We start from the raw sequence: 144179 nt of genomic DNA, 5'->3' as shown, positions 1-144179 counted from the left end.
CAGAGATTGGATGGCCTCTGTCATGGATGCTTTAGCTGAGATACCTGCATTGCAAGGGGACTGGATGACCTTGGGATCCCTTCCAACTCTATGATTTTACGAATCTGTAACAATGGCAGAAAGATTGAGATGTGTTTGTTGACTCTACTTCTGGTGCAGCTTGCAACTGTTTTTTTTTTTAATGGATTCATCTGCATTCAGAACTGTCATTCACACAATGTAGAACCTGGGTGTTGCCATAGGTTTGGCCACATGCAGAGAGCATCTTAGTTTAATATCCAGGAACTGGAACTTTGACGCATGTTGGTGACTACCATTCCCTTCAGTTGCTTTCCAGGATGAGAACACATTAGCTTCCGGAGGGGTTTTTTTTGATCTCCAAAAGGTCCACCAGATTGCAATAAGCAACAACAAAACCTTTCCAAACCTTGAGAAACTGGGAAATGTATGCAAATGTCTGGCCTTTGTAGATTAGCAGGTAAGTGCTTTGGAAGTGGCTAGAGCTTGCATTTCTATTCCTTTAATTCCTTCCTGTTGCAGTGTGTTGAGTCACAGAATAGCAAATAGAGTTTATTGGTGGGGTGGGGAATTTTGCTGTCATGATATCACTGCCACAGCATTTGCTGTTCAGCCTTTTAGTTTATGAGGTGGGCACAGAATAAATTTGCAGAATTATAGTTTGCTTGGCTCAGGATCCTTAGAGAAATAAGCCTGGTAAATTCTATACCCTAGCTATTTTGTCTGTCTCAGGAGACGATGGTGGAGTACGTCTTCAGGGGTGAAGTCAGACCACTGGAGAGTTACGGCGCCTGCTGTAGCTGTAGAGACTGGTGCGGTAGAGAGGTGTTTGGTTGCAGCCGGGGCAGAGGAAGGCGTCCTGTTGTGCTGATACAGGTGCACCAGGGCGTTTCTTTCTGCGCTCCTCCCAGCGGTCATTCCTCCTCTGGTCACTGCTGTGGATGCCCAACCTGTCTCCAGGCACTGTGGTCATCTACAAGGGATTTCCACACAGCAAGGTTGATGTTGCCAGCCTTCATGTCTTGTTTTCAATACAGAATTTTTGTTACTATTTCATATGTCACATGTTTACTTATTTATCTGTGAGCCAGTGCTGCAGACTGTAGTAGTTAAAAGTGTTTGGTTAGGACCAGAGGAATTTGAGTTTGAAAGCCACGTTACCTCACTGTGTGATCTTTGGCCAGTGACTTTGTCAGGCTCAGAGGATGAAATTGTTGTGGCAATAATAATATATGCCAACCTGAGCCCCTTAATTGGATTTAACTAATTAATTTAACACATTTCTTCTTCTTCAAAAAAAGCATGATGGAAGGGAAATAAGCCCACACATGTCCACATGGGGTTGCCCTTGAAGACAGTCTAGAATTTGCAACTGGTGCAGAATGTGGCAGACAGATAGCTGGTCGGTTCTGCTGCTTTGGATGCATAATACACCTGTTGTGAAATATTTGAAGCAGCTGCCAGTTTGATACTGGGTCCAATTTAAGGTGCTTCTGTTGATGTAAAAAGTCCTAGGCTTTTAAAGGGTGTTTTTGCTTAGTTTTTCTTGTTAAAATTGAATGTCTGTTTGCTGCCCTGGGTCCTGAGGGTGGGGGAAGGGCAGGTTACAAAGCCAATAAATAACTAATGGTGTACCCATCCAAAACACAAGATTCCTGCATTGCAGGGGGTTGGGCCCAATGAATCTTGTGGTCGCTTCCAGCTCTGTGATTCTACAACATTTTGAAAAATTGTGTGTTTTGTGCATCTGCAACTGGTCTGCCCCGCCTCCTTCCTGGCATGACTCATAATAATGCCTGAAGGAAAGATTTCCTCCTTGTGGAGCAACTCACCCTCCTGGGGCTCAGCTTCCCCATCCTCATCCCCTTCCCTCCAGCTGTTTGCATTGAGCTCCTGCACTGGGCTAAGGAAGGCCCAGACACCTCCTCTCCAAGGCTGAAAGCTCTGAAATGCCACTGTGCTTTGGAGCCACCTCCCCCTCAGAGGACATTTGGGCAACCTGGTGATCCACATGCCAACTGTGTCCCTTGGTCAGTGAAGTACCCGAGGTCTGCCTCCTTCTCCTTCACTTTGCTTGATACTAAGATCGTCTGCATCTCCTGTGACCCTTGATGTCTTGTGGGCTCTCCAGAGTCCCTGGAAGCAGAGGGCCAGAATGGACATGGCCTTAAATGATCTGTGTCCTTAGCAGGTATTGGGAGATCATTGTTGGTTGGGTGATTCTTGGGATGCTAGCAAGTTCTGATGCTGCACATCTGACAAAAGCCATTCCATTTGAACCTGCCATTTACATGAGCAGAGAGCCCCCCATGATTTCTTCACATGGGAATAGCGGCTTTAAATGAGTGGTTTCAACTCAGATAGTTATCTGCACCTTCCGCCAGAGACTGTTATCTGTCATACCCTCCTACATTTCTCCCATGAAAATTGTTGTTGTTGTTTAGGCGTTTAGTCGTGTCCGACTCTTCATGACCTCATGGACCAGAGCACGCCAGGCACTCCTGTCTTTCACTGCCTCCCGCAGTTTGGGCAAACTCATGCTGGTAGCTTCGAGAACACTGTCCAACCATCTCATCCTCTGTCGTCCCCTTCTCCTTGTGCCCTCCATCTTTCCCAACATCAGGGTCTTTTCCAGGGTGTCTTCTCTTCTCGTGAGGGGGCCAAAGAATTGGAGCCTCAGCTTCAGGATCTGTCCTTCCAGTGAGCACTCAGGGCTGATTTCCTTAAGAATGGATAGGTTTGATCTTCTTGCAGTCCATGGGACTCTCAACACTCTCCTCCAGCACCATAATTCAAAAGCATCCATTCTTTGGCGATCAGCCTTCTTTATGGTCCAGCTCTCACTTCCATACATCACGACTGGGAAAACCATAGCTTTAACTATACAGGCCTTTGTTGGCAAGGTGATGTCTCTGCTTTTTAAGATGCTGTCAAGGTTTATCATCGCTTTTCTCCCAAGAAGCAGGCATCTTTTAATTTCATGACTGCTGTCACCATCTGCAGTGATCATGGAGCCCAAGAAAGTAAAATCTCTCACTGTCTCCATTTCTTCTCCTTCTATTTGCCAGGAGGTGATGGGACCAGTGGCCATGATCTTAGTTTTTCTGATGTTGAGCTTCAGACCATATTTTGCACTCTCCTCTTTCACCCTCATTAAAAGGTTCTTTAATTTCTCCTCACTTTCTGCCATCAAGGTTGTGTCATCTGCATATCTGAGGTTGTTGATATTTCTTCCGGCAATCTTAATTCCGGCTAGGGATTCATCCAGCCCAGCCTTTCGCATGATGAATTCTGCATATAAGTTAAATAAGCAGGGATATACAGCCTTGTCGTACTCCTTTCCCAATTTTGAACCAATCAGTTGTTCCATATCCAGTTCTAACTGTAGCTTCTTGTCCCACATAGAGATTTCTCAGGAGACAGATGAGGTGACCAGGCACTCCCATTTCTTTAAGAACTTGCCATAGTTTGCTGTGGTCGACACAGTCAAAGGCTTTTGCATAGTCAATGAAGCAGAAGTAGATGTCTTTGTCCATGGAGTTTTCTTGGCAGGGATACTGGAGTGGCTTGCCGGTTCCTGCTCCAGGTGGATCACGTTTGGTCAAAACTCTCCACTATGACCTGTCCATCTTGGGTGGCCCTGCACGGCATAGCTCATAGCTTCTCTGAGTTTTGAATTTGCTTTTGAATTATGGTGCTGGAGGAGACTCTTGAGAGTCCCATGGACTGCAAGAAGATCAAATGCATCCATTCTGGAGGAAATCAGCCCTGAGTGCTCACTGGAAGGACAGATTGTGAAGCTGAGGTTCCAATACTTTGGTCACCTCATGAGAAGAGAAGACTCCCTGGAAAAGACCCTGATGTTGGGAAAGATTGAGGGCACAAGGAGAAGGGGATGACAGAGGACAAGATGGTTGGACAGTGTTCTCGAAGCTACAAACATGAGTCTGACCAGACTGCGGGAAGGAGTGGAAGACAGGAGTGCCTGGCGTGCTCTGGTCCATGAGGTCACGAAGAGTCGGACACGACTAAACGACTAAACAACAAAAGATGTCTTTCTAGAACTCTCTAGCTTTCTCCATAATCCAGTGCATGCTTGCAATTTGGTCTCTGGTTCCTCTGCCCCTTCAAAATCCTGCTTGCACTTCTGGGAGTTCTCGGTCCACATACTGCTTGAGCCTGCCTTGTAGAATTTTAAGCATAACCTTGCTAGCGTGTGAAATGAGTGCAATTGTGCGGTATTTGGAGCATTCTTTGGCACTGCCCTTCTTTGGGATTGGGATGTAGACTGATCTTCTCCAATCCTCTGGCCACTGCTGAGTTTTCCAAACTTGCTGGAATATTGCGTGTAGCACCTTAACAGCATCATCTTTTAAAAAATTTAAATAGTTCGGCTGGAATACCATCACTTCCACTGGCCTTGTTATTTGCAGTGCAAGGCCCATTTGACTTCAATCTCCAAGATGTCTGGCTCAAGGTCAGCAACCACACTACCTGGGGTGTACGAGACATCCATATCTTTCTGGTATAATTCCTCTGTGTATTCTTGCCACCTCTTCTTGATGTCTTCTGCTTCTGTTAGGTCCTTACCACTTTTGTCCTTTATTATGGTAATCTTTGTATGAAATGTTCCTTTCATTTCTCCGATTTTCTGGAACAGATCTCTGGTTCTTCCCATTCTGTTGTTTTCCTCTATTTCTTTGCATTGCTCGTTTAAGAAGGCCTTCTTGTCTCTCCTTGCTATTCTTTGGAAATCTGCATTCAATTTCCTGTATCTCCCTCGCAATTTGCTTGCCTTCTCTCCTCCCGCTATTTGTAAGGCCTCGTTGGACAGTCACTTTGCTTTCTTGCATTTCCTTTTCTTTGATGATGATAATAATTCCCCACCCATTTGACTGGGTTGCTCCAGCCACTCTGGGCAGCTTCCAAACAACAACATTAAACAATAAAAAACCACTTCCTATAGGGCTGCCTTCAGATGTCTTCTAAAGGTTGTACAGTTACTTATTCCCTTGGCTCGGGTGTTGCATAACTCCAGACCCTCCAATGAAAATAGTGATGTCCTACCATACTCTCCAAAATTTCTCCAAAGAAAAAAGGGGTATCTTAAGGAAAAGTGGGACATTCAAGATCAAATCAGAAACTGGGATGGTTTTCTGTAAATCTGGGACTGTCCCTGGAAAATAGGGACACTTGGAGGTATCTTGGACGTGAGTATCTGCCTTGCATGCAGAAGGTCCTGGGTTCAATCCCCAGAGGCATCTCCAGGTAGGGCTGAGACAGACTCCTTTCCTGAAACCCTGGAGAGCTGCTGCCAGTCAGAACAGACAATACTGAGCTAGACGGACCAGTGCTCTGACTCTGAATAAGGCACCCTCCTGTTTTTCTGTTAACAACATGAGAACAGCCTGGGAAACCAGGCCAGCAGCCCATCTAGTCCAGCATCCTGTTCTCACAGTGGCCAACCAGATGACTCTGGGAAATCCACAAACAGGAGCACAAATGGCCTCCAACTGTGGTTTCCAGCAACTGGTATTCAGCTGCATTTACTGCCTCTGACCATGGAGACAGAGAGCAAAGCCACAAATTTCTCCAGTCCTCTCGTTCAGACATCTGAGCAGGTGGCCGTCCCTGCAAGTTCCATTGTTTAACTATGCTCTGTGTGAAGAAGGACTTCCTTTTATGCACCCTGGATCTTCCAACATAGTTGCATATCACAAGTGAAAAAGCAATCTCCCCCCCCCCCCGGCTCCCCAGAATCTGCAAAGGGTGTGCGTGTTTTATCACCATAAGCTTCTCTTTCTCACTCCTCCTGAGTGTGGGCCTCCAACATATCTCTGAAGGAAACTGAGGCAGGCTTGTTAACGCCCTTGTTCTCCTCTAAAGGATTATGACCCAAAGCCACCCACTCCCTTTCACAACTGTGAACTGTCTTCACTCTGTAATAGCTAGGGCTTTTGGGGGGGGGGCTCCAAAAATTTAGAAGCCTGGGTTTTTTGTATTTGTTTTTAAGGGAGAGGAATTGCCTTTTGGGGCTTTTTATTTTAAAGCAAACTTTTAGCCCAGAGAGCAATATGTTGTCAATGAACCCCGCTAGCATGTTTAAAAGGCAAGGTGTGAGCTGCATGGCACTCGCCTGGGTGCATCTCCATGTGTGTGTATTGGAGATGAGATGTGTGCAATCTCATCCCATCGGCCTCACAAGATGGCGACGGAGATAGCAGCATAGTCAGGTTCGCCTGCCTTCAATTAAGATTTTAAGTCGGTTTTTTAGCTTTCTTGGACTCTAATTTTATAGTTTTAATGATTTATTGGCTGCCTTAGCACTTCACCATTGCCCCTGTTTTTCCTAGTTAACGTTTTTATTGTTTTACTGGCTTGTTGCTGTGCTACTGACCAGGCTGGCCTCCCCCATCAACAAATGCCTAAAGGAGCGGCTCCTGTGATTGATTGCCTGCTTTGATTCCTGGCTAAAAACCTGGACTAAAATAGAACGAACTCGCGGTGGTGGTGGTAATGTGTGCTTGAGCTGGTGACCTAGATGCTGGAGGAAAATCTTTAAGCTGCACGAAGAGAAACTCCCCTGTTCAAGGTGAGGCCTTTGGGAGTTTCCCTTTCTTCTGAGACCGACCCGTGGTGGGCCCTGCGATAAGCTTTGAAGGAGAATCTTATATTAGTTTTAGTCCTGTGGGAGCAGGACTTCTAAGGAATGGTCTGTGCTGCTTACCGGTAGTCTCCTTGTAGACCTAAAAAGACCTAAATTGCCGGCCTGTGAGGGTGTAGGTGAAGACGCCGACGTTCATATGAACAGGCAGTGAAATATCCCCCCACTGCAAGTGCTGGTAGGCTAGAAGGAAATATTATCACCTGGGTTGACGTTGAAATACTATCCCCCCTCTTATCGATATCTGTAATATGGGATATGGGAAACGTCTTAGAGACTCCGAGGAGACAGTCCCCGTTCCCTTTCCGAGATCAAAGCAAACAAGGGTTGAACCATGTCACTTTAAAGAAGGGAGTAATCTACTGGATTGTTCCTACATGGTAGAAACGCAGAACCGTTTCAACCCACTGATTGATTGCGCATCTGCACTTAAAGATGAAGAGCGAATAATGCCACAAACAACAAGCGATGTGACCAACAGTAAGAGTGCAGTCTCTCCACAGAAGGAGGAACCGGTCCTTGGCACGACCAATCATATGACATTTGAACAGTCCCATTTAATAATCAAAACCTTGCACTGTATATTCAAAAGACTAGATGATCTTTCGTCCCAGCTGCACAGCCTCCAACAAAAGCTAGTTACTACTTCCCCAGCGTCAGCCGGTGTTAAGTCCCTTGAAGAGAGGAAGGGGACGAGGAGTTTGTCCTTAAATAACAAACGTACCGACAAAATTAAATACAGCCTTAACCTTCAATTAGGTCATCAATCCTTGATCTTAACACCAAGGAAAGTGAGCCTAACTATACAAAATGGGGACCCAAGATGGAGAACTCTGTGTGGTGCCAAGGATCTCCTAAAGGTGCTTTTAAATATGGAGGCAACACAAATTGACCTCTGTGCAGTCCTCCCCCTTGTCCATCATCATAAATCCCAGAGAGTCCTGCTTGCGTTCCAATCCACAAAAATTCCCACGATCATACTACGAAAGAAAGCATTTTTGTTTCGCTGTGGGATAGTACCAACAAGAGCCTTTATAGACCCTAAGCCTAAACCCCTACTGTTGGAGGCAACAACCAAAGAGGGCTCAAAATCTGCTAAACCTGATCCACCAGTGGACACCGGAGTGGGTGGTCTACCCCAGGAGAAGAGCTATGTGGTCTCCACTCCCCTAGCAAAGAGCAATGACCATCCGGAAAGTGGCCTGACACCACCAGAAGAGATCGAACTCATTGCCTCCTTCGCAGATTTACCAGTGGTGGAACAAAAAGAAATTATTAAAAGACTGGAATCGCTTAAAACCCAACTTATTAGGAAGCTCAACACCAGAATACTCACGTACAGCGAATATGTCTCTCTAGAAGAACCAGATCACATGGATCTCTCAATATCTAATGCTAAATGCATGTCGGCAATGGAGGATAAGATACAACCCCAAGAAGCAACAACCAGTCCTCCCCTCCAAGCAGAACAATCCTCTGTGCTCTTAATAGATTTGCATGACCGTCCATCGAAAAACATACCTGAAGAAAGCAGCACACAACAGGAAAAATCCCCTTCTACACATTCATCGATGCCAGACCTGGAACCTTCTTATAGCACTGACCAATCAAGAGAAGAGGTGCCTTTGCCAACCTCCCCAAATAGTCCTCCCACCCAGCCTCATCCCTCCTTGCGGAGTATCATGGATTCAACAGCAAGATCAGTGACGGAACTGATTGAAGACCCAACAGGCCACATAAATCATGTAGCTCAAAAGACCAGTAGCAGGCTACAGAAAGACCAAACTTCTGACGAGATAGCTGGTCCACCCCGGGTGGCCCACCAAACTCTTTTGGAAAAGGGGTCCGCCCCTGTTCAAGGTCCTACTCCTAGTAGATCGAGTGGCCAAGCTCAACAGTCAGATGACCTTGTAAATCCCACTCAGCCTTTACGAGAGGTTTTTCATCAGAGGAAGATAACTGATTTCTTTATTGGCTCCCCTCTTCCCGTATTAAAGTTGAGCCAATTTTCCGAATGACAGTCAATTGGAGGTACGGGGGAACCCCAGCCTTCAATATTAAGTTGGAACATTGCTGGATGGAAAAGTAAAAAATTAGATCCAGAATTCCAAAAATATATTAATTCCTTTCTTATTATACTATTACAAGAAACTTGGGTGGAGGAGGAAATTGAGTTAAATGGCTTTGAGTTTATATGTCTGCCTGCTAGCCCGTCAATGAATGGTGGCAGCCCTAAAGGTGGCCTTACAATTGGTATCTCCCTTAAACTTCGGGCTAAACTTTCACTAGTGCATGCATTTCCGCCTTATGCTATTACCGGACTGATCTCTGGTGGTAACTTCTCTTTATTGGTTACAAATGTCTATTTCCCTCCGGGAGGGTTAGCAGCGGATCTTACTTCTAGATGGGAATCCCTAGAGGATTTTTTACTTTCTTGCTTTCTTAAATATCCCAATGTCCCCTCCATTACTGGAGGCGATTTTAACGCTCGGATAGCCTCAAATTGGGAGGCTCTTAAAAAGTCTAAGTGGTGGACTGACCCTGGCGCTCAAACTTACGATCTAGCATACACCCCCACTAGAATATCAAAGGATGTAAAAGTCAACAAGGCGGGAGTGATGCTTTATCAGATGACTCTACGCCTCAATTTAATAATATTAAACGGCAGGTGTCCTCCAGACATACCAGGAGAGTTCACCCACCTGGGGTTAAAATCCAACAGTGTTCTCGACTATGTTTTGGTTTCCCGGGATCTATTTTTGAATGTCACCTCCTTTAAAATTGATAATGCCCAATTTAGTGACCATCTTCCCCTGACAACCAAGTTATGTGTTGACTGGCAGTTGCTCGACTGCTTCCACCCAATCCCGGTGACTGTGGAGTCGTCCACTAAAGTAAAGGGGACTAGATGGTCCCCTGCCCTCGCTCATAGATATATGGATTTTATCAGAGAAAAGTTTTCTGGTGATCAGCCGGACGTAGGAATAGTCCCACGTGATCCTATTACCTGTTTGAACTCTTTTTCTTGCCTGATAGAAGTTTTAACTCGCTTTTTTACTTCTCCTACCTATGGAGTTAAAAAAGACTATTTTAAATTTGGCGCCCCTTGGTTCAACTCGGCTTGCAAACTAGCCAGACTCCATCTTCACACAATATACAATGACTATAAACTTTCCGGCGCTCCGGCTTTACCTCCATCTTATTCCCTGGCTAAAAAAGCATACAAACAGGCCCAGAAATCGGCCAAACGGGAATGGCATTCAAATCGTTGGCAGACTATAATTTCTGCCTCGAAATCTCATAACTCCCGGAAATTTTGGTCCTTAATAAAGGGAAGAAACACAAAATATCCCTTAACGGTGATCCCGGCCCCAACATGGGAGCAGTTCCTGAGAAAATATTTCTCAGTGGCAGAAGCTCCGGCCACTCATTGGAGACCTTCTAATCCCCTTCCCGTCTGGCCCAATACCGACCCTGCTGAAATCCTAGAATTGATAGCTGAGCTGAAATCTGGTAAGGCCCCTGGGCCAGATTTGGTCCCAGTTGAGGCCATAAAGCTTCATTCTGCATGGTGGGCAGGGATCTTAGCTAAAACGTTTGACGCAATAAATGCCACGGGCTTAATACCAGGAACGTGGAAGGAGGCCATTATAATTCCTATCTACAAAAAAGGCCCTCCCGGTGACCCAGGGAATTATCGGAATATCAGTCTGCTATCGTCCATTGGGAAAATATATGCCCGTTTCTTGCTGAAAAGGTTGATGAAGTGGTCAGTTGAGGCTGACCTGATTGGACATGAGCAAGCTGGATTTAGATCAAACCGATCCACAACAGACCAGGCAATTATTCTTTATCACTTAGCCCGGAAATACTCGACACCTCGACGGGGCCAACTTTGCGCAGCTTTCATAGATTTGAAAGCTGCGTTTGATAGTATTCCGAGGAAATTGCTATGGGATAAACTTGCCTGCTGGGGAATAGATAGAAGGCTCCTGTGGCTTATCTCCCAACTTCATGCCGGGTCCGTGACCAGGGTGAGATTATCCCCTGCTGGAGACCTGACTAACCCAGTGCCAGTAAATAAGGGTGTACGCCAGGGTTGTATTTTAGCGCCGCTTCTTTTTAACTTATTTATCAGTGATATGAGGAACCCATTAGCCGTCGCACAAAAATTTATCCACACCCCTCGCATAGCTGATTACCGTTGTCCTTTACTTCTCTACGCAGATGATGCGGTACTACTCTCTTACTCTAGAGTGGGTTTAAGGAGGGCATTAAAGATTTTTGCGACATATTGCCTTTCTAATCATCTGTCTATCAACCACACCAAGTCCAAAGTACTGATATTTTCAAGGAGTCGAAAACTTTATTCTTGGAAGCTGGAGGGCACGAAAATTGAACAAGTACATAAATTTAAATACTTAGGAATTTATTTTCAATATAATTTAGGGTGGAAAGCGCACATTGAATATCTTCAAAACAAGACAAAAGCCCTATCACACTCCCTCCTCCGTTTTTTCTACTCTGAGGGGGCCTTATTCATCCCTGCGGCCTTGAAAGTGTATAGCATCAAAGTGATGGCCACAATGGCCTATGCTGCTCCTTTATGGGCTGCCTTTGCAAACCTCTCACCTTTAGAGACACTTCAAAGCCAATTCTTACACCGACTTTTAAAATTACCAACATGCGTAAGTAATGCGGCCATTCGCTTAGAAATGAAGATCCCCTCAGTGGAGTTAGTCATATGGAGGAGAGTTTTGATCTATTGGATATCCCTATGGCATAAACTCCCGAACCACTATCTAATTCAATGCATGTGGCGGGATGACTTCACAAACTTGTGGTCAGGAAAAATCCATGCCAAATTGCTGTCCTATGAGATCTCGCCCACTGAATTGCTCAAACTGGATCTAAATGTGGCAAAAAGGTGTATAAATCAAAGGCTGGATGATGTGGAGCTATACCAAAATTTCGTAGCTGGTGGTGGAGCCTGCTCGCCGTTAAATTTCGGCATAACCCCTATCTACCGCGCTCCGTCCTACTTAACATCGCTTATGGCTGTGTCTCACCGTTATGCCTTCATTAGAGCTAGGTTCAATGTTTTTCCAACAAACGTGCTGAGACATAGATTCACTAAGGGCCAAGTCCCTTCAATGTGTGCTTGTGAAATGAAAACATCTGAATCTCTACATCATGTTATGTTTATCTGCCCTTTGTACAGTTCAGCCCGTACTAGTATTCTAAACCCCATAACCCAGCCTATGGCTGACAAACCAGTAGACCTACAGCTTGCCTGGGTACTTCAAGATGTGGATCCTTATATTACCCTACAGGTTGCTAAATTCCTAACAGCCGTCCTCTCGCACAAGAGACGGAACGGAATGTTAGCTGATTATTGATAGTCACAAGAATTTTCTATAATGACATCAGATATTGTTTTTAGTGTAGTGCCAAAATTTTTTAATCTTAATCTTAAACTTTTTTATGAATGGCTAATATCCGTCCTTGTGAGTTGTGAACTGTGTTATACTACTTGTGGTTTGTATGAGTCCGCTGTTTTATTTGATTTGTTTTGTTGTGTTGTGCTTCATGATGGGCGTAATAGCCGAATAAACATTTGTTGTTGTTGATCCCATTCAGAGAATAGACTACTAGAGGCCCTGGGAGTGAGGAAAGAGTTGAACCGTCAAGAAAGACAGCCTAACAACATTTCTTTCATTTAACCCCACTCCCCTTGCATCCAAGGAGCTCAAGGTCCTCATTTGATCCTCTCAACAACCCTGGCAGGTAGGTTAGACTAAGTCTGGAGGTACCTCCAGACACAGCTCTGTCCCTGGAAGCTCAGGTAGCTTCAGGGGCATGAAGTGCCATTTCCCACCTGCAGCTGGTACAACAGCTACTGCCATTCCTGGACTGGGAATATGTGGCCACAGTTGTTCATGCATTTCTTACTTCAAGACTGGATTACTGCAATGTGTTCTATGTGGGGCTTCCCTCATGCTTGATTTGGAGACTGCAGTGATTGCAGAATGCTGCAGCATAACTGCTGACAGGAGCGAAACCTTGTCAGCATGTAACACCTGTGCTCAGCCTGCACAAAATACCCATTCAGCATTTGTAAGAAATAAATCCTGTAGTGTGGCAGCACCTAAACTTCGGAACTCCCTGCCTGTTGACATCAGGCAGGTGCCTTCACTATATTCTTTTCAGCGCCTGCTAAAAACATTTTTGTGTAGGCAAGTCTACCCATTTTTCATTTCATTTCAGATAGATGGAACTTTGATTAGTGTTTTAATTTATTGTTCATTTTAACCTTTTCAGTGCTTTTAAATAGTTGTTTTAAACTGTTTTTACCTATAACATCATTTGACTCCTTTTGTAGACCACTTTGAGGGTTTTTTATACAATCAAGCAAAGTATAAATTTTATGAAATGAATAAATTGAATAGACCGTCCCAAGTTCATACGGTGGGCTTGGTGGCTGGGTGGGATTGGAACATGGATCTGTTTGGTTCTAGTCTAAGACTGTATGCCATTGGTTCCCAAAGGAGGTGGTACCACTATCTGGGGGGCTGTGGGATGACCATGGAGGGCATTAAGAGGCAAGGGAGTAGCAGTGGGGCTCTGGAGTTCTAAATGGCTATCAGACTTTGAAAAGTTGGTATAATTGAAGTTCATCAGTTTTGTTCAATTAATTAAACCCAATAGCTTTAACTGGATTTTGAATAAATGTGCAATAAACTGCTACTGTTTTGAATTTTACTGTTTTGTTATTTTCCTTAAAGAGGTCATGCAAACAACTATTGTGAATCATGATTTTTATAGAGTAGGGTAGAGTAGAGTAGCGGGCAGTGGGGATCAGTTTATGGACCAAGGGAGCAGTGCCCTGAAAATGTTCGGGAACTTCTGCTCTAAACACCGAAGTGTCTCTCTACACCAACCCTGCACTGTCCGAAGACAAGAGTGTGGTCACACATGCAACAGGTTCAGGGACAAGAAGACATGGATACATAGCTGTAACAAAGTGCGGTGCCATTTCTTCTTGTTTTGCATTCCCCTTACACTTTCAGGGTACAGAAGAATCCACCTCCCCCCCCCTTCCATTTTCCTCCTCTGAACATTGTTCCTTTTGATCTGTGGCTGGATGAGGTAGATGAAAATTGATCTTGCTTGCCGTGGAAAAATAGATCAAAGGCTTCACCAGGGTTCCATGTGCTTTAAAACTGGCACTTTCTCTTGCAGTGGGGGCAGGGGGTAGAGGAAGAGCAAAGGGCCTTCTGGAGTGTGCCATCGTGATTCCCGCATTCATCTACACAAGTGATGACTGCCTGGAAGTGCTTCAGAGGCTGCTGATCTTCCCAGCTGAGTTCCTAAGATTACCCTCTGAGCAGCTGCCGGGTGTGAAACCAGGCCTCTGCAGGGAATGGATCTCCCTTTCCTTTTTTTTCTTTTTTCCCCAGTACATTTTTATTAAAATTACACAAAGAAAATATACAAATAAACATACCGATAAGCATATCAGCATACATATAAGTACATATTTACATAATTTATTATTTCCCTTCCCCAAATTATACAAAAAATCATAAAAATAAAAAGAAAATCATAATATTTCGGGCTCTGCCGAGCCCTGGACTCCCCTCCACCCTTTTGGTAAGTATCAAATAAATTCCACAATCACGTATTTTGTTTTTATTCTTAAAAGTTAATCACTCACTGTTAGATTTATTCCAACCCCGCCAGTTTCCTCTACAAATTGGTTCCGATATAATTCCAATATTTATTCCAATTTTCATGAAATTTCTGTTCATCTTGGTCTCGTATTCTACCTGTTAGTCTAGCACAGTGTTTCCCAACCTTTTTTGGGCAAAGGCACACTTGTTTCATGAAAAAAATCTCGAGGCACACCACCATGCCAGATGGGGAAAGGTCACTTTTTACTTATGTAAAAAAAAAATAAAAAAATAGTAACAGCATAGAAGGTAATGGTTAGGCTAGCATCCCTCTTCCAAATATGCTAGGTTTTTATTTGCAGGGACTGTTCTACATGGGAAAGCATTCAGCACTGTCATTCTCCCATCTGAATTGGTACTCTTCTGGGTCAACTTACTCTGCTGCATGTGTAGATGAAAATGGCACCAAGTGTGGGGGAGGGGGCAGAACAGGTTTCAGATACAGGATATTAAGCATACACGTACTTCAGATTGAACTGGTTGCTTGCTTTGCAAGTTTTCATTTCCCAAATGACTGCCTTGGCAAGCGCAATACCTACCAGGCTCAACGCCGGTCTCGCGCTGCCGCTTCCCGCGCTCTCAAGGACCCGGGAGGAGGAAGGCGTGAAGGCAATCCCGAAGGCGCGAAAACGTTATCAATTGCTTCTTCTTGTACAACTGCAGCCAGATCCTACCCGTATTTACTCTGGAGTAAGCCCTAGTTTGTTCATGGGGTTTTGCTCCCGCGTAAGTGTGCACGAGGGATGGCAGCCTTAAATATCGGGGAGACGCAGGAGTCGCCTGCGCTGCTGTAATTCCCCCTCCTTTTGGGGAGGGAGGCGCTGGGTTACTGTGTTTACTTGGAAGTCCCACGGAAGTTAATGCATTATTAGGCTACTACTGGCTTAAGCCAGTGCCCGCCTTCATCCCTAGGCGAGAGGCACAGAGTTCTGTTCCGCCCGGGCGCTGCCTCTTTAAACGAGCGCGTGGTTAAAGAAGGCGCTTGCCCAGCTCCCCTCTGCGCCTCGGAGGGCGGGTTTGAGCACGCGCAATGCGCCGCCCTCCCGCCCTGCGCCGCCGCCGTCTCGCGCTCCTCCCTTTTGCGCGCGCTGCCCCGCCGCCGCCCCATTGGCCAGGTCCTGTCAGCTGATCCTGTGTTATTTCCTGTGTGTGTGTGTGTGAGGGGAGAATGGAGAGAGAAACCTCGGCACCACCACCGCGGAGCCGCCCCCGGGTCGACGCGGATCCTTGCCGCCGCCGCCCCGCCTCTCGCCGCCCGACTCGCCCGCCTCCCTCCCACGGCACACCAGGCAACGTCTCACGGCACACTAGTGTGCCGCGGAACACCGGTTGGGAAACACTGGTCTAGCAAGCTCGGCATAGTTTACCATTTTGACCTGCCAATCCTTTATACTGGGTATGGTTTCCGTTTTCCAGTTTTGTGCCAACATAATTCTTGCAGCTGTGGTGGCATAAAGAAATGTGTTCTTATCTTCTTTTCTAATTTCTTTACCCATCATTCCTAGCAGAAAGGCTTCAGGTCTTTTGGGAAAGTGTATTTAAGTATTTTTTTAAGCTCGTTATAAATTAATTCCCAAAGGCCTTTCACTTTATTACATGACCACCAGGGAATGGATCTCCCTTTCCTAGCGAGGGCGCCTGCTGCCTGGAAGAGGATTCCTTTCTCAGGCATGCACACACTGCCTGTTTTCTCCAACAGACAGATTTCAGAACCATGCAAGGTAAAGCAAGTACAAGTGAATAAAAAACATGCTAGGCAATCGGTGTTGCTTCTTCCATGCCTTGCATTGCAGAAGCATCCTTGCACCGGGAAGCTGACTGCTGCATTGCATGCCCAGGAAGAATGCAATGCAAGACAGGAAAGGAGATCCCTTCCTTCCACTGGAACAACTTCTGTTGGCAATAAAGAATGCCCTCCTGCAGCGGCTTTCTGCTTGACTCCAAAGCTTCCCATAATCTTCCGACAACAAAAGTTGGCCCAGTAAAGGGTATCACTTTACCTATATGCTGCTGCCTCACCAAATTCACTAGCTGCCCCCTCGGCCATGTCATCCTAGTTGGCCCCGAGATCTTAAAAGGTGCCAGGCATTTGCCTCCATTGCCTGCTGCCCTGTAACCCCTCGGTCATTTTCTTCCCCCCACCTTTTCCCCTTTTGCTCAACCTAAAAAGGAAAAGAGAGGCAGGGGGAATCGAGGGAACTGGGCCCAAAATTTTAGAAACCAAAGAGCTTGCAATGGCTTGTAACTTTGATAAAGGTTATGGTCCAGTTCTACACTTTGCCATGCAGTTACCTGGTTCAGACTCATTGCGGGGCCGGCCCTCCTCACGCAGCTGGTATTGTTCTTAGGTTGGGTTGCCAGGTCTGGAGCATCCCAGACCCTGAGATTTCAGGGCCGAAACCTGAGACCTAGGGCTAACCCCTGATGATGTGACAGGGCGGGTCCTGATGGTGTCGTGAGGTGGGCCCTGGTGATGGTTCTTCTGTGTTCCCTACCAGTGCTGAGCCCTGGAGACAGTACCAAAACAGTTGGTTTGGAAAGCAGAAGACAGGGGGAGGGGTGTTTCCAGATGACCTGTTTATTGGGCATTCATCCTCATTTGTTTGCAGGAAGGTTAGATGACGTTGGCTGCTTAATGAGCATTGTTTCTGATTTGTTTGTTAGAAAGGAAAATGAACTTGCATCAAAGCAACGTTCTAGGTTGTTTTCACATCCCTTTCATTACTGCAAGAAGTCCAATCTTTCTGCTGCGCAAAAGCTTCCAATCAGCTATAATTGCATAACAAAAGAAATAACTTCTTCATGCAGTGCATACGGAACACACTCCCACAGGAGACAGCAATGGCCTCCAACTTAGATGGCTTTAAAAGAGGATTAGACATATTCATGGATGAGCGGGTTAGTGTGGCTATGAGCCACAATGGCTATGCTCTTCCTCCATGGTCAGAGGCAGCAATATTTCTGAATATCAGCTGCTGGAAACTGCAGGAGGGGAGACAGTGCTCCTGTGTTTGGGTCCTGCTCTCAGGCTTCCCATAATGGGCATCTGATCAGCTACTGTGAGAGCAGGATGTTGGACTATGTGGGCCACTGTCCTGATCCAACAGGCTCTTCTTGTGTTCTTAACCTGAAATTACCAGCATGTGACTGAATTTAAGGCAGTTGGCATCCACCTGTCTCTTGGGAGACAATGGAGGAGTGCACCTTTGGAGGTAAAGTCAAACCATTGGAGAGTTGCAGCGCCTGCTGTGGCTGGAGAGACTGATAGAGGAGAGACATGTTTTGTTGCAGCTGGGGCAGAGGAAGGCGTCCAGTTTTGCTGCTGCAAATGCACCACAGGGTTTCTTCTCTCTTTGCTCCTCCCATCAGTCACTCCTCCTCTGACCACTGCTGTGGATGCACAACCTGACTGAATTCCACGTGAAAATTGCATGTCCGTAGGCATCCAGAGAGTGGAGAGAGAGAGAGCGCAATTGAGAGAATCACTCCTGACTGGCAAAAAGACCCAAGGAAAAGTTAGATATTGGAGGGAGGTTATTACCCAGCAACACTGTAGCTGGCCTGCCTTGGATCAACTTGCTGTGTCAGTGGGGTGTGGGGTGGGGTGGGGACAATCTGTGGCCATCCAGTAGCAGCAGCAGAAGTCTGAAAGCATGGCACAATCCTCTAACAAAATGGCACAAGCAGGATTGTTGAGAATGGCCATCAGCGTTCATGCTGAATGAGCCAGCATTGTTTACTGAAGAACACCAGTGGAGGAGGAATGCAAGAGCATAGCTAGCGGATGAAAATGCAGGGGCGGGGGGGGGGGGGGAGAAAGACAGGAGAGGACCAATACTTCCCTGGTCTCAGTTTTGTTCCCCACACTTGCAAGGTTTAAGTTTAGCTTCCATTCAAAAGCCCTCCAGTCCTCTCTTTCTGACCGCACTCCTTATGAGTGTTTCTGCTCAGCTGTAAGGTCTCTTTGAACCAGGATGGAGGGTCGAAAATGGAGTGTGGAAACTGGCCTCTCAATACCAGGTGCTGGAACGTCCTCTGGAAGAGGGTCTGCAGCCTAGGGGCTCTGCTTCTCGGAGGCATCTGGTTGGCTGCTGAGAAGCAGAGATGTCCAGCTTCCAATCCATCAGGGCTTTTCTGTTTGGTGACCCAGGGCTGAATCAGCCACAAGAGCCAGGATGGAGCCCCACATCCACTTTGCTTGGCTCACGGGGAACCCATCCCATTTCTCCTGGAGCCACCAACATCTCGCTTCAGCAGACTGGCTCTCTCTCGCCTTGATTTGGTGATCTGCTCAGCCCCCAAGCAAAAACAAAAACAAACCCGAACCCCTTTGTGTTATTCAGGTTTTCTGGTAATCCTGTATCTCTCTCTCCCTCCCTCCCTCCCTCCTAGCTTGTATCAAGCCACGAATAGCAAGCTGCCTTGCATGATTCTCCCCCCCCCCCACCCCTTGTCAGCACCCCCACCCACTTCCTCTCGCCCTCCCTTTTTATCTCCTCTCTTTGGAATGAAAAATGTACTACACCCTGCTGGGCTGTCTTTAAAATTCACATTGTCCCTGGGAAGAAAAGCTGGGATGGTTGTGGAGCTGAGAAAGCAGGGCTCACTCAAAGTTGGCAGGCCAAGAGGCTGAAAGGCTTCGCTCTTTCTCTCTCTCTGAAGGGCTTTGCAGCCTTAACTTCATGAGAACTTGGAGCTCAGTTTGTCCCCACACAGGAGCGTAAAAGCTGCCAATGAAGCAGAGAAGAGCTTTTGAGCAGGACTGAGGAAAACAATAAGCCGTCCACCCACCAGTCCAGCCTTTAAACACACACACACACCAACCCCCCCCAAAAAACCCCAAACCCCCGAGAAGCAACAAACCTTCAGACCCCCCTGCTACAGGCTATGCTTCTCACTGAAAACTTAAATCAGTTTAACTGAAAGGAGGGTGGGCGGTTAGGCGTTGGGAATCTTCATAATCTGCAGATGACGGAGAAGCAAAAATATCTGACATTCTGAAAAGAGATGGCTTCCAACAGCCTCCCCTAAACTGGTACCCTTGGGATGGCTTGGACTTCAGCCGTCCCATCAGTTGTAACCATCTGTGGGGCAGGAGAGTTGGGGGAGGCTGGCCAAAGGGGTGGTGGCAGAGACAAATATGGAGGTGCTGTGCAGCTTTGTGTCACTTCCAATATTTCTTAGAGTCATAGAACTGCGGAGTTGGAAGGGACAATGAGGGCTATTGAGTTTAACACCCTGCAGTGAAGGAATCCTTTGCCCAACAAGGGACTCAAACCCATTTGCTGGAGTGCCTTTCCCAGAAAGCTGCAGGGAGCAGACAGTGGTCAAATGGGTTCAGAATATGTATGCACTGGGTGGTATTCAAAGCTGTCCAGGATGGAAATTTTTCTATGCAGGGTTGCCAACTTACATGGGGGTAGGGGTGGGAATCAGGCCTAACTTGCTCTTGTGCCTTAACAGCCAACTGATCAGTGGCAAGCAACAGGTGGCCGTGCTTGTGCCCATGGTGTGAAAGGGCTTGCTTGCTGATTCCTGCAGATTGGTCCTCTGCTATAAAGGAACAGCTAATGAGGAATGTTTACCAAAACACCTATGGTGACATATTGTAAAATTAGAATCATAAAATCATAGAATCATAGAGTTGGAAGAGACCACAAGGGCCATCGAGTCCAACCCCCTGCCAAGCAGGAAACACCATCAGAGCACTCCTGACATATGGTTGTCAAGCCTCTGCTTAAAGACCTCCAAAGAAGGAGACTCCACCACACTCCTTGGCAGCAAATTCCACTGTCAAACAGCTCTTACTGTCAGGAAGTTCTTCCTAATGTTTAGGTGGAATCTTCTTTCTTGTAGTTTGGATCCATTGCTCCGTGTCCGCTTCTCTGGAGCAGCAGAAAACAACCTTTCTCCCTCCTCTATGTGACATCCTTTTATATATTTGAACATGGCTATCATATCACCCCTTAACCTCCTCTTCTCCAGGCTAAACATGCCCAGCTCCCTTAGCCGTTCCTCATAAGGCATCCTTTCCAGGCCTTTGACCATTTTGGTTGCCCTCCTCTGGACACGTTCCAGTTTGTCAGTGTCCTTCTTGAACTGTGGTGCCCAGAACTGGACACAGTACTCCAGGTGAGGTCTGACCAGAGCAGAATACAGTGGCACTATTACTTCCCTTGATCTAGATGCTATACTCCTATTGATGCAGCCCAGAATTGCATTGGCTTTTTTAGCTGCCGCGTCACACTGTTGGCTCATGTCAAGTTTGTGGTCAACCAAGACTCCTAGATCCTTTTCACATGTACTGCTCTCAAGCCAGGTGTCACCCATCTTGTATTTGTGCCTCTCATATTTTTTGCCCAAGTGTAATACTTTACATTTCTCCCTGTTAAAATTCATCTTGTTTGTTTTGGCCCAGTTCTCTAATCTGTCAAGGTCATTTTGAAGTGTGATCCTGTCCTCTGGGGTGTTAGCCACCCCTCCCAGTTTGGTGTCATCTGCAAATTTGATCAGGATGCCCTTGAGTCCATCATCCAAGTCGTTGATAAAGATGTTGAATAAGACCGGGCCCAAGACAGAACCCTGTGGCACCCCACTAGTCACTCTTCTCCAGGATGAAGAGGAACCATTGATGAGCACCCTTTGGGTTCGGTCAGTCAGCCAGTTACAAATCCACTGAGTGGTAGCATAGTCAAGACCGCATTTTACCAGCTTCTTTACAAGAATATCATGGGGCACCTTGTCAAATGCCTTGCTGAAATCAAGGTAGGCTACATCCACTGCGTTCCCTTCATCTACCAGGCTTGTAATTCTGTCAAAAAACGAGATCAGGTTAGTCTGACATGACTTATTTTTCAGAAATCCATGCTGACTATTGGTGATCATTAATATTAATTAATTAATATTAATTAATTAATATTTGTTCTAGTGAAGTTCTGTTTCCTCCTTGGCATTTCCCTCTGGGATGATTTAGATGTGTATTGAATTGCTTCGTGGTTTTTAATTCCTTATTTAAAAAAGAGTTGGTGCTCTTCTGACACCAGGTACTATGCCTCATATATATTTTATTATCAGTAAATAAGACATGTTCAGAGTCCTTCGCATGCATTGATCTCAGTAATCCTTGCAACAACTCTGTAAGGTCCTTTGGTGTAGTTATCCCAATTTTGCAGGTGGGGGACTGAGACTGAGAGAGATGTCAAAGGTCATGCAGTAAATTCAGCCCAGATCAAAGTCCAATCCTTCCTAGGATGACTTTGGTCAGAGGTCTCCCAGTGCATGTATACTCACAGAGGCTCCAGTTCAAAGAAGGTGAGCTGTGTTTTATTCCTATTGAAAACAAATGCATCACAACTCACTTAAGACCCGCTTGTATCAGTGGGGTTGAAGCATCCTGTTGCACACCACCCCAGTCTCTGAGTGGGCTCCCAGGCACTCACCCAGGGTCATGTTTCCGTTTGGAAATGAGGGACAGCAGAGCCTGTGGAGTCTTTATGATATATGGTTTATTTATACATATATGCGACCTGAGCCTATGATGGAGGGGCTCACAGCATCAAAACAACAAAAGGTTCTTGTTTCTCCTTTGCTGCAGCCTTGGATTCAAATTGACATCTGTCTGGCCCTGTGCTCCAGCTTACTGCATTTTACAGACTGCCACTTCTCCCTGAACTCACATCCCAGCAGAAACACTAAAACTCTCCTTCAAAGGCCTTTGTCTTTGTAACTAACTTTGTTGTCTGGCACAGAGTCAATCCCTTTGTCACCCTAATGCACCCATCTTTAGCAGGCCATTAGCAAGCTGACTCCTGGGTTGGATTTTAATATGCTAAATCCAGCATCTGACACCCAGAAATTAGAAGGGGAATCCTAGCACCCTACAAATTCTTGTTCACACCTGCAGAGGCATTCTGAGGTATCAGCATGCTGAGCAAAACAGGCCTACTTTAGTCTGACCGTGCAGGGCTGTGGTTATGGTTGTGTGTCCACCAGCATGTCTGGCTCAAAGTTTTTTAAATGTGTTTTCCATACAGACATGAAAACTGTGTGTGCACATACACACAGAGTCTACAGTTCTTAAGAAACTGCCTTATATTGCATCAAAGCATTGGTCCACTAATTCAGTGACTAACTCTAGTTTAGTGACTGCCAACAGCTCTCCGGGGTTTCAGACAGGGGCAACTGTAGAGATCCTGGGGATTGAATCATGGACCTCTGTGGCTGCCCTATGTCTGGGTGCTACCAGAATTTCAAAGGTGGAAGTGACATCCAGGGGGAAGGCAGTGGTTTGTCCTGGAACCAAGAAAAACTCAACAACTTTGTGGGTGTTTGGATTTTTACTTCTTGAAATATGGCCACCCTACAGATGCTTTTTCACTGAGCTTTAGTCCTTCCTTTAGGAACAGAGGATACTCAGTTATATGGAGTCAGAGCATCAGTTCACTAAGCTCAGTACTGGATTCAGCTATGGGTCTTTCCCAGCCTGACTTGGTGACATCAGAAGTTGAGCAAGGGAGCTTCTGCATGCAAAACAGATGGCTTTCCCTTAAGACATAGGAATGCAGGGAGCTGCCTTATAGAGTCATACCATTGCTCCATCAAGCTCAGTATTCCCTGCACTGACTGGCAGTGGCAGACAGGGGATCCTGCCTGGAGATCCCATGGATTGTACCCAAGCCCTTCTGCAAGCAAACCAGGTGCTCTAATCCTGTGCTACAGCCATTCCACAACCTAGAGCAACTCCAATTCAACTTAATGGGTGCTTCTCAGTAAGCATGCATAGGTCTGGGTTGTAACTAATTGTGTAGTTGCCTGAAGGGAAAAAGAATGTGCTGTCCACTGGACAGAGGCCGCTCCTTTGTTCTTTCGGATAGGCAGCCTGGTGCCAATTTCATCTCCATCTGATGAAAGGGTGGTCAAGAGACTGGCATGTCCTCTTCACAAATGCTTCGCTGGATCATACCAAGTGAAAGCCCATCTTGTGCAAAGCTCACAAACAGAATGAAGACAGCCACCCTTTCATGTTGTTTATTCTTACGACCTGGTACACAAGAGCAGTTCAGTGTTTCTGTAGGTGGAACTTCCAGAAAGGATTCCATGGCAGGTCTACTTTCAGCAAAAAACAATGGAGGGGGTGTGCAGGCTGTTTTTGTTTGTTTGTTTGTTTTGCACCTTAAAAACCAACAGCACAACAAACTTCCATGGACTATAGTCCACTTCATCAGATGCACAAAGTGTTGTCTTGAATTGCAAGTATATCTTCCTATATAGATAGAAATGTAAGGTTCTCAGCACGTTCTGTGATGAACAGCAGGCAAACAGGCAGAGAAGCAAGGAATCAGCACGGGGCAGGCGCCATAGGCAAGCTGCTTAACAGGGGGAGGACACACTTTACAAGGCAGCTTAGCAAACTGCTCCCCCCTCCTTTAAAAAATGGATGGGACTTTGGGCAAGTTGTTAGGGCTTGGTTGGGTGTGGAGGAAGGGTGGTTTGCAAGGGGGTAGGTGTGGTGGGTGAGTGGAGCAAGCAGTGGCTAGACAGTCTCTCTCTCTCTCTCTCTCTCTCTCTCTCTCTCTCTCTCTCTCTGTGTGTGTGTGTGTGTGTGTGTGTGTATCTCAGTATAAAGGCATTGAGCTGCCCTGGTAATAGCTGCTATAAGTACCTATCCTCTGATAATCATCTGACTCACTGAAAGGTACATTTGGCATATGCACCATAGCTCAGCGGTAGGGCCTCCTTTTGCTTTCCTTCCCCAGAAGCATCTCTAGCTGGGGCTGAAAATGACTCAAGTTGAAACCCTGGGCAGCCACTGCCAGTCAGAGTACAGCATAATGATCCAGATGAGCAAGTGTTCTAACTTGGTATATACTTCCTATGCATTGCCTATAAGAATATTCTCTTTAGCATCCTGTTCTCACAGTGGCCACCCAGATCCTTGTGGGAAACTGGCAAGCAGCACCCGAAGACAAAAGCCCTCTTCCCTCCTGCGGTTTCCAGCAACTGGCATTCAGAAGCATTGCCGCCTCCAATCACTGTGGCTAGTAGCCATTGGCAGCCTCCATTATCTTGTCCAATCCACTTTAAAGCCATCCAAGTTTGTGGCTATCACTGCAGTGAGTTCCAAAGTTTAAACATGCACTGTGTGGAGAAGGACCTTATTTTCCTTGTCCTGAGACTTTCAGCATTCAGCTTCATTGGATGCCCATGAGTTCTATCTGATCCCAGAAGAAGCGCCCCATTTCATACATGCATCTGGACTCTGGCACTGAAAACAGACGCAGGCTTTGTTTGATGAAACCTGCTCTCTCCACCTTCCCCATCCTTGTCCCTTTGTCTCCTCAGCCCACCAGGACACAGAGGCCATACTGAGAAACCTGTTTATCCCAATCCTAATTGTATGACACATTCTGCAGGAAGATCAGTTTACTTTGTTAATTCCAAAATGGGGAGGAGGAGTGGGGGAGCGGGGAGGGGGGAGAGAGAAACCAAGTGTTGTTCTGGTGACATGAAAACCAGCTTTTTGTAGCCCTGGCAGAACCTGACATAAGGTAAATAGTTTAGGTTTGCTAGTGACTGCTGCTCTCTCGCTTTCTCCCTGCTTCCTGCCAAATTGCACATAGGTTTTAATATCATCTGATCACTTGGGCAGAAAAGACGAAAGTACCGTAACTTGTTCATTTAGGAAGTCACTGACCAGTAACAACAATGCTTGCACTGTGGCACCAGTTCAAGTCAGTCAGATGAATGGGGAGGATTTCAACTTCTGATCCAATGTGAGGCATTGTTTTGTTTTTAAAGCCTTTCACACATCTTATGTTTTACGAATAGAGTTTAAAAGCACCAGTGGACTTGGAGGACAAATGGGATATCCCCCCTCTCACCCATATTGTTCAGAATATTTGTGTGTGTTATACCTGAAAAGATATCAAATGGGCACCATCACTTCCCTGTAACAATGAAAAGAAAATACTGAGAACCAGCAGCGACAACCAGAGAATCTGCAGATTCACCAGCAAGGTATGTGAGTTTCTAGCATCTTTAACAGCAAAGAGATCAGTGCCCAGTATCTTTGGAGTTCTCTGCTGCTTCATTGGGAGCCTGTGAAGAGAAGCAGAATAACCAGACCTTTGTTTTACATCCTGTTTGCCTTTACTTTGTTTTGTTGTTCTGGCCTGGAAATTTCTCTCATGTTACTGCTTTTATGATTTGCATTCTTGTCTTTTTCTGAAAATAATATTTTTTTTAAAAAAACATCTGTATCACTCAGAGCTCAGTGAACAGCCTGTGAAAAATAGCAGCTGCTCCAAAGCAAAACAGGTGCAGACCTGATCAGTAAACTGTAAGACACAACGTGTAGCTACAATGAGGAAACTTTTCCAAGTCTCTGTCGCTTTGCAAAAAAATTCCCAGATACATAAGTCATTGTTTCAACATCACAACGACCCTGTGAGGCAAGTCAGCTCCTCTCCCCCTGCCCAGGGTTGCACAGCTGAGAAACTGAGGCCAGGAATTAGTGCTTTGCCCAAGGCCTTCCCATAAGGCCATACTCAAACCGGGAGAAAACGGTAAGTGGTCAGCAATCGATTTAATGATGCTGTGGGAGGAATGGCGCACGGTATAAATGCCAGAAGTTTAAAAATGTTACCTGTATTCTTTGTGTCTTGCAGCACAAGGTGAGGATGCTCAGGGTCATTCATCTTTTCCCCCATGGGCTTGCATCTCTTTCCCCCTGCAGGGTGAAAGGCTGCTGGAGAGGGAGGATAGTTTGGATATGGAAGTTAACAAGCATCCTCCTCCCCTTCTTCCCTGAACATTCTTCTGCTCCATGGCTGCTTTGAATTCAATTAGTCATTGGGGGAAATATGCATTGCATTGAGCATGGCATCTAGTCTGCCAAGGGAGTTGGGGGACCTATCCTTCATTTCCAGAGGAAGAGTGGCAGCCAAAGCATGTTACAAAGCATGTTACTTCAATGGGACTTCATATCTGTTTCCTTAAGAAAGAGTGTGGCCAGAGATGGAAGGGAAGTGGGACTGAATAGGCAGGGCTAGAGCAGCGGTGGGGAACCTGAGGTCCTCTAGACTCCAACTCCCATTAGCCCCGGCCAGCATGGCCAGTGACCAGGGACCACGGGAGCTGGAGTTCAGCAATGTCATTGCAGGGAGTTGGACTGGATAACCTTCAAGGTCCCTTCCAGCTCTACAGTTCTCTTATTCTAGAGGGTCACATCTGGCTTACAAGAGAGAGGGAGAAGTGGGGGGTGCTATAGCTCCATGGTAGAGCACCTGCTGAGCATGCAGAAGTCTCCAAGTAGGACTGGGGGAGACCCACTGCCTGAAAACCTGGACAGCTGCTGCCAGCCAGTGTAGGCAATGCTTAGCTAGAAGGACAGTCTGACTCTTTAGGAGGCAGTTTCTTATGTATGGAGAGTCTCTGTACCTTTTCCTCCTCTGACAAAGGTGTTTCAGCAGATTTCTGAAGCTTTGCCCCACATAACAACAACTGCTCTTTTCAGGCAGCACAGAGACGTACCTGGAGTACTGTGTCCAGTTCTGGGCACCACAGTTCAAGAAGGACACTGACAAACTGGAACGTGTCCAGAGGAGGGCAACCAAAATGGTCAAAGGCCTGGAAACGATGCCTTATGAGGAACAGCTAAGGGAGCTGGGCATGTTTAGCCTGGAGAAGAGGAGGTTAAGGGGTGATATGATAGCCATGTTCAAATATATAAAAGGATGTCATATAGAGGAGGGAGAAAAGTTGTTTTCTGCTGCTCCAGAGAAGCGGACACGGAGCAATGGATCCAAACTACAAGAAAGAAGATTCCACCTAAACATTAGGAAGAACTTCCTGACAGTAAGAGCTGTTCGACAGTGGAATTTGCTGCCAAGGAGTGTGGTGGAGTCTCCTTCTTTGGAGGTCTTTAAGCAGAGGCTTGACAGCCATATGTCAGGAGTGCTCTGATGGTGTTTCCTGCTTGGCAGGGGGTTGGACTCGATGGCCCTTGTGGTCTCTTCCAACTCTATGGTTCTATGATTCTATGATTCTATGATTCCTCTGGGATAAAGTGCCCTCTATTAACCAGTTGGTCTCTTTACTCATGAGTTAAAGGCAGAAGAGTCAAGGAGGAGAGACTTGCAAGATCCTACCTGTTTCCTGAGCCACTGCATTATGATGTTCCTCTCTGGCAGTGGTGAAGGGTGAGCCAGCATAGCCAGACACCCTAAACCTTCAAAAGGTTTGGGAAATTGATGAGTTTGATTTGCACGTTCCAGAATGTGGCCAAGGGATGTGAGGGCAGTGCTTACTTGTCGGATTGGGGGGTGGGCTGGGCTGTCAGAGGTGCAGTTAAAGGTAAAAAGGTAAAGGACCCCTGGATGGTTAAGTCCAATCGAAGGCATCTTGCTTTAGGCTGAGAGAGCTGGTGTGCGTCCACAGACAGCTTTCCAGGTCATGCCATTCCAAGAGCAATCTATACATTTTTGGCCACAGACAGCTTTCCGGGTCACGCAACCAGCATTATTAAGCTGCTTCTGGCACAATCGGACACCGTGATGGAAACCAGAGCACACAGAAATGCTGTTTACCTTCCCGCTGCAGCGATACCTATTTATCTACTTGCACTGGTGTGCTTTCGAACTGCTAGGTTGGCAGGAGCTGGGACAGAGCAACGGGAGCTCACCCCATTGTGTGGATTCAAACCACAGAACCTTACGATTGGCTAACCCAAGAGGCTCAGTGGCCTAGATCACAGCGTCACTCGCTCCCCTAGGGTCAGAGGTGCAAGGCAGGCCTGGTCCAACAGGTAGACAAGGTGCTTGGTTAGTTGTTTAACTCTATCATTGTTGCCAGTGACAGGAGGTGGTGCTTGATGGGCTTCCTGCCACATTTTAATAATAATAATAATAATAATAATAATAATAATAATAATAATAATAATAATAATTTATTTATACCCCGCCCATCTGGCCCAGTCACTCTGGGAGGCTTCCAACAAAATATTAAAATACAATAGTCCATCAAACTTTAAAAGCTTCCCTAAACAGGGCTGCCTTCAGATGTCTTCTAAATGTGAAATAATTGTTTATTTCTTTGACATCTGTTGGGAGGGCATTTCACAGGGCAGGCGCCACTACTGATAAGGCCCTCTGTGTGGTTCCCTGTAACTTGGCTTCTCGCAGTGAGGGAACCGCCAAAAGGCCCTCAGCACTGGACCTCAGTGTCCAGGCAGAACTGGGCAGGTGGAGACGCTCCTTCGGGTATACTGGACCGAGGCAGTTTAGGGGTAGAGGACCTGAGGCCATTTAAAGGTCAGCAGCAACACTTTGAATTGTGCTCAGGACTGGTGTTATGTGGTCTCGGCAGCCTCTCCCAGTCACCAGTCTAGCTGCCGCATTCTGGATTAGTTGTAGTTTCCGAGTCACCTTCAAAGGTAGCCCCACATAGAGCGCATTGCAGTAGTCCAAGCGAGAGATAACTAGAGCATGCACCACTCTGGCGAGACAGTCTGTGGGCTGGGAGGGTCTCAGCCTGCGTACCAGATGGAGCTGGTAAACAGCTGCCCTGGACACAGAATTGACCTGCACCTCCTTGGACAGCTGCGAGTCCAAAATGACTCCCAGGCTGCGCACCTGGTTCTTCAGTGGGCACAGTTACCCCATTCAGGACAAGGGAGTCCTCCACACCCGCCCGTCTCCTGTCCCCCCAAAACAGTGCTTCTGTCTTGTCAGGATTCAACCTCAATTTTTTAGCCGCCATCCATCCTCGAATTGCCTCCAGATACTCACACAGGACTTTCACCGCCTTCACTGTTTCTGATTTGAAAGAGAAGTAGAGCTGGGTATCATCCGCATACTGATGAACACCCAGCCCAAGCCCCCTGATGATCTCTCCCAGCAGCTGCATGTAGATGTTAAAAAGCATGGGGTGGAGGACAGAACCCTTAGGCACCCCATAAGTGAGAGCCCAGGGGTCTGAACATTCATCCCCCACCACCACTTTCTGAACATGGCCCAGGAAAAAGGAGCAGAACCACTGTATGACAGTGCCCCCAGCTCCCAGCCCCTCTAGACGGTCCAGAAGGATGTTATGGTTGATGGTGTCAAAAGCCGCTGAGAGACCCAGCAGAACTAGGAAACAGCTCTCACCTTTGTCCCTAGCCCACCAGAGATCACCGACCAGCGTGACCAAGGCAGTTTCGGTCCCATGGTGAGGTGGACTGGAAGGGATCCAAATGGTCCGCATCCTCCAGGCGTGCTTGGAGTTGTTCAGCTACCACTCGCTCAGTCACCTTGCCCAAGAATGGAAGATTTGAGACTGGGCGATAGTTGGCCATATTGGCCGCATCTAAAGATAGTTTTTTAAGAAGCGGTTTAATGACCGCCTCTTTCAGAGGGTCTGGGAAGGCTCCCTCACAGAGGGAAGCATTCACCACTCCGCAGAGCCCATCGCCCAGCCCTTCCCGGCTTGCTTTTATCAGCCAGGATGGGCAAGGATCAAGGAGACAGGTGGTCGGTTTCACGCGTCCAAGCAGCCTGCCCACATCCTCGGAGGTAACAGATTGGAACTGATCCCACGCAACTTGACCAGACAGAGCTCTAGCACTCTCCCGCCCCAGCCCTGCTCCCATGGTGGTGTCTACCTCCTTCCGAATATGAGTGACTTTATCTGCAAAAAACTTTGCAAAAATCATTGCAGGAGATCATGTGGCCCATACTGGGCCCCAATGTAGTAGGTGGTTCCGCTAAATTGCGAACCACCTGAAAAAGTCTCCTGCTGCTTTTTTCTGCAGATGCAATAGAGGCGGTGAAGAAAGTCCTCTTTGCCGTCGCTATCGCTGCTTGGTAGGCTCGACATTGAGCTCTAACCCGTGTCCAGTCAGATTCAGAATGAGTTATCCGCTGGCGGCGCTCTAGTCGTCTCAGCGAAAGAAGCCCAGTTGGCCAGGGGTGCTCTGCATCTTGACTTGGAGAAAGGGTGTTTGTTTATAGAAAGTGGCTTTGTTGGGTATAACATTGGAGTGGATGAAGTGAATTTTGTTTATATACAGTGGACTTACCTTCTGAATTTTATTTTTCTCTCTCTCAACCTCTTTTTAATTTTTCTTTATTTCTCTCTTTCTCTGTTTTTAATAATTTCTCCCTCCATTCTCTTTATATTTTTATTGTATTTAAATCAAAGTCTTAGTTCGGATAAAAAAAAGAAGAAAATATATTTGATATTAAGTTTTGCATTTTTCTCTATAAACCCTAATAAAATTTATTCAAAAGAGAGAGAAAGGGTGTCATTTGGGCTGCAACATTTCTTAAGATAGCCTTTTGCCTGGGAAAAATGTGTGTGTTTTGTCCCCATGCCTTGGAAAAATCGCTACTCCTTAATTCTAAAAATGTAAGGAAATAGATCATAGAATCATAGCAACTTTAAAGTGAAGGAAAATGTGTTTAGGCATGACAGTAGATTTTCTATTAAAATTGCTATAGGCAAGTTTATATCTATTTCTTTTTTTAAAAGGGCATGGCCAGTCATGGGAGGGGTGTGGTTAAAGATAGAGAGGCGGGGCTCCAGGAGATTCCAGGAGAAAGAAGATTCCACCTAAACATTAGGAAGAACTTCCTGACAGTAAGAGCTGTTCGACAGTGGAATTTGCTGCCAAGGAGTGTGGTGGAGTCTCCGTCTTTGGAGGTCTTTAAGCAGAGGCTTGACAGCCATATGTCAGGAGTGCTCTGATGGTGTTTCCTGCTTGGCAGGGGGTTGGACTCGATGGCCCTTGTGGTCTATTCCAACTCTATGATTCTATGAGATGCTAACACCACTGATGCTTGGGGTATGTGTGTGTGTGTGTGTGTGTTTGTGGAAGCACGCATACACATGTGCAAAGACAACCAATTAATTTGAATTGGTTTACCTGCCAATCAGAAATCGCCACACGGAAAAGATCTGCATCAAAATCCATTTGGGTCACTGACTTTTAACCCAGGCCTGCAGGAAAACAAAGAAATGTTGGGAGTACCAGGAATCTCCCCCTCCCTCTTAATAATAACTAATAAGCCTCCAATAGAAGGAGTGTAGAATTGCAAATCTGATGGAGTTAGTAAATAACAGACAAGACGCACCACTGAGTGTAACACCTGTTTATTATTGTAAAGGCATCTGGTTCCTTAGCTGTTGTGTCAGCACCACAAAAATGTCAAAGTTGCCAGTAAAACACACACACACAAGAGGGTAAAGATGGGGCCAAATCTGTTTGAAAAACAAATGAACTTGTTACAAAACACAGCTGAGTGAAAAACAGGTGAGTTAATAAATTTGAACCAAATACAGTGGTACCTCGGGTTAAGAACTTAGTTAATTCTGGAGGTCTGTTCTTAACCTGAAACTGATCTTAACCTGAGGTACCACTTTAGCTAATGGGGCCTCCTGCTGCCGCCGCGCCACCGGAGCACAATTTCTGTTCTCATCCTGAAGCAAAGTTCTTAACCTGAGGTAATATTTCTGGGTTAGCGGTGTCTGTAACTTGAAGTGTATGTAACCTGAAGCGTCTGTAACCCAAGGTACCACTGTAGTGTACAGCCCTGTGCATTATGTGTTTCCACAGAAGTAAGTCCCAAGGGATGCAATAGTTTATTTCCGGCTACCTGTAGTCTGAGATGTGTGTTTTCAGGGCCCACCTTATTCCTGGGACTGAACTCTGTTTTAACTGTCCTTAATTCTGAATATAATGATGTAACCTGCTTTGGGATGTGCTAGTGAAGGCTGGATGGTAATAATAATGGTAATAATTTTATTTATTGCATTTATAGCTCCTCCTCCTCATTCTATCCTCACAACAACCTGTGAGGAAGGTCAGGCTCAGACACTGGTCCAAGGTCGCCCAGTGAGCTTCCTGGTTGAGCAGGGATTTGAACTCTGGTCTCCCGGGTTCCATAATGTCACTTAGCTGTAATGAAGTAAGCTCGATGGCAGCCTGCCATGGAACCAACACGAAAGGAAATAAACAGAATTGTAACCTAAACATGTTGCAGGATACATGTTTAGCTGCTGGTGGTGTCAATAAATGCTCATTTTCTTTTCTGTCATTGTAATAAGACTTTTTGGTGTAGGGAGCGGCTACCCTACTACCTGAAAACGACCCCCCCCCGCGTCGACTTCATTCAGGCTTCCTTCTGCAAACACCTCACCAGGAACAGGCTGCGCGGATCCAACCCTCCGCCTACTTTCAGGGTTTAACGGTGCCCGCTCCATTCTCCCCTCGCACGTCTGCTCAAAAGTAAGACCAGTTGTTTTCAACAGGACTTGCCCCCAGGTGAGCAACGGCACACTTTTCCCCGCCTCCGTCAGAGCCATTCTATGCACGTGGCTTCGGAAACAAGTCCCTGGAAGGCTTACTCGCGAGGAAGCGCATGGAAGATTTTTGCAGCCTACGGCGCGCCGGCAAACACCCACCCACGCACCCCTCACCTGTTCCTTAGGCTCTCATTGAACTCAATGGGTCTCCCTTCTGGCGCAGGCGGAGGGGGAGGGGCGTGCGGCTTGCCAGGATCGTAGCAGCGGCCAAAAATCTGCTTTTGGAAGGGAGGGGCACCCTAGGGAATGGAAGCGAGACCCGCGCTGCAATCTATTTTATTTTTTAAAAAAGAGCCCCTGCGAACTCTCAGCCGCTTCTCTCTTATCTTCATTATGGGCAGGGGCGGAGGGAGGGAGATTCGCGATTGGGGCCAGCCCACCCATTCACTGCCCCCTCTCCGCACTCCCATCCCGCCCCCGAGCGCGCCTGCCGGCTTCCCCGCGCGGAGGGAGGCGCGCGCGCGCTTGGAGAGGCGGAGGCGAAGGCAGGGCTCCAGCTCCACTCCGCCCCGCCGGGCTGCTCCTGCTTTTCCTGGGGGCCGCCGCCGCCGCCGCTGCCTGTCCCGGCTGGTGTTTCTGCCGCCGCCGCCGCCGCCGCCGCCGCCGCGTCTTTCCCTCCGAGGCGCCTAAAGTTTCTTCTCCGCAGCGGAGCCGCCGAGGACTCGGCCGCGGTGGGGAGCCTCGCCGCGCGCGGCAGGGCGTCCTCCGCCGGGCCGTGTGGCCAGCGGCGCCCTCTCCTCTCCGGAGCCCGCGCGCCTTCGTCCAGCATGCTGGCCCGCCCACGGCTCCGGCCCCCGGCCACCGCCGCCTGGGGCCGGCCGCTCCTTTGGCTGCTTCTCGCCGCCGCCGCCGCCTCGTCGTCGGCCGAGCCGCGCTCGCGAAGTTGTTCCGAAGTCAAGAAGCTCTACGTGGCCAAAGGTTTCAGCCAGAGCGAGGCGCCCAGCCACGAAATCAACGGTGAGGGGCGGCGGGGAGTTAGGGGGGTGGAGTAGCCGTGGGGGACCGGCTTTGGGTCACTTTCAGCGGGGTGGGGGAAATAGAAGCCTTCTTTGTCGTCAGTTCTGGAGTAGGCTCGGGGTTTAATTTTATTATATTCCACGACTCTACCAAGACTTTTCCGGGGGGGGGGGGCTGTCGCTTTTCTCTCCCTTCTCCCCGAGGTTTTGCCAAGAGCTTTCAGCCGGCAACTGCTGTCCTTGGACACCCCCGGGGCTTTACTCGCTCCCCCACCCAAAAAAAACCACGTCAAAAACAGTTCTGATTTGGCAACCCATGCTGTCTGAACTGCCTTGGAAAGCAGGGCCTCGTTGGGGTGGTTGCGGGAAATGGACCCCAAACTCATCGATACCGGGCCCCCTCCCCCTTTGCAAACTTGGGACAAGGCTTGCAAGCCCGACGCCGTTCTTCTGTGGAAGTTCGATTTGGAGCTCAATCCCAGGAGCGTCTACTTGCATGTAAGCCTCCTGGAGCTCAGTGGGACTTACTTCTAGGTAGGCGCGTGTATCCCCAAAGAAAGAATTGGGGAATGGGGATTTGTGTGAAGGAGAAAAATTTGCCCCCCTTTCTCTCTCATTCTTTATCAAGTTGTTGCTTGTGTAAGGCTGGGGGCGTGCGGCGGCGGCCGTGTGGGGAGAGCTGAGGGGGAAATCTCCAGTGAACAAATTGGCAAAAAGCTGTAGCCTTTTATTGCAACCCCCCAACACACACACACAAACAAACGCACACAATTACAATTTATTTGTAATCTGGGTTCCTGAGTTTTCCAAACTCACTTTTCAAGAGAGCCCTGGATTGCAGCCATCTCATTCTTTCTTTAAACAACTTCAGTTTCGGAGCAGCTGAAAAGCGGAGGGGTGAAGAGAGATTATTTGGTGAGGAAATCACCTCCCGTCTCTCTCCCCCAGCCCCCCTTCGGATCTACTAAATGAATTCAGGCAAACCGTGGAGGAATTTGCTGATGGAATTCGCAACAATTGATGCCTCCCAAACCATGTGGCTGTTGCTCTCTTCTCTCTCCCCCCCCCCTCTTGCAGTGGGGTGGAGTTTCTAGCAAGGGAGCTGAACTCGGGATTGGTGGGAAAGAAGGTAGACTGCATTTACATTTCCTTGGCAATTGAGAAGCCTCTGCCATTGAGAAGGCCACACAGTATTCCTACCCCCCCCCCCCCGCTGCTTTTTTTGTCGTAGCAAAAAGAAAGAATTCAGTAACTCCTAAGTAGTTTCGGGAGACAAACCATAAAGAGGAGACATGGCTGGTCACCTTGGCCATTGCCTTGACCTGCGTTTCAGGCAGTTGATGAAAATTGATAATGGCCTGGAATAGCCAGGATGCCAAGAAGGATGGTGAAGAAAAACTTACGAAGAGCCTGGCCAACATGGTCAGGCCAAAGGGGCCCAACTAGGCTAGCACCCTGCCAAGCAGATGACCCTGTGGGAAATAGCCTGCAAGCAGGACCCAAGGGAAACAGCCCCCTCCCCACTAACAGCCCCCAGCAACTGGGAGTCAGAAGTAATACTGCCTCCAACAGTGGAGTGAAGAATCTAACCACTGACACTGCCTCCTCCAGGAACTTGTCCAGTCCTCTTTTAAAGTCATCCAAGTTGGTGGCCATCATAGGAGCCAACTCCTGGGGGTTGAAGGGTCTTCCCCCCCCCCCCGTAAAATATTTGAGCCCCCCCAATAAATAGGCATTGTCATTCAAATGGTGTTTATATGCTGCGTCGTGTGAACAATTATGTGGGGCAGGGCTTACCTGTCCCCCCAAATATTCAAGTTGGCATCCCTGGTGCCCATTGCTACATCTTGTGGGAGGGAGTTCTAGAGTAAAACTGTTTTGTGAAGGAGTCTTCTGACATTTGGCTTCCTTGGATGGCACTTGGTGATACTCATCCAGCCCTGCATGCCCTGCCCCCCCCCCCGATGTATTTATCTTTAAATGAAAGCAATTAACATGCCCTCTGTATTTTTGTCACATTGCAAAAGCCACATTTAACTTGTTTGCTGCTTGCCAGATTGTGCAGCTAGGCAGCCCCCCACACCCCAAGCTGCCGTCACCCCCTTGGGAGAGCATCACTTTAACTGGCCAATGAATTTTGGAGGACTTCTTGCCGAAATGTGAGACTCTCTCTGCAGGAAGTTCTTGGCCTTTCTCTGGTTTTACATTTGGACCCCACCAGGCTTTATAAATAGGCATCCTGACTTTTGCCTCTTGCCCTTTAGAAGAGAGTTATTAGCAACACTTCCTAGGGAGGAGAGGTGGGAAAGAGAGGTGTTGATTCCCCCCCCCCCTTAAGAATCAAGAGAGGCTGCATGCATTGTTCCGTACTTTTAAAGCTCCTTCAGAACAAATCCTATTCCTAAAAAGAATTCTGGGCACTGTAGTTTTACCTCTCACAGTTACAGTTCCCAGCAACTTTTAACAGGTTGCAGTGAGGGGTCAAAAATGTGTATTGAATGTGCTTTAAAGGTATAGTGTATGCTCAGCCAGCTGTTACTAGGGGATGGCGTCCTGCATAAAGGACCCTGTTTTAACTGTCCCATCTAGCCCAGGACTGTGTGCCAGCCTCCCTGCTCTCCAGATTACACTTCCATTCAACCCCAGGTCAAGGATGATGGGAGTTTTAGCTTACCAATATCTGGATGACACCTGGTTGGTCTTTGCTGACTGGTGGCAGCCAATCAGCAACTCTCCAGGATCTCTGCCAGAAAGAGGTCTTCCCCAGCTGATATTCTGCTAGATTGACCCTGGGAAGATGTGCATGCACTGCTGTCCCTCTGAAGGGAGAATGAAGGAAGAGGCCTTACGCAGGGTCAGCCTGCTATTTAGCTCTCCCGCACTTCCCAGTCTTCTTTGACTGGCAGTGACCCTCCAGGGCGTCTCTCTCCTCACTTACAGCCCAGTTCCTTTAAAGCTGAGGAGGACTGGGTTTGAATCCCTACTTCGCCAAGCACTTTGGATCGGTCTCTGTGCATTCCCTTCTTGTTCTGTGCCAGTACAACCTACTATTTAGGGGTTTTAGAAGCTGATTTCTGTGGAGTTTGGTCCTTTGTCTATCTAGTTCATTACTGTCTGCATGCTAAATGGCCGTCCAAGGAGCCTTATTCCATCCCTGCATAGAGATGCCAAGGCTGAACCTGGGACCTTTTGCTCTGCTACTGAGCTGAGGCGTCTGTGAGAATAAAATGGATTGTAAGGCACTGCGTAAGATCAGTACTGCCCTGCTATAGAAGAAGGACAAATCTCTGAGGTCTTATCCTTACAACGACCCTGTGAGGTAGGCCCGTGTTCTTATACCTGCCCCCCAACATATAAATAGAACAGTCCTCTGTATAGAGGCTAAGTCCTGCCGACAGGGCTTTTTTCCAGGCGAGGCTCCTGGGGTCTCAGCTTTTTCAAGTTTATAATGGAGGTGAGGCTTGAGTGGATCCTTCTGGATTCACAGCTCAGTCTTGCTGTGATGTTTCTCAAGGCTACCTGAGAATGGGCCACAGAAGCTGAGTGGCAGAGCATTTGCTTTGCATGCAGAAGGTCTCAGGTTCAAGTCCCAGCATCCCCAGGTAGGATCTGCTGCTTGAACCCCTGGAGAGCTGCTGCCAGTCTGTGTAGACAGCACTGCGGTAGATGAACAAATGGCTGCTGATTCAATATGAGGCACTACTAGCAAAGAAGGGTGCTTTTTCTAGAGTTCAGAACTGCTGTGCCCTTCCAGATGTTGCTCAAAGACAGTTCCCATTGCCCGTGGCCTTTGGAGGGCCACTGATGTTCTTCTCCACCACAGCCTTAGAGATGGTGCCAAAACCAAGGAGGCCACTTTGTGCCACCAAAATGCACCACTGGGAATGTTCATGGATAGCATTTGTGTAAATCATATGCTTGCAGGTGACTTTGAACAGGCTGCTCCTGTTGTTGCTGTTGTTGTTATATTTATTTATATCCTGCCTCTTTCCCTGACAGGTGTCTTACTGCTAAAATAGAAGCAGCTAAAAATACAGGGAAAAGCAATCATTTTTAAAAGAAACGCACACATTTAAACATCAGTAGAATATGGATGTTTTAGCTGAGATTACTGCATTGCAGGGGGTTGGACTAGATGATCCTCAGGGATTTCTTACAGCTCTACAGTTCTATGATTCTACACCCACCCACCATTACAATAAAAAGTCTGGGAGCAGACACCAAGAAGGCCCTGTCCACGTCCCCACCAAGTGGACCTGTGAGGGTGGTGGGACTGAGACTAGGGCAAAAGCCTCCCAAAAATCTCTAACCTGGGCACGTTGACATGAGTGAATATGCTCTATCAGATAGCCTGGACCTAGGCTGTATAGTGCTTAATAGGTCATAGCCAGCACAGTTTGAATTGAGCCTGGAAACAGACCGGCAGCCAGTGGAGCTTTTCTAGCCAGGAACTCGTCTGCTGCCATGGTCCAGTTGGCTGAGCCATGTGTCAGTCTCCCATTAAGCTTCTCGTTGCTGTTTCTGAACTGCAGAACACCCCCTTTGCAGCTTTGCCTTGATGCATTGTGTGACAAAGGTACCTTGCACACTTTAAGCAAGCAAAACCGTCGTCACTGCGCTTGCACCAAAACGTTTTATTTCTCCCCACAACAAGCCTCTTTTTCACAGTTGCTTGTTTCAAGGTTTCCCCCCCCCACCCCCTCCAAAAAGAGAGAGACTGCTGCCTTTATTTTCCCTTCTGAATGACCTACTGGACTGCATTCTCCCAAGGAACAAAGGATGTGCCTTTTTAGCCGGGGCCTTTGAGAGACCACCAAGGACTCTCACCCTGGCGGTGCCATTTCACACTACCCCCACAATAACAAAAATGCATGACTGAATGACTCAAAAATGTGGAGGGTTAAGGCATTCATCTGAGTCTAGGACACTGTCACAACACAGACAGCCCCTAAGCAAATACCTTGACACAGTAGGGAGTGGGAGTAAATCTTCACTGTTGCAGGTGCCCTCCAGGTAGCTGTGGCATATCCTCTTTCCTTGCCATGAACAAAGACAGTGCTAGTTATTTTTTGTGTCTTGGGGAGGTGCCAGAGTTCAGAGGTAGAGCATTTGCAGGAAGACCTGAGGTTCAAACTCCACCCCCCTGCATTTCTAGGTAAGCTGGGAGGGAGGACTGCCTGAAACCCTGGAATGCCAGACTCTGCAGACAATACAGAATGAGATGAGGCTATGCCATTTATTTATTTATTTATCTATACTTATTTATGATGATAATAGTTTCAATCTGACTTCCCACCCCCCCTCAAGGAGCTCAAGGTGACCTATGTGGTTCTCCCCCTCATTTAATCCCCACGGCGGCCCTGTAGGGTAGGCTGAGAGGCAGCAACTGGCTCAAGGTCACCCAGTGAGTTTCATGGACAAGTGGGGATTTGAACCCTGGCCTCCTAGGCCCGGGTTCAATGCTTTAAAGTGCTGCACACATAGGCTCTGTCTCATTTATTCAGCAGCATGGAATGTTGGAAGGTGACCACTGCAGGGTCAGCGGTATAGGGAGGCTTCCTATCTTTCTGTGTCTTAAAGGAAGGGCCATAGATCAGTGATTGAGCCCAAGCTTTGTGTGACAAAGGCTACAACATTCAAGCCCTGGCATCACCATTTAGCAGGACCAAGTAGGTGGAGAGGGGCAAGGTGCACAGAGCGCCAGACAGACAGTAACTGAACAAGGTTCATTTATTTCATTCAATTATTAAACTTATCACCCAAAGGTATTCAAGCAACTTAAAACAAAAGGAATATACAATACATAAAGCCGCGGGGGGGGGGGGGGGCGGGAGGCGTGCAGGTGGGGGGAATCCTATAATACATGAATATAAAATAACATGGAAATAAATACACCAGCCGTATAGGTAGTGGCGAACAACAATAACAATGTTCAAATAATAATCAAAGCAGTTTTCTGACCACAAATTAGCAAATAAACAAAACTTTAACCTCTTCCTAGTCCAAAAAGCATTCATATCGAGCCAATATCCTTCCCCCATTTAATCTCCCCACCCAAAGCGGTGGTGGGTGGGTCCAGTGTCCTCCAGGAATGGTCTGCAAAGCAGGAAGATAGTAACTGCTTTGCAGTTGATCCGGCTGCTCCTCCTCACCTGCTGTTGGTGGGTCTGCAGATCAATATAGTTAAGAAGTAGATGAGCATAGTTCAACTCTGGAACTATGTGCCTCAGGAAGCAGTGACTGCTACAACGTGGATGGCTTCCGAAGAGCTTTAGACAAATCCTCCCTGTAGTGAGTGCTGTGGAGACGTCTTGGAAGACCTTGAGGCTGATGATCCTGCGGAGGGTCCCAGTGGGGTGGGATGAACCATGCTGGGGCCTGGGAAACATCAGAGTTGTCTAGAGAGGATGTGGCAGGTGAGGAAAGAGATTCAGGGGAGGGTCCCAGTAAACCAGCCTTTCTCAAGCCTGGGTTCCAGCTGGCCTTACCATGGAGTGGCAGATCCAGTGCACACAACGTTGCTAACAGATGGCAGAGGGGCCAAACTGCCTTGGAGAAGCAGACTTTGTGATATACAGTGGTACCTCGGGTTACATACGCTTCAGGTTACACACTCCGCTAACCCAGTAATTGTGCTTCAGGTTAAGAACTTTGCTTCAGGATAAGAACAGAAATCGGGTTCCAGCGGCGTGGCAGCAGCAGGAGGCCCTATTAGCTAAAGTGGTGCTTCAGGTTAAGAACAATTTCAGGTTAAGAACGGACCTCTGGAATGAATTAAGTACTTAACCTGAGGTACCACTGTATCATTAAATCGTGATGTTTAGCTGCTGATATATCATGATGTTGAAAACCAGATATCGTCTGCCCTGGTGGCAGGAAGTGAACCTGGAACCTTCTGAATGCCAAGCAGGTTCTCTGCCACAGAGCTATGGTCCTTCCCAGCTGGCATTCCACCTCCCCCCCGCCTCGGTATCTTTTTTCTTCACCCTGATGCTGCTTCTCTCTGTTCCTTGGGATCTCCTTGCCTCTCTTCCTAATAAGAACATAAGAAGCGCCCATCTCAGTCAGGCCAATGACCTGTCCAGTCCAGTATCCTGCTCTCATTATGTCCAACCAAATCCATGTAGGAAAGTCACAAGCAAGACCCTTTCAGCTATTGGTTTCTGAAAACCATCCAAGCTGGTGGACATCGCTGCCTCTTGGGGATGAGCTCCATAGTTCAGCTGTGCACTGTGTCTAATGGTCCTTCCTGCAGTTGTCATTCAGTGGTAATACCAGCCATTGCATCTTTGTTGCTTGTTGATTTACACATTTGTCATTGCAGCCTTGGCTCCTTGCCGTTTGCTTTCAGGCCTGTTGGGCAAAACTTCAACCCTTTCTGTTCCATTGCTGGGCGTCCAAATCAGTCCCCTTGTTTTCCTGCATTTTGGAGATGCTTGGTGGCGGGTCAGGTCAGCCAATATGAAGCTCAGAATCTTTCCTGAAAGGAAATGAAGCAAACGCCAGAGAATGTTGTCTGGGGAATCCAGCTTTTGATTGTCCTTGCATTTGAAAGGCATTTGATTATCCTTGTTCCTCTGAAGTCAGGGCTGCAGCCGTGCACTAATTTTCCACTAGCGTCACTGGCGTTTCTGCAGAGGTGGCTCAATCCTGGTACAAGAGCATAAAATAAGGAGAGTCCTAGTGGATCAGACCAAAATCCTATTTGTCCCATGATTGCATTGCCCACAGTATCCAGCTGGCTTTAGGAGCTCATGAGCAGGGCATGTGAGCAATAGCACTCTCTCTTCCTCTCCCACTCGTCCCCCAATTTATAGGAAGAGGACTGAGGGATCAGACCAATGGCTCATAGTGCACCATCCTGTTCTTACAGTGGTCAACCTGATGCTCATTATGGGAATCGCACAATGCACAGAAAGCTTTTAACATATCTATAGAATTATATTGAACAGATATTAATTATTGCTTCATGTGTTTGGCATTACAAGCAATATACCGTATTTTTCACCCCATAGGACGCACTTTTCCCCCTCCAAAAATGAAGGGGAAATGTGTGTGCATCCTATGGGGCGAATGCAGGCTTTCGCTGAAGCCTGGAGAGCGAGAGCGGTCGGTGCGCACCGACCCCTCTCGCTCTCCAGGCTTCGCGCAGTTCTCCGCAAGCCGTGGGAGCCCGCGCCGGGTTCCCGTGGCTTGTGGAGAGTTGCCTGCATGCTGAAGGCTGGGCGCGCTGAGCTCAGCGCGCCCAGACTTCGCACAGCTCTCTGCAAGGTGCGGGAGCCCAACGCCGGGCTCCCACGGCTTGTGGAGAGTTGCCTGTTCTGGGGGCTGGGGTCGGGCGAAGCTCGGGCTTCCCCAGCCCCACGCCTGGGGGGGGGAATAAAATTTTTCCCCTTTATTTCCCCCCCCCAAAAAAAAACTAGGTGCGCCTTATGGGACGGTGCGTCCTATAGGGCGAAAAATACGGTACATAGACACTGATGATGAATGTATTTGGAAACAGATGATTTATGCTAGCTACTCCATTTGTTTTTTCTCATCAGCATCTGATGCTGAACACATGGCTATTCACATAAATTGAATTTTCAAATCAGCCTTTTTTGTGCACGTTTTGGTTTTCTTTTGCATTGTGGGAAGCCTGCAAGCAGGAACGGAGCAAAATGGTAGCCTCCCCTGACTTGTGATTCCTTCACTGAGTGCTCAGATGCATAGTAGTAGCTGTTGATAGTGTTGTCCTCCAGGAATTTGTCCAATCCTCTTTTAAAGCCACGTAAGTTGATGGATATCGCTACATCCCCTGAGAGCAAGTTGCATGCCCTGTGCGTAGAAGTCCTTCTTTCTAGGCACCTTTGTCCTGCCCCTTCCAACATTCAGCTTTATTGGATGGTCCAGAGTTCTAATACTGGGAGAAAGAAAAGCTTATCGCTATCTGCTTTCTGTGTGTAATTTTATACACCTCCATCACACACAAACTGTACTTGCCATGCAATCAAAGTATCCCTTTCTCTCAGGGAAGTTGTTCCAGCCCCTTAATCATTTCGGATTCTCTTCTCTGAACTTTTCCCAGCCCTGCATTGTCCTGAGGTGAGGTGATTGGAGCTGTAAACAGTATTCCAAGCACAGTTTCAAAATACTTGTCAGTGCAGCGTGATTTCTGGCCCCTTTCCTAATTATCCCCAAGATGGCATTTCCTCCCCACATCTGCTGCACCATGGATCAGCATCTTCATTGACCTGTCCATTAGGACCCAAGAGTCTTGTTCTTGGCTGGTCACAAGATGCCATGAGCGTAGATTTGAAACTGGCATTCAGACTTGGTGGTGTTTCCAGGACGTCTCTTCGTTGTCAAATTTTGCAGGGTGAACTGTGTGTCTGCCTGGGCCCTGTGTGAGGGTCGGAGTAGATGCATGGAGTTCTGGGGTCTGAGAAGGGAGGTATGTTAGAAGGAGAAGGAATTGATGTTGTTATATATTTATTAACAATTTATATTACTGTAGCATCCATGCATGCAACACTCTGTATTTCTGTAACATTCCCTTATGTTATTATTGTTTTAGATACTTTTACATGTTAAGCAGTATGGAAATGGTCCAAATAAGAAAATAACATAGGTGACACTTGTTCCCCCCACCCCCAAGTGTATATCAGTACATGTGAAAAGGATAAAATAATAATAATAATAATAATAATAATAATAATAATAATAATAATAATTTATATCCCGCCCTCCCCAGCCGAAGCCGGGCTCAGGGCGGCTTAGATCCTTGTGCCTTAGATCCTTGTGACACGGAAGCAAAGAAGCCTAATGCAATTAAAGGCTGCATTAACTGAAGTTAATCACACCTGGAGTCCTGTATCCATTTTTGGGCATCACAGTTCAAAAAGGGTATTGGCAAACTGGAACGTGTGCAGAGGAGGGCGATCAATATGATCAGTGGTCTGGAAACCAGGCCTGATGAGGAATGGTTGAGGGAGCTGGGCATGTTTAGCCTGGAAACGAGGAGACTGAGAAGGAGATATGAGATTCAAATATCTAAAGGATTATTACACACAGGATGGAGGAAACTTGTTTTCTCCTGCTCTGCAGGGTAGGTCTCAAACCAATGGCTTCAAGAAAGGAGATTCCAACTAAACATTAGGAAGAACTTCATGATGGTAAAAGCTGTTTGATAGTTGAACAGTCTTCCACTTCCAAGTTTCTACACTACATGAAACAGTGAACACTATTTCATTTCAAAGCATAAACATGACAAATCAAACAATGTCTTTTGATAGTACTAACACCTTTAAATTTATTATGAAATTTCAGTCATTAAGAAACTTATCCATTGATCTTACTTGTGTTGAAATGCACAGGCCTGGCATGACACAATATAACTTTGCAGTGCAATTGGGCATAAATAAATAAGATAGCCAGCAACCTGTTCCTCAAAAGTGCCAGATTCAGGAAACAGCAGCTAGATTATTTGGAGCCTGCAGCAGAAGACCCCCCCCCCAATATATTCTGCTGCAGTTCTTTAAGGGTCTCTCAGTAGCAGAGAAAGGGCAGAAGTGCCCTGTGCCTCTTCCCTATACACTGGGAGTCTTCCTGCTTTCAGTTGCAGTGGCAAGACAGCTCTGCCTGCAGAGCCACCAGACCCACTGGACTGGGAGCTCTGGCTTTTCCATTCACTTGCCCTTGGGGGCAAAGGCTAAGAGAAATCTGCCACTACACTGAATCAGGCTGTTGGTCCACTTAGCTCAGCATTGTCTACACCAGAGCTTTCCAAACTTTCCCTGTTGGTGACACACTTTTTGGACATGCATCATTTTGCGACATAGTGACTCAGTTTTACTAGCAAACAGGAGGTTAAACTAACCCCTTTCCAGCCCCAGGAGGAGCATGGGGAGCGTTCATGTGACACACCTACACACTGCAGCCAACACACTAACGTGTTTGGAAACCTCTGGTCTACACTGATTTCCAGCAGGGGAACATTCTCAGCGCCATTTGGCAATGCTGGGATTGAACCTGGGACCTTCTGCCTGCAAGGCAGACACTTCCCACTGAGCTGTGGCCCTTCTTCCCCTGTGGGAGCAAAGGAAACTGCCTTAGTTCAACCACTGATCCATCTAGTTCAGCAGTGTCTACACTGACTGGCAGCAGCTCTCCAGGGTCCTGTGCATGTGCCTTTCTTGAGCTGCTTTTTCAGAGGTTGAAAGGGATTGGTTCATTTTTGAAGAGAAGGGGCAGCAAGACATGTTGAAGTTGGTATCTCCTCTTCCCCACAGCCCTGCCCAGATTTCTTTGAACAGGAGCGTGAGCCTCCCTCTTTGCCCTCCCAGCTGCTTGTCTTTGCCTTGCTGCCTTGAAAGCTCCAAGATTAGGGTTTTGTTTGGCAGCAGCCGGGATGTTGGGTCTGGGCAATCTGCAGCGTTAAGCATGCGGTTAGCCAGAGCTGCTTAGCAATGGGCCAGTGTGAGTGGGAGGACCGTTTTGCTTGGCATCCACTTCACACAGAGCCCTGCTTGATGTGCCAGAATAAGCAGTCATTACATTCCACGTCATTTACAGTCAAATTATTATCTATTGTTGAAATTGCCTCAATTCAGATGGCTGCCTTCAGAAATGCAGAAGAAGACAATCTCCCCTCCCCACTCACCACCCAGATCACTGTGGAAGACTAAAGTCATTCCCAAAGGCAGATAGGAGTCACATTTTAAAGTACTGGTATGTTTGGACAATGCAAGGAATGTGTATGTGTGTGAGAGAGAGAGACAGACAGACAGAGATAGATACTTGCAACACTGTTGGCAGTTTCTTTCCTTCAAAATCCTTTTTTTAAAAAAGTGTTCCTCAAAGTGAGGCAGGTCTCCCTGAGAGGCGGGCAGAGCTGGCCCCAAGACTCTACTCTCCTTCCTGATCCTTCTGTGAGGCTCCACCGTACGGAGAGGAGCATTGCTTTGTCTGTTACGCCATTTCAGTACATTCTGAAAGCCAGATGGACAGAGCTTTGGAGTTGACTTTGACCTTCTCTGGCGGCCTGTTTTTATGACATCAGACAAGGGCGTGGACACTGAAGGGCACACGTGTGTTTCACAGTGAGGCCTGCACAGCTGGATACTTTTAGAGCACACAGACCTGGATTCAAAAGTCCTAAGCAGCAGCTCCAGAATTTGGAAGGCCTTTGGCGAGAAGGTGTGAGCGAGTGCCCTTAATTTGGAAGTGGCAAGTGGCACCAATTTGATCTCTGGCCTGCTGGGATGCCTAGACCAAACCAAGGGTGCTTTGGACAGCTGGGTCCCTTTGTCCATCTGTTTTGGTCTTGTCACCCTCTGGAACCAGCTGAGCTAACTGACTGGCTTTAGAAAGCCCAGACCCCCCCCCCCTGAGTCTAAGCTTGCTTTTTGTTCCTTGCCGGAAGTTAAATAAAGAAATGTTAATTTTTGCACGTTTGACCTTGATTCAGGTATGTTTGAGAGAGATTCCAGTGTGCACAGCAGTACGTTTTCAGGTGATGTTCTAGGTCAGTGGGAGTTGTAGTCCAAAACATCTGGAGGCCACCAAGTTGGTGAAGGTGGCTGTAAAGAGCCTGATTAGTCCAAGGACCATCTAGCTGGGCATCCTGTTCTCACAGTGGCCAACCACAGATTTCCCAGTGGAAGCGCATACGCAGGACCTGAGCGCACTCTCCACTTGTTATCCTCCGCAACTGGCATTCAGGGGCCACTGCTTCTGACATTGTGGCTGGCAGCCATTGACAGCCTTTCCCATGGATTTGTCTTTTAAAACTGCCCAGGTTGGTGGCCATCACTGCATCTTGGGGCAGAGAGTTCCATAGTATAACTGTGCACTGCATGAAGAAGTCAAGCTTCATTGCACACCCGCAAGTTCTAGTGTTAATGAGATACAGAGAAAAATGTTTCTTAATCCACTTTGTGCAGTGGCCCACAAACAACCACAATATTTGGCTACCCGTTGTACGCATCCTTAAGCGCTGTCATTAATATGAAGACACCATCCTGCCCCCATCCCCCCAAATTAGAAGCTGGCTGAAGTTTCTGGTCCATTTCCAAGCTGTTAAAAACAGTGCAGAAAACAATTCCTGGAACTTTAAGTGTAGCTAAAAGCTGATGCACTTGTGTGTTTTTAAAACGGCATGCTTAATTTCAGCCAGTAAGTAGCAATAACCCAGGGTCCCAACTTGCAACTCTGTGGCAGTTGATTTTAGCTGAACTGTACACGAATTCTGAGACCTGCACAAAAGTAATGGGGGGGGGGCAGTTAGAAATTGCCAACTGACTCCTTTATGAATTGACTCTGTTTCTATATTCCATTGTTTCACTGTGGGCAGTAATGCCTGGAACTGTAAATGAAACTTGGGTTCATCTTGCAGATTCTAATAACAGCATTCAAAAGGGATCATGGGGATTTACCCTGTGAACTTCTCACTATAATGTCCCCACTGTGGAAGGTTGTGTGGATCCAGAATTGGCCTCCACAGCCACTTACAGACTCATTGTATAAACCGTGTTTATGGAAGACAATCTTACTCAGCTATGAGTGATCGCCAAGGAATAATAATAATAATAATTTATATGTGCCTTTTCAAAATAGTGGGGGTTCTGTGAAAGTCAGCATTCCTGTACTGCTGTATTGTTTAGTTGTTTAGTCATGTCCGACTCTTCGTGACCTCATGGACCAGAGCACGCCAGGCACTCCTGTCTTCCACTGCCTCCCGCAGTTTGGTCAGACTCATGTTTGTAGCTTCGAGAACACTGTCCCACCATCTCGTCCTCTGTCGTCCCCTTCTCCTTGTGCCCTCCATCTTTCCCAGCATCAGGGTCTTTTTCAGGGAATCTTCTCTTCTCATGAGGTGGCCAAAGTACTGGAGCCTCAGCTTCAGGATCTGTCCTTCCAGTGAGCACTCAGGGCTGATTTCCTTCAGAATGGATACATTTGATCTTCTTGCAGTCCATGGGACTCTGTACTGCTGTACTGCTGTATAGGGTTATATATACTATACAGTAATGTCATCTGAAGGAAAAAATGCAAGCTTGGAATGCGATTTCAATTAAAAGCATGAAAATCTAATTTGAATCTGTAGAACTAGATGCCTAAAAATGTGTGTGTGTGTGTTGTTAGAAAGCTGTATTCTCTTATCCCCCCCTTCCTTCCCCAAAACTCTTGCGTAGTCTTTCTTTGGGGTTGGTGGTTGGGGAGAGAATGCTTTGTTAAAAAGGATTAAACACAACCACAATTGCAAAGCCATTTGATTAATGGAAAAATGGAGCTCTCCCTCCTTCCCTGAAGTTTATATATTCAGATTCTTTAAGCGCATGGTGTGGTCTTTGCGGCAGACTTATTTAAAATACGGTAACACTTTTATGATTGTGGGGGAAGTAGAAGAATCTTCAGCTCAGTGCAAAGCAGTTAAAACAACAACAACAAAACAGTTGCATGCTAGAAAGCACCGCCACACATAGACAGTGATATTTTGTTCTTCACTTTGTGTGCACTTCTGTCAGTTTTCACGCACACACACTCTCACATTTAATTATGGTGCAGGGAGGATAATGAAATGAATGTCTCAGCTTTCTAGTACATGTGTTTGGCAGGAGTGGCAAGTCTTCCACCTGAGGCCTTTTCACTCAGCTCCACAATTGAGGCTTAGCTCTCACTGAAGTGGCAAATCCATGATCCTTGGCTGCACCATTCCAAGCAGCATGGGAGAAACAGAGGACTGCATGTTAGGATTCTTTGGAGCCTGAGAGTATGGATTTGATTATAACTACTGAACAAGGTAGTTATATCACCAGGAGGGTTTCTTTGTGTATTTCGTTGTTTTTATGATTGCATAAATTGGCTCTAATTTTAGGGGGAACCAGGGACATTGACTATTCCATATCATAATGACGGTGTGATTTTGTGTTTTGGAGCTGAGATGGGCACCTGTCTTCTGAGCCAATGGGGCACATTGCTAGTGGCTGGTAGTGTGTGCAGATAGGCTGCTGGTGACTAGACTGCAGAGTAATGCTTTTGTAGCCTGCTGAGTCAGTAGGAAAGGCTGTGCTTTGTTTGCGGGTTACATCCCTGGCTTGAGGCAAACAAATTATGTTTCTGGGTGTGCATCGCTTAAGAGTGTGTGCAGCCAGCTTTAACACACCTGTTACTAGCCTCTGGGCAAAATCTTTGATCCCAGCAATAACTGTATCGCTTCACTTGAGCCGTTTGTCATAGAGTTAATGAGTTGAGGCTTGTAGAATGCTTTGCACATTAACAGTTACTATGTAAATGGTTAAGAACGAAAGGCGTATCTATTTCCTTCAGAGTAATGCTTGATTATTTTCATTTTTTCCCATTTTTTTTTTAAAAAAGAGACCTTTATTGGTATTCTTAGTGTCCATAGTTACAGATCCCTGGGAGCAGAAGCAAGTTTTGGACTGCGGTAATCCTGTTTTAATTTTAAGTTGCTAGCAAAACTCCCATTGGTTTTGTCATTTTGCAGGAGCAAAAACGAATAGCCACGAATCTAAATGATACTGTGTTTGTGTTTAACAGGTTTGCCTGAGCAAATGTTCTCCATGAGCCTCTGATCAATGTTTACACCTGCCCTTTAGACTTCTCACAGACTTCCAAGAGTTCGATGACTTTTAATCAGTTAGAGGAAGTCAGAAAAGGGGGAAATGTGATTTTTTAAATTAGGTTGCTTGAAAAATAATTTGGCAGGATTATGACTTGAAGCAAAGCAGCTTTGCATTTTTGTCCCATACAATGAATGACTTGATGTTGACTCATCTCTCCTCCCCCCCCCCCATGGGGCGGAGAGGGAAAGGGGGTAGAAAGTGGGTGGAAGTCTCTCCCTTTGAAATGAATCACACACACTCCTATTGTTGATTAGGAGGCTGTTCCATAACTTCTAAGTCTGGATGTGCCAGAGTGCTTTGTCTTATGACAGTTGCAAATGCTTTTGACTGTCTGGAATTGGTTGGGTTAATTTTCCCTGAGTTTGGGGTGTGCATATTCCCATAGCACAGGTGTGCAGAATTTTTGCACTTTTGGATGTAGCTGAACTATAGTTCCCATCAGCCTCAGCAAGCATGACCAATGGCCAGGGACAATATAAGCTGCTGTTAGGAACATCTGGAGGGCTAAATGTTCCTCACACCTAGTGTAGCGTCCGGACCCCAATGGCTGTATGGCCTAGGTAGAGAGTGCTTTCCCATGTTCAGAATAAGCCTGTGTGGACCACAACTCTTGGCCCCTCGGACAGTTCCCTTCTGGTCTAACCTTGTATTTATACAAGGCCTGACCAATCTGGAGGCTTCATACTATCAGCCAATCAAAGGTGCTGATATTGCACACACTTATTCATGCACACATAGGAACAGAGCGGTGCTTTACTGCACCTTTTGATTGGCAGATAGTATGAAGCCTGGTATGAATTGGTCAAGTGTGGTATTAATAAAAGGCAGGGTTGGACCCACATTGGCTAAATTAGGCTAATCTCTGGCTGGAGATTTCAAGCCCATGCTTGGATGTATTGTTATGATTTATTTAATTTACAGTCTGCCCTTCATCTCAAGAAAGGTGTTCAGGACAGGAAAAGGATATACAATTTAAAAACAAAGAAAAAATATTCAAAATCGGATCAAAACATTATGAGAAATTTAAAGTTGAAAAATCTAAAAGCAGTTACAGTTAAAAACATTTTTAAAAGCAATTACAACTAAAAACACACTTCTATCCAGTAACCTCAAGGTTTCCAGAAATAGTATTCTTCCGCCTCCAAATGCCTGGGTAAAAAGGAATGCTTTCAAATTCCTCCTGAAAGTTAGTAGTGATGGAGACAGGCACACCTTGGGGGCGGGGGAGGGTTTTCCACAACCAGGGAGCCACAACTCTTTTTCTTTTTCCTTCTCTCTCTGGGTCATTGCAGTTTAGGGCCAAAATGGTTGTTTCAAAGGAGAATTGAGATTGGATCTTTTCTAATATATATTCCTTTTGCTAAAAGCATCCCCCTGAGGAACCAGTTTGGATCAGTGCAGGCGGAGGGAGCAGGCAGGGAGGCCTAACACTTTGCCCTGGTGCCAGTGCCTTGACTTCACTGATAAGAGTGAGGAGATTACTGGGGACTAGTTTCTGACCCTTTGTTTGGTTTTTGTGTGGGTGTTTGCTTTTGCTTTCCAAGGATTTAGAAGGGCAGCAATGAGCTGAAACAAAGAAGTGAGATATAGGTGTTGGAAATTCACTGTAAGAAACATGAAAGATTTATTCAAGGTTGAAAGCTTTCCTGAGAGAGGCATTTTAGCCCAGCTCAGGAGATGGGTTGGGTCAGCTGTCTGTGGCCTGTATCACACAGAGACTCAAGCTGGGGGCAAAGTTCTTAAAATGCAAGGAGCCCCTGTCTATAGATTCAAGAATAGCTGCTATGTGGATTGCATAGGAATGTGTAGATTCACAGAAGTTGCCTTGGGCTCTGTCTCCTTGGTACAGCTAAATCCCACTCTCCTGAACTGTTTCGAACTCATTCAGACCAAGACCAGTGTTCTTCGAGAAAATCTCTTCCAGTTGCTAATGTAATTAATTAAGTTTAGTTTATTTAATGAGTCACATTGAATGCAAGTCAAACTCAAAGAGTATAGCCATTGAAATAAATTTATCTCAGTGGGTCTTCTCTGGCCATGTTGGATGCCACCCATTCCTTTTTCATATAGGTTTATTTTATAATAAGCTTATTTTACAATAAACTTAAAAAGCTAACAGTTTCTATGAATAATAATCCAAGCATTTCTCAGTAAAAAGAATATAAACTTGCAACAGTGAAATAAGACAGTGAAAGAAAACACCCATAAAACAACAATAGTTAAAACTTACAAAGACGGCTGAATTAAAAATTCAGGAAAAAGCATCATGAAACAACAAGCCAATTTGAAAGTGTGCCTGAGTTAGAATAAGAACCAGTTTAGGAGGAACCTGGCACTGACTGTTAAGAGTGGAAAAACAACTCCAGATAAGATACAAGGAGGGCCATGCATGTATAGTAGAAAAAAGTTGAGTCAGCATTTCCAAGGACTGTGGTTAGGAAGAGATATGGGGTAACAAAAGGATGGTATGTATTTCCTATATAGTCAGAGGCATACCCAGGGGTTGACAAAACCAGCCTCCGCCAGGGGCCCACACCAGAAATCTGTCACCAGTTAGCTGTGTAAGTTCGTGAGTTTAGGCATGAGCTGGAAGTGGAGCGGTGGGAGAAATGACAAGGCGGGGTGAAGGTAGATTGCTGGAGACTTTGGGGCCCATGGCGTATGTGTGTGCAGCAAGGCACTGCTGCTGTGCTGGCGAGATCAAACACGGGAAAAGTTTCCTATCATTGCACCACGGCCCAAAGGCGTGAACATTTTTTCACTTTTCCTCCCTGCTTCACACATGCTCTGAATACTTGAGTCTCATAAAATATAGTAGTTTCTAATGTAGTTATTGCAGCAAAGTAATTTTTTTTTGGAAGGGGGCAAGAGACCCTAGGCACACTTATGTATATAGCTTGGATTCTAATGTAAAGTGCTAGCAAGACTCTCTGTTAAGCATTACTGAGCAAAGTTTGAGCAATTGGGAAGCCTCTGTACTGAACCCCACAGGCTTCCAACAAATGTGATAATGGAATCATAGAATTGGAAGGTTGGAAGAATACTGAGGGTCATCTAGTCCAACTCCCCCGCAATGCAGGAATCTTAACTAAAGCATCCCTAACAGATGGCCATCCAACCACTGCTCAAAAACCTTCAAGGAAGGAGAGACCGCAACTTCATGGGGAAGTCCATTCCACTCATCCTGGATGAGTTGTACTGCTGCATCAAGAACTAAAAGAGAGGGACAGCACGCTCCGTTTACTATGACTAGTAGCCTGCAAGGATCCACCGCTCCTCCAAGAGCTTGTAATTAGCAGGCCATGGGACTCCTAACTCTTGTCTGCATTCCACTGGCAGACTGTGCCTCTGAAGGACAGAAGCAGGAGGAAGCAAGTTGAAGGGGGCGAAGAGACGGTTAGGAGGCAGAAGAAAGGAAATGATGAGAAAGGGAGGCAGTGGCGTAGCGTGGGTTGTCAGCACCCGGGGCTCGGATCGGATTCGCACAGCCAGCACTGCAGTGAGAGAGAGTGAGTGAGCCAGGTAGGGACAGAGAGCTGTGAGTACGAGCGCGCCCCCCCAGATGTTGCGCCCAGTGCGGCCGGCCCCCCTGCACCCCCCACGCTACGCCACTGAAGGGAGGTGAATAGGTTCCTCCCAGTAAATCACTTTAAAAGTGAAAAAAGGCATCTTTATCTTGTGAACTGATTTGCTAGAATGGTTGGAGAAGATTGGGGACCAGGAAGGCATCTTTTATAGAGGGAAACAGGCTAAGCCCTTTTCCTAGCAAAGAAGTGGAGAAGAGGTCAAGCAGTTGCAAATGACAAAATTGCCTATAGCAAAGTTTTTCCCCATAGGAGGGGGGTGGAACCTTTCTGGTCTTGTCAGGCCAGGTCCTTTATCTCCCAACACTCTGCAGGCCAACTGACAGGTGAGTGGGATCACACACATGTCAGTGTGTCATAATGATGTCAAGCGCTTAATAACTGGGTTTTCCCATTCGCCTGTCAAAGTTGGCCCGTTGCAGGGAGATAGCGACCATAGGGAATGAAAACTCTGCCATTCAACTGTGTTCCTATACGCACACACCTCTTGTGTGGCAGGTGAAGAAACCAAGGTTGGCAGCCACCATTTAAAAACCTCTGTGTTAGTCCATAGTTAATTCCATTTCCACTGTGTGTGTTTCTCCTCCTTGCGTTCTGGAAGAAGTGACTTGTTGTCAGAGGAAGCTACAGTCAAGCAATGTGGCTGAGATCACAGAATCAAAGAATTGTAGCGTTGCAAGGGATCCCCTGAGCACCATCTACTCCAACTCCCTGGTGAATTGACAGTCTGTTATGGCAACCGTAACCTAGGTCTAAGGTGCCATTTGGCACCTGGCTTCTATATCTTAGTTTCTAACACTGGTTCCAAAGTGTCGGGTATGAGTCTGGTGGGTGTCATTTGAGTGATGGTTCATTGTGTGTGTAATAAAAGGATAACTTTATCCCCCTCTTCTTTTCTGGCTAATGCCTTGAATTCCTTAGTTAATTTTTCAGTGTGCTAATATCCAAACTTTTTGTTTCCACTGTGATAATTGCAAATGTTGTAAAGATTTCCAGTTTTGAGGAATGAGTTCTTTAGCAGCAGGATGGTGATTAGTGTGTTATAGCTCAAGTTAACATTACCATCTTAAAAATTCTTAGTAACACTAAGGTTGGGGTGCAGGTATCATTTTGGTTCATAATCAAGCTTATTTCATCAACATTCTTCCAAAATGGGTAACAGTATTTTTTTAATGCTCTTCATCTTTGGTTCATTCCATTCCATTCCATTTATTTATTTATTTATTCTACTACTACCACCACCACCTCCAATGATGATGATGATGATGATGATGATGATAATAATAATAATAATAATAATAATAATAATAATAATAATAATAATAATAATAATAATAATTTTATTTTAGAAATACCAGCCTGGCCAGTGGTCAGGGGTGATGAGCGTTGGAGCCAAGGGGCCTGGAGGGCACCAGGCTGATGGAGAGGGGCTGCCATTGCACCCCCTGGTGCTACAAGACAGGCAGTCCTCCCCTTTCTCCACAGATCTCCCCCTGCTGCTGGCTGCCCTTGCATATTTTGCATGCACATTCTTAGCGCTTCAGTGCAAAGATTGCTGAATAGTTTCAGAGCACATACTTTATTTCCATTACTAAAAGCGGGAGCTGGGCTTTGTAGAGGCCAAAGGCACTTCAGCAGCCCTGGGGATAATGAGGGAGCTGACAGACTGGAATGCAGATCTATCAGGGGGAAGGCCTGGCAGAATTCCTCATTCTTCTTTCAGAAATAGCCCTTTCACACTCTGGGCTGGCTGCAGCGGGCCACTGATTTCGTCCCCCCGCCTTTTCCCAAGTGTCTGTTTGATACAGCATTTATTTAGAAATGGCAACACAACCTAATAGGTTTCTCTTTAAAAAAGAAACAGTTGCACTCTAACATGAAATATTCAAGGCAAGCTGATCTGATTCCCAGTTCCATAAGGGGAAAAATAAATAAGACTGTCATGTTCTAAAGATTAGGCTCCTGCATTGGATTCCTGTGGCAGTGACTCCTAAATTTCCAAACTGGATTTTAAAAATTACTTTAAAGCCAGTTGTTTGCCAGCCATTACAAAAGAATCTGTTGTGGCAGCCTGCCACTATCCTTAGGGTGTGTGGGGTGGGGTGGGTTGCATCTGAATGGTTTCAGCCCAGTGAAGCTACCTGTGCATCATTCAGCCTGCCATCCTGTACACCTTTACTTGGGAGTAAGCTGCATAGAGGTCAGTAGCCCTTGCTGCTGAACACACATGTTTAGGCTTCCATTGCGGAGATAATAATGTGCAAGATTGCTGTTAAGGCTGAAACCCATCAATTTGTGCAGCCTCTGCCAGCATTGACAACCCCTCTTCCATGTCCTTGGACTCCAGCTCCCATCAGCCCCAGTCAGCCTGGCCAGTAGCCAGGAATAATGGAACTGGTGTCAAAGAAAATGGTTGCCAGGCTGGAGAAGATAAGAATAGAGAGACCCCAGGCATGGCAATGGTGTGGTTTACTAGAGTGTCTGGAGTAGGTCCAGGGACGCTCAGATGTGAATCCCTCCATATCCATGAAATTTGTTGGGTGATGGTGGGCCAGTCACTACTTCTCATTTTAATCTCACTCACAAAGTTGCTGGGAGGGTAAAAATTGGGGAGGATAATACATGCTGGCCTGTCCCCTTTGGAGAGAAGGTGAGAGATTTGTTGTGTGGCTAGATCAGCTGTTGAGTCTTATGACATGGTTATAATAAGAACAGTAAGAGTTGTTCGACAGTGGAATTTGCTGCCAAGGAGTGTGGTGGAGTCTCCTTCTTTGGAGGTCTTTAAGCAGAGGCTTGACAACCATATGTCAGGAGTGCTCTGATGGTGTTTCCTGCTTGGCAGGGGGTTGGACGTGATGGCCCTTGTGGTCTATTCCAACTCTATGATTCTATGATTCTATAATGGACCCAAGTCTGGTTGGCTAACTCTTCATTTTAGAAGAAAAAGGCGGAGAGCCAATCTGGTGTGTCTGTGTTTCGACTCCTTCTAGGTTCAAAGGAAATCTTCCACGGAGCATTGTACAAGGCCACAATCTGCACTCTCCAAATAACCCTTTTGCAAATAATTCCTAGGAAAGGTAGTGTGAGGAAGATTTTCTTCGAACTCTTTGAACCAAGTAAACGCCTCCCCTCTCTAAGTTGCTAAACTTTGTCTGCTAAGCTTCTTTGATTACTCTATAGAGAGGTGGCCAAATGGCACCAGTCCTAATCTGAAGCTCTTTCTATAGCAGGGTGGACAGACCTCAGGCTTATAGGATCTACAGTGGTACCTCTGGTTACATACGCTTCAGGTTACTGACTCCGCTAACCCAGAAATATTACCTCGGGTTAAGAACTTTGCTTCAGAATGAGAACAGAAATCGTGCTCCGGTGGCGCGGCGGCAGCAGGAGGCCCCATTAGCTAAAGTGGTGCTTCAGGTTAAGAACAGTTTCAGGTTAAGAATGGACCTCCGGAACGAATTAAGTATGTAACCAGAGGTACCACTGTACTTCATTTTTTACTAACCCTCAACACCCACTAGTCCGCACCTTATGCAAAATACTAGTTTTCAAGTAACACTAAACCATGGTTAACTGGTTTATTAACTGTGGCTTAGCATTATAGCTGTGCCCAGCCTAGCAGATTAACTGTGGGTTGTTAACTATGGTTAAAGGTCACCCATTAACCAAGGTGTGTACAGTGGTACCTCGCAAGACGAATGCCTCACAAGACAAAAAACTCGCTAGACGAAAGGTTTTTCCGTTTTCGATTTGCCTCGCAAGACGAATTTCCCCTATGGGCTTGCTTCGCAAGACGAAAACGTCTCGCGACTTTGTTTTCTTTGTCTAAAAACAAAGACATGTTTTGTTTATAAAGTTAATTTATTTTCCCTTCAATTTTTGAACTGCTCTTTACAGTATGTGTGACTTTAAAGAGCAGTTAATAAACTGTTGTTGTACCAAATTTGGCTTTGTTTGGACTTTTTTTGACCATAGGAACGCATTAATTGATTTTCAATGCATTCCTATGGGATTTCGTGCTTCGCAAGACGAAAAATTCGCTAGACGACAAAAATTGCGGAACGAATTAATTTCGTCTTGCAGGGCACCACTGTAGTTATTTTGTAAACCTTAGTTAAGCTTAGCATTATGTGTGAACCTGGTCCTCTCCCATTACCACCCAAAAACTACAGAGCTGTGAGTGAAGATCAACACAGAATTCAAACCATGCTCAAGCTTCACCTCCTTCACTGGAGCTCTTAACTGTGGGGTGATCTAAGGTTTAAGCAACCGTCTGCCAGGGTGCCCCAGCCTTAACAATGGTTTACTAACTGTGGGTAATGTTAACCATGGTTTAGTGTTATCCACAAACCAGGCCAGTGGCTTGTCTGGGTAGATGTATCCTAAGAATAAGAGAATGTGCCCAGCCCAGGAATCAGTAATCAGGAAGCAAACTCACAAGTCCTTACACATGGAAATTGACCCACCCCCAAAAAACTCATTTCCAACAACCAAATTTAGGAAGGCTAGAAGTTGTGTGTGTTTTTTTGTTTAGTTACTGCTATTTTGAGAGCTTTGGGAGCCAGAAACCCCTTGCCATTTTATTGCTGCCCAGCCAGAGATCCCTAAATAGATCCTGTTCTAGCTTCTGTGCACTCCTGATCTAGAGCCAGGGTTAGGAAGAGCTGGATTCGCTGCAGCTCCTTTTCATGGCTTCATTCTGCACATTCCAAGGGTCTTACTGGAAATTTCCTTGGGCTGTTTTGCTGGCACTTTTCAGTCTCTTCCTCGACTGGTGTCGTTGGCCTTCTCACAAAAGTGCTTCTGTGCTGGCGATAACTGTCTTCATCCTATTGGGTGGTCCTTTGTTGCCTGCTTGGGTGGGAGTCAGCAAAGGTAAACACAGTACTGTAAGTACTTCCAGTGACTGACCTTCCAGACACTCTCCAGCTCAAGACAGTGGGATGCAATGACTCTTCTGCCACGATGTTCTTCCTGAATGACAGGGCTCCCACTGAGGGTTGGATGCTCTGCAACGCAGAATTTAAGGATCGCCGTGAGACACAGCCAATGCCTCTAGAATGCCTGTCAGACAGATGTGCGACGAAAGGAGTCTGGTGGTTCCAAACCTATAATAAAATAAGAGACTTTCTCTTGTCCCTCTTGCCAGGTTCTCTTCAAGCCAGGGTATTCGCAAAGCACAAATACGTTTGCCTTAGAATTACTAGCCCATGCTGAGGTTAGAACAGTGGTTCTCAAACTTTTTCCTCTGGGCCGCACTTTCAGAATAAAAATGTGTTTGTGCCACAAATATTTTTTTAATTTATAACAAAAAGAAACAACAACTAGCAGAGGCTTGATTTATAACAAAGAGCACAACTACTTTATAATATGATCATGGGTAAAAAAGTTTTTATAGTATACTATACAATGGTCGGGACGCGGATGGTGCTGTGGGTTAAACCACAGAGCCTAGGACTTACCAATCAGAAGGTTGGCGGTTTGAATCCCCGTGACGGGGTGAGCTCCCATTGCTCGGTCCCTGCTCCTGCCAACCTAGCAGTTCAAAAGCACGTCAAAGTGCAAATACATACATAGGTCCCGCTCCGGCGGGAAGGTAAACGGCATTTCCGTGCACTGCTCTGGTTCGCCAGAAGCGGCTTAGTCATGCTGGCCACATGACCCGAAAGCTGTACGCCGGCTGCCTCAGCCAATAAAGCGAGATGAGTGCCACAACCCCACCCAGAGTCGTCTGCGACTAGACCTAACGATCAGGAGTCCCTTTACACCTTACCTTTATACAGTGGTACCTCGGGTTACATACGCTTCAGGTTACAGACTCCGCTAGTCCAGAAATAGTACCTCGGGTTAAGAACTTTGCTTCAGGATGAGAACAGGAATCGTGCAGCGGCAGCAGGAGGCCCCATTAGCTAAAGTGGTGCTTCAGGTTAAGAACAGTTTCAGGTTAAGAACAGACCTCCAGAACGAATTAAGTACTTAGCCTGAGGTACCACTGTACTATGGTTTGTTCTTAAATCTTCCTGCTGCACTTGCCACCCTCTCCTGCCACACCTTTTGAAAACCACTGGGTTAGAAATATAGTTTAAAGGGCGGGTGGAGATAGCTCAAATAGCTTAGTTTGCTGTTTATATTCTGCTTTCTTCTGTTAAGGAAACTACATCAGAATTAAACAGCAACAACTGAATGCATCAAATAAAAGCTAAGAGTAACGAATCAGTAACACCATAGAATTCAACCACGGTCAGCATATGTCAACAGGCAGTCAGAGTCTCTATTGTTGTTGTTGTTTAGTCGTTTAGTTGTGTCCGACTCTTCGTGACCCCATGGACCAGAGCACACGAGGCCCTCCTGTCTTCCACTGCCTCCCGCAGTTTGGTCAAACTCATGCTGGTCGCTTCGAGAACACTATCCAACCATCTCGTCCTCTGTCGTCCCCTTCTCCTTGTGCCCTCCATCTTTCCCAACATCAGGGTCTTTTCCAGGGAGTCTTCTCTTCTCACGAGGTGGCCAAAGTATTGGAGCCTCAGCTTCACGATCTGTCCTTCCAGTGAGCACTCAAGGCTGATTTCCTTAAGAATGGATACGTTTGATCTTCTTGCAGTCCATGGGACTCTCAAGAGTCTCCTCCAGCACCATAATTCAAAAGCATCAATTCTTCAGCGATCAGCCTTCTTTATGGTCCAGCTCTCACTTCCATACATCACTACAGGGAAAACCATGGCTTTTACTATATGGACCTTTGTTGGCAAGGTGATATCTCTGCTTTTAAAGATGTTGTCTAGGTTTGCCATCGCCTTTCTCCCAAGGAGCAGGCGTCTTTTAATTTTGTGACAGCTGTCACCATCTGCAGTGATCATGGAGCCCAAGAAAGTAAAATCTCTCACTGCCTCCATTTCTTCCCCTTCTATTTGCCAGGAGGTGATGGGACCAGTGGCCATGATCTTCGTTTTTTTGATGTTGAGCTTCAGACCATATTTTGCACTCTCCTCTTTCACCCTCATTAAAAGGTTCTTTAATTCCTCCTCACTTTCTGCCATCAAGGTTGTGTCATCTGCATATCTGAGGTTGTTGATATTTCTTCCGGCAATCTTAATTCCGGCTAGGGATTCATCCAGCCCAGCCTTTCGCATGATGAATTCTGCATATAAGTTAAATAAGCAGGGAGACAATATACAGCCTTGTCGTACTCCTTTCCCAATTTTGAAGCAATCAGTTGTTCCATATCCAGTTCTAACTGTAGCTTCTTGTCCCACATAGAGATTTCTCAGGAGACAGATGAGGTGATCAGGCACTCCCATTTCTTTAAGAACTTGCCATAGTTTGCTGTGGTCGACACAGTCAAAGGCTTTTGCATAGCCAATGAAGCAGAAGTAGATGTCTTTCTGGAACTCTCTAGCTTTCTCCATAATCCAGCGCATGTTTGCAATTTGGTCTCTGGTTCCTCTGCCTCTTCTAAATCCAGCTTGCACTTCTGGGAGTTCTCGATCCACATACTGCTTGAGCCTTCCTTGTAGAATTTTAAGCATAACCTTGCTAGCGTGTGAAATGAGTGCAATTGTGCGGTAGTTGGAGCATTCTTTGGCACTGCCCTTCTTTGGGATTGGGATGTAGACTGATCTTCTCCAATCTTCTGGCCACTGCTGAGTTTTCCAAATTTGCTGGCATATTGAGTGTAGCACCTTAACAGCATCATCTTTTAAAACTTTAAGTAGTTCAGCTGGAATATCATCACTTCCACTGGCCTTGTTATTAGCAGTGCTTTCTTAGGCCCATTTGACTTCACTCTCCAAGATGTCTAGCTCAAGGTCAGCAACCACACTACCTGGGGTGTACGAGACATCCATATCTTTCTGGTATAGTTCCTCTGTGTATTCTTGCCACCTCTTCTTGATGTCTTCTGCTTCTGCTAGGTCCTTTCCACTTTGGTCTTTTATTATGACAATATTTGTACGAAATGTTCCTTTCATATCTCCAATTTTCTTGAACAGATCTCTGGTTTTTCCCATTCTATTGTTTTCCTCTATTTCTTTGCATTGCTCGTTTAAGAAGGCCTTCTTGTCTCTCCTTGCTATTTTGTTGAAATCTGCATTCAATTTCCTGGATCTTTCACTATTAGGTAGTTTTAAAGCAACAGACCACATTTTGAAAGCCAGCTGGGAGAAGAATACTAGACGTCTAAAGGTAGGCAAACAGCAAACTCAGCAGATCTCAATAAGAAGAATTTCCACAATCTTTGAGCCACCACTGCGAAAGTCCTGATTTTCATAACTGCTCACCTGGCTTTGTGAGCAGACAGGAGAAATAGCAGGGCCTCTGAGGCTATTTGCAAACACAATTTCAGAACAAAATTTGGGAGACTTTCAGGTACTAACCAATAATTTGACATAAAATGCTTCCTTTATACCTGAACTTCTGTTAAATTTCAGCAGTTGAGGGTTTTGGGGCTCACACCCACCTCTTTTAGTTCAGGTTTGATCAAGATTGTTGCGAACCTTTTTAGATTGCTCTCAGAAAGCACTTCCAGTCCCATCTGAAGTTACTCTGAGACCCAGATGGTAGTTGGAGATGAAGTGTGGGGTGCTGTATTATACAGTAGTCAGGCCATTGGGTCTGCCTAGCTCAGTAATTCCTGCACTAGCTGGGAGTGGGGCTCTCGGGTTTTGAATTCAGGTCATTCCCAGCTTTACCTTGAGATGCTGCCGAGGACTGAACCTGAGACCACCTGCATACAAGGTTCAGCCGCTGAGCTACAGTCCTGAGATGGAGAAGAACCCCTATTTGTCTTTACATGCAAGAGCTCCACATGGAAGGTTTTTTTGAGGTGGGGGTATGGAGGGGCAGCCCAGCCAGTTCCTTATCACTGCTACTGCTGTGGCTTTGCAGAGTATAGTTGCTAGAAGGACTTCAGGCATTCTGGTTGAAATAAGCTTTTGAAGGAGGAGTGGTGGTGTCAGAAAGCAGAATCGACATATTTTCTGCTCTTAACCCGCTGATCATCATCATCATCATCATCATCATCATTATTAAAACCTCATTCATCACTTCTTACCTTAAAGGTCTTCAGATGACCAACGTTGATAAACAAGACTACAATTTAGCATTGTGGTGGTGTGTGGGTGTGTAAATTCATATACAGGCATACCTTAGAGATCATAGAGTCGTAGAGTTGGAAGGGATCCTGAGGTTCATCTAGTCCAACCCCCTGCAATGCAGGAATTCTGCCCAAAGCCATCCCTGGGTGAGCTTGAGCCACCAGCCTTCAGCCAGACACACGGATTCACTGCACCACAGGTATTGCAGGTTTGGTTCCAGATCACTGCAATAAAGCAAATAATGCAATAAAGCAATGTTTTGTTTCCTGGCCAACTCCACTGCTGTGGCCAGAAGAGGGGCAGGGAGGGGGAGGGGGCCTTCTTCCTTCCTTTGGAAGTGACTGGGCTGCCTGGAGCTGTACCCTCGTCCTCACAAGGAGCAATATCTGTGAAGTGCAATAAAGTGAGGTATGCCTGGACAACAGCTTCTGTAAACTGCTTTTGAGGTTTTCTACAGCCAAGGGGGTTATGCATTTTATAGAATGAATGAACAAATGAATTAATGAATGAACGAACGAACGAACATAGAACACTTCTTCATGCAATATCCAAAAATCAGAGCCACTCACACTAGCTATAAGGAGCTTTGATATCAGAGCAGCATGCCACCTCCAGTTCTTTAAAACCAGAAATGGCAATAATCGGGGCAAACGCCACAATCCTGCAACTTGCACCCTCCTGTCCTCTGGCCATCTCTGCAGCCCTCCTTTCATTTCCATATTGGGCAAAGAGGCAAGCATTCTGCAGGTGCTGCTCAGTCACACAAACGTGCTGGAAATATTCATGCTGCAGTATATGTCTGTCACTCTGGGATTATTATTTTTTAAAAAACTATTATTTTCCCACTGGCCTAAGCTCCAGCACCATCAGCATTCTTGACCCTTTCAGGTCTTCTGGCTTCCCCAAGTTCCAAAGAGCAAACAGGGATGTTGTCTCCACTGGATCCTTCTGAAGGATGGGACATTACTTCAGCTCTCTGAACACCTCCCAGGGCCCTCACATTGTCTTATGCAGATCATTAAAAGTGCTCCCTGCTGGGTCCTCTTTCAGCGCCCCCTCCCTGCAGTTTGTCTGACCTCCTCTACTTTAATAGCAGGGGAGCTGAAAACCTTAAAATGAGGAAAATCTGGTGTCCCAGGGGTGGAATTCCATTTCAAGAAGAGGGTAGCCTCCCCCCTTTATACCTTAAGATTGGGTTGCCATATTCTTTCTGCTCCTTGAAAACGAGCTCCATCTCCCACTTCCAAATCTCTGGAAGAGGTTTGCCTTTTCCAGCTTTGTCAAAAGCATTCTTCAATATCATATTTTCTCCCAGCAGTACTTTGATATGCTTCTCCTCTGCTGCTTACAGTAGAATGCCATTTGGCTGATGTTCCTTTTTATTGGTAGATTTCTTTTTAACGGTGCTGAGATTTTATATTTACTGTTATGAGCCACCCTGAGTTAGTTTCACCATAGAACATGCAGGATATAAATGTCCAAATAAATCATAACAAAGCAAGTATGATGTGTAACTTGCCACAAGACTGCTTTGGGTAGAGTTGCTGGGGGTGGGGGCGAGAAGTAGAAATTCTGGTTTTCTTGGGCCTCCAAGGAGCAGCTGCAAGCAAGACTCCACCCTTCCTCTCTAAGTAGCACTGGCATGTGTTCTGGAGGTGGAAGAAAAGATGGTGGCCTTAAAAAATAATAATACAGATGTTCAGAGAAGGCATAGGGAGCTGTCTTAATCTGAGTCATGCCTTTGGTCCATCTAGCTCAGTATTGTCTGCACTGAGTGGCAGCAGCTTGCCAGGGTTTCAGGCAGGGAGTCAGCCTCAGACCTACCTGGATAGATGATTGGGGATTCAACCTGGAAACTCTCACCTGTAAAGCAGATGCTCTGTCCCTGTCCTATTTTTGCTCAAGGGCTTTTGAATAACTCCCTGTGCACAGCCAAGGAGCAATGGCACAAACAGGGTGCAGGGTTGTCTTTTCATCTGGAGGCATGCTGGCAGAGCACTGGCCCTCCAGATGTTGTTGGAACTCCAGTCCTATCTTGGACTGATAAGAGTTGGGAGTCTGACAACATCTGGAGGGGCACAGATTCCCCTCAGCCTTGGCAGCAAGCAGGGATGGGGATTCTGGGCCCCAGCTTCCATCATCCCTGATCACTGGATAGCTCACTTGGTTAGAGCATGGTGCTGATAACGCCAGGGTTGCAGGTTCTACCCCCACACGGGACAGCTGCACATTCCTGCATTGCAGTGAGTTGGACTAGATGATCTGATTCTTCCAACTTTATGATTCCATGGTCATGGGCCAGCCTGGCTGGGGCTGATGGGAATCTGAGTCCAGCAACATGTGGAGGGCTACAGGATCCCTGCCCCTAGTGTAAAGGGGCATTGATATCAACTGTGGTTAATACTGTCCGAGGTGCGCTCACATCTACCATTTGAAACCAGGGTTAGCAAACCTCAACTGAGAAGGAATCTGTTTGCTTTATTCAGCATTCATGTAGAAAACTCCCAAGCAGACGTTAAAGCAATGCACATAAAACCCAACATCAAATCAGCAACAAATACCTTAAAGCAGCAAGGCAGTAATAAAACTAATTTACTGATGAAATTAAAGTTCTGACTGATTATTAATTTTTAAAATACCGGTGTCTTTGCCTGGCACCAGAATGAGACAAGTTTGGCAGCAGGCAGCCCTCCTTGGGTGGATGGAGTCTTCTCTAGGCAGGTGCCACCACTGAAAAGGCCCCTTTCCTGGTTGCCACCTTGTGGTACAAATGAGGACCACTTCCTACCCCTTTTGAAGAGAACATTGCTTCAAGGCTAATCTTCTGGAGAGAGTACTCTGGAGGTGGGTAGGACTGGGGCTAACAGTTGACGGGGCTTCCTTTTCTCTCTCTTTCTGCCACTGCCACCCTTTTTCTGGCTGCATATACTTGGCATTTATAGCATTTTCTTAACTGTTAATTCCTACATTATATTTGAGCAGTCACAGAAAACTAATGGAATGCAGTGCATGCTGAGTGTTCATTTCTGTGTTATTTGATTCCGGGGTGGGGGGGAACTGTTTGCAACTCCCTTAAAGCAGTAAAATTGTAGTAGCAAGCAAAGTGAAAGGTATACTGGCATGCCATTCCCTCCCCCCCTGCTGTTTTCATGGAGGAACAGAAGCAGGCATGTGCAGAAAGTCTGGAGGAGGAGTGACTTTGCATGATGACATTTGTTGTTGTCTTATGCCACTCCCCACTGGCATGAATGAAATTTAACATGCCATGCTGGTATATCAGTGCAAAGGCCACAGTTCCATATTGCAGCAGGTACTGCAGGGTGAGAGGAATGTTCAAAAATGGGTAGAGGTGCTGGCATAGTCCAGCAAGCTAATATAGTATTCTGAATGCACCCTCTCTCTGTACCCCTCTTCCAACCTGCTCAGTGGGCTGCCAAGGAAAGGGACACAGAGCTCCCTTGCCAGAGGTCTGAACTGATTGCTTGTGTTGGGCTTTTCCCTCTCCTCCTTCCATTGCTCCATCTCCCCATCACCACCACTTCCTTCCCTCTTCCTTGGCTCCCCCAACCTGCATGAAAGGAGACTGAGAGCCCACAGATTAATCTTTAAGGCAGGGGTGGGCAATGCCAGCACTTTGGATTGCCCTTACAAATAAGACCAGTAAGCTCTTTGGGAAGCGACAAAGTGTGTTCCCAGTCAGCTGGCTAGTGGTCATCTTTTGGACCAGTTGCTGCTTCTGGCTGCACTTCAGTGGCAACTCCACACACATTGCATTGTAGTAGCCTAGCCTGGATGCTAGCAGAGGGTACGCAACAGTGAGCCGGCTTATCATGGTGCCACCGTAATCCTTAACTGCTGTAGAAGTGGATGGGGGTTGGCACCCATGAGGAAAGTGAGGGGGTGAATTTTTTTGTCCTGCTCCTGTAGGTAAGAGACCCCCCAGGAAGGGGAGAAACCACGAAGAGCCTAGTGTGGGGTACCTTGTTTGCTGGTGAAGTTTGTTGTGCAGCTGTCTTGTTCTGGGATGAATAGCTTGGCAGCTTTGAATTGAACAGCGAAGTCCTTAGGTTGCAGCCATGACTCCTAGGATACCTGCCTTCTGACTGGGCTTCCCCTCACTCTGCTGAGCCTGAATAAACTCTGCCTTTACTTTCCCAGCAGAAGTGCTTTTGGTTGGGGCCAGAGAGAATACTTTGCCGGATAAGGGTTGGTCTCTCCGACAGAGGTTATATTATGCAGTGGCTCATACAGTACAGTGAGCAATTTGTGTGCGAGACTTGGATGGCTTGCTTGGCTGATGTGTGGAAGCAGCGTTCAGAGCGGCTGGCTGGCTGGCTAGCAAGAGACCGGCAGGAATTTAAACACAAATAGTCACTTCAGCACAACTCCTGTTAAGGATGGTCTGGCTCCTGTGGATAGGAGCTGGCAGATGAAATGAGGGAGCAGAGGCTTTTGGGGAAAGTGCTACAGGCAGGGCTGTGTGTGTGTGCTGGAATGCACAGTTTGGGTATAAAGCCTTTTAGGGATCTTGTTCAGGGTGGGGAACATTTATGAAGCCAAGGGCCATATTCCATTCTGGGCAGCCTTTCGGGGGCCACATGCTAGGTGCAAGCAGGGCAAGAGGCAAAAGTAGATACAGCAGTTGATGTGAAGTTTTCCTCTGTGTTGTCAATTCTACATTCCCATTTCCACAACCCTCTTTAACCTCCACTCAGGCAAGCAAGAGTAAGAGTAACAGTAAGTAAGCCTGTCCCTTTTGGTCGCCTGAGGCAAAATGGGAAGGAGCTGCCCTGCACATATGCCCCCTTTGCCACCCCCACCGAAGCTGTGCTTACCAGGGTTGTGCGGCTGAGGCTACCAGCAAGATCTTTCAGAGGCCTCACACAAGCTTCTCAGGGGCCAGTTAGACAGACCTGGAGGGCTGCATCTGGCCCATGGTGCACGAGATATCTCCATTCCTGATCTGCCCAATCTTTTCAAAGTTTAGTCCAATGTTTTCTGCTCTCTGGGTTCTCTGGCCAAGAAAGGTCTTTCCCAGCCTCTGCTACTGGAGATGGAAGGGATGGAACCTGGGGCCTTCTGCATGCAAATCATGTGCTGTGCCAGAGTTGGAAGGGACCTTAAGGGTCATCTAGTTTAACTCCCTGCAAGGCAGGAATTACAGCTAAAGGATCCCAGATAGATGGCCAGCCAAACTCTGTTTAAAAACCTCCCAGTGGATGGAGGTTCAGGATCTTGCAGGGCCATTCATTCCCCTGTCAAATAGTTCTTATTGCCAGAAAATTCTTCCTGATGTTGAGTCAGAATCTCCTTCCTTGGCATTTGAATCCATTGGTTCTGGTCCTGTCCTCTGGAGCAGCAGAAAACAAGTTTGCTCCCTTCATACATTTGCAGTTGTCTATCATATCACCTATCGGTCTTCTCTTATCCGGACTAAGCACACCCAACACCCTCAGCCATTCCTTGCAAGGCTTGTTTTCCAGACCCTTGATCATCTTGGTCCCCCTCCTCTGCACATGTTCCAGCTTGTCAGTAGCCTCCTTAAACTGTGTTGCCCAGAACAGACACAGGACTTCAGTATTCTTGATTTCTAGAACTTTATGGCTGCAAAGACTCACTTACCTGAGTGTGGGCAACCCCTTCAGAAATCTTTGAAGTCAGAAAGGCAGCTAGAACAAGATTTTCCAGTGCCCTTCATAGCTCCTGCTCTGTGCCATCACTACTGAAACCATAATATATTTATGTGCATTTATGTTTAGCCCTTAACAACTCTGGGGTCTATATACCTGTGAGATCACCTTACCTCATAGATGCCCACTAACTGCTTTGATCTGCAGAACTGTCACTGTTATAGGTGCAGCATAATACTCACTCCACATCTGTAAGAAATCTATCTTTTGTTTTGGCAGCCCCTGCATTTTGCAACTCCATCCTGTTGACATCAGGCAGATACCTTCACAGGACACTTTTCAGTGCCTGCTAAAAAAACATCTTTTTTTAAGGCCAGGGTATCCAGACCACTATTTTAACTCGGCTTTTTAGCTTACCATTGCTTTTTATTAGTTTATAGGACATTTAAAACAGTTGTTTTTAACTGTTTTTATTGATAGTTTCATTGTTTTATTCCTTTTGTAAACAGCGGGTGGCGCTGTGCTCTAAACCACAGAGCCTAGGGCTTGCCGATCAGAAGGTTGGAGGTTCGAATCCCTGCGACGGGTGAGCTCCCTTGCTCAGTCCCTGCTCCTGCCCACCTAGCAGTTTGAAAGCACATCAAAGTGCAAGTAGATAAATAGGTACCTCTCCGGCAGGAAGGTAAACGGCGTTTCCGTGCGCTGCTCTGGTTTCATCAGAAGCGGCTTAGTCATGCTGGCCACATGATCTGGAAAAACTGTGTGCGGACAAACATCGGCTCCCTTGGCCTGTAAAATGAGATGAGCACCGCAATCCCCGAGTCGTCTGCAACTGCACTTAGCTGTCAGGGGTCCTTTACCTTTACCTTTTTAAACTACTTTGAGGGTGTGTTTTTTTTTAAAAAAGAATCAAGCAGTGTATAAATTTTATGATATAAATAAATTTGCAGTTGTTGTTGTTGTCCCTGTATTTTTGTTGAAAGCCCCCCCCCCCCCCAAGTGGCTGGGACAACCCAGTCAGAAGGGTGGGATTAAATCAATCAATCAACAAAGAATATGGCAATTGCAAAATAAATTACATGTACTTGGCTAGTTTCCATAATTTTGGCAGGCTGCAGAATCCAGCTGCTGTTGGTGCAGAGTTTGCATTACCCAGGCAAATCTCTTTTTTAAGCATGGAGCATGTGCCGGCTCTGGACTCTGTGTCTACAATAGTGCACTTGGTGCTATTTTTTGACTTCAGAGTGGAATTTGTTGCCCTAAGAGTCAAGGGCACTTTTGAGTCATGTAGTCTCCCTCCATGTTGCCTGACGGTGGTCTTTTTTAAACATTTGTGGCCTGTGCCTTTTGTTTTAATTTATGTCTTTAGTGCTTGTGAAAGGTCTATTTTTAAAAGGGAGCTTGTGCATAAAGGTCTTACCAAATTGGGCACCCGTGCCCCTAAAATGTTGCCTCTACCTTGTGCACAGTCAGGCTGGTTCTGAATCCAGGCTGCCTCCAGATTGTCACTGTTCAGTCCATACTGGAAATTTAGGTTTCATGAAGTTAAACTGGGTTAAAGAGCACTGTTGCAACAAATCTGCTTTAAAAACACACAGCCCTTTTGCAGTTAGGTGATGCGGGGCTGCACTCAGAAGTGAGGAAGAATGAGACAGGAAGACATATGATGTCCCTGCAAACAAATGAGAACAAATGCTCAGTAAAGACATGGCATTGTCTTTGTGGAAGCAACTTGGGATGGAATCTCAATAAACAGGATGCTTGGAAGAGGCTAGACCCAAGTCAGGGTGAGAGCAAGCAGGCGTACCACTTCCCCCTTATAAAAGAGCTCCTTTCTTCCTGCAAAGGACGCCTCTAGGGTTGTTGCCCCATTCAAGATATCTTGGTGGATTCATTGATTAAATCTGCATATGTTTGCATACAAGGGGGAAAGAATTAAAAAGAAAAAGAAAGTGCTTGCTTTTATCATCTTAAAAGAGGTGTCTCTTCCCATGTGAGGGAGGAGCAGGAATGCTTATTGTAAGGTGTGTGGGTTTGCTGCCTACCTGCCACTTTTGTAAGTAATTCTATTCTATTCAAAATAAAAATAATACTTTTCTTTAAAATTTACAGCAGCTTTGTGTTTGCTCTGACCAGTTACTAATTGGCTAATCACTGCTGTGATGATTCTTGCTGATGGAACACTGACCACCCCCAGCTTCGGTGGCATGTGGTCAGTGGACTAGGAGGACTGGGCTAGTCCGTAAATGCTTCTGGTAAAGAGGAGGAGACTCTTGAGAGTCCCATGGACTGCAAGAAGATCCAATCAGTCCATTCTTAAGGAAATCAGCCCTGAGTGCTCACTGGAAGGACAGATCCTGAAGCTGAGGCTCCAATACTTTGGCCACCTCATGAGAAGAGAAGACTCCCTGGAAAAGACCCTGATGCTGGGAAAGATTGAGGGCAGAAGGAGAAGGGGATGACAGAGGACGAGATGGTTGGATAGTGGTCTCGAAGCTACCAGCATGAGTTTGACCCAACTGCGGGAGGCAGTGGAAGACAGGAGTGCCTGGCGTGCTCTGGTCCATTGGGTCACAAAGAGTCGGACACGACTAAACAGCAACACAAATTAGAGTATTAAAGCCTGGCAACTCCTTCCCAAAGCCCAGGAAGCTTCTACCCGGCTTAGGCACAGTGCTGTCTACACTGACTGGCAGTGACTCTCCAGGGTTTCAGGTTGGGGACATTCCCTGCCTTACCTGGCGATACCATTGGGGATTAACCCTGGGACCTTCTGCATGCAAAGCAGATGCTCAGCCACTGAGCTACAGCCCTTGCAGCTTACTCACTGCAGGCAAGTGCCTGGTGACCACTCCCACTATTGAAACTCACATTGGCCTGAGTCCTTGGTGTGGTTTTGTCTAAGTGCCTGGTGATGGCATTCTCTCCTTTGGACTTTGAGCTGCACAATTCATCTAGCATGGACACCAGCCAGTTGCCTCATAACTTTCCAATCAAAGGCAAATGTTTTCATGCGTTCATTTTATAATAAATACACCACCAAGCTTTATGCTAACAAATATTTTGTGGCAGTCATAACTAAGCAATCAGCTACGTTTTAGTAGGAATAGACCCACTGAAATGTAAAGGAACCAAGTTAGCCACACCCATTAATTTCAATGAGTCTTCGTTGAGTAGGATTACTGTAGGATACAACTATATTCTTATTCTTTTATTCTTATTCTATTTCTTACTCTTCACTGTAAGGTTACTGGGTTGGTTATAGCAATGTAAAAATACAGTATTAAAATCAAGTGAAAGTGAGTCCTAACATGTGTCTCTCTCAGGTGTCAAAGGCCAAAAAGGTGTATCTTCAGCGTGTGATTTACAATGAAGGTAGCAAGTACACCTCTATGGGGAGGGAATTCCCCAAAGTACTAAAATCATGGATCAAAGATTCCATTTGCTTAATGTTTTGGAGCACTCAGGGCTTCTTAGGTAGTTCAGGAAGAGCAGATCCTGATCTCACTCTTCCAGGGCTTGTAAGGTTTTCCCTGTGATACCTGCACCCCCTTAGGTGGTGGTGGGGACGAAGTTCACATTTGGACATAGAATTTGTTTTCAGTGTTTTAACTTCGGTCGGCTCGCAAGCCCATTCTACTTTGGAGGCTGCAGTTTGAAAGAGGTTTGGAAACGATGGCTTGCCCTAGCTCTGTTTTGCCATTTTGCCTGAATCCACAGACTATTAACTAACCTTAACCTTGATGGGCGGTGTTTAGCCATGTTAGCGCAAACCATGGCTATATGAGCTGTTGCTTGAATTGAGCCTTAAAAGAAAATCCTCAGGCAAACAGCCTTTTTTTAGCGAGAGTTTCTGCACTCTGAACACGTGTAATTTCTGCTGAGTATAATAAAATGCAAGGAGTTTCCTTCTAGATGGTTTTTGCTAAATTTAGGAGCCTGGTGTCATATATTTATATATTTATTCAAAATATTTCTAACCCACCCTATATCATCTGATCTCAGGGCAGGGTGCATATTTCAGTTAAAACAACAATTCGCCATGTGAAACAAACAATAGGAGTAGTCTTTAAAAAGCAAAACAAAGAATCCTCAAACTGAGCAGAAAAACTGACTATATCCAGATCTTGATGTGCTGTTGAAATAAGGCCATTGCATCCTGCCCATCACAGGAGACCAGCACCCCCCAGCGAAGTTCCCCACACAATTTATAGCTCTGAAAGAGGGGGTGTGGAGGAGACCCTCCATGGCAGAGGAGAGCAATGGTCAGAGTGTTGGACTAGGACTTTGGGAGACAGAGGATCAAATCCTCACTCAGCCATGAAACCCACTGGGTCACCTTGGGCCACTAATTGACTTTCAGGATATCCTATCTCAGAGGGTAGTTGTGAGGATGCTACAGCGAGGATGAGTACAGCCATCTATCTATGCCATCCTCTAGCTTTTTGGAGGAAATGCGAGTTAAAAGTTTAATAATAAAATAAAATACTAATGCTCAGGTAGGACATTGTAGGAAGAGATGCACCTAGCTCCAAGATCTTGAGGGCTTTGTAAGTCACCATTAGCACTAATCACTTGCCATGTCTATGGCCCTTATTCTGCAGGGGACATTTGTCTCAGCTAACCTTCACAGGTGTACCTAGAACATCACCAAAAACCCCAGTTGAAATTTTTAGGACAGCATAAGGAAACTTGATATTTCTTGAAATTATATCCCACCCTTCTTCCTGAAGGAGCCCAGATATGTGGTGTGATATAAATTATATGTGATATAAAATTATTCTCATTTTGATCAGTTAGAGGCTGTTTTTGCTTTCTTCAGGCACCTGGGCAAGGGGTTATTTGCAGATGGTTTTTAGTGTGTGTTTTGAAACTTAGTTCCTTCTCCCTGAGGCAGAAAGAGAGGGAGACCCTGAATCTTTACCTCCTTAAGAATCTTTGGAGTGCGGTTTCATTTAAGTGTTAATACAGTTTGCCTTTTTAAATTGTAGAGTGTATTTGCAAAAATAAAAAGGCCCTTCATGACTAAATGTTGCTTCTTTTATGTACCTCGGAAGAAACTCCTAGAAAGTTATTTGACACCCACGCAAAAGAAACCAAAGTCCTGCTCTTCTGCTTGTCATCCCTAATAAAGTTTGCTTAGATCTTAATTTTTCTACTTCACTTCACAAAGTAATTGAAACTTCCTTTTTGCTGTGAGTTCCCACCCACCCCACCCCACCCACCCCTAATGCTGAAAAAGTACATGTTTTGGTCAGTGAGTTTATGGAATGTCACCAAGAAATGTAGATGTTCTTGTCAGGAAAGGTTTTTGCCCTCCAGATTTGCACTCAGGACTTGGGTTGGAGGTGTGGGAGGTATATATTGGTTGACAAGCAATTCCCTGACACTGCAAACCATCCTAGACGTAAAGAACCTGTTCTTTTCTCCAGAGATGTCTGAACATGCAAGCAGAGCTTTAGGAAGTGAAGCAGATCCTGAGACAGCCTCAATACCTGCAAACATTGGACAGATCAAGTTGAGGTGGGCAGAACTGCACCTGGAAGGCGGCTTGCATGCTTTGTCTGCCTGGAAGGTGTCACAGGCAAGAGACCCTATTTTTAGAGACCCTTGAGCAGCGCCTGTGAATTTTTGCTGACCAAGAGCATGAAGGAATCAAAAAGTCTGCCCCCAAATTAATGTCCCATGTTATAGAAAAATAAATAAATAAAGGAAGGAAGTTGGCATTTCTCATTAGTGGACAAAACCAAGCATTGTTTTCCCTGAAGCTGCAATAATTTCCAAAGGCTGTTAAGGTCCTTTTGTCCATAAAACAAGATTTTGATCTTAGTTACAAAAGTCACGTACCAAGTTAGTATTCCCCCCCCCCTCCCAGTAGACTGCCAGTGATGTAGAAGGTATAGGGAATGGAGAGCAAATGTTAAAAAATACCAAAGTTGAGTTGAACACAAATTTGAGGGATGTAGGTGAGGGGAGGGAGGAATGGAAATTAAAAGAGTTGCCTGCTTAACTCTGTCACAGTTAACCAGGTAGAAAGCATTGTTAATACTAGAACTGTTCCTTCTTCTTTTCTTTTTCTTTTTTTGGCATTTGTGTGAACTTATCTGGTTGGCTTGCAGCAAATAAGCAGGGTGGGTGGGGAATTGAAATACAAAGTAAAACGCAAGACCATTAAAATATCAACAAACAAAAGCAAGAATTGAATAAAAGCAGAGCTCAATGCAAGACATACATGCGCCCAAATTAAAGCAGAGGCTACGACTACTATGGGCAAATGACATGCGAAACACACTTCACGCACCATAGTCTTAAGAAAACAAGTGCTTTTGCCTTGATTTACAGTTAGGGAAGACTGAGACCTGGAAGTGCACATGTAAGAAGGGACCTATTGGCTGAGCCACCTGAGCCAGCGTCCTGCTTTGATGGTGGCCAACCAGATGCCTCTGTGATGCCTTCAAGCAGAGGAATGAGCCCCATGGAACGCAGTAGAGCTTACCTAGGGAAGGGCTGTAGTTAATGATCTTCTGCTTTGCTTTCAGAAGACCCAATGGTAATCTCCAGGTAGGGCTGGTCCAGAGACACATTTGAAGCCCTGGAGAGCTGCTGCCAGTCAGTGTAGACAATACTGAGCTAGAAGGACCAAGGGTCCGACTTGGTGTAAGCAGCTTCCTGTGCACTTAAACAGAGGGGCGTGCTTCTGAGTAGATGTGCGCAGGATTGCACTGTTGGAAGACGTGAGATACCACTGTGAATTTCAACTGTTCAGTGTGTGTTTGGGTCCACTGAGGAAGCTTGTTGAGTATTTTCTGCCCTTCATTTTCAGACACTTTCACCCTGCCTTTCCAATTTTCAGCCATGGTCCGCTGATTATAAAGCGGTCTGTTGAGAAGTAAGTTTGCAAAGCTGGAGGGGCAGGGACAGGAACCAGAGGTCAGGAGGCCACAGGCAGAGTCAGGTCATAACCTTTTGAGCAGGAGACAGGCATAAGGGGGCGCTGGGATTTGCCTCTCCATTAAAAAAAAAAAACGCAGTTGATTGCATGAAGGAATGTGGTAACAGGATTCAAAGGAAACATACAGAGCTAACAAGGATTAACCTTAATTATTTGCCCTGGTTCTTGGAGAAGGGGCAGGAAGTGGGTTTACATAGGAAACCCAGAATTAACCCCCAGCCTGCCTCTTTTATCAGTGGTGTGGAATGTGACATTTTTTAGAAACACAAATATATTAAACAGAAAACACCAATCACTTCTGATTGTTTTTTTAAAACAACAACACACACACCAAAAAACCTGTGCTTTTGAAGCAGCAAGTTATCCTGGTGTTGCCTTAGATTAATTCATTTGTTCAAACAATGCCCTAAAGAAGACTTACGCTTGGAATATTCTGCTTTATTAGGGTGGCGGCAGGGTTGTGTGCAATTTAATAAATTGAACAGTGGGACTGGGGAACAGGTATGCCAAGTCTGCTGCACCCCTCCCAGGTGTAAAAAGTAAAATGCTATGTTGGACACGATGCTCAACATATCTCTCTCAGTGTTGTGTGCATGTAAATAGTTCCATGTAAATGGTGGTGAGCTGGTCATAGTTGTGGCTCAAAACTGTTATGTACTGAAGTTCTCACCCTGGGCCAGCAGGGGGATACTGTAGATAGTTTTCACTCAGGTCCACGTCAGTTATTTTAGGCGGGAAACCCTGGGTTGTTGTTGCTACAATGTTGACAGCTGGCTGACTATAAAAGCAGGCCGGCTGAGCTGTTTGCTGTTCAGTTTCTGTTCCAGCTTACAAAATAAAGAGCTGCTTTGGAGAAATCGCTGTGTCGTCTGCCATGTCTACCCACTATTTTACAAAAACCACCATAGACTGTAGCCTGGAGCAAAAACACCCACCAAGCTTTTCCTTCCTTACGCATCTCTCATTGGCTTCTGCGGGAGAGGCGCTCCAGGTGCAAATAGTTTTCATCAGGATCCTATCTTCAGGGGGGAACTCTTTCTTCTTCCTGCCACACCCCCAGTTCTAAGTCTGATCAGGCACCCCAGGCAGCTGCCTGCATTCCTGCAAATGTTTGTGCAACACAAAGAGGCACATGTTTAGTCTCACGTGAAGTTTGGGGCTGAAGATAGGTTAATATGTGCCACTTCTGGAGAGGGCGAGGGGAGAAAAGGTGGAATCCTTGCAGTACCATATGATGGAAAGTGCTAAATTTATACAAATGGGAACATAAGAAGCTGTCTTATTTGGTGACAGGTCAGACCACTGGCCCACCTAGTATCGCCTAAATTGACCCAGTCCTGCTTAGAGCTGCCACCTGGGATTGAACCTGCGAAGAGGTGCACTGCTGCTGAGCTATAGCCTTTCCCCTGGATGATCCATGGCTTTCCAGTTCCTTGCTAGGAACTTGGGCAGCAGGAAGACTAGTTTTAATGGCTACTCCTGGACCAGCATAGGTGTCCTCCACCAAAACAGAGTGACTTCCAAAAGAGCCAGTGAGATGTTGCAGGTTTGAGTGTTGAGCTTTAGCTGAAGAGATCTAGAGATACAATAATGGTTTAGGACTGGGAAGAACCAGTAGTATTCCCAATGTTGCTAAACTCCCCAACTCCCATCAGCCCCATCCAGCATGACAAATAGAAAAGATGGGAGTTTGTAGTTCAACAGCAAGTGGAGAGCAACAGGTGTAGCTTTATCTCAATCTGGAATCGTTCATGCTCGTCCTCATCATGCGGCTGTCCACCTGGGTGGTTGTGGTTGCTTGATGTGCGCTTGAAGACCCATGCCATTTCCTCTTTCCACATGCCCCAGGTGTGGAAGGAAGGAAGAAGGAAGTGGCAATTGCAGTCTTGGACTATGCCCACCCACAATGCCGTTGGGCAGGTGTGAATATGTCTCCCATTGCAGGGATTGCCAACATCTGCTTTCAAAATGGCATAATGCAGAATCAATCTACAATGAGCTTTTCTTTTCAATATGAAACTGGCTTCTCAAAAAGCACTTTGAAGCTGGAAAAAAGTGCAATGGATCTAGATGGTGTGTGGCATATGTAGAAAAAAAAACAAGTACTCTGTCTTCATTTAATAGAATAAAATCCTCTGTGTTCACAGTGACAGTTGCTTTATTCTAGAGAAAAGTAAAGAGAAGAGCTGGGTAGTTTTTATAAGCCAAGTTTGGTGTATGTCACGATTTTGCAGGAGCAGAATGTAGTCGTGGGTGTCTTTGTGTTCCTTTTTTTAAAAAACAGGAAATTTCTGGGCCTTCTGGCTCGAAAGATAAACTTGAAAGTGGTTTGTGGGCGATATGTTGATGTTTCAGACATTGGAGAGGTGGTTGAATGATACTTCTCAGTCTTTTTTTTTTTTTTTTTGCGGGGAGGGGGTTGCATTGGTGTCCTTGCCACTCTCATACCTAAAGAAGGCAGGATTTAAAAAAAAATAATACAAGAGAAAAGTCTTGCAAATCTTGCTGTTAGAAAAGGTAGCGAGCAAATGCAGTTTGGATTGCAAAATCTTGAGAGATGCAAATCCTGTTGTGCTGTGGAGGAAGCCCTAGGCATCTCTGGCTAAATGGGTCAGGGGGTGGGAACCTCTGGCCCAAGGGCCAGATGTAGACCTCAGACTGTCTCTCCCTGGCCCGTGGGAGTGTTTCCACACCAAACCCTCTCTGCTGGCCACATCCTTCACTGAGCCTGCTTTGCCAAGCTAGACCTCTGATAATGGTCACAGCCATACATATCACAGAATAACAGGATCATAGAACAGTAGAGTTTGAAGAGACCCTGAGGGTCATCTAGTCCAGCCCCCTGCAATGCAGGAATCTTTTGCCCAGCGTGGACCTTGAACCCACAATCCTGAGACTAAGAATCTCATGCTTTGTTGACTGAGCTAACAGCAGTGGGTGTCCTTCTCTTGTCTTCCTTCTTTTTCTCTGTTTTTCCTTATTATTTCTGGGTATTTCTTTTGTTTTTAAGAACAAAAACAATAATTTAAAAATGAGAAGCTTCTGATACCTTTAGGAGCTGCAAACCTGAGCACCCTCCCTTGCCCGAAAGCCCCGCTGAGTACAATAACAGCGGTACGCAGGATTGTCCTGTAAGGGTTGGATCCAGACCTCGTCCCCCTTGGAATCAATGGGACTCAAAAGTTGACTCACTGCCATAAGATATAGTGATGCACACCAATTTGGACTGCTTTATAAGGGACTGAAACAAATTTATGGAGCTGCTAACCATGATGGCCGTGTCTTACCTCCATTGTTGGAGGCAGTTCCTGTGAATTACAAGTAGGGGGGCTGTTGCTTGCAGGCTTCACATTGGGGTTGGTCACCAGGAGAACAGGATGCTGCGCTATGATGGGTCTTTGGCCTGAGCCAGCAGACAGGCTCTTCTGATGCCCTCATGTTTTTGGGTGGCCTGCTATGCATTGTAATAAAATAGGACATGCATTACAAACACGAAAAGGGACATATTTGCATAACATTTGCATATCTCACCATAGCATGGAAGTAGAGGGAGTAAAGTAGCTGAATGTTAAAAGATTCAGGACAGAGAAACAGAAAGTCTAGCACAGTTAAAGTATGGAACTTGTTCCTCCAGGAGGCAGTGATGGGCACTGACTTGGATAGTTTTAAAAGAGGATTGGACAGATTCATGGAAGATGAGAATATCCTTGGCAACTAACCATGATGGCTATTCCACTGCATCTATGGAGACAGTATTGCTTCTGAACACCAGATGTTGGAAGCTGCAGGAGGGGAGAGGGCTCTTGCGCTCCAATCCTGCTTGTGAGCTTCTCATTGGGGCATCTGGTTGGTCACCAGGAGAACAGGATGCTGAACTAGATGGGCCACTGGCCTGATCCATCAGTCAGGCTGTTCTTTAACTATAAAGTACATGGCAGCCCCAAGTCTTGGTTGAGGACCAGTCTCTACTGAGATTTAAGTGTTGCATGATGACTTGATATAGCATTTTCTTTGTGGGTGTGGGTGGGTGTCTGTGTCCATCCACTTTGATGTGGACTGGCTCCATCTAGCAGCAGCTATTTTATTTAAGTCATTCATATGGCAGCTGCATTTGCAGGACTGGACCCTGGGGTTGTAAAACAAGTATTTGTAGAGGGAAATTTGGGAATGAATGAATGGGAAGGCAAGGTCTCTCTCTCTCTCCCTCACCCCTTCCAGAACAGAATTCAGTTTCCTAATGTGCCTTTTGGCTCCTTGGCTTGTACAGAGAGGGGCATAAATCTTTCTCATTCTTTTCCTCCTTAAAAAAAAAAAAAGGGTCTGGTGTTCTCTCTGTAGTAAATCCACAGGCCCTAAGCTGTCAGCAAGCAAAGTGGGGGGGGGGGAGAGAGGGGTAGGGGTGGGGGTGGAAATTGAAATCCAGACAGCCTTTGGTTGTATAGGGTATTTTAAGTGCATGCCACAGAAATAATTAGAATTTCTTGTTTTTGTGGTGAGGAGCTTGTTGCATGGAAGGGAACCGTATATTCTTTAGACCCAGGTGACCAGCCAGCAGCTGAGGACACAGACAACAAAAGGCTTGCTGAAAATAGCCTCCCCCAGCACCTGGGCACTGAACTCATCCAGAGGGCAGTTTCTTAGCCACTTGGCAAAATTTGGCAAGGGTCTGGTTCCACATTGTAGGCCATTGGAGCATACTAGGTGAGGCTTTTGTTGTGAAAGCAGCCCAAAGAACGTCTCCCCCTCCAAATTGAACTTTTGTGTGCTCAGAATACCTTGTGACCATCCCATAAGGCTTAATAAAGGCTGGTTTTCTTCCCTGCTCCATCTAATTACAGCCAGCCCCCAATGAGCATGGCATTGAGAAGTGTGTTGCATGTCCTCACTCTTGTAAACAGCTCCTTAGCTACCTGCCTGTGGTGAGTTAAGTATTTGCTCCCAGAAAGAGAAACTCTTGTAAACTAGAAGCAGGTTGGCTCCCTTTTTCTTTCAGACCCACACATGTGTCTGGAATGATTCGTGAAAGTTCATCTCAGGGGTTACCAAGTTTTTTAAGCATGTGGGCACAGCTGGAGTTTTGAACGAGTGCTGTGAGCATGCCCCCTCCCCAATTATGTCTCTTTTGTCCCCTTCCCATTTAGACTGAAAGAAAGCGGGGAGACACACACACACACACACACATCTGGGTAAAAGTTGGATCCAGTAGAATTAATATGGGTTTTGAAAAAGCAATGGGGCTGAAAGGTCAAGTGGAAAAGTGAGCCACTTTTCTAGCTTCCTCCATCAGCTCTATGTACTTTACAAGTGTGTGTGTGTGTGTGTGTGTGTGTGTGTGTGTGTGTGGCGGGGAGAAGCTAACCATCCTCACCACTTCATGGCCAAGGAGACAGTGAGTGAGGTGGGCTCAGAGGTTTCATGGGCAGCAAGGGAAGACATGAAAGACACCATGTTGGTCACCCCTAGTTTATACACCTGGGGCTTGTTGGAGCAGTAGAAATTGGGTCAGATGTCCTAAATCTGTAACCCTGAGTAGAATCCTAGAGCAGCATGCTCAGTTTAGATCTGAAAAAATTGCCTTCTGAATTGGAATGATAGTTGGTGCAATGGATGTTCCACTTTGGTATTGGTGGTTGGTGAATTCAGGCACTTCTTTGTTTGGACCCTCTCTTGCACTGACTGACTTAGTGAAGCTTTGATAGTCTGGTTAGTGGGAATATTTGCAGACTAACAACTTATTTGCAAGGCTACCATATTTCTACTATAATTTAATACTACAATATTTATTTTATATTTTATATTTGTTTACATCCCTTTACAAAACATATTTGATTCATTGCATACAGCACGATCAGAGTCTACAAGTACAAAGTTACATAAAGGAAAATAGGGGTCCCGACTCGAATAGAATAGGGACGCGGGTGGCGCTGTGGGTTAAACCACAGAAACTAGGACTTGTCGATCAGAAGGTCGGCGGTTCGAATCCCCATGATGGGGTGAGCCCCCAAATTGATACAGACAGCGAGAGAGTGTCCCCCCCCCCTTTCATCAGCTCAGGAGAATTTGCAGCACACTACCACAAAGATGTGGTGCTGGAGTAAGTGGCCGAGAGAGATGGAAGGGGGATCTCCACAGGTGGGTGTAGCTGCTAAGAACTGAGAAGCTGCTAATGCCACCCAGAAGCTTCCTACATCAAGGAGGCATGTTCATGGGCTCTTGTGCAAACTGGCTGTAACCACATTCCACTTCCACTGCTACCAGCAGGTGCAGAGTTCATTCTACCAACCACCACTATTAATTATAAATTTGAAAGTAATAATAATTCTTTTGAGGTGCTAAATACTATTGATTTCCATGCCAACAAAACATATTGTCACTTCCAAATCCAAATGCATTACTTCTCGTCCAGCAGAAGGGAAAAGTAATCATGTGTAGTTGTGTTTGTTCATATCAATCCCTTCTTAGCCCCTCCCCTACCTTCCTTTCGCATAGCTTGATTTTTAGAATTCAAGTCTATTCGAGTAAAGGTAAAGGTAAAGGTTAGGTCCAGTCGAGGCCGACTCTGGGGTTGCAGCACTCATCTCGCTTTATTGGCCGAGGGAGCCGGCGTACAGCTTCCGGGTCATGTGGCCAACATGACTAAGCCGCTTCTGGCGAACCAGAGCAGCGCACGGAAACGCCGTTTACCTTCCCGCCTGAGCAGTACCTATTTATCTACTTGCACTTTGACGTGCTTTTGAACTGCTAGGTTGGCAGGAGCAGGGACCGAGCAACGGGAGCTCACCCCCTTGCGGGGATTCGAACCGCCAACCTTCTGATCGGCAAGTCCTAGGCTCTGTGATTTAACCCACACCGCCACCCGCATCCCTAGCCCATAATATGACTGAATCTTAAATTTTCTTTATATGACCCCTGAAGAGGGTGACGAAGGATCTATAGCTATCTTTTCTGTTTCATAAGAGCATATCAAGAGCTTACAGGATCAGGCCATTGCCCCATGTAATCCAGCATCATGGTCTCACAGTGGCTTACTGAATGCCCCAAAGGGCAGCCCTCAAGCAGAACCTGAATGCAGTATTTCCTGTGCATTTCATTAAATCTGTATTCTTACGCATCCACCAATTTTTCCAGTTAATGTCATGCATCTGACAAAGCCCGTCGTAAGTTGATGGTAGAATAAAGTTGTTAGTCCCGTTTAAGATGCTCTGGGACTCTGCACTGTCCTTTCTCCCAAATACTGGACTAACAGGGCTTCCATTCTGGAAATGCTTGTTAATTAGCAATGATAAGAGGGACCCTAATACCCTTGATAAGGAGAACACAAGTCTAGTGTGAAATTGGATTAGCCCTGGGTTCTTTTTATAGCTGATTCTAAAGGAAGTCATAAACCATGAAGGAGGATGATACAAGCTGGTGGTTGAGAGAAGAGGATAATATTTTGAGTTGGAAATCCCAGTGAGTTTCCAGGAAGGAAGGAAGGAAGGAAGGAAGGAAGGAAGGAAGGAAGGAAGGAAGGAAGGAAGGAAGGAAGGACTGAGGTTTCAGCACCAAGGGCACGAACCAGTCCGTCGGTTGGGGCAACAGCTGCCTTGTCTGCAGAAGTCTCTTTCACTTGGCAGTCTTCCCATGCTTTCTTGAATCACCTGCGGTATCACTGAACCCAACCTTGCAAACCATTTCTGCTCTTCTTCATAATGGAGAATAATAACAACCACAGCATGTCTTACTCAACCTTCACCAGGCCACAGGGCAAATTGCAGCATACAAAAATGTAATGCAGTTTTAAAAAGTGTACAGCAGCAACCCCACCCATAGCCCAAAAGCAATACTTTCACACAACATATTACAGGTAGGGTACAAAAACAAGTTCTTCGGTTTTCAAAGGTCAGGAGACAGAGGTGTGTCTTCATCAGCCACCCGCCACATCCCGTAATACTATTGGCTATGCCAGCTGGCACTGATGGGAGTTGTAGTTGAAAATTTCTGGAAGGGTACCAGTTTGGCAAAGGCTGCTGCAAAGAGATGATGGCAGGCACACCTCTTGGGGGAGGGAGATCTGCGCTCTTGGAGGCATCAGCAAGGAGGTGGGAAGTGCTATGTGAACTCTGTGCTTCACAACTGAAGTAATGCACACATCTAAAGTACATGCACACGCACCAACACGCATATCCCATAAGACTGCTACCTGCTATTACTGATTCCAATACTTACTTGATTAAACAGCTGGGTGTTCCTTAAATGGTTGTGAGGTTCCTGTCCGTTCCGCATTAGTGCTTTTTATCCAGAGCAATTGCCACCTTTCTGTGTATCTGCACACAGCTGCTGCTGCCGCAGCAGCAAGCTCAGCCTCCGCCCTGCCCCGCCCCCCATGATTGTCATAGATTGATGTACTTGTGTGTAAAGCTTTCTCACCTTTGTGTTTCCAGGTGATCACTTGAAAGTCTGCCCTCAAGGCTACACATGCTGCTCTCAAGAGATGGAAGAAAAATACAGCCAGCAGAGCAAACAGGACTTCCGAAATGCTGTGGTGGAACTTAGTAATAACTTGCAAGCAACCTTCAGTTCCCGGTACAAAAAGTTTGATGGTGAGTCCTAGCCCCTGCGTTGCCCTTAGCTAGTCCAGATGAGAAGTGCTGCAATATGTTTATGGACTTTGTTTATGCCAACCTTTGTTAGCCTGGTGGGAAGTGATAGACTAGACGCAGTGTTTCCCAACCTTGGTCCTCCAGCTGTTTTTGGACTACAACTCCCATCATCCCTAGCTAGCAAGACCAGTGGTCAGGGATGATGGGAATTGTAGTTCAAAAACAGCTGGAGGCCCAAGGTTGGGAAACACTGGACTAAAGCATTAGCAGAAGGTCCCAGGTTCAGTCCCAAACATTTCTGAGTTGGTCTTTATGCAGCACATAGTTAAACCATGGAACTCTCTCCCACTGGAGGTAGTGATGGCATCAACCCAGATGACTTTGAAAGAGGATTAGACAAATTCAGGGAGGAGGAGAGGTCTATTGATGGCTACTAAATGCTTCTGACCACCAGTTGCTGGAAGCCACAGGAGAGGAGAGTGCTCTTGTGCTCAAATCCTGCTTGTTTTAGATTACAATTCCCATCAGCCCATACAACTGGAGGGCACCAGGTTGGTTTAGATAGACAAGGTTTTGTTGTGCTTTGTCATTATTTTTGTTTGTTTTTTCTACAACTCTCTCCTTTCCAAAGTTGTGCTTGAATGACTCAAGACTTTGGTACGACAAGTTCAGAGGGCTGCTTATTTTGCAAACCAGTTTGATAGAAATATTTGCTGATTGCATCTCTTTAGTTACCCACAAGGGGTGTGCATCTGTCTTTCCAATTTGATTCATGAACAGCAAACTCTGTAATAAAGCAGGGCACTTGCATTTTCTTTTGCTGTTCCCAGATGGGCATGATTTGCAAGAGTCCACCCAAACTCTTTTTAGACCTTACTGCTTACTTGTAGCTCTAATGAACACCTCCTCAACATTGAGTCTTGCTTTAACACCCTCATGCAGAATCCAGTTAGCAGGATTGGGCACAGAGTGGATGTGAAATGCTGTTGTAACTTCTCTAGCCCCCTCCTTGCTTTTGCCCTTGGAGGGGCCGATACATGGTGATAAGGAGTTTTACCTTCACTGCGCAGCTCCTAAATGTGCAGCTTCTGGTTGCCACAGGCTGTAGGGGTCTTGCAACTCCTTAAACTTTACAATGAACAGACAGGAAGCTGCTTGAGATTATGAATCTTTCCCACTTTTTAAAAATGCACCTGAGGATTGTACCTTGTTTACCTGAAAGTGCAGATCTCTGGCCTAGTTCACAGGGTAGAAAATACCCACGTTGAGTGACAGAAAATGCTAGATTTGTCTTATCCCCCCCACCCACCCCAAGATTTACGTACCTCTTGGTTGCAATTCTATTGCTTGCCAACAGAAAAGTTTATTGGAAGAGAGGACTATTGATGGCTACTAGCCATGACGAAGAATGCTCTGCCTCCATGGTTGAAAACAGTAATGCTTCTGGATACCAGTTGCCAGAAACCGCAGGGAGGGAGGGAGGGAGCTGCTCTTGTGCTGGGGTCCCACAGGCACCTGGTTGGCCACTGTGAGGGCAGGATGTTGGCCTCCTCCAGCAGAGCTTGTCTTAGGTTCTTCTACAGCTGGCTCCAAACATTGGGTTTTTGCAGCCTCCCAAGCACCGCACAGTCTGTGTCACTAAACAGGTTTCTTAATTAAACACTTCCTTTTTGTGGAGTAGGGAGGGTGAGTGGGCCGCAGGACATGCCAACCCTGATGTCTTCCTGGATGAGAAGCAGAAGCCATTTCTTGGCAGCCACCCCTGCAGCTATGATGAATGTTGGGAGTACCTCAGAGGTAGAAAACATCTAGAAAGCATGCAGAAGGTCCCAGGCTCAGCCCCCAGCATCTCCAGGTGGGGCTGGGGGGGTGCCCCCTGCCTGGAATCCTAGAGAGATGCTGCCAGTAAGTGCTGGTGGTATTGAGCTTGGTATGGACCCAATGGTCTGACTCATATGAGGCCAGCTTCACACGTGCCACAACTGCTCCCCAGTCTGTGTCTAGAACACAGGATCATAATGTGGCATCTAAATGATGAACGAGCAGAAGCCATGGTTTGGCATTCTGTCCTTACCAACCCACATTTGCTTTCCTTCCCAGATTTAATGCCGCTGTAACATCCTTCCCTTATCCATTGAGGGAAAGTCTGTGATCATCATCAGCTACTAAAATTATTTCACATGAAGTTTTAATGCTGCAAAGTATATGTTTGTTAGGGCCAACTAAGAAGCCACAAGTTGTCATCCAGAGTTTTGTTTTGTTTTTAAATCAGGATGGATGTTTAGCAAAACAGTAAGGGGAAGGGAAGGAGATGCTGGGTATGATGGGAAATACCCAAGACCTTCACTGTACCAGCCTCAAAATGGAATGCAGGAGGTGTTGGGAAGGTTTAAGTTGAATGAGTGTCCTAGAGACAAAGCAGATTTCAGGCAACACTTGTTGGGGCTTGTAGGAGTTGTAGCTCAAATTGACTGTGCTGGCTGGGCCCGGTGGGTCTAAAACATCTGTAAGGGTCCCCAGGTTGGTGAAAGCTGCGGTGGGGTCTTTCGAGAGAGCCAGTGTGATGTAGTGCTTAGTGTGTCAGACCACTGATTCAAATGAAATTGTCACTGGGTGACCTTCACCCTGCCACCATCTTTCAGTCTTAGTCATCCTCACAAGGTTGTCATGAGGATAAATCAGGGAAATGCCATGCATGCCATCCAACTGGCGGGGGGCAGATGGAACTACTGGCGAAGTGGCAGTGCTTAAAATCAGGTGAGGAAAGGTGGGTGGAAGGAGTTGTAGCCTTCTTCAGTTAGTTTCTGGTTCCCTCTTGATCCTGTGCATAAAGCCATCTGTGTTGTGCCCACAGGAGAGCCACGATGATGCCCTTTGTGCTTTTAGCTCTTAATTGATATAAGCCAGCCTGACACGACTTGTTCATTGTTTAAAATTTAACATCATTTCCGACTTCAATGCTGCCTGGTTCCCCTCACTAGCACCACATGCTTTATTTATTAAAAGCATTTGTTTCTCTCATTCCTTTCAATAAGGTGCCCAGGTAGCTGAAAAATAACCATGAAAATTCAGCACCAAAGGATGTTGCAGAATTCAAATAATGTTAAGAACAACGACCACTGGCAGAACAAATAGAGACAGTGGGCAAGCAACAGGTCCTTTGATAGAGGAAGCCTAGACCCTTTTCCTATCCATTTTCGGACACCCACCCCACACCAAGCTGTTTCCAGAAGGCTGGAGTAGAAGCTGTGATTTTCCTATACAGTGGTACCTTGGGTTACATACGCTTCAGGTTACAGATGCTTCAGGTTACAGACTCCGCTAACGAGAAATAGTACCTCGGGTTAAGAACTTTGCTTCAGGATGAGAACAGAAATCACGCAGCAGCAGCAGCAGGAGGACCCATTAGCTAAAGTTGTGCTTCAGGTTAAGAACAGTTTCAGGTTAAGAACAGGCCTCCGGAACGAATTAAGTACGTAACCAGAGATACCACTGTAATTGGAGAGAGTCTGGGGTGCAATTTTGGGGTTTCGTTACAGAGGCCCCACCCCATAACTTAGACTACTGTCCTCACTCCTTCCAATAGCAAGCTCAGGTGGTACCTGTTGATAAAAATGGAGCCAGGAGAGCCTCACCTGCACATAAGGGGGAGAACCTTGAGAGTTAAACCCCTTTTTAAAATCCTAAGGGGGCAACCCTCCACTCCACAGAGAAAATAGCAGAATGAGGACTGAGCATGCTCAGTAGCCACAAGTGTCAGCTGAAAAAGAAAGATGGAAAGAGGAGGATGGAATGGAGTAACTTGGAAGTGGGGCATGGCTGGCTGGCTAGAACCCAAAAGAAGAGCCCTTGTTCCCTTCCCAGAGCTACAATTCCCAGAGTGGTTTAACAATTCACCCCTCTTCCCAGGGAACTCTGGGAATTGTAGCTCTCTGAGGGAGATGGGGTCTCCCACCAAGTCAGTAGAGTGCAGCCCCCAGGATCCTTTGGGGGAAGCCCTGACTGTTTTAAGTGGACTCACAGTGCTTTAAATGTATGGTGTAGCCAGTGAGCCTTTACTTTTGTAAAATGCACTTGGGCTTGATCATTGCAGGCAGGGATGACCAACTGAGCATCGTCCAGCTGTTAAGGAAATCCCCACCCCCATCATCATGTTACCTTTGGCCACACTGGTTGCCCAGCAAGATCTGAGGGAACCAGGTTGGTCTACAGCTCTCCCAGCTGTAAGGTGTGGAGACTTTTCCAAAGGCTTCGTGGAAAGCTGGTGGGGTGGGTTGGGGTGGGGGAAGAATGAGAGGTGGCATCGTACAGGTGATCCAGGAGGCAGTTCTAAGGATACGGGACTGCAAGAGAAAAAGTCCTTTGGGAGAGGGACCAGGAGGCCTGAGGGTGGTAGACAGCTGCATTCCACCATCTTCATGGTCCTCAGAAGATCACCCTAGTAGCTGAAAGTAGCTATGAGAATTTACACACCCACACACCCACGCCCACATCCCTAGACAAATATGGAAACATTTAAGAGTGTTATATGTGAAACAAACAGGACAGTTATGAGATCCACCAGCAATGGAGAAATTCATGTTCTCTCAAGAGGCCCCTGCTTTAAAAACCAAAGCCAAAAAACATCCTTCGCCAACTTGGTGCCCTCCAGATGTTTTTGACTACAGCTCCCATCAGGAGCTTCCACAGCATCTGATGGGAGCTGTAGCCCAAAAATATGTGCAAGGCACCAGCTTGGCAAAGGCTGATGTTTAAAGGCTCTAGTCTTGTTGCCCCAGGTCCTTGTCATTCATGATGTGGATTCCACTGGGAATCTTTTCTATAATAACAACAGCAGCAGCAAAAGGAATTCTGCCTTTTTCTTGGCTCTTTAAAGGGTTACTCTCTTCCCTCCATGCCCCAGGCTGCTCCCCCAATACAGGGTGTAACATCTTAGGTTTAAGTTTCTTCACGCTGTGTGAATGAACTCTCTTCCTGTGTGCATAAGTGCTAACACATGTTTTGCAAAGTCAAATAGCTCCGAAAGCTTTTGCGTTTTCTCCGTTGCCTTTTCTCTCCTTGGCTCCAGATTCTGTAAGTGTGTGTCAACCGTCTGTGTACATGCTGCAGCCCTTTCTTGGGGCTTTCTAGTGCTTGGGGAGAGGGAGGTGTATGGACCATTTAAAAATAGTAGTAGTAGTAGTAGTAGAAGAAGAAGAAGAAGAAGAAGAAGAAGAAGAGGGGTAAGTTAGAAAGTAGAATTCACGTGGACCAGCCCAAACTTAAAAATGGAAAGCGTAATGCTGGTGGCCAACAGAAGAGGGTTAAAGACTGTCTCAATGCAAATCTTTTTTTAAAAAAAGTAGTATAAACATTGACAACTGGGAAACACTGGCCTGTGAGCGCTCCAATTGGAGAATAGCCTTTACCAAAGGTGTCATGGGCTTTGAAAACACTTGAAATCAGGATGCAAGGGAGAAACGTGTTAGGAGGAAGGTACGCTTGGCAAATCCACACCATGATCAACTCCTGCCCAGAAACCAATGTCCCCCCTGTGGAAGGACGTGTGGATCCAGAATTGGCCTCCACAGTCACTTATGAACTCACTGTTAAAACTGTCTTCATGGAAGACCATCTTCCTTGGCTGCAGGGGATGGCGAAAGAAAGAAAGAAGGAAAGAAAAAGAAAGAAAGGCTCTGCTAGGAAGAGCTGATGGGAGTTGAAGTTCACTGACAGCCAGAGGGCAGCAGCTTGGGGGAACTTGCCATAAAACTGTTGGTTGGGTGCAGCAATGATTGGCCAGCGTTTGTGTGCACTCCATGAAAGCTCTGCTCTGCCTTCGCGGTTGTAGGCAGCAATGCTTCCGAAGACCAGCTGCTAGAAGCCACGGAAGGTGAGAGGGCTGCTCTTGTGCTTGGGTCCTGCTTGGGGGTTTCCCATAATGGGCATCTGAGTGGCCCCTGTGAGAAGAGGATGCTGGACTAGAGGTGCCCCCCATCAAACAAGTGGTGAGAGACTTCAGGAGTTCCAGTGCTTTGATCCTGATCTGGATTTGGTGACCGGTGGTTGCTATTCACTACAGTTTTTAAAAAAAAAGCATACAAGAGCCAACCAAATACATCATTTCTAACTTGGTCCACTTTGTAGATGAGGGATGGAGAAATGCTGTTGGGTGACAGAGTCAGACCTTGTGATAACCAAATAAATGATGCAGAGAGGGAGCTGCAGCCCAATATAGGAACTATTCTAAGTGCATTCAGATCTCCAGGGCCAAAGGATCTTGCAGATGTAATCTCAGGAGTCTCTGTCTATAATCCTTCAGGATTCCGGGAGAACAGGTGAGGTCCCTGCGGGCTGGAGACTGGCAAATGTTGTCCCTATCTTCAAAAAGAGGGGGAAAGAAGAGCCAGGTAACTGCTGACTGGTCAGCTTCATGTCAATACCAGTAAAGGTCCTAGAACAGATAATTAAATGGTCAGGCTGCAAGCACTTAGAAAAGGATGCTGCGATTACTAAGACCCAACAAGGGTTTCTCAAAAACAAGGCATGGCGGACAAATCTTACTTCTTTTATTTTGATAGTTTTGAGCTTGGTGGAAAAGGCAAATGCCTGATTTCAGTAGGGCTTTTGATGAAGTCCCCCCATGTTAATCTTCCACAGACACTGGTGATTCCTGCATTCCAGGGGGTTAGGCTAGAACAGGGGTCAGCAATTTTTTTCAGCAGGGGGCTGGTCCACTGTCCCTCACTCTTTGTGGAGGGCCGGGCTTTTTTTTGGGGGGGGGATGAACAAATTCCTATGCCCCACAAATAATCCAGAGATGCATTTTAAATAAAAGGACACATTCTACTCATGTAAAAACATGCTGATTCCTGGACTGTCTGCGGGCCGGATTGAGAAGGGGATTGGGCCGGATCCAGCCCCCAGGCCTTAGGTTGCCTAGCCATGGGCTAGATGACCCTTTGGGTCCCTCTCAACTCTACCATCCTATAATTCTACGGGGGAATTGTGATGTTCTAGGTTTTACTGGACAACAGTTCTCTTCACCACTGGCCATTGACCCTGTTGGCTGTTGAAAGTCCCACAAGGGCTGTAGATCGGAGTCACTGTTCACGCTTCCTGGACATGCCGGCTCAGAGCAGAGACCTATTGTTCTCCATGACCTTGTAGAATGTCAAGCAGGGTGACTTTTTGTTCTTCTAATCTAAAACTTAAACATTTAGCACAGGCTGTAAATAGTTCAGGGTATCAATGGAAGTCCACCTTTAAGCTGAGGCAGAGAAAACATTGTTTGCGTTGGTCTCCCCCACCCAGAGCACCCACTGCAGCACTGATCACGCCTTTACAATGCCATAAAACAAGAAAAGTAATCGCTTAAAGCCCAACTTTTGTTTGAGAACAAGCCCAATTTCCAAGACAAACGAAAGGTGTTAATTCATTTTGCCCTTCAACCTGTCAAGATAGCAGACCAGCCTCCCTGCCCCCACCTCCATTCTCTCCCTCCCCTCAAGGTCAGAGGGGTTATTCCTGGGCCACGTTGTGGCTCATTAATCAGCCAACAAACCATGAGAGGGAGAGAATTTATACCTAACCAGGAGAAACAGTAGCAAAGTCTTGCCTTTCAGGAAGAACCAATGCTGCTATTTGCATCAGGAAGAACTTTCTGACAGCAAGAGCTGTTTGAGAGTGGGATGGAAGGTGGGGGGGGGGCTCTCCTTCCTTGGAGGTTTATAAGCAGAGCTTGGAATGACATCTGTCCAGGATGTTTGAGCTGAGATTCCTGCATTGCAGGAGGGTCCCTTCCAACTCTACAATTCTATGCTTCTAACAAGGATGCAACTTATGCCAGTCTCTCCCAACCTGGCCCCCTCCAGATGGGAGTACATAGGATTCGGTCAGTCAACCAGCCAAAAATCCACCTAACAGTAACATTGTCTATGCCAGGGGTCAGCAAACTTTTTCACCAGGGGGCTGGTCCACCGTCCCTCAAACCTTGTTGGGGGCCGGACTATTTTGGGGGGGGAAATAATAATTGAACGAATTCCTATACCTCACAAATCACCCAGAGATGCGTTTTAAATAAAAGGACACAGTCTACTCATGTAAAAACACGCTGATTTCCGGACTGTCCGCGGGCCGGATTCAGAAGGGCTTTAATTTGTCTACCCATGGTCTCTGCAGAAGGTTCCAGGTTCAATCCCTGGCATCCCCAGGAAGGGCTGGGAGAGACTCCTGCCTGATATGCAAGAGAACTGCTGCCAATCAGCTTAGACTTGCCTTTGTCAACTTGGTGCCCCCCAACTCCCATTCTCCACAAGCAGCACCACATTTGCAGACAACACTGGACCAATGGCTTGACTGTGTGTAAGGTATTGGATTACCCAGTTCAGGGTTTGACCACCTGGGGTTTCCAACTTGGGAGGACTACAACTCCCATCACCCTTCACTTTTGCGTGGATGATGTTAGTTGTATTCCATCAACATCTGAAGGACACTGTTCTAGTGCACCAATTCCACATCCTGTCTTTGTCCTTATGGTTTGCCCTTTCAGTCTTCAAGGAATTAGCAGCTGTGTTCTTTCTGGCATGTTTTAGTGTGGCAGAACCCACACTTTGGAACTCCCTGCCTGTTGACGTCAGGCAGGTGCTTTCACTGTACTCTTTTCTACACCTGCCAAAGACACATTTTGTTCAGGCCAACCTATCCAGATATTTATTTATTTATTTATTTATTTATTTATTTATTTATTTATTTATTTATTTATTTATTAAATATCCCACTTTTCCTCCAAGTAAAGGACCTCAAAGTGGCACACAAAGTTGAAACAGACTTGTAGCACAAAACAAATCTCTGTAAGTAAACCTCTTTGAGTTGTTGTCATTGTTATTGTTGTTTTTACAGTCGAGCGGTGTATATGTTTTATTACATATATAGATGTTTTGTTTTGTTATTTCTTAACACTGATACAAATAACTGAGCTCCGTCCATAATGCCAGAAATCTCTTAAGTAACCCAGGCTTCTGCTCTTTGGATTAGCAGATGGAGGTGTTTTAACAGCATCATTTTCAAAACCAGTTTTGTCTTAAACCTTTTCCAGCTATGCTTCCAAAGGTGTAGCTGGCCTTCTCTGGTGTTCTCTGGCCTTCCTATTCCTATTAAAAGTTCTGCAGTGGGGGGGGGCAGGTATAAAAGAGAAAGAAACAGAGGTGAACAAGGTGAGCTTTCAGAATGATTAAATGAATTAGAAGTTAATACATACAAAAAAGAAGAAGTTAATACATACCACCCGGCCATTCTCTATAGTATATATTAAATGCGCACAAGAGTGAGAGAGAAAATTGTAGACAGGAAATGCCAGGCATGGGAACCAGCAGAGAAGTTCGTGCTGATACTGGACAGAGGATGTGTTGGGAGGCGGGTGTCAAAATAAAATCCTTTTTCCCCCTAGGGGTCGTTTTCCTCCTCCTGCACTCTGAAAGTTGCTGTGCTTTCTGCTGCTCAGTCAAGCTCCAAGCCCAGAACTGTGTTAATAAAGAACACCTTTTAAAAAATGCACTTCAGTGATTCCCCCTCCTTGAACCCCACCCCATCCCGAAAATCTTCTGAGTTAGACTTTGTACTGGAGCACTTTGAAATCTTAAAAAATTTGAACTCCGACATACTTCATACATTTTAACAAGGTTTAAATTCAAACCGGGCCAAAGACTCTCTCTTTTTCCTGCTCCTGCTTCTAACAACATTTTAAGTCTAAACACTGCCTCCTTTGAGGATCCCAGCACAGAGGCATGTTTTATTAAAATTTTATTTATTGAACATGAGTCACAAAAAGGCACAGGACAAAATGCCAGATATCCAGTGCCCTGGAGGAAATAATGTGTGGGGGGGGGTTCTGCCGTCCTTCCCAGGGGGGCTTTTGTTTTTGAGGAGTGCAGTAGTCTGTGCAACAGGGAACCATCAGGACTGCACACAAGAAGTCTGGGAATTCCGAACCTATTGACCTTCCTTTTTCACCCCACCCTCCTTTTTTGAACGATATTAAATTATAAAGTAGTTACGTACAGGACAGATGGGAAAAGGTAACATTGCATAGAAACTCTGGGACACGGAATCATGCTTTCTGTTACAGACATCTGTCCCACATTAGACACTTTTTAAGATTATTACGCTGCTGGTATTATGATGGTATTAATGTTACTTGTTGAGCTTTCTTTGAGTCTCGTATGAACTCCTCCCCAAAATAAACCCTGCTGTGCCTTCTGACCACAGAGCTGAGGCTGTGGAAATATGTACCCTTTATCTCATTTTTGGGATGGGGGTGGCAGTTCTGCTACGTTGCATTTTCTAGGCATGATGTGGGACACTCCCAAGAGCAATCCCTAGGTCTGGATTCCTTTTTTCAGTTCGAATCAGCTGGTTTGACTTTTTGTGTATGAAGTTGCACCTATTAAAACATTTAAGGTTTTCTGTGTCCAGGAATCTATATGTGGCACTTTGGGGTGTCTGCTGGCACCCTAGACAGTGCCCACCCTTGGCACCTGCCCCAGATTCCCCTCTAACAGGTGATGGTGTTAAGGCAGGGATTGGGAGCAAGTCAGCAATAACCCACAAGGTGTCAGTGAAGTTAACCCTGTATTCAAAGAAACAAAACATCCCAGGCCTCTTCCCAGTATAACCTGCCCCTATGAGGCAGTTGTGGGGATGTCCCTGCCTTCCTGCAGCTCTCTATGTCTCCTCCTCCCCTGGGTCCATCCCAAACAGTCTGACACTCCAATGCCTTGTTTGTCTCTGCTCTGCCCTCTTCATACCTCTGTGGGTTCTGGGAGGGGAGCAGGTCACAGCAGGAAGAGGAAATTCCCTGGCTTCTTCAGCAGCCTGTCTCATATCTGCCTCTTGGCCTCTCCACTTCTGTCTCTGATTCTGCTCTGCTCTCTGCCATAGCCTCTTTCTGCTTCCAACACCTCCCCCTCCCTGTCTTCTCCCTGCGGCCACTCACTGTCACCCCACCACCACTCCCCGGGTCCTGAGCCTTTATTCCTCGGGGGTTCAAAAACAATCAGAGGGGAAGGAAATTGTGGTGCATTGAACAATAAGAACACAAAAAGAGCCCTGGTGGATCAGGCCCCAACAGTCCATCTGGTCCAGTATTCTGCAGTCATGGTGACCAAACAGCTGTCTTTGGCAAACCATTAAGAAAGACCCAGCAGCTCTGCCCCCCCCCATGGTTTCCAGCAACTTGTATTCAGAAGTATTTCTTCCTCCAGCTGTGGAGGCAGAGCATGGCCACCCTGGCTAGTAGCCACCAATAGCCCCCCCCTCCAAGAATTTGTCCAGTCCGCCTACAAAGCCATCCAAGTGGGTGTCCATCACTGTCTCCTGGGGGAGGGAGTTCCATAGTTTAAACTTTAATTCAGAGGAGAGATGCAAAGAGCCTCTCTGTGAATAAAGCATATTAGTGGCCATTGATGTGGAGTGGGAGATGGTGGAGGCATGCCTGCACCATTTTGTGGTTGCGTCTCTTTATCTGCTCTTTTTGATGCGACAGTCATTTTGTGTCCTCTGAGGCCTCTGCAGCAAAAGAGGCCCAAAAGAGGCTTCTGACCATTGTCCTAAACAGTCCCCCCTCTGCCCATACCCTTCAAAATAAAAACGTGTGGCCCTAATTTGCAGTCCCTCCTAGATTAAAATTGAGCTTTGTTTATTACACCCAAAGCTTTGGAGACACATTGGAAGCTTGTCCTCTTGTGCATAGTCAACTGGGGTTCTTCGGCTGCGATTCCTGCATTGTAGGGAGCTGGGCCAGGCGACCCTTTCCAGCCCTACAATTCCATGATTCTGTGAACCCATTCTCCCCTTCCCTGCAGAATTCTTCAGAGAGCTTCTCGAGAACGCCGAGAAATCCTTGAACGACATGTTTGTAAGGACTTACGGCCTCCTGTACATGCAGAATTCAGAAATGTTTAAGGACCTCTTTGTGGAGCTGAAGCGCTACTACACGGGTGGCAGCGTCAACCTGGAGGAGATGCTCAACGACTTCTGGGCCCGGCTGCTGGAGCGCATGTTCCGCCTGGTCAACCCCCAGTACCACTTCTCTGACGAGTACCTGGAGTGTGTCAGCAAGTACACGGAGCAGCTCAAGCCCTTTGGGGATGTGCCCCGCAAGCTGAAGCTCCAGGTGACGCGGGCGTTTGTGGCGGCACGCACCTTCGCACAAGGCCTGGCCGTGGCAAGGGACGTGGTTGGCAAGGTGTCTGTGGTGAGTTGTTGTTGTTGTTGTTGTTGTTGTTAGAATTTATATACCGCCCTATATCCAAAGGTCTCAGGGTGGTTCACATTAAAAGATTACAGTATAGAAAATAAAAGCAGGGTGGATAAAACCCAATGATTTTTTTAAAAATATATATCAAAAAAGGATTTTTTAATTTAAATCAGATATTTTTAAAATTTAAACTGGATTTTTAAAATAAAATGCTTTTGGAGGAAAAACCTTTCTAAAGATAGTTTTCTATTTAAGTTACATTATACTCCAAAGGCTATTCATCAGGAAATAATGATTTGTTTTAATTTTTCATTTGTGCTAAAACTCAGTCTAAGGTGGGGTTTTTGGGGTGTTTTTTTAAATGATAAACCAGCCAAAGTCCTGGTTAAAAAGGAATGTTTTGCATTATATTTATGTACTAGTTACAGATAGGTAACCGTGTTGGTCTGCCATAGTCAAAACAAAAAAAATTCCTTCCAGTAGCACCTTAAAGACCAACTAAGTTAGTTCTTGGTATGAGCTTTCGTGTGCATGCTCGAGTGTATCTGAAGAAGTGTGCATGCACACGAAAGCTCATACCAAGAACTAACTTAGTTGGTCTTTAAGGTGCTACTGGAAGGATTTATGTACTAGTAACTTTTCATCCAAGGCTCTCTAAGCAACTTACGTTAAAGAAAATATGTGCACATGCATAATAACATTTGTCAAGGTAGGCGGGCAGGGTGGACAAATCATATAATACATTACCACTTCATCTAACACACAACTTATGGAAAAACAAAAACGACACACAAGTCCTGTAAACAGTAACAAGCAACGTTAGCAATAGTCAAACAGTAAGCAAAGCAATACTCTCACCCACTGATGAGCAGATAAACGAAACCTCGGCCACCCCTCTCCCCCAGAACAAAAACCATTCACAGCAACCAACAATTCCCTTAACTTGCCCACCCCAAAGTCTGGCATTAGAGGAGGAGGAGAAGAGAAGAGGAGGTTAAGGGGTGATATGATAGCCATGTTCAAATATATAAAAGGATGTCACATAGAGGAGGGAGAAACGTTGTTTTCTGCTGCTCCAGAGAAGCGGACACGGAGCAATGGATCCAAACTACAAGAAAGAAGATTCCACCTAAACATTAGGAAGAACTTCCTGACAGTAAGAGCTGTTCGACAGTGGAATTTGCTGCCAAGGAGTGTGGTGGAGTCTCCTTCTTTGGAGGTCTTTAAGCAGAGGCTTGACAACCATATGTCAGGAGTGCTCTGATGGTGTTTCCTGCTTGGCAGGGGGTTTACTCAATGGCCCTTGTGATCTCTTCCAACTCTATGATTCTATGATTAGCCCAGCTGCTGCAAATCAGTGGTAAGTGAATCCAGGGTCCTCCTCCAGGGAGCGTCCAGCACCTTTCCTCTCCCATCGGTGGGAAGCAGTAGCAAAGCAGAGCAAGGGAGGTGGTAGCAAACGTTTTACCTGCTTTGCAGCCACCCTGGCTACTGCTCCACTCTTGCTGCTGGTGGGGATGCAGGAGACAGACATGCTTGCCATTGTTTCAGCCACCACTTTCCTATGGTTCGGTGGTGGTGGGCTCATGGTCCACAACAGAAAGCCCTTTACGGTGCATCTGGGGGGAAAGGGCTGTGGCTCAGAGGCAGAAAGAATAGCTTTGCACACTAAGTAAGATCTCCCTGGTTCAACCCCTGAGAGCACCTCCAGTTAAAAGGATAAGGAAGAACAGAATAAGAGACTGCTGGATCAGTCCAGTTGTCCATCTCCTCCATCATCTTGTTTTCAGTGGCCACCCAGTCCACAAGCAGGACCCGAGAGCAACACCACCCGCCTCCCTGTCTGATGCTCCCAGGAAGTGGTATCCAGAAGCATTACTGCCTCTGACCATGGAAGCAGAGCAGAGCCATTGTGGCTAGTGGCCTATCTACCATGAGCTTGTCCAATCAATCCTCTTCTGAAACCATCCTAGGTGGTGGCCATTGTTGCCTCCAGTGGTAGCAGGTTCCATAAATGTCTACCACCGCTGAGAAAGGTAGCAGATCATGGGAAGCACCTTTTATGCCTGAAGAAGCTCTGGAGAGGCACTGCTAGTCAGTGCATAGAATATTGGTCCAAGAGTCCTCAATGTGGTGCCTATGTGTTGTGGCCCTGTCTGAGTCCCGTTGCTGAGCAAACAGGGGCCAGGAGTCTCTGAGGAACACTTCCTTGAGGGCAGAATCCACATATGAAGTCAGACAGTTCAGAGGTCAGGGAATCCAGATGAACACAGGCCAAAGGGTCCAGATGGAGAGCAGAAAGCAGCAAAGTAGTGTTGGGAACCACAGGCATTGTTTCCAGCATGCTGCTGAGAGCTCTGTTTAAGAAGACCAGAGCCAGCTGGTTCTCATCAGTGCCTTCTCCTCTCTGTCTCTGAAGGCTGATCAGCTGCAGGTAGAGTCACTCTGCCTTCTTGCCCTTCAGGCTGCGGTTCAGCAGATGAAGCTGACTCCTGGCCCATGACGCTATGGGCATCACAGCTCCTGCTGATACCCGCCTTAGTTTTCTGACAAGGCCTCCTGCTCATCCCAGTTTTTATTTTTACAATGGTACCTTGGGTTACAAACACCTTGGGTTACAAACACTTCAGGTTACAGACTCTGCTAACCCGGAGGTAGTACCTTGGGTTAAGAACTTTGCTTCAGGATGAGAACAGAAATCGCTGCAGCAGCGGGAGGCCTCATTAACTAACGGGATGCTGGACTGGATAGGCCATTGGCTGGCAGGTCTTCTTCTGTTCTTGGGTGCTTTGCTTGTTGTTGTTTCAGGGAGGGGAGGGGTTTCTGAGCATTACCAATTTTTCTTCTGTGAAATGGGTGTTTCACAGACAACTTCTTAGATTTCCGAATGTGCCCCCAGACCCAAAAGGGTTGGGGAGCCTCTGGGCAAGATGGAGAAATACTCCAACCTTGTAGTGGGCAGCTTCCAGTATCACTTTTGTCATTGGAACACTTATTGTAATGATCCCCCTTTAGCGATGTTTGTGGTTTTTGTCTCCTAATGATGTAGTTGATGCCTGTGTACAAGTCAGCTTCCTATATAAATGCAGATCAAAAGGATGCTCTTACATTGGCTGTGCAAACTATGGACCATTCTATAGCAGACCATTCAGAACAAAAAACAAATCTGCTGCTCTTGTGCTGCAAGAAGCACTCTTTGAAATGTTACTCATGTTTTAAGTTTTCTTTGCAGCCCTGCAATGTAAACCCTCTCAGGGCAACTTAGAAAACAAGCATCACAGCAAAGCAATAGCAAGATAAAAGTAAAATTCAATCATGGAAAAAAGGCCTGGCAGCAATAAAATCTTGAGGTTTTGTTTTTAATAATTATAAAGCCAGTGGGGGGGGGGTTTAAAATGTTTTCATTGACTGAATTTGAAAATATAGCAAAGGAAGAAGCAGACTAGGCTCTCTGGGGAGAGAATTCCACAAATTCCTATAAAATGCTGACTTTCCCCATTGTCTGATTTCCTTCCCTTTCATTTCTCCCAGCCTCAAAATTCTCTCCCTGCACCCCACCCCACTCCCAACTGAATTGCCTCAGCCCCCACGAAGATGTAACATTCACGATGTTGAATCAATCATGTTGGCAGGCCCAATTCAGATGTCACGGTGCCCACTTACCTAACTGCGTGCCACGTGAATTTCTTTCAGTTTTGCAGATCTACGGGAATTCTGTGTAGCCAAATTTCATGGCCTTAATTTTCAGCCCACTCCCGAGGATCCTGAATTTCTTACGCAACCACCTCATTTTGCAGCATTATTATTATTATTATTATTATTATTATTATTATTATTATTATTATTATTATTGCAAAATTCTCTGCCAAGTGTTTCAAGTGCTCCTATGCTAGTGGGTTTTAATGTTGGCCAAGAGGGGAATTCAATGCAACAGCTGCACTACTGGAAATTCGTTGTGTTGAAGACTGCACAGCAACAAAGTCACCAGCAGCCAGCTTATGCATTCTCTTGCATGGGGGAAAAACATTTTGCCAGCAGGACACATAAAATGCCGAGTCACTTTAGCTTAGCGCTACATTGGATACAGCTTATTATCATTACAGTTTTGCACTTTTTAATTTATAAAAATATTTATATATTGCAATTCATTAAAAATATATAAAAAAGCAGCTCTTCTTATTTTCACAAACAGAAAGTAGGGCATCCAATAGGAACTTCCACCATGTAAGAGCGAGCTGCAGCGGGGCCTCCTTTTCTGTGGTTTTGATATAACCAAATCTAATCTGAGCCTTGTTTGAGCAGAACCTATCCTCCGCTACTCCTCCTTTGGAGGACAGGGCTCTGGGCTCCCCCCCCCCCCTGGAGAGGAATTGTTCTTGTTCCTGCCCTTGGGATGGTTGGGGCTATAAATTTCACTTAATCATAGGACTTAGGCTAGTGGGTGCCAAGGGGGTAAATCTGAGCAGAGCCCTTTCAAGTGCAGGTGAAATGTATTACAGTGGTACCTCGGGTTACAGACGCTTCAGGTTACATACGCCTCAGGTTACAGAGGCTTCAGGTTACAGACTCTGCTAACCAAGAAATAGTACCTCGGGTTAAGAACTTTGCTTCAGGATGAGAACAGAAATCATGTGGCGGCAACAGGAGGCCCCATTAGCTAAAGTGGTGCTTCAGGTTAAGAACAGTTTCAGGTTAAGAACGGACCTCCAGAATGAATTAAGTACTTAACCCGAGGTACCACTGTAATTTGCAATATGATTTCTCTCTTGTCCTCCCACCCTGGGCTGCTCTTTCCAACCAGAGTGAAGGCCTTTTTGGCTTTTCTTTTTTTAAAGTATGGGAACTTTCTCTTTCACATGTTCTCTCCCTCACCCTCCCTCATCTCTCCCCCCCTAGGGCAGGGGAATTGGGCTATTATTGAACCCTTGACAGACATTAAAATCAACGGGTTTAAATTGCTGCCAAGCATGGACATTTCCTGCCTAAGCCTCGAGGGCACTGAAAAAAAAGTATGTTTGGTGGAAGCAGGAATATGTAAGCCAGATCCCTCAGTGACTCAAGGTGGAGGGGAACTTGATATTTTGCAATTCATAGATTTCAGAAATATCCTCATAATGAACAACACATGGCTAAATTATATGTCGTTTAAAATTGGGGCTAAGCTGAAAAGCGGTTAGGAAGAGGGGCAGAATTTGACATTTCTGTGAGCCGTTTGTGGCAGCATCAGATGCCCCTCTTGAGTCTTGACAGTTCATTTCTGATGCTCCAAAAGAGACCAGAATTCTTCGTTTATGCAGGACTCGTGGCCTTCAGTTGACAATACAGCCACATTGCCAAATCCACTTGGCTACGTACCGACGTTGTCCTGATACGTAGCTTGACACCTGTTAAAATTTCAAGCAATGCTTTTTAAAAATTACACATCTAACCAAAGAAAAAAGTGTGTGTGTGTGTGTGTGTGTGAAATGAATGTGCTTGAGTCTACTCAGAGCAAGACTAATACTGGATGTCACACAATTATGTTTTAGACACAATGTTGTTGTTAAAAAAAAAGCTAACATGTGACAAATTGAAACAAATGGCTTTTTAAAGCCAGGCTAATGGTTCCAGAAGTAGCAAACCTCTACATGGAAGAGGAAGATAATAGTTTCTTTTATTTTCTCTTTTTTGTTTTTCTTTTGGCTTCTGTCTGCCCCCCCCCCCACAAGCCTCACTTGCTTCTTGATCCTCTTAACTGGAAATATTGGGGATTTAACTTTGGAACTCTCTGCATGTAGAACATGTGTCCTTATCACTGGCCTATGACCTCTCCTTCCCTGTAGGGGCAAAGCTGTGTGTGCAAAGTTGTCCCCTGTTCCTTAATAACGGTGAGGGAGACCATTCCAAACAGTGGGACCAGTCACATCCCACCCCCCACCCACCCCAGCTTGGGTTTTTACTTAAAACCAAGTTTCCAGCCCACAGGATGCAAAGCCAGGCAGTGGGGACTCTTTAAAGCCAGGTGCAAAGATTTTTTTGCAAAGATTTCCAATCCAAGGTGCCGACCAACCAGACTTCGTTTCCTGGTCACCAGACTCCTCAGTTAAGGGCTCTTAATTGTTGTGTGAGATGCAGCTGGCAGGCAGAGCTACGGAAATCTGGAGACTTGGAGAACTGTTTGTTCCAACCTTAAACTTGCTAACATGCAGCTCTGACATCTAAGTCTTGAAACCCTAAACTGTAGCACGGTTTTCCTTTCCAGTTAAATACAGTCCCAAAGCCTTTCTGGAGGATTTATCACCGCATCGCGTGCACATGTGTCTTTTTGTACATGCTACCTCCTGACTCTGCAGCACATGTTGCTGAGTTGCGCTGCGCTGCTTTTCAAAGTGCCAGCGAGCCACAACCACTTCTAGCACATTCTATTCCAGGGGTAAAGAGCTTCAGTAGGCCAAGTAAGTGTGTGTGTGTGTGTGTGTGTGTGTGTGTGTGTGTGTGTGTGTACGTACGCGCGCATACACACACACACACACACACACACACACACACCATCTTTCTCAGGCCTTTGAAACTCTTCCCAGGCCACACCTCTCAACAACCAGGCTTCACACACGCTCCTTCCGTATATTTGCCTGACTAGAATTTTTTCTTGCGAACCACTTAGCGGTGCAATCACAATCAAGTGAGCCAGGCAAAAAACATTCCTTTTTCAACCAGGCCTTTGGTTGATTTGATTGACATCCTAGGCCCTTTTAAAATGTGTTCTGGGGGGGGGGTAGGGGGTTATTGGGTTGTTACTGCTTTTATTTTGATTATGTATTTTGTGGTTTGATATTTTGATTCTGGGACGCAGGTGGCGCTGTGGGTTAAAGCCTCAGCGCCTAGGACTTGCCGATCGAAAGGTCGGCGGTTCGAATCCCTGCGGTGGGGTGAGCTCCTGTCGTTCGGTCCCAGCGCCTGCCAACCTAGCAGTTCGAAAGCACCTTCGGGTGCAAGTAGATAAATAGGGACCGCTTACTAGCGGGAAGGTAAACGGCGTTCCGTGTGCTGCGCTGGCTCGCCAGATGCAGCTTTGTCACGCTGGCCACGTGACCCGGAAGTGTCTGCGGACAGCACTGGCTCCCGGCCTATAGAGTGAGATGAGCGCACAACCCTAGAGTCTGGCAAGACTGGCCCGTACGGGCAGGGGTACCTTTACCTTTTTACCTTTATTTTGATTCTATTTTGTGAATCGCCCTGAGACCTCCGAGTATAGGGTGGTATATAAATTCAATAAGAAAGAAAGAAAGAAAGAAAGAAAGAAAGAAAGAAAGAAAGAAAGAAAGAAAGAGTGATATGCACAATTTGTTATATAAACAACACAGTAAGGATAACATCTCTGATCACGCTTCTTGCTTTATCTTGGTGGAGGATAGCGAGGGGTGTGTGAGTGTGTGTGGAAACCGCCCTCATGTACAAAGGCAAAAAATCAATTTTGCCTCTCATCCAAACAAACTCTCAGGCTGCATTCAGACGGTGTTTTATTCCATTTTCCTCTCATTTCCTCACCTGATTTCTATGTTTTATGCAATCTTCCACATGACGTGAAAGCCTGTTCAGCAAATCTAATGGAAGTGTAGTGCTCATTCCCTGTGTTCTTTCCAGAGGCAAAAGTCCACCTGCAGCCCTGTTAACTCAGAAAATTGCAGGAGTTTTGTGTTGTAATTTCACGAGATGAAATTTGGGGGTGGTATCCCAGCATGCAGTTTTTTGCCACCATTTAAATTTAGCATGGCCTGTTGGTGTGTTGGTCAAAAAACCACAGCTCTGTAATGGAAAAGGTAATGCCGTGTAAATGGAACATTGGAAGTGGGGACAGAAGCGTTATCACCAGGAAAACTTAATGAAATAAGCCCCATGTCTGAATGCAGCCTCAGATCACCTCCCTGCAAAATTTCACAACGAGGGTTCTTGGAACCTGCTGACAGCACCCTAGCCTGTCACTCCAGGGATAATGGGCAGGCATCCAGGTCTTGCAGAGCTTCCTTGGGCTCCCCGCATCATCTGCCCTGCATGCACCCAGTTCCAGGCTACCGTTGGTGAAATTCCCAGGGGGTCCCAGAGATGACAAATAGGATTACAGTGGTACCTCTAGTTACGAACTTAATTTGTTCCGGAGGTCCACTCTTAACCTGAAACTGTTCTTAACCTGAGGCACGCTTTTGCTAATGGGGCCTCTTGCTGCTGCTGCCGCTGCGCCACCAGCACACAATTTCCGTTCTCATCCTGGGGCACAGTTCTCAACTCGAGGTAACTCTTCCAGGTTAGCGGAGTTTGTAACCTGAATCGTTTGTAACCTGAGGCGTTTGTAACTTGAGGTACCACTGTACTCCTTCCTTCACAGTCCTTTCTCCAGGCTCTGCACACCTTCCCTCCTCCAGCTGCTTTTCTTCATGGCAAGGCACGGGGGAGACCAGTGTGGCCCCGTCCATGGGCTGGTGAAGGAGCAGCTGGTCCTGCTGTTGCTTTCCTTGTCCCACTCTGTTCCTTTTTCCTTTTGTGCTGTGTCTGTTAGATACCGAGTCTGCTGTATCTTTTAGTATCAGTGCTTAGAAAATAGTAGGCACTTTATAAATGTTAAAGACAAAATAGTTCTGTCTGTGGTTCTCCTCCTGGCCCCTCCACCATGCTTTTATTTTTGTTCTCTGCAAAGGTCAACCCCACACCGCAGGGGGCCCAAGCCTTGCTGAAGATGATGTACTGTCCGCACTGCCAAGGCCTAGTTGCTGTCAAGCCGTGTTACAACTACTGTTTCAATGTCATGAGGGGCTGCCTCGCCAACCAAGGCGAGCTGGACACGGAGTGGAATAACTTCATAGGTGAGTGGCTCTTGTTTGTTCAGTTTATTTAAACCAGGCGATGGAGAATTAACAAAATGAAACAAACCCCCGTGTGATTTAATTAATTATTTAGAAAAGTGTATATAGACTGCTTAATAAAAACAGAACAACATGGCTGGCATAAATTGATAAGGTATTGCCCAAGAATAGGGATCCCAGGAAGGTTGTCAGCTAGGGGAAAGAACAAGAGATAGGTTAATAAATAAGGTTAAGATACAAAGAAGTCAGACTCCTCTAGATTTACACCAAACCACCACAATTAAGACTAGTTGCTTAGTTCTTTAGCTAGCTCTTTAACTAGTAATGGACCCAAATATAAGCATTTTGAAGCATAGAAGTTTACACTTACTTTATGACACTGAAAGTGTTGAAAGTCCTTATTTGTTAGTTCAGTGTGCTGTGGCACCTGGGGTGCCTTGAAGGGTGGTCAGGGATGCTGCAGACAACAGGGGCTGCTGCTAGAGGACTCCCAAGGAGAGGGGAGAGGAGAGGAGGCTGAGGGAACACACCACAAGGGAGGGTGTTCAAAAAGGGGTGAGGGGCTGCTGGCTCTGCAGGCAAGGGGGGGCATAACTGGGCTCCTGAGGTTCAGAGCATGGTTTCCCTACTAGGCACCTGAGCCCACAGGGGAGTCGCAGAAACAATGTAGTTGGTCAAGGGAGCTGTAGACTCAAAAAGATTGAAAAGCAATGTGTTAGTGGATCTCCCCCCCCCCCAATATAATTTAATTAAATTATTTTTTTCTCGGTTTCCGCCACTCCCCTTACCTTTTAAGAGCCATGCTGTATAAAGTGTGATATAGCACCTGGCTGAATTTTCTGACAGCATTTTACTGAACAGCTCTAAGCACTGTATCCAAAAAAATGTAAAGTAATGATCCACAAAACTTAAAAGGCCAATGTCCAACAAGACTAAGGTTCCTTATCCCTTCTTTAGGCCTTTTGAATATTTTTAGTTCCATTGGGATGCAACTGAAATTTTCTGCTCCGGGCATCTAAATAGCTGGCTCTGTTATCAGTGGAGCAGGGAGAGGACTTCTGAGCCTTCTGGGAAATCCACCCTAAGTAGCTCTGGAATTACAATTCCCAGGGTCCTTTGGGGAAATCCTGAGAACAGGGGTGGACAAATGTGTCAATTTTGGTTTCTCCCGCTTTCTAACTTTTCTAGTATAAGTTCATTTTGCTACTCTCCCGCATCAGGCTGGATCTCTCTTTTTAAAAGTCCTTGTGAAAATTCACCAGCATTTTAGTACAGTGGACGCTCGGGTTGTGAACGTGATCTGTGCGGGATGCAGGTTCGCAACCCGCAGCATTCGCAACCCGCAGCGGTGTGTCTGCGCATGTGCAAAGCGTGATTTAGTGCTTCTGCTCATGCACGACCACCGGAACCCGGAAGTAACCCGTTCCGGTACTTCCGGGTTTTGGCGGTCCATAACCCAAAAAACCCGCAACCTGAAGCATCTGTAACCCAAGGTATGGATGTACTTGTTTATCCTAAGGGACACATTTTTGTGTGCAATTTTTCCTTATACATTGCATTGTTTTATGTTTCTGTTCTTATTATCATTGTTCCTCTTATCATTAGTATCATTAAATGTGTTCCCTGCTCTTCATCCAGGGCAGGTTGCAAACATTTAAATTTTGTTGTTGGAAACAGTTAAAACCATATACAGTCACAGAAACAGCCAGTCCTGTTGTTTTTCCACTAATACATGCAGATGTGTGTGAGTGTGTGTGTTTGCTTGTTTGTTTTATAACCAGATATACACATTTTTATGGGATGTGGGTGGCGCTGTGGGTTAAACCACAGAGCCTAGGATTTGCCGATCAAAAGGTCAGCGGTTCGAATCCCCGCAACAGGGTGAGCTCCCATTGCTCGGTCCCTGCTCCTGCCAACCTAGCAGTTCAAAAGCACGTCAAAGTGCAAGTAGATAAATAGGAAGGTAAATGGCATTTCATGTTGGCCACATGACCCGGAAAAACTGCCTGTGGACAAATGTTGGCTCCCTCGGCCAGTAAAGCAAGATGAGCACCGCAACCCCAGAGTCGTTCGCGACTTGACCTAATGGTCAGGGGTCCCTTTACCTTTACCTTTACACATTTTTACACACTGTTTTTGGTCAGAGAGCTGCACCGCAAAATGCGAAGTACTGTATACATTTTGTTAGGTAGTTGGTAAAAAGTAGAGGTTCATGTTAAAAGGTGATCCGAACTTAATTTCTCACCCCACCCCATCATTCCCTGAGAACTTGGTAGCGGAGATTACAAGGCTTGCAGATGCTGTAGCAGGAACTTCTTCCAGGTAGCCAAGACACAGTTACACTCTAGCAATGGCCCTTTTCATGGGCTAAAAACCTTTCTAGATTCCCTTGCCAGGCTGTTCTAGCCATGGCTCCGGATGATTTTCCCTCCCTCTCTCTCTCTGTGTGTGCAGGGGTGTTATTTGGCATAGAGGCCTGATATCCCTTCCTCTTGGGGCTTGTTACAGAGGCTTGCCTTGTCCTGCGCCTCTGCACCAAGCCTTCAGAAGCCCAGTTTCACCAGAGAGGATGTGAGCACACTAGCTAATTCATCCAAGACCATAACCAGAAGAGCTCAGGGCTGAAAAGAGTTGCAGCAAAAAAGTGCAGAATGTTTCAAAGGAGAAGGGCTGAGTGCCAGGAAGCTCGACAAAGGAGGACAGTCTGCTAATTGTAGGGGCCTCTGCACCACTCACAATGGCTCAAGAGGCAAAGCTCCTTGTGAGGAGGGAAGGCAGGAGCACTAGCAAAACAAGAGAGCCAGTGTCGTGTAGTGGTTAGAGTGCCTGCCTAGGACCTGAGGGTGCTCGGTTCAAATTCCCACTGGGTGGCTTTGGGCCAGTCGCTGCTTCACAGGGCTGTTGTTATGGGGAGGAGTGTCAGGAGCCAGTCAGGACCAGGTCAGAATGAAAAACACTGGTGTCAGTGAAGTTAACTCTTTATTGAAAAAAACCAAAACACTGCAGGCCTAGCAACTCTAGGGGCAGTTACAGGGACTGAAGGAGAGATTCCCTGGCTTCTTCACCAGCCTGCTTCCTCTCTGCATCTTGGCCGCCCTCCTCTGCAGCCTCTGCTTCTGCCTCAATGTTTTCCTGCTCTCTGCCCCAGCCTCTTCCTGCTCACTAAACCCTGTTGCCTCTTCAGCTTCTGACACCTCCTCCTCCCAGTCTGGTCCCTCTTCTCGCTCTGACCATGCATCGTCGACCCACCACCAGTCCCCTGGCTCTGATCCTTCTTCCCCTGGAGGTTCCCTTGGGGGTTTCCCAGCTGGTGCCTCCCACGCACTCCTCTGCACCCAGCCTGTCCACGGCACTCAGCCATTGAGAGCTTGTAGGCAGATGTTGCTGGTCAGAGCCAATGAAACTGAGTCAACAGACAAACATTCTGACTTGCTGCTAGAAGGCAGCTTCCACTGCTCAGGTGTTCAGCAAATGCCTGATGAAACAGGTGGAGGGATGAGTTAGTTCACCACCTTGTGGAAGAGAGTCTGTAGTTCTGGTGCCACAGCCAAGAATGCCCTGCCTCCAAGTCACAGCAGACCAGTCTTCATAAAGCCACCTGTCCCATCATTGCATCCCCAGATGTTGCCAGGGCTGCCTGCCCCTGAGCATTGTCCATGCAAGCTGGAGGTTTGTGGAGGTGTTGCACTGCAACAACATCTGGGGATGACCCAAGGCTGAGGAAGGCTGCCTTAAAAGGAATCCAGCAGCTGCCAGGTCTTAATTGTAGGGGGAGGGGAGGGAATGTACACATGAGAGGAGGCATTTTCCCCACCCCCAGGTAAACAAGCATGCAGCTCTTACTGCTGTTCCAAACCATTATCAGCTTTGCCCTGGGGCACCTTGCTTCCTCCTCTACCCAGCCTCCGCCCACCTCCTCAGTTGTGTAATTCTAAAGCCCTCTTGTCCTGAACCACAGCCCAATGCTGTTGAGGGGGGGAGGGGGGGATTTACCATTCATCACGATTTGTTGGCAGGCAAGATCTTAGCAGGAGCGAGGATGTAGTCATTCCCATGCACCTTTAACGCATCTACCTCGCTAAATCCTTGCATTTAAAAAGTGAAAACTTCACCCTCCTTCAAAAATGCCATCTGTCTCCCACCTGATTCATTATGGGTTGCAATGAAATGAATTTCTTCTTGGCCCATCCCTTTCAGCCCCCTGCCAGCACAGAAAGAGTTTCCATCTGTATCCTTCCTCTGAGAGCAGAAGTGTGCTTATCTCTGAATGCTTTGCGCTGGCAACTTGGATTGCTCCTCTCTCTCTCTCTCTCTCTCTCTCTCCCTCCCTCCTGTCCTCTCCTCTGCCCCCACCCCCACTCTCCCCTCCCAGCCTGAATAAGGATGGCATGCCTGAGTGGTGATTTGTGTGCTGCAGGTCACAAGGCCCCGATTCAGGAATGCTCTACTTGGCCACGAGGTTGGACAAAGACACCACATAACCCAGAGATCCATTCTTTCTTCTCTTCTTCTGTCCCCACCCACCCCCAAGTCTCTCTTTCAAATTTATTGATTATTTTGAAAAACAAACCAACAAGAATACCACTTTTTGTGTGTGTATCTTTTTTACAGTGTCTATCTATCTATATCTATCATCTATCTATCTATCTATCTATCTATCTATCTATCTATCTATCTATCGTAAACCAAGACATTTTCTCTTGGCTGTAACAGGGGCAGCCTTGTTGGCTCACCAAGGCAGCTCTGAGCATTGCTCTAAGTCATGCTCTGCTTTCCTGTGGAATGCTTCCATTTTGCTGTCACATCAAAAGCCATTTCCCCCTCTTCACCCCTAGTACAATGAGGGATATTCATGGGAGCAGTCATTGCTCAGAAAGGCTGAAAGCTGAGCGTCATGGGAGCTGGCTGCAGTTCCATCTCAGGCTATGCCTTGCCCAGCTGTCCCATCCCTTGGTCTGCATTTACTGAAGCTCTTTGGTCAGTCCATTTGCCCTTCCCGGGTGGGCAGCTTTGCAGGTGGGCACTGCATCTCCCCTATGCACTGGTCTATTGCTGGCCAGATCGAACGCCTGCTGCCAAATTGGCCAATAGCGGCAGGTGGGGGGGGGGGTCAGTGACATGTGCCATTGCTTACCTCAGTGCCCATGGCCAAACTTTTCACATCTGCAACCAATAAAGTTGTGGCATTATTTGATCCCAAAAATCCAATAAGCTGTGTGGTGTCTGGTTATTTGCAGCTTCGGGAATAGGGTTGTCACAGGGCCTCGCCATGCAAACATGGAGTGAGGATGAGCATGGTTTGCATTGGTGCTTAGCAGGCACTCATGGGTAATGCAGAAGGTCTGTGCCTTGGAAGGGAGTGGCTGCCTCTTCCCTTGCAAATATCCATTTTTCACAAGCCTTTCTGAAATCACCCAGGTGGGGTTTGGCATAGGGGCCACTTCATTTGGCCTGTGGCTACAAAGAGTCTTCTTTCAGCTTTAGGAGCATTTGTGGCACGGCAAATTCAGATGTGCAAGGTCCCTTCATGATAGTCACAGGCTTGTCCACAAGCACTTTCCTAAGATTATACAAATGCCTTACAACTATGCAGCAATACTAACTAGAGATGCATTGCAATTATCACTGCCTGCATGGCCTTTCTGCTAGATCTACTTGTGTTCATTTCATGTACACAGGTAAATGATTTGGAGTGCTCCAATATCTTATTTTGGAGTGACTTAAGAAGTTCCAATGTGCTTAAAAGGGCTTGCGCACCACTTTCTTGAAACAGAAGCACCTTCTGTCCCCAGTGTTCTCAAATGCTTCTTGGAGCATACAGAACAACTCTTCTTTAGAGTTCTTCCCGCACCCCTTCTCCAGAGTGACCCTGGGAGTCAATCCTCAGTGTCTGATGGGCTCCAATCAGCACAAGGGGTGAGAAGGCTCCGTGGCTAGAAAGCTCCCCTTCCATGCTGATTGGGCGGCTGCGGGGTGCTGGAGACAGGAGCCCTGCTGCAAGGATAGAAATGGATCTTCAACCACTACACCTCTACTTGGGATCACAAGAACAGCCTGGCTGCTGGATCGGGTCCATTTAGTCCAACACCCTGAGGCTGGCCAGATGGCATTTTCGGAAGCCTGGAAGCAGAACTTGAGCACTATCCCTGAATTTTGCTCCTCAGCAACCAGTATTCAGAGCCATAAAACACTTAGTTTCCTTAATGTTCCTCGGCTGATTCCTGCCACCAATAAGCTAACAATGTAAATATATACAAGGGATGGAAGCCCTTCAGCGGAGAGGGTGTGTGCATGGGTGTTCTGATTTTTTTATATATATAAAAAGAAATGAAACAGGAAAACTTGAAATGCAGCATGAATAAACAAGGCAGATGGTATTATTTATTTTAGACAATCTGCTCTGATTGCAAAATTTCAGGGGAGGGTGCAGTTTGAAGAGCCTGGAATCTCTTCCTCCCCCTGGGGCTCAGAAGGCAAATGGGGAGGGGGAGGCAAGCAGGAAGCCCATATGGGAACTGGTGTGAGGAAGTGGAAAGCTGGGAGAAAAGCTGCCTTCCTTGGTTTCTGAAACCATTCCTAGAGAATTTTCCAGATTTCCACGTTGTTTACTCTCCTTGTTTCATCAGCATGAGCAGGAGAGGTGCTGTTGGGAAGCTGGTGTGGTGGGGGGGCAGTATAATAGATTGTAACTGGGTATCCAGTGACTCACACATTGCCATTCCCTGCCCCCTCGCTAGCAAACCCGTGATGTGAAAAAGCTCAGCAAGACCAGCAGAGTAAGCAGGCCTTTCGGTAGTTTTGTGACATCAGTGGCCAACATGGTCATGCTGGCTGGGATTGCAATGCTGTCCAAAACATCTGGAGGGTACTCGGGTGGGGAAGATTGACTCATTGCATCTGCCACAACCCTCCACCCCACTGTTCCTGTATTCTGCCTCAGATTCCATGCTCATGGTGGCGGAGAGGCTGGAGGGCCCTTTCAACATTGAATCCGTCATGGACCCGATTGATGTGAAGATCTCTGATGCCATAATGAACATGCAGGAGAACAGCATGCAGGTCTCCCAAAAGGTGAGGGCATTTTGCATTTGGAGAGAGAGAGAGAGAGAGAGAGAGAGAGAGAGAGAGAGAGAGAGAGAAACTCATCTTAATGAAATCAAGGTTTCCAAGCCACGAGGCGCCATGACCTCACTATAATTATGAATTACTTTTTAATTATTTTTCATCTCTTGACATACTTTTTTAAAAAAAATGTAATTACATTAGTTTGGTTGGATTGCATAATTTGAGTTGTCAAATTACCTGGATTTTATTTTTTTTTAATGGGGGAATGACTGTTTGTTTTTTAAGGCAGGAGTAGAAACTGAAAGCTCAAGGGATAAAGTTGTCTACTTTTCAAGGTTAAACCATCCCTATAAAGAGTCAGGAAGCTGAGCTGGTCAGCTAGCAGTTGCTGTGCTAAATCAGAAAACATCTGTATTGCAGTCTAGCATGTTAACTTCAAACTACTGGCACAATGGCTGCAAGAAGTGGGCAGGAGGTAAGAACAAAGATGCACAAAATCAAACTTCTGATACTGTTATGTGTCTCCCGTCAATTCAGGTTTTCCAAGGGTGTGGGCAGCCCAAGACACTTGCGCAGAGCCGGACGTCTCGCTCCATTTCAGAAAGCAGCTTTAGTGCCCGTTTCAGACCCTACAACCCAGAGGAGAGGCCGACCACAGCAGCTGGCACCAGCTTAGATAGACTGGTGGGTATACAGAGATCTGTGGTGTGTGGTTCAACATGACTAGGAATGGGGGTCTTCTCTCCCCTGCATAGAGCAGCGCTGCCGAGCTGGTGGCCCACAGGCCTGAAGGCTCATTATTGTTATTATTTATTACATTTCTACACCACCTGTCATCAGTGGGTCACAGGGCAGTTTACAGTATAAAACCTCAGTGGTACTATAATAATAATAATAATAATAATAATAATAATAAAATTATTTATATCCCGCCCTCCCCAGCCGGAGCTGGGCTCAGGGCGGCTAACAACAATAAAACAGTACAAAAGTACAGCATAAACAACACTCTAAAATCATTCATTATAAAATTAGTTACTAGACTTAGTAACGAACAAAACAACACCCCACACACACTTTGTCTGGTAGAAGAGGAATGTTTTTGCCTGATGCCAAAATATATGTAATGAAGGCACCAGGCAAGCCTCCCTGGGGAGAGCATGCCACAAACAAGGAGCCACCACAGAAAAGGCCTGTTCTCGTGTTGCTGCTCACTGGACCTCTCATGGAGGAGGCACACGAAGAAGGCTGCAGTCTGGGCCGTGATCTGGCCTAACAAGCCTTTTCGGCTGGCCTGTCAATGGCTTCAGCAGCAGCACTGAACAAAGCGTCGCTGACATTGATTGGATCAAAATGCAATGCTCTGAAAAAATGAAGGAGCTCTTCAGTCTGTTTCAAAGTTTCCCATGGAGCAGCAGGCACCAGAGGCTATAAAAGCTGCTTTTAAGAAACCTTTTCTCTTCAGTCCCTGTTTGTGGGCTTTCTAGGAGCATCTGGTTGACCGCTAGGAGGCTTGGTCCTGCTCTAGATGGACCTTGCGTCTGATCCGCTTTTCTCACAGTGGCCACTCAGATGACTTTGGAAAGTTGAGCAAAACAGCACCTCTCCTCCTTTCAGTTCCCAGCTATTGGTATTCAGAGGACACTGCTTCCGGCTGTGGAGGCAGAACATAGCTTCATGGCTGGTAACCGTGGGTAGCCTTATCCTTCACAGATTTCTCTAATCCTCTTTTTAAAGCCATCCAAGCTGGGTGCCCTTTTGGCAGCACAAAAGCTGTTTGCCTGCCAAATTCGTTAAGAGACCCCAAGTTCCAGCGCTGTGAGAGAGGGAAGGGGAATAGCTCAATGGCAGAGCATCTTCTCTGCATGCAGAAGGTCCCAGACTCCCCAGGTAGGGCTGGGGGGATGACGACTCCAGCCTGCAACCCTGGAGAGCCACTGCCTGTCAGTGCAGACAATGCTGAACTAGATGGATCAGTGGCATAAGCCAGCTTCTTTTTTCTGGGGTTGTTTTGCTGAGCAAAGGAAGAGTAACTTTGATGATACTCTTTGACCAACAGGTGACAGATGTGAAGGAAAGGCTCAAGCAAGCCAAGAAATTCTGGTCCTCCCTTCCCAGCAATATCTGTAGCAATGAGAAGATGGCTGCTGACAGCATCAATGAAGAAGAGTGCTGGAACGGAAGTGACAAAAGCAGGTTTGGAAGAAGCCCAATTCCTCCTTTCATAGAATCATGGAATTGTAGGGTTGGAAGGGACCACAAGGGTCATCTAGTCCAACCACCTGACAATCATAGCTGCACAATCCCTGGCAGGTGGCCATCCAACCTCTCTTTAAAAACCTCAAATGAAGCCTCAAACCTTTCAAGGTAGTCTGTTCCATTGTCAAGCAGCTCATACCCTCAGAATGTTCTTCCTAATGTTTAGGTGGAATCTCCTTTCTTTTAATTGGAATGCATTGGTTCAGGATTCAGATTCCAGACAGGAACCCTGTGTTAGGTGGGTATGTTAGTCTGGTGGAAAAATAAAATAACAGAATGCCTCATTCTCACATAAAGCTAAGCCGTGGCTTGCTAACAAACCATGAGTTGTCCCAGAGGAGATTAAACAAGCTGTGATATGTGTTTCCAAAACTCAGTTCATTTCCCAGCTGCACTTGCCTCATGCCTTTGTGGCTTGGTGAGCATTCAGAGTGGCCAAATGAACCATGGTTAATGCCAATGCAATGCCAAACCATAGTTTAAAAATCTAAGAACTTGCAAGCCTACAACAAACCATGGCTTCAGATCATGGTTTGCTGGCAGTAAGCACACCATACTGTAGTTCAGTGGCTGGGCAGCGTTCACACATGGTTTAAACCATGGTTTAATATACCATGGTTCAATAAATGCTGCATTAGCGTTTGTGTGAACCTGGCCAAAGAGGCTAACAAGCTTTCATTGGCATTTGGTTGGCCTGCTGGACTAGATGAGCTGTTGGCCTGATCTAGAACCCTCTTCAGATCCATGAAGTGCGATCCTGAGTTACAGGTGTTTGTGTTGATGATAGATATAGATGATAGATAGATAGATAGATAGATAGATAGATAGATAGATAGATGATAGATAGATAGATGATAGATAGATAGATAGATAGATAGATAGATAGATAGATGATAGATAGATAGATAGATAGAGATGATAGATAGATGATAGATAGATGATAGATGATAGATAGATAGATAGATAGATAGATAGATAGATGATAGATAGATGATAGATAGATAGATAGATGATAGATAGATGATAGATAGATAGTAGATAGGTAGATAAACACAGAGTTTGTGGGACAGTGGTGGTGGTGAATAGTAAGCAGCGAGGTCAAAAATACAAAAAAATATAGGCAACTGTAGTTGCAGTAATAACAGTGGCCATTCAGAAACAGTTGCTAATGATGACTCATTCAACCTGGCATTGGAAAGTTATTAATGCATGTAGGGCAGCTGTGCTTTCCATGCAGAAGTTTCCAGGTATGACTGGAGATGCCCCCTGTGGAAACACTACTGGTTAGTGTAGACAATATTGAGCTTGATGGACAAATGGTCTAACTTTGTATAAGGCAACTTCCTATGTTCTTGAGCAGAGAAGAGGGGTGTGAAGACAACGTCATCTCTCCCACTGTCTGTTCCATTCATCCCTCATCATGACCATTGCTGACCGTTGACTGAGTGGCCTCTGATGGAGTGAATGCTGTTTCTCACAGGTATGTCTACGCAGTGACAGCAAACGGCTTAGCCAACCAGGCGACCAATCCTGAAGTGCAAGTTGACACCTTGAAGCCAGACATGGTGATTCGCCGGCAAATCATGGCTCTCCGCGTGATGACCAATAAGATGAAGAATGCCTACAACGGGAATGATGTTGACTTCATTGATATAAGTAAGTGCAGATGAGTTTTCCCAAGGCAATGAGAGAGAACCTGAGGCTTGCCAGATGTTGCTGGATTCCAGCACCCATCATTCCAGACAACTGACCACGCTGATGGGAGCTGGAGGCCATCGACTTTTGGAGAATGCCAGGCTCCTGGCCATATATCTAGAGCTTATTGAAGTTCTAGGATGCCTGGAGGGTCTGTTTCTGCAAAATGGAGGGGTGCGTAGGATTCTTCTGCATTCCTCTGATTTTCCCAGAGATCTGACTGGGTGCTGGAAGCATGGAAAGAATTTACGAATTTTGTTGTTGTTTAGTCATTTAGTCGTGTCCAACTCTTCATGACCCCCTGGACCAGAGCACGCCAGGCACTCCTGTCTTCCACTGCCTCCCGCAGTTTGGTCAAACTCATGTTCGTAGCTTTGAGAACACCGTCCAACCATCTCGTCCTCTGTCGTCCCCTTCTCCTTGTGCCCTCCATCTTTCCCAACATCAGGGTCTTTTCCAGGGCGTCTTCTCTTCTCATGAGGTGGCCCAAGTCTTGGAGCCTCAGCTTCACGTTCTGTCCTTCCAGTGAGCACTCAGGGCTGATTTCCTTAAGAATGGATACGTTTGATCTTCTTGCAGTCCATGAGACTCTGAAGAGTCTCCCCCAGCACCATAATTCAAAAGCATCAATTTTTCAGTGACCAGCCTTCTTTATGGTCCAGCTCTCACTTCCATACATCACTACTGGGAAAACCATAGCTTTTACTATACGGACCTTTGTTGGCAAGGTGATGTCTCTGCTTTTTAAGATTTACCAATTTACCATGTGGCAAAATGATGCGAGCCTGACTAGTGGTAGAATGCGGAGCATGAGAGTGATCACTTGGTGAACAGCCTTTCATTCTGCAGATAGATCACTTGGGCGTTGGAGGCAACTGGAATCAAGTTCCATAAACTTGGGCACACAGAGCTCCTTGCAGATATGAGCCATACATTCAGGTCCTGGGGGACCACTAACAATGACTCCCCGGAAGGCCTCAGTGATCAGTCAGGGATATAATGAATCAAATTGTTAAGAATCCTTGTAATGGAATACAAAAACTGTAGACCTGGCCCTTGAGCTTATTTGGCAGCTTGGGTAGACTTTTGAGCCCTGGAGTTAGGTGCTGGCAAGAGTCTGTCCCCATCAACAGTCTAGCCGCCGCAGTGTTTTGCACCTGCTGGAGCACCGAACCAGGCTCAAAGGTGAATTGCAATTTTTGAGTCTGGAGTTGATGGGCTTCCTTAACAAAAAGAGTGGGGAGGTGCTGGCCCAGTCTGGATGACGTTTGCTCTGCACTGCATATGTTGAACTTTAAAACTTTCAATTTCCAAAAAAGAGAGAGTGTTAAAAAGTTGTAGTAAGGCTTAGGAATTGAAAAGATATTTTGATTAAATAAACATAATTTGGTGTTGCTTGGTAAGTAAAATGTGTGTAGAATTGCATAGAAATCATTAAAAATGATTGCCAAGTACTTGCAGTTATAGATTAATATATTTTTTTTATTGTTGTTGTTTACCATTATCTGACATTTTCAAAAGGCAATATTAAAATTCTTTGGTTTTCCTAAAGCAGTTTATGTGCCTCACAAAAATAGTAGCAGATTCAAATTCCTCATACCCAAAAACATATTTTTAAATACCCCCTGACTGAAGAAATTTGCAAAAATTATATCCCCCCATCTAAAATGACACACCCTGAATTTCACTTGTTGTTTGCAGCTGACTCCTGTCCAAATTTTGCCTCTTGCCTCTTTGGTGAGGAGTTGGCAGATGGGTTTTGCTCCAAACTCATAATATAGTGAATCTGAATAGAATGCTAGAATTGTGGAGCTAAACAAACTGTCTGTGCAATTCTTCCAGGTGATGAAAGTAGCGGAGAAGGCAGTGGAAGTGGCTGTGACATGCAGCAGTGCTCTCCCGAATTTGTGTTCAATGCAACAGAAGTCAAACAGAACACCAACAAAATGGACAAGAATGCCAGCCCCGGCAGTGCCTCCCCCAGGGTGGCCTCCTTGGAAGCACCTCTCCTCTTCAGCACCCTCTTTTTCCTGGCCGTGCAGAGACAGTGGAGATAACTGTGCCACTCCTTTCTTTCTTTTACTTTTTGAGGGTGGAAAATGACTGCTATTAAAACGAAACAGGCACCCGAATAGGCACCCGATTTCACTTTTGTACCATCAAGTGACTTGGGGGGGGGCAGGGAGGAGGGGTGTGTGATTTGTAAGTTAATGGACAGCAGTGTACAGTTTTTACCATGTTGCCGCTGGGTTTCATGAGTTTTTCCAAGATCTCTCTCTCTCTTTTTTTCTTCCTCTCTCTCTCTCTCTCTCTCTGAATTTTTGGGAAGGGGAAGATGAACGTGAGGATTTGGACCAGTTAGTCTGACCTGTTGACTGAGAAACCACAATAGATGTGGTGAACTAAGTTGTATATACAGGCCTGTAGGTAGCATTGCTTTTGTGTTGTTGTTTTTGTTGTTTTTAAATAGCCCATTTCTCTCTTGCCTCGCCACAACCCCTTTCCTTTTATTTTATTTTAGCCTGTTCCCTGCAAAACAAATGGCTGAACCAGAGTCCTATCTTGGCAAGGATGATATCTCTCCCCTCCCTCAAAACACACACACACACACACACACACACACACACACAAACCCAACCCACATGAAATTATCTGTACAGAGGCAAAAGGTTTTTTTAAGAAAAAAATCATCATATTTCATGGGCACTGAAAGAAGCTGCCTCTCAAGCAAACAGACACTTCTTTGTATAATGTTGAGTTCCCACATGTATCCATTACGCTCAGATGCCTTACCTAGGAGAGGAAAGGGGCTAATTTCTTTGTAGGGTGTTCCAATCTTTAGAACAGAATGTGAACGGTTAGCTTTTGCACACCTTGTTCCCAGCTGTGGAAAGCAAATCATCATCTCCCCCAGCCCTTCCCCAAGAAATTACCCAGGTGCATTTATGGCAGTGGTTCCCAGTTGGTGCTCTGCAGGCCCCCAACTACCATAAGAGATACCAAAAATTTCAAAAGTAGGAGGTCCATGGCTTGGCTTTTGAAAACGGGGGGGGGGGGGTGTGTGTCTGCAGCTAATTGGGAACCATTGATATATGGGGTTCTGCCCCTCCCCCAGCTCCTCTGAGATTCCACAGCCTCCCAGCACCCAATTTTTAACTGGAGCAAACATTTGGCTTCCAGAACCCCTTCCTAGTTTTGACAGTGTCATTCCTAGGTACAATATCTGCTACGCTTCCTTGGTGTCAAACTGGGACTGCTACTCTGCAAGCTGTTTCACACAGGGAAATAGATTTAGGTCCCATCTGCTCTATACTTTTAAAGCAGTATCATATCACTTTATGACTTCAGCCACGGCTTCTTCCAAAGAATCATTGGATCCATAGTTCATTAAGCATTCTGAAAGTTGTTAGGAGACCCCTGCTCCCCTCCCAGAGCTACAAATCCCAGAGTGGTTTAACAGTTGATCCCTCTTCCCACAGAGTTCTGGGAATTGTAGCTCTGTTGAGGGGAACAGGGGGTCTCCTAACAACTATCGGCACCCTTAGCAAACTGCAGCTCCCAGGATTCTTTGTAGGAAGCTATGACTTGAAGCCATAAAGTGATATGATAGTGGTTTGAATGTATACTGCTTTTCTCACCAAATGGAAAATGGGAAGACTGGTCCATGTGATGTGTTTAGACCTCTTCCAGATGTTTTGGATCACAGCTCCAGCCTTCATGGCCAATGGTTAGGGAAGATGGTTGTCACAGTCAACAGCGACTGAGGGGTAATAGGCCACATTAACAGCTGGTGGGTTTTTAATGGGTTTCCAGGAACAGACTTTTAGGCAACAGGTGAGGTTGAGAGATTTTACCGAGAGGGAAAGGAAGGAGGCTGATGTGAGGCAAGATTTGCAACCTTCTTTCTTGGAAGATCCCACTTACCTCTAACCTCAGAGGGGGCTATACTGAGGCAACTGGAAACTCCTGGATAAATGTATATATTTTTATATTGGGGGGGAGGGGTGAACAAATAAAATCAATTTAAATAGAATGATACATGTGAAGTCTGCAGGAAGACTAAAAACTTTTCTGGAAGTTTCTCCCTAGTTCAGCCATCGTTGTGTCACTCTGACTCTGAGAACAATTGGCTGAGGGTAAAAGAGAAAGAATGAACAAGGAACATCATGAGAGGGGGATTTATTGCTATCCTGTGTTGTATTGTAAGCGGGGTGTGTGTGTGTTCGGGTTGTTCCTTCTATTTTTATACTGAAACATTAATTGCTTGGTAGATCAGGGTTGGGGTTTTTGTTCACATCCCCCACCCCCCGCACTGAACCCCCCAAAAAGAAGAACCTTTATATAAAAGACAGAATTGTATTGGCTGAGATACTAAATAAATTGCTCCTGAGAGGCATAATATTTCCAGAAGTAGCCATTTATTTATTAAAACACCATGTTACTAAGCCAGACATAATTCTGGCTAGATGTTTGGTGTTTCTATTGGTTGGGGTTTTTTGCGGGGGGTGGAGGGGTCCTGTTGCTGAAAGCTGGTCACAGAAAACCTGAGAAAGGTTATAAATGTATGCATGGGAAAGAGCGGGGTGAATTGTAAATAACTGTTGCTTTAAGGAGTTGTGGGGGGAAATGTGCCGGTGACTAAGAAACTACCTCATTTCTGAGGAATTTCCCTCCCAAAGTTTTTTATTTTGTTTTTAGTGCTGTTACACTGAAGAAGAAAATACCAGCAACCAGGGCCTACAGCACACAGCCAAAGGAGTGATCCCCTATAGATCTCGTTAGATTGCTTTTAATTCTGAGCCTCAAACTAAGACCAGCTGTTTCCCTTTTCAGTTCTTGGGCCGGACAAAAGGATTTCAGATGAGCCTTTTCTGCCAAGGGTTTCCATGGCTCCTAATGAACTGGATTTGGATGTATTACTTCCCAACCCCTTGTTTTCCTCTTTTCAAAGAAAAGAACAACAACAACAACAACAACAACAATAATAAAGGGGGGTTGTTATATGCATTTCAGTAATGAAATAACACAAATCAACCTTATGTTCTCGGGGTTTGTTGTGAGTATGTCCCAATAAGATCTAGGTGGATAACTCCTTCGTTTTATTTTGCTGGCTGGTGGCTAATGAGCTTGCCAGCGAGATTTAAATGGGCTGCAGTGAAACATGGAGTTTCTTGGAGCCTCTGCCAGCTGGGGGCGGGCAGGGGAGTTGTGAGAAATAAAACTGAGTAGAGCTCAGAAGAGAAAACGAGCTATGGGGGAGCTTGGTCTACATACAGAATAATAGGACTTTTCTGGATCCTCAACTATGCAAAGAGCCTGTTCACACCAGCGTCTTCCTCGCTTGACTCCCACAACGTTGTGTGTGGATGGTTTGGCACTGGCTTAAAAAAAACTTCTGATATTCTCCTGAACTCATCAAGCTCCTGTGAAGTTTACATATGTCAAAATGTGTGCGCAATTGTGAGAAGCTGGGCCACAGGGTATTCCTGGGTTGTTTTTAAAGGCTTGTAAATTATCCTCTTAAAAGGGGGGGGGGGGAATAGCCCATTTGGTGTACCCAACAACAACCCCCCTGCCCTCAGAATTTCCATTAATCCATATATATATATACCTAGACACCCCAACTTTTACACGGGAAGACACCCGAGGACACCAAAACCTGCATTCCTATACCCGTGAAAATCTACGAAAGCATATATATATATATTATATATATATCCCATATATATATCCCATATGTGGGTTAAACCACATAGCCTAGGACTTGCCGATCAGAAGGTCGGCAGTTCGAATCCCCGCGACGGGGTGAGTCCCGTTGCTCCGTCCCTGCTCCTGCCAACCTAGCATTTCGAAAGCACGTCAAAGTGCAAGTAGATCGATAGGTACCACTCCGGCAGGAAGGTAAACGGCGTTTCCGTGCGCTGCTCTGGTTCGCCAGAAGTGGCTTAGTCATGCTGGCCACATGACCCGGAAGCTGTACGCCGGCTCCCTCGGCCAATAAAGCAAGATTAGCGCCGCAACCCCAGAGTCATGCGCAACTGGACCTAATGGTCAGGGGTCCATTTACCTTTACCTTTTTATATAACTAATGGCCTACTAAGTATTTTTCATTAAGTTGTTTTGATGCAGATGGGGCTCCACCATTGTAAAGCACCAAAGCAATTCCTGGAACTTGTGATATTTGAATGGACTTTACCCCCCTAACCAATAAAAGGACCGGGGGGGGGGAGTGTCCTCCATTTTATATAATAAAATAAAATGACATGGTGTCATCTAAGAGGCTACAGAAGCCGAAGTAAGCGTAGAATGATGAAATTTGCATTTCCTGCTTTTCTGTGCATGCTGTGCCGTAAATGTGAAATTTCTATTTAACTGTGAATACAGAAACACAGTGGTTGTAGAAGTTCAGTCAGGATCACTGCACCATAATGGTGGCTAAATATTTTAAAATTATGAATTTCAGTCTTGTTTTTGTTATGTGATTGAATGAGTGATTGAATGAGTGTTTGTTTCCTGCTTGGCAGGGGATTGGACTCGATGGCCCTTGTGGTCTATTCCAACTCTATGATTCTATGAGTGTCTAGTTCTCATGGAATCCTTAAAGCCACCCAGATTGCAATGTTTGCAAAAGTGTCAAGAAACAGAGGAGGTCTTGTGTCTGTATGATCCTGTTAGTGCTTTTGCTCTGCTGGTGCCAGATTACACCAACAGCGCATATAAATATAAAGTCATCCAGAGACCTGAGAGCAGATTCCAGCTGAGCAGATCTCAAGCAAATTTTTTGTGTGGGGAAGATGATTTTGTGAGAGGCTCTACAGACTTCCCCATATCCCCATAAGTGTGAAGCTAGTGCACACCAGGGGAAATGCCTCTGACCTCTCTGCAATGCACAAAGGTTCCTTGGCATCAAAGGGGACATGGAAGAGGGAGAGAGCCTGAAACCCCAGGCTCTGGGAGGCTGCTTTCTTCAAAGGATTTGAAGAGAATCATGAAGATGGTGGCCAGGAGGTAATTTTATGCACGTCTGAAACCGCCGCTCCCAGCACTGAAGCCGGACTGTCTGGGAGCTCATCTGGTGGGGCTTTGCTTCACTTGGAAGGGGGCCTGTCTGCATTGCGCCCACTCCTTAAGGAGGTCCTATGGGGGATGGAGGTGGTTGCTGCTCATGACTACATCCCCACACATGTTTGTCAGCTGGCTGGCTGCAACATATGCCCAGACGCCTTGCTTTTGAAGTTCTGCCTTATGCAACAAGTTAAAAAACAGTGGGGCATTTGGCGTGAACATGAGCTGGTCAAAGTAGTCCAGGAATCTTCCAATTTTTGAAATTTAATTTCAAATTGCAGTAGGAGGGCCAGGGAGGGGGGCATGTGGAGGCCATCCTAGGTTTCCCAACATCAGTTTTCCTTCTCACTTTGGGGCAAGTGGTGGATAAATTGTTGCAGCCCACCCCCTGCTTGTGTGCCATAATTCTTCCTTTGAAGCCCAGTTCAAATTGAAGCTGTTGGGCTGAAAAAAAGGGGGGGTTCCCAGGTCAGACATCATATAAGGCTTAGGAAAGGTGGGTATGGCTAGCCCAAAATAACCCAGGATTGTGGACTAGAGTGTAGAGTTACATTTCCAACACTGTAGGAAGCAGAAGATTTGCACTGCAGATGGTCAGAACTAAAAATAACCCACTGCAATTACCAAAGAGGTATGCAAAAGCAAAATGATCAAGGGCTGAAGCAATTCCCCATGAGGAATAGTTGCAATGTTTGGGGCTTTTTAGTTTAGTGAAGAAAATTATTCAACAAGGCAGGTAAGTGGGGGCAGGATAAAGGGATATAAGATTCTGCATGGCATGGGTAAAAGGAACTGAAAACCTTTCTCCTTCACATCATAGCAGAGCCTGGGGTAATAGCCAAAGTTTTAGATTGTTAGGGGATTCTGGACAAATAAAAAGAAGCACTTCCCCACACAGCACATAATTAACACTATGGAACTCACTGCTACAAGATGTAGTGTTGGCCCTCAAGTTGGACTGTTTAGACAAGCTCATAAAGGACAAGGCTGCTCACTCTCCTCTTGACACCAGCTGCTGGGAATCCAGCGCAGGAGAGAGAGATTGCACTCTGGTCCTACTTGTGAGGTTGGCGCCCGTGAATGCAGGATGCTGGGCTAGACGGGCCTCTGAGCTGACCAGGCGAGGCTCGTCTAAGTTTTTATAAATAGGGCTGTCATGTTATTATTGGGGTTTTTAAGCCAATTGAGTAAAATGAGTTTGAATTAAATGGAGCTGCTTAGAAGTGCAGAAATTTGCATATAATTAAAACAGGAAAACATGCCGTTATGAATTGTGGACGACTGCATCAGGGTCCCTTTTAAAAGAGGCATTTAATCTCTGAGTGCCTCTCTAAACACTGTACTGGCTTGTAATCCCCCCCCCCCAAGTGCCTCTGTTACAAGTAGTTTGTTCCTCTTTTTGTAAGTGCCTGACTAATTGAGATAGTCCATTGAAGGTTGCAGCCTTAGCAATTAAAATATATTCTATGCAACTGTTAAAGAACTACGCTCACTTGCATTTGATTCTCCCTCCCCTCACCCAGACTCCTTCCTTTTCTCTCCCTCTCTCGGCTTTTCTCCTCTTCAAAAAGAACCACAGAATTGTGGAGACCCCACAATGATACACCTTATGTCAGGACACAAAGTCCTTGTGGGTTTCAGGCCACTGGATGAAGATCAGGTTTGGAGGCAGTATTCTGGGAATCACAGGGGGGAGAACACTCGTGGTCATGTCCTGCTTCCATGTTTCTCCAAGGCATCTGGTTGGTGACTGTGAGAACAGGGTGATGGATGGGTCTTTGGCCTGATCAAAGAGTCAGATGCTTTGTTCTCACTGGTCCAACACTGTTTTCTGCCTCTGCAATGTGGTAAGGTCCTTTCTGCCCATTTCATTCCTTGATCTAGCATGTGTAGGATGACCTCTCATCAAGGAGACTTCTGTTACATCTCTCCACTTTGGAGTGTGTGTGTGTGGTTCTAGAGTGTGCAACTTTGCAGTCACTCCAGCATGCCAATCTGTGCACATGAACTTGGACGAAGAGCACATCTGGCCACAGTTTTGCTTTACAAAGAGAAATGCTTCTGCTTAAGTGCAATACTTTAGAACAATTTGCTTCTTAAAAGTGGGGTGGGAAATCATAAGGCTGAGTGAAAACAAGCTTTCAAAATATTAAAAAGTCAAAACTGCTCCCCCTAACATAGCTTTGTTCTGTGGGATTTGCAGATACCATGTGATTTAAGGAAGTGTGCATGTGTTTATTGGAGGCTGCAGGGATGGCTCTCTATTACCCAGACTGGAGCTGCTGCCTCAGACACGAACATTAGGGAGCAAAAAGCAGCAATGAGGTGCTGAAGGAGAGCGCTGCGCCTTGACACCCACAGCTTCCTAAGTTCTTGGGCTACACCAAAACATCCCGGAGGATCCTGATCTGTTGCCAGCATTACAGTAAGATTCAACTCCTGGCCTGACTGATGTCTGCATACAAAATTTGGAGGGAGCACACTGGTTATCTCAGGTATCAAAAATTTTGAGACTGGCCCTGGGTGTCTTGTTTATTCCACTCTAGTTTTGCTAGCCCCAAAGGTGGGCTCTGCTCTTCTCAAGATGTCAAAGACCCTTTCGTTGTTGTTGTTGTTGGCAACTATCTGTCTCGAGAGACAATGGAGTGTGTCTCCATGGTGAAGCCAAACCACTGCATTAGTAGCACCGAATTGACCTCCCCAAGGAGCAAGCCTGGGCAATGTGTATAGAGATCCTGAGCTGCCCAGAGGACAAGACCTCCCATTCTTCTTGGTCTTGCTGATGTGGTCCAAAGGAAAGCAGAGCAAGATGTTTGGCAGCAACTTGGCTGCAGGAGTTGCCGGAAGGAGGTGCACAATGCACCATCCAACCATCCTAGGGACTCCACATTGGATTTGTGTGGGGCCTACTCCTTAGTATTTTCTTTTCCTGAAGATATCTCACAAGGCAGTGGAGATTTGGGATCAGAATCTTCCTTCTCCTAGATGGGCTCCATCTGCTTCTCATTTCCATCTTCAGAAACAGCCTTCTTAACCATTGGACCCACTCTTGATTTTGTCTGTTCTATCCGTCAAAACCTGTCTTTGCATGTAGAGGAAGTCTCTAACTCAACCAGGGTTTGAGATCCATCGACTACCCTAATCTAGTTTAACCAGACAGTTAAATCTGTTCCCAGGGTATGACCACTGTCATGAGCAAACTACTTCGGAAGAAGTCCCGTAACACCCCATACACCCTTTCTTAGTCACTGCAAATAATATTCAGCAACTGTTTTGGGGTGAGATATTTCAGTGTGTGCCATCCACACACTTTCATGAAACCTTTGCAGTGATCAGGACTAGAAACACTGGGTTTTGTTTTGTTTTCATAACTGCACTGGGTTTAGGACCTGGGGGGCTGGGGGAGGAATATGGCTTAGTGACAGAATGCAGAAGGTCCCAGGTTCTATCTATCCCCAGTGAAATCTCTAGCTAGGGCTGGTAGAGAGAGCCCCTGCTTGAAACCCTGGAGAGCTGCTGCCAGTTTGTGTAGACCTTGTTTAGCCAGATGGAACACAACAGCCTGACTCTGCACAAGGCAGCTCTGTCAGTTCCTCTGGCCATCCTGCATTTGGACTGCAGCTTTGCTGGAGATTGAGCAGAAGGCTTGTGATGATTCATTCGATGTGTATTAATAGTGCCATCAAGATAATGTTTTTTTGTCTAGCTGTGCAGCACCCAATCCCAGCAAACCCAAATATTGCACTCTCCATCTGGCTTGTGGCTGCTTCTTCAGCAAAGGAAGCTTTGAGGAATTGTTTGGAAAGAACACTGTACAGCACGTTCTGCTGAGGAGAAAAACCAGATAATTACCATCCAGGGGGGGGGAAAGTTTTTTTGCCTTCTTGCATAGTGATGTGGATGTGGGCCAATTCATTACCAGGAATGACCCAGCCCATAGCAGTTGGAAGGTTGGTGCCCTCCTTCTGAAGAGGCCTGTGGGTGGAGAGGGGCTTATTCAGCCTTTTTCATGGCTGTTGGTTGGATATATCCTTCAAGTCCTGGGTTGGGTTAACTTTGTGCCAAGAATGCAAGAGTGTTCCTGGTGATGCTTTTGCACATGGGGAGGGAATCTTTAACATCTCTTTGCCTTGTGGAAGTTGCCCCTGAGGAAAGGTGGTTTTCTTAATTAGAGGGGCTGCCTTCATTGTTTCTTTATTTTCTCAAGGTTTGCAACAAAAATCCCTGTGATCCTCTCAAAAGTGAAAACATATTTCAGGAACAGGTGGAGTGTGAAGCCCTATAGACAGATGTTTCTGGACTCCACCATTCTTGACTGCTGGCCATGCTGCTGAGGGTTGATGGGGATCCATCAGCCCCAGAAGGCCAGAGGCTTCCCACCCCCCCCCCCAGCACAATACTTTCTCAGTCCTGACATTTGGTTATTACATTAGATGTGTTTGTTTATCTAACGAGTGCTGAGGAAGATGGTAGTTCACTGACTTCTGATATGACTTCCAAGACACACTAAGTTTTTATGAAAAATGTCCATTTTGGTTCCCAAAGTCCTAGCTCTGACCAGTGAGTACAGGTGATTCTCAACTTATGCAGAGGTTATGCTCCGGGAGCAGCGCCTAAAGCTAAAATCATGTAAAATCATGTATAGTCAAAGCACACTTTCCCTGCACCTCTGAATGCTGCACCGTGCCAGTAAGAGGGGGCGCCATGGGCTGGATAGACGAGCCCTGTGGGCCACTGCCGACCCACGGGCCTTAGGTTGCCAACCCCTGATCTAAACCAGTCTGGAGGGCATCCAGATTGCTTTTCAGTTTCACCAGATGTCCACCCCCATATTTAGCTTGGTGAGTAATCCAAAGGAAACACTATTAATTTCAAAGGAATGCAGTCAGTTCTTACAAGGTTCAGGGCTGGCTCCAGGTGGATCTGCTAACTATTTGCTTTTGAATCAGTGGTTCGGTTGGGTATGAATCAAATGCCTGCCAAAATTGGGTGCCATTTCCAGAGGAACAGCCCTGTTAATCTTTTGCAGTAAAAGCGACCAAGAATCTTCTGTAACCTTAGAGACTAACAAATAAGCTCTCTTGGGCTACAGTTCAATTCAGCTGATGCATGAAGTGTTATTCTGAGCTGCAGGAGGGGGAGGGGTTGTAGAAAGTGAAGTCAGGGGAGTGAAATGCAGACAGTAATTATATAATTAACTGTGGTAGTATGTTTTTTTAAAAGAAGAAGAAGAAGAAGAAGTTTTTGATGACACAGTCGTCCTGGAATTGTTAAACCAATTAACATATATGATATGTTAAAAATATTTCAGTCAAATTCATTCCACAAGCGCTAGCTTTGAATCTCTTGGTGTATTGTAACCAACCCCTAAAATGCAAACTATCTTTATGAACTGAGCAGCCAGACTCCCTGTTTCGTTTGCAGCTGGCCAGACAAAATAAAGCCCCTGTAAAAAGCCTTGACAGCATTTTCAACTGGGCACAGAAAGGCAACCAGCATTGGTGCAGGTGGTGAAGCAGAAGGCACAAAAGTGGGCAGAGCAATTAATATAAATCCCTAACCCTTGGTGCAGGGACTCATAGAATCATAGAATCATAGAATCATAGAATCCTAGAGTTGGAAGAGACCACAAGGGCCATCGAGTCCAACCCCCTGCCAAGCAGGAAACACCATCAGAGCACTCCTGACATATGGTTGTCAAGCCTCTGCTTAAAGACCTCCAAAGAAGGAGACTCCACCACACTCCTTGGCAGCAAATTCCACTGTCGAACAGCTCTTGCTGTCAGGAAGTTCTTCCCCATGTTTAGGTGGAATCTTCTTTCTTTCTCAGAAGTCTCTAGACCAGGGGTCTGCAACCCGCGGCTCCGGAGCCGCATGTGGCTCTTTTACACCTTTGCCGCGGCTCCGGGGCGGATACTAGCGAGGGGAGGAGGTGCATTGTGCGCCCCGACACTCCCCACTGTGGCGGGCGCTGTACTGGCTGTGACGTCGCATGGGGGCGGTGCGTGCATTAGTCATGCACCGTCCCGACGTCACCTTCCCGCCCGCTGTCAGATCGCGGCTCCGGAGATATATTTGTTTTAAATGTCGCAATGGTTTTGTGGCTCCCAGTTGTTTTTTTCTTCGGAAATGGGTCCAAGTGGCTCTTTTTGTCTTAAAGGTTGCAGACCCCTGATCTAGACTCTGCTTGGGCAGGCAATTAGGGTTCAAGGACAAGGAGGATGCGCAGTGGGCTTGGGGAGAGGTGTGGCCTGAGGAGAATCCCAGGATAGTGTTCAGCCCCTGATGACTTGGTTGCCCACCCCTATTGTTTTAGATTGTAAGTGTAATGGGGCAGAGACCTGTCCTCTTGTACTATGAACCTGGGGCTGATGGGAATCGCATTTATCAACATCTGGAGGGCACTACAGTACATCCCAGCGGCTGGCAAAGGGTCATGCACCTGATGGTGCTGTAAAAATAATGAGAGCTCCATGACACTGGTCCGCAGGGAAGGCCTGGTGCCACCTTCACACCAAGGGTTGTGAGCTTGCCATTCCCCAGCGTGTTTGCTCCTTGTCTGAGCAGTTCCCCCCACACCACTTGGGGATACAAGAGGCTTGCAGGCTCAGTGGGACTTCCTATTGAGGAATGCCTTCTGCATGTATTTCTGCACAAATAGTTGGCCACAGAAAAAGGGATGTGGAATTTCTGTTATGAACTGAATAAACATTATGTCACAGGCCGTTTAGATTTAATGAATTCTGACTCACTTTAGATGGCTTAGGCGCACTTAGTTTCCAAGGCACAAAGATCATGTGATCTTTTCCTATAGCAATAAGCAGATTGAAAACCATAATTGCCAAATAATGATTTCCACTAGAGCACTGATAAATGTTACAGGAGAGTTGGCCAAGAAATCCATTTAAAATTATTAATTTTTCAGAAAAGAGGTTTTCGGGTTTTGTTTTCTTTATTTAAAAAGCCACTTTAAAAGTCTTGTGAAAATGTTTCAAGTCAAGCTTGCAAAAATTTATCATTTGCTCGATAATAAATGTTGGAAATGCAAAGAAAATGAAGGTACATTCTTTCACCTTTGGTGGACGTGCCCTAGGATTAAGGCTTTCTGGGAAATGATCTATAATGAATTGAAAAAGGTATTTAAATACACCTTTCTGAAGAAACCAGAGGCCTTTCTCCTGGGCATGGTCAGCCAATTGGTGCCAAAGAAGGATAGAACTTTCTTTATGTATGCTACAACAGCAGCAAGAATACTCATCACAAAGTATTGGAAGACGCAAGATTTACCCACTCTGGAAGAATGGCAGATGAAGATGATTGACTGTATGGGATTGGCAGAAATGACTGGCAGAATCCGTGACCAGGGAGAAGAGTCGGCGGAAGAAGTTTGGAAGAAATTCAAGGATTATTTACAGAAATATTGTAAAATTAATGAATGTTGAATGATGTCGGCTAGAAATTAAGAGGTTTTTAGCTGTAATGTTGTGAGTGATATGGGGGGGGGAAGGGTAAAGAAATAGGTTAAAAATTACTGATAAGGATTTGCTGAACTAACAACTTGAATTGGAATACAAGAAGGGGAGGTATGAGGAGGTCAGGGAAATATGTTATTGAAAAATAAGCATTGCGAACTTTATGTGTTTTTAAACCTTTTTGCTTTTTTCTTTTTGATTCTTTTTATTGTATTAAATTGGAAAACTTTAATAAATATCTTTTTTTAAAAAAAGAAAATGTTTCAATTTGTTCAGTAATTTTTCAAAAGGCATGTGAGCAATCATAAATATCCCGTGAGTGAGCGAGGGCCAGGTCAACAGGTGAGGATGCTAAACAGTTGTAATGAAAATAAGGATTTAAAACAAAACAAGACCCCCGCCACACTGAATTACGGTGCATTACAAGGCCTTTTATTTTGTTAGGAGCTGGTCTGTGTGTTGAGAAAGAAACCTCAGACTATGAGTTCCTCTAGCTGAGTTTTGGCTACACTACTGTGCTTTTGTACCTGGCAAAAGGAGCTGTGCTCTGACTCTTTGTACGTTTGTATCAGTAGACTATCTACACAAAATGCATGTGTCCACACACACACACACACACACACACACACACACACACACTTCTCTCTCTCTCTCTCTCTCTCTCTCTCTCTCTCTCTCTCTCTCTCTCCTTTCGAAATGGTCAGAAGCACTCCAGGATGTTATGGAGAAAGTCAGTGAAGGGTTAGCTTGAGAAGGAGGAGTGGCTTGGTGGGAATCCCAAGGCCCCCTTGGAAAGACCTGGAGGGCCATATCTGGCCCTTGGCCCTGAGTTATGTCAGAGAATCCCAGTCTATACATGAAGTGATTGTTGGGGTGTATCAAAGAGCCATCACAGACTATTAACTGCACCCAAAACTTTGGTGTGGCCCATTGTCAATTTGGGAGGCCACTGCCACCTGTGGCAGTCATTAGTGGATGTGCAACCACGTGACGGTGCATGAACCAAGCCTTATGTGCGCAGCATAGGTGAAGCTGTTTTAGGTGCAGCATTTCTGTAAATAGAAATTGAAGGGATGTTTCAGGCAACCCAATAGCATCTAAGAAGCACAAGGATAATTGGATTTTTTTTGTTCTGCCATTATTATCCATATTCAATATAAGAACACCCCCCCAAATCTAAATTCATAGAGGAAACAGTCTTTATTTTTTTTGCTAGATGTTAGCTGCGCACTAGATCCAGCCAGTCCAGAGCTCAAACTGAAGCAGGCTGAAGAAGCACCCAGCGGGATTTAACTTTCTCCTCACTGACTGGTGAGGAGAGAGTTCAATCCTGCTCTCTGCAGGAATCTGGCATTCAGCAGGATTGAACGTTTCACCTCCTCCTTGCTTTACCTCTCCTTGAGAGAAATATTTAAACAGGGCTTAAAACCCTAATTAAGCATTGGGGCTGGCCCTCAAATCAGTTATGGGCCTGGATCCAGCTTAAATTGGGCCCCAGATTAGATCTGGGTGTGTGTCACTAATAAACCTAAATTGCTTCATTATCTGGCAAAAGCAAAACAAAACCCTAGCCCCAAAGCTCTAAAGGTGTGTGTTGTTTATGCCCTTGTATGCTGAGGCACAAAGGGTGTGTCCAATATGTGAGAACTTATGCATATCAACCTGCAATGTTCTATCAACCTACAACCTTAAATTTGCAATGTTTTGTTTTTAAAAGTTTAAATTGCAACAATGGGAGAAAGAAGGCCGGGTGGTTGCATGATCTCTCATTGACCATCTGTTCCCACTAGGTGGCACTGCACTGTCAACTTAGTTCAGATTGGCCATTGAAAGGTTTGGCCAGGATTCCAAAAGTGGTTTGAGATACTTCTGCATTAGGAACGGCCACAGGTCCTGGCATGCTAGCGCAAGCCTTATTCCTGGAGCTTGGATCTCTGCAAGAACCTTTTTTTGAGATATATGTAGCATTTTGTTTTATTCATAATATCCTGTCTTCATTTTTTCCTGTGCCCTAACATGATTGGCCATGATTGCCCTCCATCAAGAGCCTTATTTTATTTCTGTATTTATTACAACATTTATGCCCCGCCTGCCACCTTTCCTCCAGGGAGTTCAAGGCAGCATATACTGTTGTGCTCTCTCCATATTATCTTCACAGCAAGGAAGGTTAGCTTGATCAACCCTACTCAGCATGGCCAAAGATCAGAGGTGGTCAGAGTTGTGGTCTGACCGCAGTTGGAGTGCCAGATATCCCCAGTCACTGCTCTAAGGACTCAAACTCTTAAATGCCTAATCTGGAGATACATGTGGAAAACAAGAATTGTATGCATGCATCAATGTAGATCTAGCAAACTGAAGTTCTAGGGAAAAAGTTTTTTAGAAAACAAGTTCCTCAGTTACTTGCAGCTGCCCCCAAATATCTGCTAGGCATTGGGGCAGTGTGAGGCTCGTCAGCAGCTTCCTCTTTAACGAAGTGGATTTAGAGTGTGTTGGCAAACATTCAACCTTGCCAAAAATGCAGCATTTAAATGATGGCACAAATTGTGTGCGAAATTAGAAAAGCAACAAATGGTGGACAGGCCAGTAAAAAGACCCTGGGTGGAATTTACAGCACTTTGTCAATGTTTTATTACTGCAGGAGGTGTTCCAGGGGGTGTTTATGGAATAGATCAGAATGATGAAAACTACTTTCCCCCTTATTGGACTTAAGCCACTTGTTGTGTTGCTGGAATGTGTAGTATATGGCACCTCCAGTAGTGCCAATTCTGCCAATCAAAACAGTCAAGTGGGCACATTTGGAGTAAGGCAATCTCAGAGGTAAACTGATCCCAAGTTAAGGGCTTTATATACTGATAGCAACACCTTGAACTTAGCCCGGTAGCAAATTGGCAAGCAGTGCAGGTCTCTGAGCACAGGTATTATATGCTGACAAGGCCTTGCTCCTGTCAGCAATCATGCTGCAGCATTCTGCACTGACTGCAGCTTCCAGGTCAAGCAGCAAGGGAAGCCAACACAGAATAAAATAAAAACCACAGTTTGCTTCTAGTGCTATTTTTAATTGAATTTTTAAGGATACTTCTAGGTCATACAAGCTTGTCTAGCCCATTAGTGGCTTGATCCCTGCTCCTGCCAACCTAGCAGTTCGAAAGCATGTCAAAGTGCAAGTAGATAAATAGGTACCGCTCCGTCGGGAAAGTAAACGGCATTTCCGTGCACTGCTCTGGTTCATCAGAAGCGGCTTAGTCATGCTGGCCACATGACCCGGAAGCTGTACGCCGGCTCCCTCAGCCAGTAAAGCGAGATGAGCGCCGCAACCCCAGAGTCGGCCACGACTGGACCTAATGGCCAGGGGTCCCTTTACCCTTTACCTAGTTGTCTTTAGGAAGCCCAAGTTTTAAGGGGTATGCTGCCCCTGTGCCTGGCTGCTCTACTAGCTGCCATGATGTATAGCCATTGTGATAGACCCACCCTTCTTTCCTAATATCTTTTTTAAAAAGGAAAGGGGGGAAAGCAATTTAAACTAGTGTCCATGAGCAGATTATGCAGGCAACAAATTCCACAAGCCAGGTTTACATTTTATGGCTTAATAAAGGATGCTTTTGAATGTTGCACATCACAAGTCGAGCAAAGCTGGCGTCTGCTCACTGTACTGTACTTCCTTTTTTTTAAAAAAAGCAAATTTTGATTCCCAGAAAGCATCTGGGAATTTGAATAGAGTTCTTAATGATCTGTATCCTCTAGAGTTCAGGAGGGTTTGGAGATTAATGACTGCTGTTCTGGCCCACTGCTACATTTTATTATGTATTTGGTGAGTAAGAGCATACACATGCAGTGTATAACAGAGAGAATCTGCAACACATGCTTGAGAGAGGGTTTTTTTTGGGGGGGGGGTGATGGGGAAGAGGGAGACACCCAAAGTTGAGATCACACAGAAAGATTTCGGCCAGAAATGGTCACCACACCCAAGAATCACAGTTGTAGAACAAACCAAACTGCAATTGTTTTATTTTATCTCTCGGGGTTGTTGTTGTTTTAAAAAATAAAAACCTTTTACTTTGTGATCCCTTATTTCATTGTTCCAGTTTGTACTCAACTCCCACCCTCAGGGGCAAGAAAATGACATAACAACATCAGAAGGATAGCTGTCAGTAGAGCATGAGGCTATTTATCTCAGGGTCGTGGGTTTGAGCCCCACATTGGGCAAAAGATTCCTGCATTGCAGGGGGTTGGACTAGATGATCCTTGTGGTCCCTTCCAATTCTGTGATTCTGTGATAAGAGCCTGCTGCATTAGGCCAACAGCCCTTCAGATCCAGCATCTTGTTCTCGCGGCGGACAACCAGGTACCCCAATGGGAAGACCACAAGCTGGGCCAGAGCACGGCAGCAACACTCTCCCGTTTTGCAGTTCCCAGAAACTGGCATTTGGTGGCCTCCTGCCTTTGACAGTGGCGGCAGAGCAGAGCCTTCATGATGAGCAGCCACCGGTAGTCTTATCACCCCTGGATTTGCCCAATCCTCTTTGAAAGCCACCCAGGTCCATCGACCACGGGGGCTGTGTGCGCAACTCCTTCCAGCATCCAGCTTCATTTGACCAAAATCTATCAATCATCGTGGATTTAAATTCTTGCAGTGGGAGAACTGGGAGGGAGAATCTCACATTTGATTTCACAAGGGGAGGGTGGGGGAGTTTCAACAAATTCCAAAGGGCTGGTCTTGGATAGGGTTGCTATATATCAAAAAGTTAAAATCTGGACAGAAATGTCACTGAGCTTTTTTTGCAAAGATGCGAAGAAATTGGACGTCGCCGACATAGTTTGCCATCCATCCAGATTTTTCCTGGCCATTTAGCCAATTTCCTGGACACTGCTTTCAACTGTGGTGTTCTGGATACACCTGGGAAATTCCATGGCTACCCTAGTCTTGGATCCACCCACCTGTCTGTCTAAGCCAGTTCCCAACATTTGGTCACAGTCCAGTGTAACCAAGAGACAGAACAGAGGGTGGATCTAAGCAGAGGAGAGACTAGGCTGGATTTTCAGCCTAAGGCCACCAGGCGTAGAGAGCAGGTGTTTGGACCTCACACCATCATCTCCCAGGAAACAGCAAAATGTTGCCAAGCTGCTTAGATTTTCTTAGTACTTGTTCCTTGAAAATTTAAACCCTGAGCAACTTATATTTGATTCCATGTATTTTCTCCTCTCAGCAAAAGAACTGCCACCCCCATCTAGACTAAGAGTAGGTGAGCTAGTAGCAGCAAGCGCTTTGGACAGTCATTTGTTTCTTAATTTGTACAATGCTTTCCTGCCAGATCATGCCCAAAACAGCTTACAGAATATCAAATGAACAAGTAGGTCCATTAAAAGGGCAATGGTTTGGGTAGGGCTGGTACCAGAGATCGGCTCCAACACCCACCACTCGCCCTTTCCGTGTTCTTAAGAATTTCCCATCTCCTCTAATCGCAGTCTGATTTCCCAGCCTCTCTTGTATACTGTATACTGCCTAATCGAAGTGAAACTACACTTGTCAAATACTAGAGCCGCTGAACCAAATGCCTGCAAAGCTTCATTTTTCACCTAGTAAATACCAAAGTTCCCCCACCCCACCCCTTGCTTACATTCCCAGTGTGTGGATCTGTTCTCATTAATATTAGCAACTTGGAGAGCAGGAAGGATCTGATTAAAAGCAGATGGGTTTAATTATCTGGTGAAACAATTCTGGTTCCCCCTCCCAACGTTCCCATTTAATTTGTTTTTTTTTAAAAAAAAGAAAAAGAAAGAAAATGTAGTTTAAAGCAAAAAAAAAAAAAAGAAAGAAAGAAAGAAAGAAAGAAAGAAAGAAAGAAAGAAAGAAAGAGAAAAAGAAAAAGAAAGGTCACAGTAGGACTTGGCCAGCAAAACACAGTCCAGTAATACTGACTGGGATCTTGATCTTTTTCTCATGAGAAAATGAATGTGCTGCACCTCAAACGGCTCAGGGCACCGGGACCTTCTCCTGGGGTCTGCAACTGTCGTTTGTGCGCTCAGAGCAAGGACCACCAGAGAGGCGAAGCACAAGGAAGGAAGGAAGGAAGGAAGGAAGGAAGGAAGGAAGGAAGGAAGGAAGGAAGGAAGGAAGGAAGGAAATGTCTGGGGCCCATGCAGTCCCTCTAGTGTTCCAAAGAATTCTTTGGAAATGGTCTGGCTCACGGTGTGCCAAACTGGAAGGAGGAAAGGAAATGGGACAATTTTGATTTTGGTTTCAAAGTGAGCTGGGGCGGGAGAACTGGGAATCTTAGGGTTGCCATATTTTGAAGAGGACACTATGGTGGCCACTCAAAGCAAATAAATGCAACTTGTCTCCAATTTCACAACTGAAAAAGAGGGTGCATGGCAACCCTAATTATTATTATTATTATTATTATTTATTATTATTACCCCGCCCTCCCCAGCCAAGGCCGGGCTCAGAGCGGCTTACAAGCAATAATAAAAACAAGTTGAATGATTACAGCTTAAAAACAAAATTAAAATACAATATTAAAATATTGAAACATTAAAATATTAAAATGTAGCCTCATCGCAGGAGGAGAAGGAAAAGAAAGAGAGGGATGGTTAAGGCAGAGTGTAAGAACCCAAGAGCAGCTTAGTGGCTGGCTCAGGCCAAAGAGGGGCCATTTGGTCCAGCACTCTTCTCTCATAGTGGGCAGCCAGGTGCCTGTGGGAAGCTTGCAAGCAGAGCCTAAGCACAACTGCACCACTGCCCATGGGTGATTCCTAGTAACTGGAGTCCAGGGTGACACTGTCTCCATCAGTGAAGGGAAAACAAGCCGTCGCGGCTCACAGCCATTGATGGCCTTATCTTCTGTGAAGTTGTCTAAACCCCCTTTAAAGACATCCAAGTTGGTCACTGCTGCTGCATCTTGTGGCAGTGAGTCCCATAGCTTAACTACAGGCTACGTGACAAAGCTCTTCCTGCTCTTCATCCTGAATTCTCCAGAATATGACCCCATTCTAGTATTGTGAGAGAGACCTATCCACCTTCTTCACAGCATTCATATTTTTTTTTATATTTTATTTTTGGATTTGATATCCCGCCTTTCACTCCCTTTAAGGAGTCTCCAAGCGGCTCACATTCTCCTTTCCCTTCCTCCCCCACAACAAACACCCTGTGAGGTGAGTGGGGCTGAGAGACTTCAGAGAAGTGTGACTGGCCCAAGGTCACCCAGCAGCTGCAGGTGGAGGAGCGGAGACGCGAACCCAGTTCCCCAGATTACGTGACTACCGCTCTTAACCACTGCACCACACTGGCTCTCTTTTTATTTTTATAATATTTGCATACCACCATCCATAGATCTCAGGGCAGTGAACAATATAAAAACACAATATAAAAGCACAAAATACATAATAAAAACAATAAAAAACTCATGCCATCCCATAACCCCCTCCCCCAACCTTTATTTTGCTCTTCCTTTTTTTCTCCATAAATTTTTTATTAATTTTCAAACATTTATACAATTTTCCAAAATACAACAAATTACTTCTTATTTGTTTTTGAACTTCCCTCAGCGTCTCTGACAATCATCCGTATTCATAACTGTAATTACACAATCCTCCTTTCGTGTTGCCATTACACTTCCCTTCTCCCACTATTTACTACTGACAATACTTCTCCGTTTTTACAGTGCCTCTTGAAATCCCGCTAGCGTTGTGTTCACACCACATGTGTTTTTCAGATAGTCTACAAACTTTCCCCAGGCTTCGATGAACTTTTGGTCTTTGGTATATCTAATTTTCCCAGTTAATTTATCCAATTCCGCATAGTCTGTCAATTTCAGTCTCCATTCCTCTATCGTCGGTATTTCCTCTTGTTTCCATTTCTGGGCAATCAAGATTCTGGCCGCCGTTACCGCATATTGAAAGAGTTTACAGTCTTTTCTTCTTATATCCTTTCCTACAATCCCTAAGAGAAAAGCCTCCGGTCTTTTTACAAAACTATATCTTAACATCTTTTTCATTTCGTTATATATCATTTCCCAAAAGCTTTTCACTTTCTTGCATTCCCACCACATATGAAAAAATGTCCCTTCTTTATCTTTACATTTCCAACATTTGTTACACATCTTATACATCTTTGCTAACTTTACTGGTGTAATATACCATCTATAGAACATTTTCATAACATTTTCTTTCAATAACGTGCATGCAGTGAATTTTATATTCTCTTTCCACAATTTTCCCCATTCTTCAAATTGAATGTTATACCCAAAATCTTTTGCCCATTGTATCATTACCGTTTTAACCTCTTCATCTTTCGTATGCCATTCCAACAGTACCTTATACATTTTTGACAGCGTTTTATATTCATTATTTATTATATCCCTTTGAAAATTTGATTCTTTTTCTACATATCCCTTTTCCTTCAAAAATTTTTTAAACATTTCATTTACTTGAAAATAGTGCAGCCAATCATATATGTGATGGCCTGGGATTCCGATTCGGAGGATGAAACAGAGGAATCCCAGCCTGCACAGGAGTCCCCGCCTCCAGGGCCGGCTGAACTGGGGCAAGGCCTAGATGCTGAAGAGCCTGCACCTGTGGCAGTGCATCAGGAGCTGGCCCCAGGTGAAGCCCTTCTGGCCCCAGAGGGGCTTGATGACTCAGTGGCCACAGGTGAGCCTCCTCCAGGGCCCAGTAACCCTTCGGCCTCTCCTGATCTGCAGAGGCTTAGGGCAGAGAGGCGAAGGGAACTGGTTGCCCCCAGGAGGAGTGCTCGCCTTAAGGCCAGAGGAGGCGGGGCTCCTGGGGGTCGGGACCGCCCCTGGCCTTAGAAGAGGATAAAAGCCCAGTCAGCCCGGCCCCAGGTTGCGGGAGCAACGTCGTTGTTGGCTTCGGACCTTCCTGTGTTCCTGCTCCCTGCTCGGCCTCCTGTTCCCGACCATCCGGTGTTCCTGTTACCTGCTCAGCCTTCTGTTCCAGCGTTCCTGTTCCCCGCCCGGCTCTCTGCATCGGACCTCGCCCCTCTTCGTGTGGACTCTGCTACACCCACGGTACCTTACCCCCGGGACCAGCACAATATACGTGATCTTTACCTTGTTCATATGGTTTTAATTTCCATTTTCCTCCTTCTTTAATTACCAATTCACCATATGTACTCCATTTACTTCTCATATTAATTTTCTTAACAGACATTACCTCCAAAGGAGATAGCCAATGTGGGATTTTTGGTTCCAATATATTTTTATATCTATCCCATACTTCTATTAAAGAACCCCTGAAGATGTGGTTTCCAAAACCTTTGTGAACTTTCTTCTTATCACACCATAAATATTGCTCTTCCTTTATTATGCCCTCCCTCCCCCCCCCCCCCGCAAACTAATTTATTTTTATTATTTGAAAATTTCTATACTGCCCTTCCCCTGAGGAGCACAGGGCAATTTATAAATAAAAGCTCAAGAAGCCTAGAATAAAATTTAAGATATTAACTGACGCAAAGGAAAGGGGTGGATTTGCCCTGCCAGACCTCAAACTTTATTATGAATCAGCAGCATTCTGCTGGTTGAAAGACTGGCTGCTTCTTGAGAACACAGACATTTTGGATTTGGAAGGTTTTAACAATACTTTTGGGTGGCATGCATATTTGTGGTATGACAAGGTTAAAGCTCATAAAGCCTTTAAAAATCATATTGTCAGGAAAGCATTGTATAATGTCTGGATAAGGTACAAAGATTTGTTGGAAAATAAAACCCCAAGGTGGTTGTCACCAATGGAGGCGAAGGCTGTGAAAAAACTAAATATGGAGTCCAAATGGCCGAAATATTGGGAAATTTTGGAACAAGAAGGGGACAAACTGAAATTGCAGAGTTTTGAGAAACTAAAAGATAAGGTGCGAGACTGGCTTCATTATTATCAAATAATGGAGATTTATAAGATGGACAGGAAAATTGGCTTCCAGGTGGAAAAATCAAAATTGGAAACAGAATTGTTAGAATCCAATACAAAGACGTGCCCAAAGATTAAGGCTTTCTGGGGGATGATCTATAATGAACTGAAAAAGGTATTTAAATATACCTTTCTGAAGAAACCAGAGGCCTTTCTCTTGGGTATTGTTGGCCAATTGGTGTCAAAGAAGGATAGAACATTTTTTATGTATGCTACTACAGCAGCAAGAATACTCATCGCAAAGTATTGGAAGACACAAGATCTACCCACCTTGGAAGAATGGCAGATGAAGGTGATAGACTATATGGGACTGGCAGAAATGACTGGCAGAATCCGAGACCAGGGGAGAGAGACGGCGGAAGAAGATTGGAAGAAGTTTAAGGACTATCTTAAGAAATACTGCAAAATTAATGAATGAAAGAATGACGTTGGCTTAGAAATTATGTGGTTTTCAGCTGTAAGGGTTAAGTTAAAAGAAAAGAAAGGTCAAAAATTAAATGAAAACTAAGGGAAAGGATTTGCTGAAGTAATAAAATAGAAATTGGAATACAGAGAGGGGAGGTATGAGGAAGTCGGGGAAGTAAGTTATATGAAAATATGGGACTGAAATTATACTTGTTCTTTTGTTTGTTTGTATTATTGTTTTGTTTTGTTTTTATAAAATGTTTGAAACTTTAATAAAAATCTTATTAAAAAAAATTACAAATAAAAGCTGCAGGTGTCACAGGGATGTTGCTCCAGCCTCCTGACCACTTCAGCTGCCATTTTCATTGAAGACATTTTTTTGAGACTTGCCTATAACACCAAACTATTAACTATCACACATGTGTCACTAGCTTGGAATGCAGCCCCCCCAGTGCAATTTGGGGGTTTCTGATGGAGTGCCAGACACCCATCCTTCCTGCCATCTCCCAAGACAGGCATTTTTTTCTCCGTTGGCGTCTCTCTTTCTCGGCTTGAGCAGAATCCAAACAGCTCAGCGGCGTGATATCAGAGCAGGCAGGAGGAGGAGAACGCCACCCTCACCTGTGGTTAGTGCCCTTCCCCCAACTGCAACTCAACACAGTCCAATTGGGGTTACCAGAATGCAAGCAAGAACAGGCAGGATACTCCCTTTGTGCTTCTAGCACAACACTGGAACAAAAAATCCAAAAGAATCTGGTATCAGCAGCTTTGACAGATGTTAGGTTTTTAGCTTATATGCACCAGAATGGGTTCCTTTGGATGATTCCTTTGCGGTCCATTTGGTGGAGAGCTTCCCAGCCACAGCAGATGGGGGAAGAATCTGAAATCCCTTGGAGATGTTTTTGAAGCGAGAGGCAGACATTGAGGAGCAATGGTGGGTCGTGAGAATGGTTAGCATTGAAGAGAGCCATAACTCACTTGCAGACGTGTTAAAATCTGGGTAGAGGCCCTGAGAACCAGATGGAAAGGATGTTGCCATGAGCACTTTGTGAAGTGTTGTCTTGATTTCCCAGTCCATGCACTCTCCCAGAGCCCTCTGCAAGAAACAGGATGGGGGCTCTGAACTTGAGCAGGGAAGCCAGACAACTGTAAGTAAGGTAAAGGGACCCCTGACCATTAGGTCCAGTCATGGCCGACTCTGGGGTTGCGGCGCTCATCTCGCTTTATTGGCCGAGGGAGCCGGCGTACAGCTTCCGGGTCATGTGGCCAGCAGGACTAAGCTGCTTCTGGTGAACCAGAGCAGCGCACGGAAACGCCGTTTACCTTCCCACCAGAGCGGTACCTATTTATCTACTTGCACTGGTGTGCTTTCGAACGGCTAGGTTGGCAGAAGCTGGGACTGAGCAATGGGAACTCAGCCCATCGCGGGGATTCGAACCGCTCACCTTCTGATTGGCAAGTCCTAGGCTCTGTGGTTTAACCCACAGCACCACCTACGTCCCTAGACCACTATAGAAAAGTCAATAATGCTGCAGGAATGGGAGCCAGCCTTCAAACACCTCCTCTGGGCCCATGAGAATGATGGTGATGAATATGACGTTTTACTTGTTATATTTAGCTGTCATCTTTTCACATCCAGAAGAGTGTCCTGAAGCAACTTGTAGCATAAAGATCCTCAAAGCTGAATCCTGAAAAGATGGCTCTGTTATGTGTCACATGTTTCCATGTCCGCAGGTTTGGGGATGTTCCAGGCAGTGGCGAAGCTTCATGCTCCAGCACCGGGGGGCGGAGAGCAAGCAGGGGTGGGGCTGGCATCCATCCCGGGGGTGGGACACACCACCTGCAGGGGTGTGGCATGCATCATGGGGGTGGGGCACGCCGCCTGCAGGGATGTGGTGCCCAGCACGGGCAGGGGGGCAGCAGCCATGATGGCACCCTACCGGGATCAAACTGCCAGGGGCAGTGCACTCCTCCCGCACTCCGCCAGTCATTCCAGGCTCCCACACTGTCAGCGAAGACTCAAGTGGCCTCGGTGGCAAGGAGAGTCTTTTTTCATCTCCTGCTCATTCACCAGCTTCTGGACAAAGACAACCTGTTACAATGCTAAGATCCAAGATGTAACTGAACGACTGCAAGGAATCATAAAACCCACTGACAAATACCCCTTCCTCTTGGTTCATGTGGGAACCAATGACACTGCAAGCAATAGTCTCCAGAAGATCAAAAGAGACTACGAGGCTCTGGGCAGGAAATTGAAGCAATTAAATGCACGAATTGTCATCTCATCTGTCCTCCCAGTTGAACGACGTGGCCCAGGGAGAGAGGGGAAAATATTGGAAGTGAACAGCTGGCTTCGCAAATGGTGTAAACAGGAACGGTTTGGATTCTTAGATCACGGACTGCAGTTTCTTGAAGATGGACTTCTGGCAAGCGATGGGCTGCACCTCACAGCAGTTGGGAGGAATGTTTTTGCCAAAAATCTCAGAAACCTCATCAGGAGGGCTTTAAACTGACTAATGTGGGGGAGGGAGACAGTGCTCCTGAAGGTAGGAGTCTATCAATTGATGAAGATGATCATCCAAATGTCATAGACCGAATGGAGCAAACAGCATGCAGACCTAGTGGTGGGAGGAAAAAATCCTTAAATAAGAGACATGGGGGAATGATTAATGGACTTCAATGTCTGTACACTAATGCACAAAGCATGGGAAATAAACAAGATGAGCTTGAGCTCTTGGTACAGCAAACTAAATATGACATAATAGGCATCACTGAAACCTGGTGGGATAAGTCCCACGATTGGAATGTAATAATGGAGGGATACAATCTATTTCAGAGAAACAGACCAGACAAGAAAGGAGGAGTGGCATTATATGTCAGGGATGTGTATACCTGTGAAGAGATCCAAGATTTAGAACCTCAAAGCCAAAGTGAGAGCATTTGGGTCAAAATTAAGGGAGAGAAGAATAACAGAGACCTCATTGTGGGAGTTTACTATAGATCCCCAAGCCAAACGGAGGACATAGATGATGCCTTCCTGGATCAGATGGCCAAGCATGCAAAAGGAAGGGAGATAGTAGTAATGGGGGACTTCAATTACCCGGATATTTGTTGGATGTCAAACTCAGCCAAGAGCATAAGGTCAAACAGATTCCTCACTGCCCTTGCAGACAACTTCATTGTCCAGAAAGTGGGAGAAGCAACAAGAGGAACAGCCATTTTAGATCTGGTCCTAACCAGTGTTGATGACCTGGTTAGTGGGGTAGAAGTGGAAGGATCATTAGGCGCGAGTGATCATGCTCTTCTGAAGTTTACTATACAGCGGAAAGGAGCAGCCAAGCATACTAGGACTCAATTTCTTGACTTTAAGAAAGCCGACTTCATAAAACTTAGGGAAGTGCTGGGTGAGATCCCATGAACAGTAATACTAAAAGGAAAGGGAGTTCATGATGGCTGGGAGTTTGTTAAGAGGGAGATAGTAAAAGCACAACTTCAGGCAATACCAATGAGACGGAAACATGGAAGGTGCCTAAAGAAGCCAGGGTGGCTATCTAAAGAACTTTTAACTGAGTTAAGATTAAAAAAGGATGTGTACAAAAAATGGAAAAGGGGGGAAACCACCAAAGAGGAATTCAAACAAATAGCCAGCATGTGTAGACACAAAGTCAGAAAAGCTAAAGCACAGAATGAACTCAGGCTTGCTAGAGAGGTTAAAAGCAACAAAAAAGGCTTTTATGGGTATGTCCGTAGCAAAAGGAAAAACAAAGAAACAGTGGGGTCACTCAGAGGAGAAGATGGTGAAATGCAAACAGGGGACACAGAAAGGACTGAACTCCTCAATGCCTTCTTTGCCTCAGTCTTCTCCGATAAAGAAAACAATGCCCGACCTGAAGAATTTGGAGCAAATGATTCAGCAGAGGAAACACAGCCCAGAATAACTAAGGAGATAGTACAAGAATACTTGGCTAGTCTAGATGTATTCAAGTCTCCAGGGCCAGATGGACTGCATCCAAGAGTATTAAAAGAACTGGCAGATGTGATCTCAGAACCACTGG

General features: G+C 45.9%; 1 protein-coding gene and 1 long non-coding RNA gene across 2 annotated transcripts; one reads left to right on the top strand and one right to left on the bottom strand.

Annotated features, from left to right (window-relative positions):
• Positions 1–31529: 31529 nt before the first annotated feature.
• Positions 31530–33106, bottom strand: LOC114589535 (uncharacterized). The gene is made up of 2 exons (XR_013391335.1): positions 32872–33106; positions 31530–31653 (listed from the first exon to the last, which is right to left on the bottom strand). It is a non-coding gene; the product is annotated as an uncharacterized LOC114589535 (long non-coding RNA).
• A 272-nt stretch (positions 33107–33378) lies between these two features.
• On the top strand, positions 33379–119668 carry GPC4 (glypican 4). Its single transcript, XM_028715943.2, has 9 exons — positions 33379–33714; positions 83021–83179; positions 95020–95411; positions 104086–104251; positions 111192–111322; positions 111854–112000; positions 113373–113509; positions 115053–115228; positions 117110–119668. Exons 1-9 carry the CDS (start codon positions 33525–33527, stop codon positions 117322–117324), a joined length of 1713 nt encoding a protein of 570 aa, XP_028571776.2. The 5' UTR covers positions 33379–33524; the 3' UTR covers positions 117325–119668.
• Positions 119669–144179: the final 24511 nt, after the last annotated feature.

This window comes from Podarcis muralis, chromosome Z, assembly GCF_964188315.1.
Source record: "Podarcis muralis chromosome Z, rPodMur119.hap1.1, whole genome shotgun sequence".
Taxonomy (NCBI): Eukaryota; Metazoa; Chordata; class Lepidosauria; order Squamata; family Lacertidae; genus Podarcis; species Podarcis muralis.
This window is presented reverse-complemented; position numbering and strand designations above follow the sequence as displayed.

Excerpts from the sequence above, each read along its gene's own strand:
- GPC4 (XM_028715943.2), top strand. The coding sequence starts at position 33,525 with ATGCTGGCCCGCCCACGGCTCCGGCCCCCGGCCACCGCCGCCTGGGGC. Across the intron at positions 95,412-104,085 it reads TGGTTGGCAAGGTGTCTGTG|GTCAACCCCACACCGCAGGG; the intron begins GTGAGTTGTTGT and ends TTCTCTGCAAAG. Across the intron at positions 115,229-117,109 it reads TGTTGACTTCATTGATATAA|GTGATGAAAGTAGCGGAGAA; the intron begins GTAAGTGCAGAT and ends CAATTCTTCCAG.